Source organism: Passer domesticus, unplaced genomic scaffold, assembly GCF_036417665.1.
Source record: "Passer domesticus isolate bPasDom1 unplaced genomic scaffold, bPasDom1.hap1 HAP1_SCAFFOLD_44, whole genome shotgun sequence".
NCBI classification, from domain to species: Eukaryota; Metazoa; Chordata; class Aves; order Passeriformes; family Passeridae; genus Passer; species Passer domesticus.
The window spans coordinates 2,579,084-2,706,028 of NW_026990160.1; the positions used below are offsets into that span (position 1 = coordinate 2,579,084).

At 49.3% G+C, this 126,945-nt stretch overlaps 2 protein-coding genes and 3 long non-coding RNA genes across 5 annotated transcripts; 2 read left to right on the top strand and 3 right to left on the bottom strand.

Annotated features, from left to right (window-relative positions):
• Positions 1-20,978: 20,978 nt before the first annotated feature.
• On the bottom strand, positions 20,979-24,004 carry LOC135292732 (uncharacterized). The gene is made up of 2 exons (XR_010354906.1): positions 21,775-24,004; positions 20,979-21,318 (listed from the first exon to the last, which is right to left on the bottom strand). It is a non-coding gene; the product is annotated as an uncharacterized LOC135292732 (long non-coding RNA).
• Positions 24,005-59,695: 35,691 nt separating this feature from the next.
• LOC135292713 (serine/threonine-protein kinase pim-1-like) lies at positions 59,696-62,915 on the bottom strand. The gene is made up of 8 exons (XM_064406818.1): positions 62,898-62,915; positions 62,725-62,826; positions 62,558-62,608; positions 61,992-62,358; positions 61,168-61,344; positions 60,771-60,920; positions 60,434-60,552; positions 59,696-59,819 (listed from the first exon to the last, which is right to left on the bottom strand). The coding sequence occupies exons 1-6, from the start codon at positions 62,913-62,915 to the stop codon at positions 60,814-60,816; spliced, it is 822 nt and encodes a 273-aa protein (XP_064262888.1). The 3' UTR covers positions 59,696-59,819; positions 60,434-60,552; positions 60,771-60,813.
• Positions 62,916-71,792: 8,877 nt separating this feature from the next.
• LOC135292754 (uncharacterized) lies at positions 71,793-72,823 on the top strand. The gene is made up of 3 exons (XR_010354920.1): positions 71,793-71,972; positions 72,084-72,261; positions 72,578-72,823. It is a non-coding gene; the product is annotated as an uncharacterized LOC135292754 (long non-coding RNA).
• A 9,017-nt stretch (positions 72,824-81,840) lies between these two features.
• On the bottom strand, positions 81,841-86,000 carry LOC135292749 (uncharacterized). The gene is made up of 2 exons (XR_010354917.1): positions 85,902-86,000; positions 81,841-83,508 (listed from the first exon to the last, which is right to left on the bottom strand). It is a non-coding gene; the product is annotated as an uncharacterized LOC135292749 (long non-coding RNA).
• Positions 86,001-86,178: 178 nt separating this feature from the next.
• Positions 86,179-117,686, top strand: LOC135292714 (hydrocephalus-inducing protein-like). The gene is made up of 19 exons (XM_064406819.1): positions 86,179-86,473; positions 88,187-88,303; positions 89,415-89,537; positions 92,288-92,407; positions 94,752-94,886; positions 96,325-96,524; positions 100,145-100,328; positions 101,417-101,516; positions 102,747-102,865; positions 103,987-104,210; positions 106,139-106,206; positions 108,334-108,566; positions 109,364-109,460; positions 110,362-110,846; positions 111,293-111,457; positions 112,335-112,426; positions 112,933-113,095; positions 114,386-114,612; positions 116,484-117,686. The coding sequence occupies exons 2-19, from the start codon at positions 88,232-88,234 to the stop codon at positions 117,502-117,504; spliced, it is 3,828 nt and encodes a 1,275-aa protein (XP_064262889.1). The 5' UTR covers positions 86,179-86,473; positions 88,187-88,231; the 3' UTR covers positions 117,505-117,686.
• Positions 117,687-126,945: the final 9,259 nt, after the last annotated feature.

The window sequence follows — 126,945 nt, forward strand, 5'->3', positions numbered from 1 at the left end:
ATTTTGTTTACCAGAGAAGAAAGAGAGATGATCTGACAGGCAGGGATGCAGATTTGGGACAGAGAACATCAGGGACCAGAGCGGGGTGATCAGAAATGGCCTGTGCAGGATCCAAATTGGAATAATCAGGACGTGGGGCATAAGCAGAATATGAGTGATCTTCGGTGGACAATTATTCGAGGAATTTGGGAGGCAGTGCCCAGGGGACAAAATATGGGAAAAGCTTTGAGTGAGCATCAAAGAAAGGATGAGTCCCCGGCAGCATGGTTAGAGAGATGAAAGGAGGACTTGCAATTATATTCAGGTATAGATGCTGATTCTGCAGCTGGGTAGGTTCTTTTCAAACCTCAGTTTGTGGTGAAATCTTGGGGAGACATCAGAAAGAAGCTGGAGAAACGAGAAGATTGGCGGGACAGGGGGCTTCAGGAGTTCCTGAGAGAAGCACAAAAGGTGTATGTAAAGAGGGATGAGGAGAAGCAGAGGGCAGATGCAAGAACCTTGGTGGCAGCAGTTAAAGAAATGCAGGCAGCTTTGAATAGAGAAAAACCCTCAGGAAAGAACAAACAGCAGACGTCAGATCCTCTTTTTAGAAACCCAGGACCCACGTGCTTTTTCTGCCACAAGAAGGGACACTTCCAAAATTCTTGCCCTGCCTTTATGTGTACAGGACCCACCTGTTTTTATTGTCATAACAAGGGACACCTACAAAAAAGTTGTAGGAAAAAGCAGCAAGATGAGGAAAATTTTCAGGAAGATTAGGGTGGTCAGGGGCTGTATTTAATGAAGGGGACTGAAACACAACCAGAAGAGCCCTTGATAAAGTTAAAAATAGGTCCCCATAGTGAAGAAATTATATTTTTAGTGGACATGGGAGATTCTAGGTCAACAGTAAGGAAATTACCACAGGGATGTAAGATAAGTCAGGAGAAAATTCCAGTAATTGGAGTTAAGGGAGAGGCTTTTCCAGTTCCTGTATTTAAAGGGGTGCAAATAGAGACAGATGAGAGATTTGGAGTGAGTGACTTATTGTTGCTCCCGGAGGCTGAGAATAATTTGTTGGGCAGAGATTTAACAATAGCCTTGGGAATACAGATAAACCCCTGTGAAGGAAAACTCAAAATCTATTCTTTAAATGAAGAGGATAATCTGGAAATTAATAATACCTTTTGGCATTCAGGTGAAGTAGGGAGGTTGAACATTCCACCCATTCAAGTTGAAATACAAAATCCAGAAATACCAATCTGAGGGAAGCAATATTCAATATCACTGGAGAGGCGGAGGGGATTAAAACAAGTAACTGAAAATTTAATACGGCAAGGAATATTAGAACCTTGCATGCCACCCCATAATACTCCCATTTTACTGGTAAAGAAATCTGACGGGAGCTACAGACTGGTTCAAGATTTAAGGGCAATAAATCAAAGAACTATTCCTCATTTTCCCATAGTAGCTAACCCATATCCTTTGTTGAGTCAATTGCCCCCTAATTACACCTGGTACTGTGTAGTGGATTTGAAAGATGCCTTTTGGACTTGCCCTTTGGATGAGGGCAGTAGACACTATTTTGCCTTTGAGTGGGAAGATCCGGATACAGGTAGAAGGGAACAGCTTGGGTGGATGGTGCTACCGCAAGGTTTCACGGAGTCACCCAATCTTTTTGGGAGAGCATTAGAAAATCTCTTGAAATCTTTTGAGTTGCCCAAAGGTATCTTCTTAGTCAGTGGGAATGGCCCAGAAGGGGGGGGGGGGATTCGTGGCCAGCTGATCCAGTTGACACCCCCTCTCTTGTGGCCATGGCCAGAGCTGGGTGGGATGGCCCTGGCAGGACGGTCTCCTAGGATTCCCACCGATCCAGGCTCTGACTGTGGCTCTGTTCCTCTCCGTTCCAGCCCTTCAAGCCCTGAGGAGAGATGACAGCCCTTCCCAGGCATACATGTTAGTTCAACAGATAGTCAGTGGGAGAGCTGCAGAACTGGCTCAGAAGAACCAGAGTTTGTTGAAGACCTGCAAATGCCATGGAAGATGAGACTGCTTTGAGACCAGAAGAGACCAGCTGGAGCTCCAGGCACCGCTGATGATTGGCACAGCTGAGCCTGTGGGAAACTTGCATGGCTTCAGCCCTCTCCCTGCTTATAGATAGCTCCCTCCCTCCAGTCCTCAGACTCTGCCCATCCCTTCTTTTTCCCTCCATTCTCCCTCCCTTTTCACGGCTCTTTCCCTCTAGTCCTCAGATCCTGCCCTTCCCCTTTTCCCCCTCCCAGCTCATCCCTTTGCTTCGCCTTCCATTAATAAACAGTTTGGCTCCTTCACTTTGCCTGCATCCCTGTGGAGCTGCAGCAGAACAAATCCGGGGCCCTGGGACACACAGGCCCCTGCTGCCGTTCTCTGCCACGCCGTGTTTTGTGCACAGACCCAGAGGAACGAGGGCAGGTCAGGCTGGCACGGTCCCTGTGCTGAAGGTGCAGTTCCACAACCCTGTGCAGGTACAGATCCTGCTGAGCACACGGAAGGCCAGCAGTGGCACAAAGAGCCTGTGTGTCAGGAGCCACATCGTGTCTAAGGCCCTGCCACATTTGATCTGCTGCTGTGCACGTCAGCAAGATAATGAAGAACAGACAGTGAAGGAAACCTTATGGTTGAACTGGTGGGAATGTGACCCTTGAGAGAAACAATGGATTGGTCAATTGATGGGAAATTAACCTGTGAAAGTGGAACAGCACACAATGGAGCTGTGGTTGGCATGGAGGTGGTATCAGAAGCCATTGTGGCCTCATCTGATGCACTGGCCAAGCGTGAGATGACGTCCTAAGTGGAAAAACTGCAGAGGAGGAGATGTCAGGCCTGGTTCTGGTGTGGAGGGATGAAAAGGCCAAAATGCACGCCCTGTTGATGCAGGGGATGCCCTGAAGGTGGGTGGCCTGCCTGCCCCTCCCACTGGAGCACCATGCTGAGATCCCCTGAGAGGAGCCCAGTGCTCCTTGCTCCTCTCTGCTGAAACGTGAGCCTTTGTCTGGGTTCGGGGTGGCCCTGGCTGTGTGAGGGGGGCTACGTGGGCACGAGACAGCCGGTCCTGTCCCTCTGGGTCCCAGCAGTGCCTGGCAGCTGTCCTGCATCCACGTCAGGATGCTGGTCAAGAGCGGTCCTGGAAGCTGAGGCACAGGTCAGGGCCCATGGTGTTCCCTCAGGATACAGCAATCCCGAGGGGTCTCCCTAATTCAAAGAGATCTGCAGACAAATGCACTGTCCACCAAAAGCCCTTTTCTTGAGCTGACGGGAGGGCAGGGTCTGCACCCCACCAAAATGCTTCTCTGCCATGTATAAATTTCAGGGGGTTGATGTAGGAATTGCATCAAAAATACCATCCATCTTTACCCTGCTGAGGTGATTGCATCGGCAGGGGGTTAGAAATACATTCTGTCAGATTCCTGTACTTGAAGCTGATGTCCAGGCGCTGGCCAGAGCGGTCTCCATGCCCTAAAGCAGCACTTCTTCCTCATGGCTTCCCTGCACAGGGCTCATTGCCTACTTGCCCTTCCTTCTTCTGCTAGAATGTGTCTAAAGCTTTCTTCAAGTCCCTCTCCTGTCAAGTTAGGCCCGCCAGGTTTTTCTTATGCTAACTGGTGCTAAGTACTTCCCTGTGTCTGTGCTAAGTACTTGTTTGCTTATGTGAATTGCTTGTGCTTATGTCAGACAAAGGCCTTGTTTCATCCTCCCTTTCTCTTTACCCTGATGCAAATTCTTTTGCAAGATTCCCTCCACAGTCCACAGGACATATGTGCTGTTATGCTGCTCTTTTAATTTTCTACCACATCCATAGGTTCATGATGGTTTAGAGGAGGGTTAATTTTTTTAAAAATTAGAACGGGTTTGCTGAGGAAGCTAAAAATCTGAGGAGCTGTTGGTGATTGCAGATTTGTCCATCACAAGAAGACGTCTGACTCATGATGTTCTCTATCTTTCTCTATTTTAGTGATGATTTTGGTAACTTCTTTGATACCAGTTTGAGTGTCCATAAGGCTCTGTGAGATGCATTTTTGACTTCTGCCACTAGCCATTCTATATTAGGCTGGTACAGTATTTGTTTTGGAACATCAATCTTCCTTCCAGTTTGGAATTTGGGTGCTTCATGATACACATCGTACGCATTCTGCATAAGCTCAAGAGAAGTTATTGTGTGGTGCAGCTCAAGTCACATCCACTTTTGGTTGTGAATTACAAATAGAGAAGTTATTACCATTAGCAGTTTCATTAAATGAATCTGTTGTCATAGTTGTGCAAGCAGATCTCACCCAGGCACATCCCCTTCCCACATAACATACCTGTGACTGTGCATGGGTTACTGGGCTCATTTCACAAATACAAGGGCTGCCCTCAGTGTGCAGACACCAATCCTCTCTGTCAAGCCCTGCATTTTTGCACACAAAATTCAGTGCATCCCTTGGCACACATGCTTTGATACTAAGAGTTTGCCAGTTTCCAGTTTTCTTGTTGAAAATGGCCCAGACATTATGCTGAACGGGACTGAGAGTTACATGAGTTCTTATAACTCCAAGGGCCAAAACTGGAATTACACACTATTTTGTTGCATTCTTAATGGTTAATGTAAAACACTGCAGGGTTCTGTTCATTCTATGTGAAACTGACCAATTGCCACCAAGTGTGGAAGTCTTTTTCAAACTCCTTTGTGGTTTCATTTTTAGTCATGATTTAGTTAATTCTCTTGGCAATTTCCTCAGCTCTCCCTTTTCTAAGTTTTCCTGAGATTACAGACTGTAGCTACAGCAGAGCTTGTCTACACTGAAATGCTAAAGAAATGTTACCCTGTAGTTTCCCATAAAGCCAACGACTGCTGGAAACAATCCTGCTGTGTATTGTTGGCCAGGGTGGTTAATAGGTTAGCTGCCAGGCTGTGGGTTTGGGCAAGTGTTAGCAGGGCTGATCTGAGAGGAGTTTGTGTCTGTCCAATATAAAAACTCACAGTGCTTCATTTATTAAGACTTCTTGATCAATAGAATTTCATATTCCCAGTTCAGACCCAAACTGTCCCCTTAAGCCTTTTTTAGACCTATGATTTGGTGTCTGGCAATGTATCCATGTCTCCCAGCCTTTTAGGCTTTGCTGTATGAACGGGTAGTATTGCTGTTTAATTTTGGATCTATTAGCCTGTATCTTTACCTCCAGCATTTTCAGAGAGTTCCTTGGATTTAGAAGCAACAATTGTTCATATATTTTTCTTACCACAGAGTGAAAGACTATATTATTTCACACATGGGTCCCGTGCTATGCCATTGTTTGCTCATGTAAAGTTGTTTGTTTTAATTTCAAATGCCTATTGTGTGACCCATTCTGTTTTGCTCCTTGTCGAGTACCCAAGGCGTGGTAACTGGTTTCTTCAGATACATTGCCTGCCTTTAGGCAAGCGTTTCAGAAACCTTCAGAAACCTTACACTGGCCCCTGGTAGTATTACAAAGGACACTTACTTTACTAAATTTCCCAGTACAAATGGCTGAGTATTCTGAGTACCTCAGCCCATAAGAGGATGTAGTTGTGCTGTCAGGATTCCATTCATACCTGGGTTGCCATCACACGGTCATGACATTGCGCATGATATACCCTAACAGGATGATTGTGCTCCCGGCTTCCCCTCCAACTGGATTGGTGACTATTTCTGATGGCCTGGAATAAGCCAAGAATGAAATTCAGTTCTCAAAAGCAGATGCTCTGTGAGACCTGTTCCATGTACTAAGCATACCAACAGGACAATTTATTATTCTAGTGGCACAAGAGCTGCCTGCTGGAAACAATATTTGTTGGGTTGCATTCCTGGCAGGCTCAATTCCTGTATCTCTGTGTGATGATGGTCCTCCCACCCCACCTGTGCACTGCAGAAGAAGGGAACTATCTTGTACTAGGTTATAGTCTCCCATTTTAATTTGCATAGCGCAAAATCCTGATAGGAATCACATGAGAATGGATTCACACTCTGCTTTTTAGAAAGGTCACGGATGCGCATGGTCACTGTAGTAATCTCGTCTAAAAGAGGTTTGTGAGTTTCAAATTTACACGCCATAGAGGTCCTGCTTTCAGGTGGGACAAGAAATGCCGGCATGGAGTCAGGTTTTCCTCAATCTTCAACTGCTTGGTCATTAATCCTTAAAATAGCATAAAGTGTTTTTACCTTATTATTCCCTTTTAGCCAATTAGGTCCCAAATATTTTTGAATGTTCCATCTAGCAGGATCTCGCAGGCCAAGGAGATCATGATGGTAGTGACAGTCACCTACTGTGGCTTGGATTCTGATCAGAAATATCGGGAAGACAATGATGGTGTGAAGCGCATCTTGGTTTCTTCTGTTCTTTCTGAGGTCCACTTGTGGACTCCTCTTGCCTTTTGCAGAAGTCTTTTAATTCTGGAATAGTGTAGCCAAGAGGTGAACGCTTCAAGCTTTAAAGGCTGTATAAGTGATTAAAAGTACCAAATAGAGTCCTTTCCATTTTGGGATAAGAGGCTTTCCCCCAGGGGATTTGATGTATACCTGGTCCCCAGGCTGGATTTGTGGAGAGGAGCATCCTCTTGCTCCTCTGCTCAAAATGTGTTGATTTATTTGATGCAGTGTCCTGGTTTCGGGCAAGTTTGGGAGATAACCCCCAAAGGGGCTTCTCTACAAAAGCAGATTCAATTGCCCCTCCCCCCTCCAACCGGTTCGGGAGAAAATATCTCCTTGGAGAAAAGTGGAAAGAAACCTGTTTATTAAACAATAGAAACCAAACAATATTAAACAATAAAACTTCTCACTGATCCAAGGAAAGCAAACTCAGAACAGTCCCCTCCCCTGGTTGCAGCTCAGCTCACTCAGTCTTTGATCAGTCTCTCTGGTGCTGGAAATGCTGCTGCCCCGGCCCGGCCAGGGGCCACAGGTGGAGCTGCCGGTGCTCTTCTGCGTGTTCAGTGCAGAGCAGGCTTGAACAGGTCCAAGAAAAAAGGAAAAAATCACAATCCGGAGAACTTCCTTGCCTCAGCTAGCTAAAACTAACTAAAAGCAAGAAAAAGGGAAAAAAGGAGCTCTGTCCGGCTGTCTGTCCATCCGCAGACAACACAGTCCAGGAGCAGGAATGTGGAGGAGTGAGAGTAGTCTGAAAACAAACTGCGCGCTTCTTCCCTCCCCTCCTCACTGTCTGGAAGAGAGTCTTAAAGGTGTAAAACTTATTATTCAGTATAAACAGAACAAGACGATTGGGGATAAAAGCATCATATAGTCAACACAGGACATTCCACCCCTTATCCCCATATCGTCACCTTACTACTAAAACTAATATATATATTCTAACTCTACAAACACATACATTATACATCTAATATACAGCTATACACAGACAATGGTGGCAACATTCAGCAAACAGTGATATTTATACATGGTTCTCACCCAACAATCAGATCTCCCTGAGGTACACATCGTGTTCTTCCATCTTTTTGCATTATCCACCATGTGCAACCTGGTCCCTGAGCAAAAACAACCCCGCGAATGGGTTTGTCTGTACTCGAGGCAGGATTGATCCAAACTGTCTTCCCTAACAAACCCCTGACATGTACCACTGGGACTTTGTCTCCATCTACTCTGTGCAAAGGCTCTGATTGGGCAGGGCCCACTCGGTTAGTAGAACCTCGGGTATTAACTAACCAGGTGGTCTTTGCCAGATGCTGCTCCCAATTTTTGAAAGATCCCCTACCTAAGGCTTTTAAGGTGGTTTTTAGCAGCCCATTGTACCTTTCCACTTTTCCCGCAGCTGGTGCATGGTAGGGGATATGGTACACCCACTCAATGCCATGTTCTCTGGCCCAGGTGCTGATAAGGCTGTTCTTGAAATGAGTCCCGTTGTCTGACTCAATCCTCTCAGGGGTACCATGTCTCCACAGGACTTGCTTTTCCAGGCCCAGGATGGTGTTCTGGGCAGTAGCATGAGGCACAGGGTAGGCCTCCAACCACCCTGTGGTGGCTTCTACCATTGTGAGCACGTAGCGCTTGCCTTGGCGTGTCTGGGGCAGTGTGATGCAGTCAATCTGCCAGGCCTCCCCATACTTGTACTTGGACCACCGCCCACCATACCATAGGGGCTTCACCCTCTTGGCCTGTTTGATGGCAGCAACGTCTCACAGTCGTGGATAACCTGAGAAATACTGTCCATGGTTAAATCCACCCCTCGGTCTCGTGCCCACTTATAGGTGGCATCTCTACCCTGATGACCTGAGGCATCATGGGCCCATCGAGCTAGGAATAACTCTCCCTTGTGCTCCCAATCTAGGTCTATCTTGGACACCCCTATCTTTGCAGCCTGGTCTACCTGCTCATTGTTTTGGTGCTCCTCATTGGCTCTACTCTTGGGGACATGGGCATCTACATGGCGGACCTTCACAGGTAGCCTCCCTACCCTGGTAGCGATGTCTTTCCACTCTTCAACAGCCCAAATTGGTTTTCCTCTACGCTGCCAATTAGCCTCTTTCCATCTCTCCAGCCATCCCCACAGAGCACTGGCTACTATCTATGAATTAGTGTAGAGGTAGAGCTTTGGCCACTTCTCTCTTTCAGCAATGTCTAAGGCCAGTTGAACAGCTTTGAGTTCAGCAAGTTGGCCTGATCTACTTTTTCTTTCAGTTGTCTCTGCAACTTGTTGTGTGGGGCTCCATACGGCTGCTTTCTACTTCTGATTCATTCTTACCATGAGACAGGAACTATCAGTAAAAAGAGCATATTGTGTTTCTTCCACTGGCAATTGGTTATATGGAGGAGCTTTTTCAGCACGTGTCACTTCTTGTTCTTCTTCATCAGTGAGACTGAAGTTTTTACCTTCTGGCCAGTTTGTCATTATTTCCAGAATCCCAGGGTTGTTCAGCTTTCCAATACGGGCACGCTGTGTTATGAGAGCAATCTACTTATTCCATGTAGCACTGGTGGTATGGTGGGTAGAGGGAACCTTTGCTTTGAACATCCACCCCAGTACTGGTAGTCGGGGTGCCAGGAGGAGTTGTGCTTCAGTGCTTATTACTTTTGAGGCAGCTTGGACTCCTTCATAGGCTGCTAAAAATTCTTTTTTTGTTGGAGTATAGTTGGCTTCAGACCCTCTGTAGCTTCGACTCCAAAATCTTAGTGGTTGGCCTCGAGTCTCCCTAGGCACCTTCTGCCACAGGTTCCAGGACAAACCATGGTTCCTGGCTGCAGAGTAGAGCATATTTTTCACATCTGGTTTTGTCTTGACTGGGCTAAGGGCTACTGCATGAGCGATCTCCTGCTTAATCTGGACGAAGGCTTATTGCTGTTCAGGGCCCCAGTGGAAAGTGTTCATCTTACAGGTGACTAGATAGAGAGGGCTCACGATCTGACTGTACTCAGGAATGTGCATTCTCCGAAAACCTATGGCGCCTAGGAAAGCTTGTGTTTCCTTCTTGTTGGATGGTGGAGACATTGCTGTTATCTTGTTGATGACATCAGTGGGAATCTGACGCCGTCCGTCTTGCCACTTCACTCCCAGAAACTGGATCTCTTGAGCAGGTCCCTTGACTTTGCTCTTCTTGATGGCAAAGCCAGCTTTTAAGAGAATCTGGATGATTTTTTGTCCTTTCTCAAACACTTCTGCTGCTGTCTTCCCCCATACAATGATGTCATCAATATATTGCAGATGTTCTGGAGCTTCACCCTTTTCTAGTGTACTCTGGATCAGTCTATGGCAGATGGTAGGACTGTGCTTCCACCCCTGGGGCAGCCGGTTCCAAGTGTACTGCACACCTCTCTAGGTGAAGGCAAACTGAGGCCTGCATTCTGCTGCCAGCGGAATGGAGAAAAATGCATTGGCAATATCAATAGTGGCATACCACTTTGCTGCCTTAGACTCAAGCTCGTACTGGAGCTCTAATATGTCTGGCACAGCAGCGCTCAGTGGTGGAGTCACTTCATTCAATGCACGGTAGTCCACCGTCAGTCTCCATTCTCCTTCAGATTTACACACAGGCCAGATGGGGCTGTTGAAGGGTGAGTGGGTTTTGCTGACTACCCCTTGGCTCTCCAGCTTTCAGATCATCTTGTGGATGAGAATCACAGCATCTTGAGTGGTTTTATACTGTCGACGATGCACTGTGGAAGTGGCAATCGGTATCTGTTGCTCTTTTCTCTTCAGAGGCTCTATTGTAGATGGATTCTCAGATAGTCTAGGCAAGGTATTCAATTGCTGGACGCCCTCTGTCACTACAGCTACTATCTTAAATGCCTACTTCAGTCTTTTTGGGTCTTTGAAATACCTACTTTGGAGATAATTTATGCCCAAAATAAATGGGGCTTCTGGGCCAGTCACAATAGGATGTTTCTTCTACTCATTTCTAGTCAAGCTCACATCAGCTTCTACTAAAGTGAAGTCTTGTGATCTCCCTGTTACACCAGTGATAGAAACGGATTCTGTCCTTACATGTCTTGATGGAATTAAGGTACACTGTGCACTAGTGTGGACTAAAGCTTTATACTCTTGTGGTTCTGATGTGCTAGGCTAACGAATCTACACTGTCCAGAAAACACGATTTTCCTTAGCCTCTACCTGGTTAGAGGCAGGGCTCTTCTAAACTTGGTTATCTTTCTTTTCTTGGGCATATATCTTAGAGGTTCCTTCAAGGGGATCGGACATGTCATCATCATTATTATACCTGGCAGTTCGGCTACGGGCAACTGGAGTTGCTTTTCTTGTGGTGGAACTTCTTCTCTGAGCTCTGTCTTCTTTCAATTCATGCACCTTTCGGGCCAGAGCAGCGGTGGATTTTCCATCCCACAGCCTCAAGTTTTTTCTATAATCGCGCAGGAAAAACCACAGCTCAGCTGGTGGGGTGTACTTTCTCTCTCTATCTGGGGAACGTCTGCGTTGGGTACCAGAACTTTTGATCTGTACTGCTGAGATTTGGAGAAGGTCTTCTTTAATCTCCTCTCTGAGCTTCTTATGATTCTCCTCTATCTTATCCTCTAATCTCTGCAGACGTGTTTCCACTGCTGCGATTCTGGCATGTGTTGGGCCATGTACAGCATCTGCATAAGCTCGGAGCTTCTTTGCCATGTTAAGCACGGTCTCATCCGTGTCATCCCGCTTCATGATAGCTAGAGCAGAAGCATATTCATGTGGCCCAAGTCGTACCAGTTTTCGCCACATCACAGATGTGCATGGTACCAAGTCTGGATTCCTAGTTGTTACGTCATCTGAGAAGATAATCTCAGCCACTGCCATTTCTCTCAGGCATTGAATCCCTTGTTCTGTGGTCTTCCACTGTGTTTGCTGCATGTAGAGATCATCGGCACACAGGTATCTTTGCGCTACACTGTCCAAGACCCGTGCCCAGAGGCTGTGAGGGTTAGCTCCCCTCATCATGCCTTGGTCGATGACAGGATCATGTGACAGGGATCCCAAATGCCTCGCTTCTGTGCCGTCCAGAATTGTAGCCTCGCTTCCAGCATCCCAAAAACGGACTAACCAGCTAATTATGGATTCATCAGATCATCGGGTGTATACCCTTCCTTAGGCCATGCAGGTCCTTCAGGGAGAAGGACTCAATATTGGCTTCTGATCTTGTGCCAGTTGCTTTGACTCCTGATTTTATGTCAGGAAACCTTGAGGGTCCTTCTCCTGCATCATCATCATCATCATCCACTGGTCGATCGGTCTTGTCTGTGCACTTCCCTCTTCTGGTGCTAGTAGCAACAGCCATTGGTTGAGGCTTATTGTCTGGTTTAACTGCTGGCTTAGGCTCACTATCTGGTTTAGCTGCTGGCTTTGAGCCTGGGGTGTTGGCTGCAGCCTGAGTGACTGGGATAGCTCTTGATGTATCTCCCTGCCCTCTTTCTTCTGTCTGCTGCCCTAGAGTATCTAGCAGTGTGTGATAAGCATATGCTAGGGCTTAGCTCACTGCAATGATCTTTTTCTCCTTAGGGTCATTATGATATTTCTCTTTCAGATATTTCTTCACCATAGCTGGGTTCTGAATTTGTTCATGGGGAAAGTCCCAGACTATAGGGTCAGAGAATTCTTTCAGGATTTGGCCCATATTTTCCCATTCTCCACCCCACTCAGGATTCTCCACATGTGGGTCTACTTCTGGGTCAGGGGTCTCATCAGCCCTGCTAGACATCTGAGCCCTCATTCTAGAGAAGCTGCAGACCATATAGAGGAAGCTTACCAGATTAAATACCAGAAAGATGGTGTCTTTAACATTCAGGGGAAACTGAACATTCTCCAAAAGTGACGTAACAGATTCAAAGGAGAAGAAGGAAAGGAAAGGCTGGAAAGCCTCATTCCCGCTCCTCCTCTAACTAGCTGGGTGTAATTACTAATAAATTCTCAAAACATACTGTTAGAACTGGGATGCAGGGTAGGACAAAGAAACCATAAACCACACATATCATAAACAGACGCCAGTATCTTTGTAAACGCCCTATAAATCATTATCACCAAGGCCAGCACAATAGCTAATCTAATCCGTGTCTTTTTACTGCAAAAACTACATGATAGGGACAATAATTTTAGTGACCAGAAAGGTATTGAAACCTCAAAAAGGTCTAGAGACCAGAGCCACATAAAGGCCTCCCCAAGAGACATTACAAATTCAAACAACATGGCTACTGGGTACTTTAACTTACTACACAGCAAGCATAACCAACCTGCGATCAATAAAGGGGTTTTTCTACTTTCTCAAGCCCTACATTGGGCGCCACTACCTGTATTTGTCCTGGTTTAGGGCAAGTTTGGGAGATAACTCTTAAAGGGGCTTCTCTACAAAAGCAGATTCAATTGCCTTTCTTTTTTCTAACTGGTTCGGGAGAAAATATTTCTTTGGAGAAAAAGTGGAAAGAAACCTGTTTATTAAACAATGGAACCCAAACAATATTAAACAATAAAACTTCTCACTGCTCCAAAAAAAAAAAAGCAAACTCAGAACAGTCCCCTCCCCGAGTTGCAGCTCGGCTCACTCAGTCTTTGATCAGTCTCTCTGGTGCTGGAAACGCCGCGGCCCAGGCCCAGCCGGGGGTCCACAGGTGGAGCTGTTGGTGTTCTTTTGGGTGTTCAGTCTAGAGCAGGCTTGAACCGGTCTAAGAAAAAAGGAAAAAAAAATACAGTCTAGGGAACTTCTTTGCCTCAGCTAGCTAAAACTAACTAAAAGTAAAAAAAAAAAAAAAAAAGGAAAAAGGAGTTCTGTCCGGTTGTTTGTACATCTGCAGAAAACACAGTTTAGGAGCAGGAATGTGGAGGAGTTAGAGCAGTCTGAAAACAAACTGTGCGCTTCTTCCCTCCCCTCTTCACTGTCTGGGAGAGTCTTAAAGGTGTAAAACTTATTATTTGGTATAAACAGAACAAGATGATTGGGGATAAAAGCATTATATAGTCAACTCAGGACATGTAGTTAAAAACATTTTGTGGATTTTAATTGTAATTTTTTTTTGTTTTGCTTACATTTTCATGGTTTTTACGCTTTTGTAAAAAAGCCATGGGAGAAGCCTTTTTAATGAATAAAGGTAGTGGAGTTGTGAAGGCCAGTGGGCCAACAGGTAAAAGTCTACAACTGTCCCCTGGATGGAAAACCCCTCAAGCAATAACCACTCTTGTCAAGGTGAGAAGAAAGGCTTCTTCCAGCATGCCTTGCTGTGATATGCAGATTCAATGTATCCCATTGGCCCTTCCCACTCTCTCCACCCCTGTGCCCTCATCCCATTGGCCCTGGTGTACTGTCCCGCCCCTCAAGAACCCTATATAAAGCTGTGCTTTGCCTGCCTGAGTGGCTCCTAGTCCCCAGACTTTCCCGAAGAAGAAGCTCAATGAAGGCTCTCCTTGCAACCCCACACAAAGACCCCATCTCTCTTTCTGCGTCGCCTGGATCTCAGAAGAGCAGAAATCACCCTGCATGAGCGCAGTCGTGCCTTGTGCTCCTGAGGAGTCTTTTCCAAGACACTTCTTTGGGAAGGTACTCTAGACAGCCACCCGCCACGACAAGTGTTGCCCAACGTGAGGCAGCAATGCTAAGGGCCCTGAGGCCCTGATGATCATTGATTGCCAGGGTACCAGACACACTCCCCTTGGTAAGAAAGGAGAAGAGCTGAGCATCAGAGGCAGCAGAGAGCGGGTCAAGACCAACAGCCCCGTAAGTCTTTTTTTTTGAAGTGCTGTCAAGCTAGGACAATTTTATAAAGAAGACCCAGGTCTCATCCCCAAGAGCTTTCAGGCCAAGATTGCAGGAACCCCCAGTCCTAGTGTTGCGTGGGGGAAAGTTTACAGGGACAAAGATAAAGATGGGAACAATAATTACAAAGGAAGAACAGGACATTTATAAACATTTTAATTTATTTTTAGATTCTTATGGGACAGAGTTTTCTAAATGGGATCTGAAAAGAATTGTTTGGTGGCTTTACAACACTTTTCCTGGTGCATCTGCAAGACTCCATATTTACCATCAACTTTTGGGACCTAGTCTGTGTGAAGAACACTCACTATGGCACCTGAATTGCTGCCCATATCCTCTGCCATCCAAGAGACCTTACACCATCATGCAGCACATGGAGGCCTCCTGCCTTTGGTCACGTCTCCCATAAAACCCTTCTAGCTTCTGTGAAGCTCCCCTTATTCTGCCCCTCTCTAATTTTCCCATACCCTCCCCAGTCCCTGATCTTGAGTAGTGTTGGCCATGCCATCCCAGACCCTCCTTTTCAAGATGGTAATGGTCACACCACCTTGAAACTGTTTTCCAGCTCTTCACCTTCTCTTCCTGGCTCTGATCTCGCCTCTGGCTCTGCCTCTTCTCCCGAATGCACCACCTCTGGAGGCTCTGACCGTTCCATCATAGGGCACGCCTCTTCTAGGGAAGATGGAACCAGAGACCCCGCTCCGGAAACCATTCTTTTTTTTACTCTGCCAAAATGGTGGCGCCCATAACCCCCCTACTGGACCCCCAGACAACTTGCTACAGTTACCCAACATACAACATCAGGGCTTCTACTCCCTCTCCTGAGAGGGTCTCCCCCTTAGTTGCCTCCACCAACACCATACAGCCCCTCTAAAGCCAGGCTGATCCATCAGACAGTTTGGGACATGTGTTCCAGTGTCGAGAGCCTCCTTGGAATGCAGCCATTGCCATCTGGACTCCCCAAAGAAACTTCATATTCAATGAATTTGTGCCTGCGCCAGTGATCACCGCCATGGATTGCAGTGGCAGGCATCTCCAGCATGCTGTGGCAAACTGCATTCAACAAAGTTTGACACCTAGAGCTCCCAAGCGCCGCCAGCAGAGGAGAAATCATCACCAAGCCTGCTCCAGACAGCAAATTAATGTAACTGTACAAGTTTTCTATAGAAATCATAACACTTCCCCTTTTATTCCTCCTTCCTGGTAAATATATTTTCAGTTGTATTTAGATAATTTTAAGTTTAACCAAGTTCTAGATCACCTTGAATATATGTTTGTTTGATTAACCTTTTACAGATCCCCAGTCTTCATTTAAAAGGAGTAACTTGATTTAATAGTATTAATTGAAGTGATGTAAGCTATTCAATACCAGTACTATTATTTTGTTGGTTAAAGTGGATTTAGTTTTTACAGACTGTTATTATCTCTTTCAATTTTAATATATACAAAAATGTAAATAGTTCTCAACTAAAGTTACAAGAATTTAATATGACAGAAACAATCCTAACTCCCATTATTCATGTTAAATCTTTAAATGCCTCTATTTTAATTAATTGGAAAAATCGAGTTTTTAGAATGCACTCTTTATACCCTGTCTATTGTCCTTTCTGCAAGGAACCCCGCAGAAAGACAATATCATATTGTAAAAGTATGTGTCTGTCATAGGTTAAGAAGGAAGTGAGTTTTTTTGGGAAGCTGTGATTAAAGCAATCAGTGCTTAGATTTGAATATTGGCACTTAGTTTGGCCACTGAAGGTATGGAGTGCCTTTGAGAACACCAGGGGTGAAAAGAGCAGAGAACTCCTAAGAGAACTTTCCTGGTCCCAGTCCGTGAAGCAAGTCAGACCTTCCCTACCCAGCCAGGGCTGGGTGGGGGAGGCGAAGCCTTGTGGCTGGGTGAAGTAGGCCGGAGCTTCAGGCAAAGGAGGGGAGGTGAAGGCCTTGTAAGATGAAAAAGTGGAACAGCCCTGAAAAGCATTGAGCCACCCCCTACTCCCCAGGAGAGAGAGAGAGCCAGTGCCTGTGCTGCCTTAAAATTCAATATCACAGCCTGACAGCACAGCCAGCCAGAAGGAGAAGTAAGGGATGTGGCACAAAAATAGTGCCCAGCAGCCGTGGGAGTTCTGATTGTAAGACAAGGAGTGATAGTATAGAGTACTTGAAAGACTGTTAAAGGGAAGAGAAAGAGGAAAAAAAGGAAAAAGAAAAGAGAGACAGTGAGAGTGAGGAAAAAGGACTGGTTTACTTAGATTAACGGCATTAAGTTGAGAACAAAGAAATGAAAGAAAAGACTTTCCTTAAGTGTTACTTTGATTATTACGTTAAACTTATTTTCTTACCTATACCTTTCAATCTTTACATATGTCAAAATTATTTTCTTGTATGTACCCCTTTCATGTTTAATCTTTCCATTAAGATTCTTTATTGTCTGAAGTTTAGCTAAAATTATCAGTTCTATAATTGTTATTGTCTTGTTAATAGTGTTTCACTGTTCATTATTATGTCCCCAGGAATCCCTTTATGAGTTGTCCTAATGCCTCTAGAAGTTACCCCATAAGTATGAAGGAATTTAAGTTGAAGAGTATTCTGGGGCCATAACTTAAAGATTGTTCTCCTGTTTCTAAAAGAAATAAAAAAGGGGGAGTTGTTTTGTGCCCCCGCCCCAGGTGGCAGGGATTCTACCCAGACAGACAGTATCGGTTGAGGGGTGTGATTTAAAGAAGATTCCACCCCTCCACCCTGTGGGGCATGTCCCTGGAAGTCCGGAAAAAGGCATTCCACTCCATCTTGTCAAAGAAGGAATGGCTCCAGAATGTTCTTCCTTTCCTGTACCCCCATTGGTTTCAATTCTACTGCAATGTCCTCACCTTAGTTTTTTCCATTGGTTGTCCTCCTCGATCCACCCATTTGCAGTCCCCTGCTCCTTCTGCTATTGGACCCTGACCCTAAATGGCACCCCTAGCCTGTCATATAAAACCCATGACTACCCCCTTGTTTCTTGTCTTGGTCGCTGGCACAATAAAGGATCGAGGCTTTTGCTAAAGCAAGAAGCATCCTGTTGTCTGCCTTTCCCTGTTGGTCATCGGTGCCTGCCTGAGGTCTGAGACTCCAGGGCCCAGGGCAGTTGTTGCACCACAGTCCCCATCCCACTCAATTTGGAATTTTAGGAGGTGGCAGGCCATGGGGGGCCACAGGCCCCTGGGCTGGATGCAGGTCCCTGGACACGAACGCCAGCCGTTTTTCATGGGAAACAAAACTGAGCAGGCCAGTTTCCTGATGTCCTTTCCAGGAGGTGCTTCCCACTGCCAGGGCAGCCTGAGCTTTAGGTGGTACCAGGTTGCCTCTGGGAGACATCCTGCGCCGTCTGGGATTTCAGGAGGCAGCAGACTAGTTGGGGCCACAGGCCCCTTGGCTGAATGCAGGCCATTTTCCATTGGAAACAAAACTCACCACCCCAGTTTCATGGTGTCACTTTGCAAGAGGCACTTGGCACTGCCAGGGCAGCCCGAGTTGGAGGTGCTGGCAGCTTGGGTCTGGGAGACATCCTGTGGCATTTGGGATTTTAGGAGGCAGCAGCCCACTTGGGGTCACAGGCCTCTGGACATGAATGCCAGTGGAGGAAAGATATAATGTTAAAAGCATGGCCCAGGCAATGCTCCTTTGACAAGTTCTGCCCTGAGCTTTCCTCAGGAAGATCTGAAATGTTCAATGTCACCAGCAAAAGCTCCTGCAATGGCTGCTCGCCATCAGAGCAGGGCTGTCAGCTGTGCAACAAGTGTTGCCACAAGCAGCAGCTTACCCAGGGCAGCAAATCAAGAGCTAGGAAGGAGCTGATCTGAAGGCCAAACCTCCTTAGCTCCTTCTAAAAGAGCTGGAACAGTTCCTCATTCCAGTGCGGTGGAATGCTGGGCACCACAGTTCTCGGTGAGAACTGGGCACAAGTTTTCGCTCACTGAGTGCTGTGATGTTTTCTGGAGGAGCTCTGGGCTCCTGTGCGTGCTGGCCACAATAAGGAGAGAAGGAATCAAGTGCACTGACACACCTTTGCCTTGAGCATAACCCAGCCTGGACCAAACACACTGAAAGGTTTCCCCCTGTCTCAAAATGGCAGGTCCACTGTTTGACAACTCAGGTTGGTTTGGTGTCAAGGAATTTCCCTGAGAAATACTCAGTTTGTCTTCCTCTCTGCCTTTCCCTCAGCAGCCTTGGGGATGCTCCTATGTGAAGCCATCTGTCTCACAGAGTTTGAGACAACTTAAAACAGGATACTGTGCAATAAGTCGTCTCCTCTAAACTGTTGCAACAATCCCTTTCCTGCAATAGGAAATTATTACTAATAGATGAAAGTGGAAAAAAACCCCAACATTTTATTAACAAACAGATCCCCCTATGACACGTGTTACCAGGAGCCGGGATCTCTCTCAGGAAGAACAGGAGCTGTCATGGAGTAGTTCTAGCAGCTGATGAAAGCTCGGTGGCTTGTCTGGCATAAACTTTCTGCCAGTGGCAGAGCTCCATGGAACAGTCACAGCAGGTGAAGCAGCTGGGCTGGAGCCCCTCAGTGCCTTTTCTCCCTGGCGTGGCTCAGCTCACAGACTCTTGGGCTGGGAGCGGGGCTGTTCCACTTCTGCCAGCACCATGTCCCTGGGCTTGGACAAACAGTTTTCTGCTAGGAGAGCCCTGCACTCTGTTCCACATCTCTTTCAAAAAGGCCCAAACCAACTCCAAACACTCAGTCTACAGCAGCTTTTCACAATGCGCTGCAGAAATCCAGGACAGCTGCAAGTGTTGGAAGGCTCTTGTCTTGTTCCTGCCAGCAGAATTCTCTGTGATTTTATGCAATTTTATTCAGATGCAACAGGAGAACTGAGGTTTTTTATTAAAATATTCCATAATGAGTAACAAGCCTCGGGACCATGAGGTGCAGAACTGACATGTGAAAGCATGAGCATATCCTCCAAAGTGGTCAGTTTAATTGTCCATTTTATTACTCTTCTATTTACTCCACACTAATAAGGAAACGCAAGCTTTGCTTGGAGGCAAAGCAGGCATGGGATACACTAGGATCCCTCGCAGGTTCACCAGGGCTGGCAGTGACAAAGCAGACAGACTGCTTCACTGAGAACCACTACAGAGCTACATCCCTATGTGCTTTTAAGTAGCATGGTATTATTAAGAGCTCCTTTTCTGCATGAGATGCAAAAAGGAGGTACCAAATGATCTTCATGCAAGCAGGCAGTAAAGACCTGATCCTGCTATCCTAATGAGGCTTTTGCTTTGGCAATTACACCCTTCCCATTCATCTTTTGAGGCAGACACTTGCGGTCTTCCCCTACACCCTTGCAAGGCTGGCAGTTGCTGCTTCCCATTTCCTGTTCTTCCCTAGAGACAGTACAGTGGCTGCTTTGAAACAAAAAGCCCTGAGATCTGGGTAGCTTGAAGGAGCATGAAATGCTAATTGAGTGTTGATGGTGGTCATACCCAGGTCTGCACTTGCCAGTGCTCTGAAGCAGCAGCAGGAGGACCGTGCATCATTCCTGTTGGTGGATGTTCATGTTTCTGGTGTGCAAGAGCAATGACTTGAGGAGGGACAAAAATGCCCCAATTCAAACAGTGGCTGTGCAAGGAGATGTGAAGTTTCACTGCCTTTTCTAGGATATTTTAGAAAGATCTAAGAGAATATTGTGGCATGGAGTAGGTACCTAATTTTGTCTCCAGAGAAATCCCCAAAGGCCACATTCACTCTGCTGGTGATGGCAACCCCACAAGCTCACGGGCTAGTTTTCCCGGCAACATGCCACCCTGCCTGGGCTTTACTAGGCCAGGACTAGACCCATAGCTAAGCAAACACATGCAGCCAGGTGACATAGAATTTTTCTTTCAGAAGACCTAATTAACACAATCCCATGCCGTTTCTTCTGTAACATCAGAAGCTGGCAACCATGAGAACTTTGCTGGCAGACTGCTTCACTGAGAGGTGAAGGTTACATTTTGCACTGGGCCTAGAAGTGTTTTTCCCTAAGGCAAAGCAAAGTGAAATGTGAAGTTCAAAAGCTTCAAATGCCTATAAAAGGAAACTGCGGAATAATTTCTGGAAAGGCAGCGTTGTCAATGATCATGCAGCCCAGCAACAGCTGGAGCTGCATCCAGAATTGCTTCTTCCAGCTGTGCAGGAATTCATTTCAGTGGCAAACACTGTTCCATGATGAACAAATTGTCCCCTAGCTCTGGGCTGAATGGCACCCAGGCTGCAGTACAGATTTGAGGAACCCTTGTCACTTGTTATTGGCCTCCCAGTGCACTCATCCTTCTGCAAACAAGGTGCAAACAACACAGCTGGGCTGCTGTCCTGGGTAAATATACATACAGACGGTTTTTCCAAATCAGTGCATCTTTTCCCAGTGAAAGACACGAATTCTTCTTACCTATGAAATTGTGATTGAAGACACCTGTGAGCCAGATCTGTGTGAGACTGCAAAGGAGCAAAACTTTGGGGTTTGGACACACTTCTCTTTGTTTCTTTTCTCCGGCCTTTTCTGAGCACAGAACACACCTATGTAGAAAGCTTTTGACTATACAGGATCTTTTGGATCCATTGTCCCCCAAACAAGTCAACAGGTGGCCCTGTCATAATGCCAAGTAGCAAAGAGCAGCACAAATGACAGCAAGAAAACATGGCCAAAGAGGAAGAGGAGAGGCCCAGTGAGGAGGAAAGGATGTGGTGAGACACCGGCTCATTGAGTGAGCTGCACTCCCATAATCTCTAGGCTAGCAGGACCTGGTCTCACATTCTTCTCCTGGTTTATTTAAATTTGATTTATTTATTTACTTTTTTTTCATCATCAGTATAAAATCTATACAATTAAAAATATGTAATCAAGATTTAAAGATACAATCAAAACACATTTATTCAAAACTACATCTAAGGATCAGAACATATATGCATCTGTAACTACGAAACCTAACACATAAATCCTATTCTTCAAACAATCTTCATACAGGCAGCAGCTTCTTCCTGAACTTGGAGAAAAGAGATCTCTGTACAGCAGGCAAGGACTTTGTGGGTAAGGCACCATGGGAATTGTCCAGAGGAACCTTCTCGGTAAGACTGTAACCAGTCCGATCTGCAAAATGGAGACACAAAATTTAACAGGGGCCACAATGCAAACCTAAAGCAGCTAAAGCTCCATATCTCATGGGACAGACTTCCTGCAAACTTCTAAACAGCTGCACAGGGAAACATGCTCCTGCTGGCAGATACTTGAGGCAGGCCAAGGGAAAACCCTGGCCCACTTCCACAGGGCTGCCACAGGAGCACCCTGGCCTCTGGGCTGCCCTGGGACAGCAGGGAGCCCAGAGCCCTGTGCTCTCCAGCAATGGCTCAGCTGCACATGCACCTTCCTGCTCCTCTGCCTGCCCCACAGCTGAGCAGCCCTCCAGCTCCACGGGGCACTGGCAGCAGCACAGCTCATTGCAGGGGCACATGCAGGGCACAGCTGTTCATTGGCAATGTGCACAGGCTCGCTGGGCTGCCACAAGACCCTTCCTCCCACCAGAGATTGGCCCAGCTCCCCCCTCACCTCTGTGTGAGGCTGAGCCATGATCAGCCTTCACCTTGTCCTCAGTCTGGAGTTGCTTCAGGCCCCCCATGCCATGACTAGGAAGGGCGATGGAGAGAGAGGGGGCAGGTGCACGCCCTTCCTTAGCATTTGGTCTCTTTTGGCACAGCTAACAAGGCAGATCTGGAGGTGTCCAACTCAGCACGTTGTCATCTCTCTGGAGAACATCATGCCTTCACCAGCCCAACATTTTGGAGAGGTTTTCCCGCACATGTGGAGGCTGGCTGGCAGCACATCTCTTCAGCTTGGTGCCCATCACCTTGTGGAGGGCAGAGGCAAGCTTGGTGGCCACAGTGCGGACATTGGCGCTTCGCACCGGCAGCGCCTTGTTCTCCAGGAAGGACCAGAGCACGGGCAGGGCGTTGTGCTGGACCACTTCAGGGCTCCTGGCATAAACCCACTCCACAAGCACTGCCGGGAGAGAGACACAGCTTCTCAACCATCAGCCTCAATGCAAACAGGGATCTACCTCTGCATTTGCTAATTGGAAGCCTTCTGGCTAAGATCAGCAAAATAGCACAGAGCCCCATGATCCAGAAACGGGCAAAGCAGCTGATCATCCTGGAAACAGAACCACCAACCCCTCAGGACTAATTTCTCCAACCACAGCCTTGTCCCTGTGGCAGACTTTGTCCCTTTACTAAATTATTTCACATTATCTTTCTGCATGAGCAATGAATGAAATGTCCAGTTGCTTTTTATTTCCATTAAGAAGTTGTCTAAACCCACACTGAAGATTCGGAAATGCACCGTGGACAGAAAATTGAGAGATTTCTAATAAAAGGGATGATTCCATTTTCATAACTTTGATGTCAAGTGCCAAATGTTTAATCTGGCTCTTCCCTTTGCTCAATGGCACACAGCAAAGGGCAGTATTAGAACACACCTCAAAACTCCTGCCCACCAGAGACGGCTGCTGCTTGACAGTTGGATTGGAAACATCAGTGACTAGCTGGTGTCTTTGGCAGAATGCTTCTGGGGCTTCCAACAAGCAGCTGTTTCAAACCTCAGGGTGCCTTAGAGAATTATCCAGACCCCATTGCTGTGGCATTTGAGCATCTCCACATTTTAATGCCATTTCCCCTCCCAATGTTAATGGCATTTTTTCTTATAATGTCCACTGACGTAGGGGCATAGAAAGAGCAAAATGCTACACAGGGGACTGAAATTCATCCAAAACACGAGTGTTTTCTCATATTGTCTCTGAAATCTGCTCTCTGCTCATTTTCTGAACCAAACTATATCACAGACAAAAATTTACTACCAACAGGCTCCTTGCATGGCAGATTTGGCTGAAAGATCAAATCCTGAAAAGCTCTGGAGACCATTCTTATTTTCTGATCAGGCAAAATGTTATCTAGTAGCCATTTATTATTCTGTGGTGGAAGAGACTTTATTTTCTCTAAGCTTTTAATCCACTGGCAGTCATCAATATTAAAACAGCTCCTGAAAGTACCCAAATCCCAATTGTGCTAAGCAGGAAAAGGGTTATGGTACCCATTTTAACATGGGAATTCACTTGAGTTTAAATACAATTAAAGATATTGGTGACTATTGAAGGTAAGGAACAGCTGTCTCTTCCTACTAAATCTCAGAGAGAACATCTACTTTTTCTAAAGTAGTCCTAATTTATGTTTCATTCTTTTATTTGAAAAAGAGATCAAAAGATCTGTAAAACTAAATTCCCTGTTGCTGGAGATCTACTTTTTTCAAAGCTCTTTAAAAGGCCTTTGACATTCCCAATCGCTGAACATGCCCTTTTGAGATTCCTAATGGAGACACAAAGTGTATTAAACCTTGCATTCAAAGATGTTGGCCTAATTAGCAGTGGCTTTAGCCCCAGATAAAGCAAGACTGTCAATCGTCTGTTCTAGTATATATTGGGATTATAATTTTCCCATTCTTTGGCTATTGCTGACATAGCAAGCCCCTCTGAGGAATCAATTATCAGCTGCATTTGTAACATTTGGGACAGTGCTGACACAGGCAGACACTGTTTGCACACCCTGAAATGCTCACTCCAATGCCACTTGAATTCCAGCACAGGCAGGGAGCCCAGCACTCTGCTTCTGCCCCTGTGCCCCCAAAGGCTGCCTTGCACTAAATCCGTGCCTCTAATACGTCTGTTGAGTTTTGACCTAAGCTGTGACCCCAGGCTCTGCACAGTTCAGCCTCAAAGCTTTCCAAGAGAAAAACAAGAATTCTGTGAGGACAAAATAAACTGGTCCCCTGAAACAGCATTTGCCACCATTTTCCCGAAAAGATGACAGATGTCCCTGAGCTTCCAAGAGAGGGGCCAGCTGGGGTATTTTGAGCCCCTCCCTTTCCTGGAGCTGGGTTCTGAGATGCCCCAGTGGGAGCTCAGCCCCGAGGCCGAGCTCTGCCCCCATCTCAGATGCTGCACAGCTCTGCAGCAGCCAGGGAAACCTGCCAAATACACCTGCCTTGGGCACTGGGCAGGAGGGACAAGCTCAGCACCTCCTGGTTTGGAGGAGCTACTCTGCTGTCTGTTCACAGGCATTGCCTGTAAATACTCCCTGGGAAGACCTCTTGGCCTAGAAGGGGAGGCCATACCTGTGATACACTCCGTGACATCCAGCAGAGCTTGGCCACTCAGGTGATTCCAGTGGTAGCTGAACTCTTTCAGCAGTGATACTTTATCTACAAGTGAAACACATGTTTCTGCTCACTTTTCTGAGGCCATAGGACAAGGGACAGTGCAGAGGGAAAGGGCAGGGGCAACCCCATTCTATAAAATAAAGTACATTTCTGCTGGTTTTTGAATCCTTTTCTTCATTCCTTCCAGCCTGCTTGGCAGGGTTTTAAATTGCAAAAGAAAAGCTCTCCTTTCACATTTGTAAATGCAAAGTTGTCTGCTGTATCAGGAGCTATGTTAAAACATTTCCCATCAGGGACATCAAGAGTTCAGTCACATGTAAGTAGTGAAAAGGTTTTGCATCCCAGAGCAAAAAGGAAGAACCCCATACTTGGGACACAGAAAGGCACCGAGTCAGGCAGTTCCTGAGTTCACAGAGCAGCTGAGGAGGAGAAAGTGGCAACTCCCCTTGAAGACCTGCCTCTTCAACACTCCTATTTTCAGGCACATTTCCCCAGTGTGGCATTTTCAGAGCTGACATAAATCTGTGTGGCAAAGGAATTTAGAGCAGCCTTTGCCTATGTAGTTAACTGCTGTAGACATCTTGCCCCATGCAAAACAACATGTGGAACAAGGCACCATTGACAGCTGGGTTTATACCTATTTGTTATAAAGAAATGAACTTGGCAAATCCTAAGTTCCCCTTTGAAAATACAAGACAAAGAAGAAAAGGGGAAAATAGGCAGCTAATGCCTATCATGTAGAGCATTCCTGGTGGCTGCTCTGCAGGAGCTCTGATGGGTCACTCTCCCTTCATGCCAAGAGCAAAGCTATTCATTTGGGAAGTCAAACGGGACCCAATCAAACTCCAAACCCCCTTTGCCTCTGAACTGCAGCAAAGCTGTAGTCTGGGACTTGCTCTTCAGACAGGCAGCACAGAGCCAAGGGCTCCTGGGACTTTTGGGAAATGCTGATCACGTTCAAGCCTGTTGGGGGACTGGTGCATAAGGACTGCACCTGCACAGCTTCTGGGGGATGCCAGCTGGAGCTTTCCACAGACAACAGCAGCTATCAAGGCACTCAGCACTCTCTTGTGTCGGAGAGACAGAGACACAGGTGAGGAGAGTCCATGCCAGGGCTCAGCCTTACCTAAATGAGCAATGGATTCTTCCAGCGCTTTCACAGCTGCAGCACGAACCCTGGGGTCCTTGGAGTTCAGGTTCTTCGTTATTCCTTCCACCAAATCAATGATCACCGGGTTCAAGGCATCTTTCAGGACGCCTGTGATTTCAGCCAGCACGTCCAGCGCCTTCTGCTTCACTTTCTTGTGGCTGTCAGATATTCTCAGGACAAAATATTCAAAAATCTGTGAAGAGAACAAACAACATGAAAGCTGAATTCACATGTCCTTGTTTGAAGAGTGGATGTAGCAGTCAGCAATGTCAAAGATGAGAGTGATCCTTTCTGTCAGGTCAGCACTTGCTTGCACAATTTCACTCTTTTCCTGTGGGCCACTCACTGGAATGGTGGCGCAACCTCATGCTGCTAGAAAGATTTTCTTCTGTTTTTAAGAGGTTTGGTTGGGGACAGAATAGTTCCTATGGTATTTCTCTCCATCTATAAATCATTAAATCCATTCCATTTCTTCATGCTAAAGACTACCTTTGCTTTAGAAGTATGGAAGCAGATGTTTGCAATGCCTGGTTTTCTATACAGTTGCCTCAAGTACTGAGGGCAATTAGGATTTTGCCAAAACTACGGCTGGAGGAGATCTAAGTTTTCTTTTGTTTGTCTCAGCGGCAGTATCTGGAGAAGTGCAGGGCTCTGATCAACTCTTCCAGGACGCAGACCATTTCTCTAAGCAACAGGTAGACTTCTGGAATTTAATGAGCTGTACAACCCTCATTAGAGCAGGTGCAGTCCCTTGACAGACACATCATCAGGCACCTTTTCTTGGAGAAAGGGGAATAGCAGCTACTGGGAGGAGACGGCAGATATGAGTCCTTAGCTGTTTTCCTCCTTTTCCAAACAGAAAAAAAGACCCCTCAAGAAGGGTGAGAACTGTCTTTACCAAGAGGAATAGGAACAAGGATGGAAATGAGAGCCAGAGTTGTGCCTGTGCAAGACTAGATGGAGTATATGGAAGTATTCTTAAAAAAAACCCTGGGTTTAAACCAACCCAGTCTGATCTTCTCTTCCCTAGGTAAACCCATTTTTGGTCTAGAGAATAATTGCCATGCTTTCAGTGGCTGGATTGCCTTCACTTAACCCAACAGGGAGTAGGAGAGAGCAGCAGTCACACCAGCAGAAAATTCTGTCATCATCTGATGAACAGCATCAATAGGCTCCTGCCAGACGTATACAGCTGGACTGAAATAACTTGTCCTGAAGCCTGGACCTGAATTAAATTTGCCTGGGTAAGAGGGACCAGCGTGTCCCAAACAGCCAGGATGGAATGCCAAGACACACTGAATTAACTTTACTGCTACAGGCTTAGGAAAGGAGCTAAAGGAAAGGAGCAATGAAGATACACTACATACTTGGACAATGTTAGTGGAGATGAGCTGGGGGCTAGTTTTGCACAAGTCTTGGAGGAGTGACACTCCTTCCATGCGTGTCTGAAACCCCTTGGCCTCCAGGAGATTGTAAAGCTTCTGGAGCAGCTCTGTTTCTTCCTCAACTGGAGGTAACGTGACCTGGGCTTGTGCACGGTGTAGGAAGCATCCATCAGAGGTAGATTTCACTCTGGAAAATAAAACCAAATGAGGACCTGTTGGTGATAATACCTTCAGTAAATTGTGAGAAAAACATCTTCAGTAGCTTTTCTAATTATGTGATTTCAAGCTGGAAAGTCATGAGGCTCTGAAAAACAATGTGGACCTAATGACAATCATTTTGGGAGACAATCTGCAAGGAACATTCTTGCCAGTGCTCACTCAGGAAAAGCAAGGATGAGATGCATCTGATCTATCTTCAGATGGCTGCCAAGGCACACAGGTCACATTGCTTTGTGGAGAAAGAGAGACACTACTTCCAAGTTTAAGTGGCTCCTCATATGAGATGTTTGTGTCTCATAATAAGGAAACTCATCACTCTGGAGAAGTGTCTCTACAACCAGGCATGACAATCTGCAAAGATAGCTCAGGTGCACCTGAACAGATGAACAGGGTCATATGTGAAGGATTCAGAAAATCAGTCACAGAGATAAAAACAGAAGCCAGACACCCCAGAACTATGCTCACATTTCATTTGCTTCCCTAGAGACTAGATCCACAGCTTAACAACCCCCCTGGGAACAATTCTCCTGGATCAACCTGTCTCTTCCATGAGCATGGAAAGATGCTAGCTATGCTACTGAGGCATGTGGTCACTTTCCTGCCACTGCTGAGCGTGACAGAGCTAAATAAATCCCCTCTGTGATCAGAGGAGAACAGGTACAAGTAGCTCTGCAACTGCCATGAAGAGACAGCAAGGACCAAATTCCTGTCTTAAATGCTGATTGCAGCACAGGATGAAATAAACCAAACATGCTGTCCATCAAGCAAATCATATGAAGGACAGGAATATCAAGACAAAAAGTCCACATTGAGACACCTGTTGCCTGAAGTTGATCAGGAATTGCATTGCTACTTACTACTCAAACTTGATACTGTTTCAGGGTAAGAAAACCATGATTCAGCCAGGCCAAACCACATGCATGAGAACTGCATCTTTGTGGAATGGCATCCTCCTTCTAGACTGGGACTTCTCATCAAAACACCCATGTGGAAAAGACTCCACTCAGATGAAAAAAAAGCCCTGGTTGAATTTCCTTGTCCCAAGTCAGGCAGCAGAAACTTGGCCCTGTCATAGCCTCCATACCACTGCCCTTGCCACTGCACTGGATCATCTGAGCTGCAACCAATGGGGTCTTTTTGTCTCTCAGTTGTGAAAACCCCTCCAAAGAAGTTGTGTTCAGCCTAATGCAGAAGTAGACTTTTTTTATCATAGAGCATTTGTAGGGAAAGAGAACAATCTGTGTCACTGGCCATCTCTGCCAGAAAGATTTTCCTGAGGAAGAGACATGTAAAGCTTGTCATGTGCTTTGTCACATCTGAATAAAGTGCTCAGTACCGTTTGCTAGAAGACAATGTGGCCTGGGGCTTCTTGGAGCCATCGTTCCTCTTCTTCACCAGCTCCTTGACAGATGGGTGTTCAGCCTTCTGGTTTTCCATCCCCTACAAAGACATAGAGAAACCCCATCAATCTTTAGAGTATAAAATAGGAAATTCCCTGCTTAAAACACAAGTTAGAACCAGGATCACTGCTACCAAGGCTTAGGGAAACATTTCCTAACTTACAGATGGAAACAGCTCAGAGATTCAGTGATGTCAACTCTTTGTTTTCAATAGCCCAAGGCAGGTTATGGGTGCTACCAGACTGAGCAGCAGTCTAAAATCCCAAATTCATTAGTCTTGAGCATAAATGGGAATAATGCAAACTGGCAGGCAACGAGTGTTCGTAAACAACAGAAGCAACAGAAAAAAATGGACTCTCTGGGGATTGGCCCATTGTGTTGGAAGGATTTGGTTCAACACTCACTCTCCCTGTGCCTGAACAAAGGCATGCTCCCTTCTGTAATGTCGATAAAAAAAATAAAATCCCCGCCCCCCCCCCCAAAAAAAAAAACCCAAAACCAAAGGGGTTTCCACTGGATGCTGCTGAATTCACCAAGATTTTTCCAGTTCCACAGAGCTTGACAGCAGGGCAGTATTCCCAAAAGACTGTAACTGTAGTAACTAGGATTGACTTGGCCATCTTTTGTAAATTTGGAAATTTTTAGTACTACTACTTCCAGTATCTTTTGCAAAGACTCTGTTCTCTTCAGAAGCACTATTCTCACTTAATTGCTTTACTGGGCAGAGGAGGGAGAGCATGGTGGGGGCTTACACTTAAATGTAAACCCATTTGCTCTCTTTCCCTTTCTTCTTTGTGAATGATATTGAAAATATTCAAACCCCACTTTTTCCCTAATAACATCAATTTCTTTGTGGTTTGCAGATGAACAGGCTGAGGATTAACAGCTCATTCCCAGGAGAAAAATGATTCAGTAGAAGAGGAATGAGATCAAGACAGATTGGGGATGTTTGATCTCACATTAGCAGTGGCAATACTTGCACAAAGGAGACATTTCTCCTGCCAAGCACTTACTTTCTTCTGCATTCTTGTCAGAATATCTTCCAGGTCACTGGTGGAAAGAGATCGTTCCAAAAGCATTTTAAATTTTTGATGATTGAGCAACATCTTCACCATCTCCTGTCCATAATGCCTAAGGAAGGAAGGGAGGGAGGGAGGAAAGGAAAGAAAAGTGAACAAAGAAAGGAAGAGTGTGAACAGAAGAGGCTTATACCTTAAATTCATCATGTGCAATCCTTGCACAAGAAGACATTACCTACTCAGCAAAGAGGGAGATTTACCTCCACTTGATACTGCACAGTGCTGTCAGATGAACACAGGAGGCAAGAGGAGAATGTGGGCAACAGAAAAATACCATTTCACTCTGAAACTGTGGATGTGCTCCTGTGGGATCAAAGGATCCCAGAGAACAAGCAAAACACATCTGCTTTGTTGTCAGAGCCCATTAGCAGTGTCTTGCTGCCATTGCACAATAATTTGCCTTTCTTTAACTGGCAGGGAAGCCAGGACAAAACACCTCATGCATCCTATTGATTATTCTATACTTTATGTATGCACAGGGGCAGTTAGTTGCTCTGGTGTTCTTGGCAGCTATTAATGGGAATTTCATCATCAGAGTAAGGGGACTTTGGTGGTTTGGGTTGATTTTGCCACTAGGAAATCACAGTTTTCTTCAAGAAGAAATTTGGAGGTCACTGAGCCACAGATAACAGCATTCTAGAAATCTGCAGACCAAGTTCAGAAAGACTGAATATGTTGGCTAAAGACCCCTGAAATATTTATAGGAATGTATTAAATTAATGATAAACAAATGTTTGGGATCCTTCAGTGATAAATATTAGCCAACACTTTGGCTTTGTGTTGTGCACCCAAGGCCAAAGAAAACTGTTGGACTGGCTCATCTGAGCTCTTTTGATCTCAGTAAAGAATCCTTCAAGCCACAGGAAGTTGGCAATGCTCATTTCTGCTAGCCAACCTCAGGTTACCCAGTACAGCCATTTGCCCAGGCAAGCCAGAGCAGTGGTCAAAGCACCAAGGCTGACAGAGCTCCAGAAGCCTTTGGACAATGCTCTCAAGCACATGCAGTGACTCTTGGGGTCACTGCACATGGCCGGGAGATGGACTCGATGACCCTGATGGGTGCCTTCCAACTCAGCATATTCCATGCTTCTATGAGCCTTATTCACACAGTGAGGGAACTTCATATTTCCATTAGTTTCCACTCTTGTGGGGTTTTACCTTTATAGCCAGGCACAAAAGGCTTTTCCTGTTTTAGGAGGTGAAATGAAGATCATTACCTTGTGTCCTGGTGACAGTCCTGAGCAAGCTTCCCTGCCACGTGTGCCAGCCTCTCAGCCCTGGCTGTGCCTGCCAGCTTTGTGACTCCAATTCTCTCCATCAGGGACAGGAGGAGCTCGGCCCCACACTTCCGCACCTGGGCGTGGCAGCTCCTGGGAAGGAGAGAGCAAACCCTGGGGCACAGGGAGAAGGAGCAGCAGCAGCACAGGCCTTGGCCAGAGCCTGCTCCCTGTCCTTGCTGGGGGAAGGAGGCCTGGCTTCTCCCTGCAACTTTAGACACCGCTAGAAGGTTCTGAACTCAGGTGAACACAAAGCTAGCATTGTACAGAAGGACTGCCTGCAAGGCAGAGGGAGGAATTCAGTCTCCCTGCACTCTCTGATACTCAGCTCCTTTCACAGTATTTACTCTGAGAAAGATTAAGGAAATAGATTACACATTAATGATTTAGAAATTAAAGACAACTCATGCTGACCCATCAGAGGGCAGCCAGTACACAGAGCTGCAGCAGGACTGAGGCTCTTTCCACCCATGATCCCCAAATCTGCAGACCTTTGGAAAAAAACAAATGCAGGGAAAACATGTTGTGGGCCATGAAGTTGCAGAATATCCAGCAATGCAGCCTGTTTCTTCTGTGAGGCTTGGCAACGGATACATCTGAATGTTTTACCCTATTCCAAAGCTGAGGAAAGGAGGGACAGGCAGTTTAGCCAGGCTGTCCTGTTCTAGAGAGTGTCTCTTGGGAACTATCAGGCCCAGCACCAACATTTAAGGCAGCATGTGCTTCAACTGTTCCATGGCAGTCAGGCTGTGAAGGTGCCTTTAAAGTGATTCATCATCCCAAGGCTAACATGAAACATGAGTTTGAATAGAAAGTAGAGTTCTATGGCCAGGACAGTCCTACAAGAGTCCTTTTGGCAGGAGCTGCACCTGCTGTGCAGGCTGTGCCACACCCAGCAGATTGTCCCCCATGTGCTCCACACCCCAGCAAGTACCCTCCTCCTTTCTCAAGCTAATGGCATCATGAGGAGACATGGTTTTCCCAGGGCCTCTGTGGTTAGTGCTGTGAAATACCAAACACCACTCACAGCTGCAATTGCAATTGTCCCTCTTGCCACAAAAGCACAAGGCTCTATCCTCAGCCTTTGCAGGCACTTTCACTTCCCCACCAGTCACCACAGCTAGGAAAATCTGACAGCCTGGGAGAACTCCAGGAAGCAGCAGGAAGCTGAGTCAGAGGACCTTTCATTTGGGTATCAGGAAAAAGGTTTTTCACCCAGAGGGTGGTTGGGCACTGGAACAGGCTCCCAGGGCAGTGGTCACAGCACCAAGCCTGACAGAGTTGAAGAAACATTTGGACAACAATCTCAGGCACTTGGTGTGACCCTTGGGCTGTTCTGTGCAAGGCCAGGAGCTGGACTCAATGGTCCTGATGAGCCCCTTCCAACTCCCCATATTCTAAAGTTCTGGGATTCTGAGAACTAATAGGCTGCAGGAGGGCAGAAACAGGTGACAAGAAGAGAGAAATGATGTTGATTGGAGAATGAAGTCACTGAGTTCACAGAAGATGCAGCATACAGGACCCTTCCCTCCCACCATTCCCATTCTCTGTCTCATCCCTTCTCCCTCCCACACACTAGAAGGTGAAGAATATCACTAAAAGAAGAACAACCTACTTGACTCCCATGTCCATGAGAGCAGTCATTGCTCGTGCAGGAGTCACATTCTCCACCATGATCCCCAGGGTCTGACTGGCTGCTTTCTGAACAAATTCTGGGGAGTTGGACACCATCTGCAGAAGGACCCGAGCAACCTCATCCACCTCAGAGTCCATGTTCTTCTTCAAGGTCGCAAAGAGCTCTCCCAGAGTGACAATTGCAGAGTAGGACACCTTGGAACGGAGGTTGGCCACCTGGACAAGTAATGAGGGGAAACATAAGAATCACCTTGAAAAGAAAACCAGTTGCCTGCAACAGAAGTCCCAGAAAATGACAACACATCCCACTGTGTCCAGAGGAACATCAAAGTACAGTAAGAGCAGGAGAGCACAAGCACAGAAAAGAGCCATTTACTCTGGCACCAATTTCTGGTCTCACACCTGCTTACTGCAGGCCTAAAAAAAAATATTTCATTCAAGTGTTCTACTTAACCCTTCTAAAATGTTCACAGCTTTGATTTTAAGCCCTTTGATTAGAAAACTGAAGCAAGGGCTGCTTTCAAATCATAAAAGCACAAATCATAAAGATAGAAGAGTCAGGTGCTCCTGTTCAAAAAACAACACCAGCAGCTGAAGCACTCAGCCAGGAAACAGAAAACACAGGCACACACCCAGAGACCAATTTGCAGTGTTGAATTACAGCTTGGGCAGAGACTGGGACTCTGGCAAATAACCTCATTAGTGTCTCAGTTTCTGCATTTGCACATTGCATTATAAAGGCACCACACTCAAAGACACGTGTCAGATACCCAACTTACCAGTAAATACAGCTACATGTACCCACAGATCCTACAGATAGCTGACAGACATTAGAAATAGAAGGTCTAAAAGCAGAAATGAAGGCAGACCCTGAGCACACATGGAGACGAACAAGCACATACCTGCTCTACACACCATGTATGAAGTATGTGGGACAATTCAGAACAATGTTCTCACCTCGCTGGTAACTGCCAAGCAAACGTCATGAAGTCTGGAAAGCAGGACCTCTGAATGGGACCCAGCCAGGTGTTTGATGTTGTAGAGTCCCTTCTCCTTCATCTCCCTGAAAGGCAGAAGATTGATTTTTTCTCTCCCCCAAGGCAGCACCCTCTGAGATTATCAGGCTGGCAGCTCAGTCAAACAATGGGAGGTGCTTTTCAAGGAGTACTTAATTTAGTTGTGGAAAAGGTTGCCACAGGATGATGTGGCTGTCAAAAGCCTACAGAAATCCAAGAGGTGAATAGAGGGGTTTCAGAGTGGCCATTTAAGCAGACAGCCTTTCTGAAATCTCTGGCACATGATGCCCCCCTGGCACTGCTTCCTAGAAGCTGTAGACCAGACCAAACTGCTGTTTCTTGTCACCTCCCTGTGCCTGTCCCTGAGACACAGTCCCACCGAGCTGTTATTGGGGCATTTTCCTTTTTTGTCAGCCCCAGCAGGCAGTTCAGCACTGAGAGTCTGCACTGGCACTCTGGAGCTGAGTTTCCCCTCTGCCATCTAGGCCTCTCTCTGTCACCCCCTCTACTCCACCTCACATATTCCCCCAAAAAGCAGCAGGATGTCCCAGAAGATTCCACCCCTGAGCAAGAACTGTTGAAACTCTGGCTTTTCCCAAAACCCCCTACCTAAAACAACCCCCACAACAGCAACGTGTTATTTAAAAGGTGCAAACAACTCTGTCTCTCAGCACTTTGTGCAGGGCCTCAGCTACAGGAAGGAATGTGAGGCATCAGGGCTGCAGCACAGGGCTGGCGACTGATCCCACTGGCACCCCTGAGCGTCATCCGGATCCCCCACACCTGCAGAAGCTCTCTGCACCTCACAGGGCACCCATGAGAAATGGGGAAGAGAAAGCAGAAGAGAAAGGACAAAACAAAGGTGACTGCACAAGGAGATGCATTGTGGCAGATTTTTCATGCTCATCCCAGTGTGAATGGAGTCCTTACCCCTGTGTGAATGAAGCATCTACCAGGGAGTGATCAAAAAGACATTAAAAAGAAAACCAATATCACCTAACATTTGTAGGGTTATCACCTCTGGGCCTCCTTCTGCCTGTGTATAATTTTGGGACACATGGTGAGTATTGACAAAACATCTCAGGCCCATATGAAGCAGTGAGAAGGAAAAAGTTGAATTCCAAAAGTGCAAGATTCCTAGAGGATTTCATTTCTTTTTCCTTCTCTTCTGCCATGAGCCCTTCAGGAGTAATGGCAGGCTGAGGGACTGGACAGCACAAATCCCTGGAGGAACTCCCTGCAGCTGCTTCTGGGACTCCCATGCAGGAGGTCACAGGGAGACACTGTCACCTGCCATTGCTGTCAGCAGTGGGGGCAGAGAGGAATCTCACTCAGTCCCACTGGGCCAGTGGCCCAAGGCACCCAAATCTCTACACTCAAAACTTCTGCCATCCCCTCAAGGTTTCCTTTGCAGCTCCATGGAACAACAGGCAAAGCGAGGAAACAGCACGGAGCTGCTGCAGCTGGAGCAGTGCTGCAGAGCAAGGCCAAGAAAAGGCTGCTCTCAAATCTTTATCCTCTCACTGCTATGGAGTGCCCTTTGTCCACTCTGGGCTCTCAGGGGCTCAGAGGCACTAGCAAGACATAATTCTAACCTACCTTAATGCCAAGAGGGACACAGAGTGAACAAGGCCTTTCTTACCAGTCATCGCTGCTGAGCAAGGAGAGTGCCTCCAGCAAGGAGTGCTGTGGGTCTGGAGAGGCTCTGTCCTTCTGCCCATGCCCATGGAGAGGCTCCTCTCGGCGCGGGGCACCAGTGGCCATCTGCGAGGTCACTGCAAGGAGAGGGTCGGCCATGGGCGCTGCGGCCCGGGCAAGGCACCCCGCCATGGAGCGGCCTGCAGCCCCATCTCCCAGCCAGGGTTCCCTGTGGTGCCAGCTGGCACTGGCTCAGAGACTTCCCTGCTCTCTGGCTCCTGGGGCTCCTTGCTTTCTCCCAGCCCCCCAGCTGGGCACAGCTCCAGGCTAAACCTGACAATTGCCCTGCAGCCCCAGCTCCCCAGGGCCACAGGTGCCACGGCCAGCGGCAGGTTCCTGCGCCCGCAGAGCTCCCGCTCCCTGCCAGACAGCGCTGAGCAGCAGCACTCGCTGCCCAGGAGGGAACCCCTCAGTGCCCCTCTTGTCTCAGCACCCTGATTTCCCCAGCCCTGAGGACAGGGGCCCTCTGCAGCTCTCTGAGGAGAGACCTGCAGCTGCCTGGAGACAGCACCAAGCCAAGCCTGAACAGGCCAGCCCTGCTGGGCCCGGCTCAATCCTCACGGAGCAGCTACCAGGGAACAGCCATACCTGACCCTTCCCACCTGACAGCGCCTCTGTTCCCACGGACTGCAAATATTCTAGACAGCAGGCAGCTGAGTGCACATACATTTTAGTATCCCTACTATTGGGAAAGGAGTACTTTATGGATGTTGTTCTTTCCAAACATCATCAATCTGTACACTTTCAGAGGTGCACACTGCCTGTATTTCAAAGATGCTGAGGTGAAATTGGTCATCTAATGGATGTGTTTGCAAACTCAGTAGGTTCTAAGCTTTCTCTTGTGGAAAAATGTAATTTCCAGACTAGACAGTTGATTAAAAAGGTTTCCAAATGCACTCTGAGGATAAAAATATGCAAATACAGATCCACATTGTTGGCAGACACACTCTCTTGGTGATCAGTTGACCTGGGTTTGCCTTAATTAAATTTTATGGTAAGGAAAAAAACTTACAGGGTATGAAGAAAATCAGATGATAAATGCATTTCTTAGGAAACCCATTTGTCATCAAAAGCACTGTCAATCAAAAATTTCATGTTGTGCACTAAAAAGCTCATTTTCTAATGTGTAGATGAAAACATTTCAGCTGTCTACAATGATGGAGTATAAATATTGCACAGAATCTTGATGAACTGCCCTAGACTTTATAGGGTTTTTGTGCTACCTTGCATATTCTCACCAAGTATGGAGGAACCATAACAAGAGAAATATTCAGACAGGAGCTAATCTGGATGTCACTGAGGTACCCCAGCCACTGACACCAGTGATGTCACTGCAGAAGTATGTAGACATACACATCTGGATTCAGTATGAATGGAGAGCCACCTCAGGCTAGTTCTGGTCAATTCTGGGCATGGAAGTAGCATCACTAGAAAAGAGCATTGAAGTATCACTCCTAGCTGCCATCTTCTTATCTCACCCTGCTTGGGATCACAGCACAGGCAGGCTGCCCACAAAGGAGAGACAGGAGCCACTAGGGACTATCTGCTGTGTATTTCCTGCAGGCAGCAAACAGCCTGGGAGCAGCAGGCAGCCCCTCCTGGTGTCATCGGCTGCACACGGCCGCTGTATTTGCTGGGTGACACAGGAGGCACTGCTTGTTCCCTCTTGGCACTGCAGGCTGTGGGATGGCAGCAACGAGGAGCCTTCAGGCACTTCTGGGAGCAGCAGCAGCACGACTGCACCAAGCTGCTGACTGCCCTGCAGAGACAGCCCTTGCTGGGATAGCAGAAAAGCTGGCTGCAGAACTGGACAGCAGCACAGGCAGAGAGCCAGATGGTGAGTGAGCAACTGATGGTGGTGGTTCTCGCAGGTGCACGGTGAGCACACCCTGGCAGACTGCCCTGCAGCTCACCCTGCAGCCACCAGTGCTGCCTCCTGGCACCAGTGCTGTAGTTTGGACTATCAGGATGGGCAAAAGCCAGAGCTCAGGCCTTTACACTACTTGATTCAGCTCAACTTTCCAACAGAGCTCTAAGAACCACTGCTCCAGCACTCCCAAGCTGGAGTAACTCAAAAGTAGATTTGCTGTTCATTCTCAGGACAGACTATGGACCCAAGATCCCAGATGTGCTGGCTGAGGCAGGAGGCAGTTTGTACTCCTTGTGCAAGGGAAACCCTGTGTGGAGAAAGCTGCCATGGAGCAGGCTTACCTGAGGAGCTGCGTGGGAAGCTGCCATCCCCATGGATGATGGGCCTATTGGGCAGTAGGGACACATTGTCCTGCTTCTTCAAGACCTTCTTCTTCAAGGCACTACCAGGCTGTTTTCTCTGCACTCTAGAAGCTGTGCCATAAACAGGTGGTAGGCTAAAGTCTGCAGGGACCAAAGAGGAGCTTCTAAGTGCAAGGCACTAGATAAGGTAATGATGGAAAGGGTGAGAAAACTTGCCAGAGCTGGGTAACATCTCTTTGTTATCCCAAAGAACTTCACATATAACAATGGCACACTAATATGGGAAAAAGAATCACAGATTCCTAGAAGAGTTTGGGTTGGAAGGCACCTTTAGGCACTATCTAGTCCAACACCTGTGAGCAGGGACATCTTCATCCTGATCCGGTTCCCCAGGGCCCCATGTAAGCTGGCCTTGAACACCTTCAAGGATGGACCAACAACAGCTTCTCTGGGCAAACCCTTCCAGCTTTTAATCCCCTTCCTTTAAAAAAAATATCTCTAATATCTACTTTAAATCTACTCTCTTCTAGCTTCAAACCAAATTGCAGCAATGCTTCCCCTAAGAAACAAGGAAACCCAGTACTGCTTTGTTTTTGTTTTCCTGTTCCAGAGGCTGGCAGGGGAAGTTACCAGAGAAAGTGCAGATAACCTTGCGTGCTGCCCTGGGGCTGAGTGCTGCCTCCTGAGGGCCCTGCTGCTGCCCTCGGGCAGCGCTCACAGCCCTGCAGGCAGAGCCCCTCGGCCGGGATTCAGTTGGGAACGCTGCTTGCTCCTGGGGCAGCAGCAGAAGCACTGCCTGGGGGCTTCAGCACAGCTCTACAGCACCAGCTCCTCAGCAGGGAGTGGCAGGAGAAGGATCTCTGGTGTTTTCATGAGAAGGAGTTGCATTTTGTTTCTTCCAGGTTGCACCCTGGTTGAAAAGCATTCTTTTGGACTCACCTTGCCTGAAGACTGCTCTCCAGGACAGAGTCTGAAGTTCCAGTGTGCTTTGCAAGACAGAATTTTCTACTCTGAAAGACTTTCGAGGTGAAGGGGGGAAACTGATATTCTGTTACTGACTCACTGAGGCCATGGGCAAGACACTTCATGCTCCTGTATTTTTCTTTCAGAAACAGAATTAAATCCCAAGCAAGCTTCCACTCAAATGCAAGTGGAACAGTCCCCCAGTCTGACTGCAACACTGCAAAGGGCAAGCAAGTGGTCAAAAAGGACCACCACAAGTGTAGCCACCACTTACTTGCTTCAGCTTCATCCCCGGGCTCAACTGTCTCCATAATGGGCTGCAAGGATGTTTTCCTTTGCCTCCTTTTCTTCATCTGTCTCTCCAAAAGCTCTGCATCCTTCCGCTCTAAGTTCTTTTGAGCCAACATGCACAATGCAGCACGGATCTAGGTGCAATGGAAATGCATCATAGACTGTGAGGAGAGACACACAAACCAGACACATCTCCTCAGGAGCACAGAGTCCAGAGTCCACAGAGTGCCATAGGTTTCAATGCAGCTCCATAGACATTCCAAAAGTTTCAGAGGAATGTCTCCCGTCCTCACCTTGGCAATTACACACAGCCAGGTGGAACACTTCCGTGCCACAACCTTACACTGCTCCAACTGCAGCCTATGTCAGGAAGCCCTGCTTGAAGCATGAAGGTAATAGGAGTGCTCCAAGACAGAGGAAGAGCTGACACGGCCAGTGAGCAGGCAGTTCAGTTCCTACAGGCCATGGCAGGAGAATAAAAACCATGCGCAATATCCAGCAAGGAGGGGTAATTAGCTGTTGCTTAACACTCATGGCCAGGAATTGTAGCTGTTTCTCACTTCTTGGCTTCTGAAGGACTCAGCTCTAAAGGACTCTGAAGGACTTGGTCTCTGACATCAGGAGACCAAAATGGGGAGTCATATGAAAACAAGCTGCAGAAACACTGCTGTTAATGAGCAGAAAACTTGAGAATGAGAGGGCTGTGACATACAGCCAGAAAGGTAACCAGGAAAAATCAAACTCTCCCATTTTCTTTTGCAGCCTTGCTTACACACAACATTAGAATCTTTGCTTCTCTGCTTCTGAGGATGCACTTTGCTTACATTCACTGATGTGTAGCTTATTCTGTCATTCAGAACTTCTCTAAAACAGCCTTTGCACATAAAGAATGCTTCTGACATGACCTTAGCACCATCTCCAAACCAGACACCTTGACACCACTGCAAACAGCCAAGCAATTGCTCTCTAGTTGTCAAATATATTCCCAAGAGAATCCACATTGCCCAGGAGAGGATGATTATGATTTTTAGTGACATTTTGGGCCAAGCACTAAACCGCCACTGGAAAGGAATTCTGCTCATCCCTGTCCTTCTCCCTTACCTTTCCAAAACCTTCCCTCAGGTCTGTGTCACGCGTAAGACCAGGATCAGTGTGATGATCCATCTCCTTGGCCCGGCTCAGTGGGAGGCCTGGAAATGAAAGCAAAGGTTTGTGTAAATCTCTGGCAGATGTCAAGCCCCCAAAACCACAATGCTGGACAACAGGCAAGACAGGTTCCAGATTGCAGAGCCCTCAGAAGACACAGAGACTGTGACTGAGAGCAGCAAGGTACAATGCCTAGAGCCTCTCCCAAGGGATGGGCTACTGGCAGCAGACATGACATTAGTCTGCTGGCCACCAGACTGAAACCTGCTGCATGATGAAGGCCCCAGCCCCTGGATGCTGGAGAGCCTCTGTGTCTGACAGAGATGGGTAGAGATGGAGATTGCTCTTGACAGCAATTCTTATCTGCTCTTATTCATGCTGATATTAGTAAGCATCTTCTTTTGGTTCCTAAAAGTCCCAGGTTCTAATACCTGGATGCATTTAGAGCAACATTTTCTTCTCTTTGTTGGAATATTTTAGAGGACATGCAAAGAAAAACTTAGCATTGCAGGAGTGTTACCCAAACATGAACTGTGTTCTTGGCACCAGATAATTCATTTTCCCCGAGGGTTTCCTTCTGAACTGTATGAGACTGGGCCAATTTTGGGCCAGCCTGACTAAAGGCTGATTTTCTAATTGCAAGAAGAACAATGGAGCTCATTCTGAAATACTCTCCAACAGAGCTGTTAGAGCTAAGAGAACTAATTCTTTACATGGCTTCACAGAGGGTAAATTCATACAGCAGCCAAGCAGTTTGAGAGGAATCCCTGTCATAAAATGGGATTCATTCACCCTGTAGAATGCTTCAGTCAGTAATAAAAGTGAGACAGCTAAGGATTAATGATATAGGTCATTTCTAGTCCAGAATGAGTCCAGAAAAAATGTCACCTTCCTTACTGAACAATACTTCTCCCTAGCTGCATTAAGCATTCCAGCTGCACATCAGCAATTAAGGAGTCATTTCAAAGGGGCTGTACCCAGGATTTGCCAGAACCAACCCGGAGCAAAGGGACCAGGTAATCTGATCTCTTCTTCTGCATCAGCAGAATTATTTCTTCAAGTCTCATCTGTCCCATCATGACACAGCCAGAGATGGCAGAGGAACAACAACAGTGTCATTGGGGCTTTCAACTTGAAAGCATTGGCTGAGCCAGATGCACCAGAGAGTGCATTTTGTCTGGCCCAATTCCACTTGTCAGGGATCAGGCAAGGCAGGGAGGGAGGACAAGGCAGAAGGCATCTCCTCCCCCAGCCTCAGTCTGCAACACTGACACAGGCAGAGAGCCAGGGAAGAGATTTGCCATGATGAACCTGCCATAGGTGGCTTTGGGCTCGTGCTGTCACAGGATGACAAACTCAGACCCTGCATAGCATGCATCCATTTGGAAGGCTCCTTCTCCCTGACAGGAAAATTTATAGGGACATTCTGTCAGAGGAGGTTTCTCTATTTCTGCCAATACAAAATCAGGCAATGTCCATTAATGTCCATCACGTCTCAAAGGGTTCAGCTCAGAAAGTGCCCCAAGGAAAGGTTTTCTGCTACAAAAGCAGGAGGAAGAAGTGGGAAAATTTCTCATTTTGTGCTAAATGCCTTGTTTTCCTTACTAATTGTGACATTAGGAAGGCTGCAGGGAGATAAAAGGCATGTGCAGAATGGAGAGGAATATTTCCTTTTCCTGCACTGCATTTCCAGGGCCACAAGGTACCACTCCAGCTCCTGCCACTCAACACTTCAGACTGCAGGAATTTTCACTGCACTGCCAGAGAACATTCCCAGTGACTGGACTCTGAGAGAGTCCACTGAGCCCGTCAAGCAATTGAATGCATTTAAAGCAATTTTAAAAAGAATGAGTTTTAATCAAGCTTTCCAAATGTCACCTCTGAGTCAAGACCACAATGGTCATTTTAGGACAGACATGCCCTGTACCTACCTGCATGTTCAGAGTTCTCCTCCTTGCTTCTGCTGCTGGATCTTGGCCTGCAGAAAATGGAGGACAATGAACATGTGAGGAAGTAGAAAGAGAAAGGAGGGAATGGCTGTACCATGAAAGAAGGAAAACCGCCATAAGATGGGCACTCTGATGAAGGAGGAAATGCAGCACAGAAACACACCAGGATGCAAAAATGATTAATTTTCCTTAAGCTTTCCATTGCGGGAATCACAGAGAGCTGGCCAAGCTCTCTGTGAAACAATAACCAAGTCCAGCAGAGGACCCATCTTGAGGTGCTTTGAAACCCTGCCTCCTCTTCTCCACCACCACCTCTGCTCTTGGCACATTGGTGCTGGCTTTGAGATTGTGCTGGATCATCATAGATGGGCAAAATGCCTAAATACATGGGACACCTGGCTGTGCAAAATAACCACACTTTGGGATGGGAACACACAGGTGAACAGCACACTGCAGCAGCAGCAGACACCTTGGCTTACCTCATCTCCTGGGACTCCTGGAATTCCAGCTGCGGAGAGCTTTGCAGAGAGCCCACAGCACTGCCAAGAGGGGGACTTACTGCCTTGCCTATGGGGGGGATCAGAGGTGGTCCCAATGACCCCTTCTTCATATCCCCTCCACTGGAACACAGCAAGGAAGCCTGCAAAGAGTAGAACACAGTGCTCAGATCAAGCATGCAGCCTTGTCCCCATTCATGCCTCAAGACATTTAGGAATGCATTTAACTGTGTCCTGGCAGGAAAAGTCAAGGAAAACTGATGGAGCAGCTTGGCCCAGGATGGGGAATGTTGACCTAGGAAAGGAAAGTGGTGAGGGAGATCCCAGGGCACACATTTGGCACCTCTCCCCTTGTGCTCAGTTTTCTGCATTCCCAGCTGGCATTCACATATTTGACATCAAAATGTTCTGAGGTGCCACTGCCTCCACCTGGAGGATAGGGTGTCATGGGAATGGGTTTAGATCACTATTCTCTCCCTGCCCCTAAGGTACCTCACAGCCAGTGCTGATCTCCAGTCATGTCCCCACAAAGCCATTCTGCAGGAGGCCAAAACCTGCTCTTCTCAAGCCCCTCATTTCTTCTGCTGCTGCCCTTCCCTCCTACACTTCCCCAGCAGCCTTTGAGCCCAGATGCTGCTGCTGAGCTTGCAGGATGCTCACTGCTCTCCAACCCCAACACATCCACCATCTCAGCCTCACTGGCTTTCAGGATGTTCAGCAGATCTCCCCGCCCTGCTGCTCTCTGCAAGGTCTCTGCCTGCCCAAGTTCCTCCAGGGCCCCCATGCCATGGCCAGGAATGCGAATGGAGGCAGCAGGGGCAGATGCACACTCTTTGTTTGTATCCCATCATTTCTGGGCCAGCTAAAGAACCAAATCAAGACCTGTTCAGCTTCAGTGAGAGGGACAGTTCCTGTCACGGAGACACTGGGCCCTTTCTCAGCAAGGCTGAAATCAAGTACCCAAGCCTTTGATTGGACATTTTGTCTACCAAAACTCTTGTTCATCTGCCTCCTCTGCACCCCATGGCAAACCCAAAGCAACTGCAGCTCCTGGTCCTGCTGCCAAGGCAATTGTGTGCCTGGGCTCTGGGCTGCTCTCCCCATGGCCACCTCCCATCCCTTCCCTCTGGACAAAGCCATGCCACAGCACACAGCTGCCCAGAAGCTGATGATGTCTAGAAATAGCAGCAGAGACAACTGTGCAGAGGGCATGGCTGTACAAGTCAAAAGCTGAGACAACCTGGAACTGACTTTGCAGGACTGCCTGCTCCAGCAAAGACCTTTTTCCATCCCAACCAGACACAGCTGAGAAAAAACACCACCAAGACATAGACATGGCTCACAGATACCCATAGGTTACTAAATCTAGAAGGACAGCTTGTCCAGATTGGACAACTTTAGCTGCTCAACTTTAGCTGCTGCTGGTGTTTTCTCAGCCATGAGACAGAGGAGGAACCACAACAGAGCCCAGAAACCATTCAAAGACCTCTCCTGTTATTGACACATGCTGAGGATATGAAGTCTGCACTCCACAGCCACTGCAGAGACAGCCTGAAGCACAGTGTCCAGCTGAGCTCTTCTTTGGCTCAGCTGCTTCCCTGAGGTCACACCACAGGAAAAGATCTCCAATCTCTGCCTCCATCACATAAACTGAAAATCTACTGCACAGGACGTAGTTTGGTCTCCTTACCTTATAACATTTTTCTTCTGAACTCTGCTCCTGGTGTTTTCTACTGTCATTATCATAGCCAGTGCCAATGTCCTTGTTCTCTTTCTCCATGCTGTACATTTTATTATTGTTAGAAGAAGGAGAGCTGATCCTGATGGGAGGCAATGGCTTTGAGGGAAGGAGCGAAGAGGGACATGGCCGGAAAGACTTGGAGAAAATGAACCTAGTGACGCCTGCAAAGTGGAGGAATTTTCACTGCACCACCAGAGAACACTCCCAGTGACTGGGCTCTGGGAGAGTCCACTGAGCCCATCAAAAAACTGAAATGCATTTAAAGAAATTAAAAAAAGAATGGGTTTTAACCAAGCATTCCAAATGTCACCTCTGAGTCAAGACCAAAATGGTCATTTTAGGACAGACATGCCCTGTACCTACCTGCATGTTCAGAGTTCTCCTCCTTGCTTCTGCTGCTGCATCCTGACCTGCAGAAAATGGAGGACAATGAACACGTGAGGAGGTAGAAAGAGAAGGGAGGGAATGGCTGTACCATGAAAGGATGTAAACATTCTTAGCATGGGCACTCTGATGAATGAGGAAATGCAGCACAGAAACACACCAGGATGCAAAGCTGATTAATTTTCCTTAAGCTTTCCATTGCGGGAGTCACAGAGAGCTGGCCAAGCTCTCTGTGAAACAATAGCCAAGTCCAGCAGAAGACTCATCTTGAGGTGCTTTGAATCCCTGCCTCCTCTTCCTCACCACCATCAGTCATTCCTCAACTGTCATCCTAACTCCCCAATTCTGCTGTCTCTCCTTTTGGAGCCAAGTGGTTTCTACAGCCACACTGAAGCAGCAAGAGCTGCTCAGCTGAGACACGAGACTGTATGGAGGGCAGCTACTTTTGTACAGGTGCCAAAGCTTGACTTTGCCTGCTCGTGCCTTAACCTGGTGACAGTCTCATGCTACATGTGGTCAGAGCACTGCTGTCTCCCGAGAATGCTATGACACCTCCTGGCTCTTTCAAGAACAGAAAGGCTTTTTCCAACTCAGCTGCTAGGGGAGGATATTCAGATTGCACTTTAAAAGCCCTCCCAAAGATTTCCAATTCAAATGATACTTCTGTGTCTCCTTCTTTATTGTTATCACTCGGATAAGCTTGACAGCTACCTTTTCTCTCACATATCCAAGCCAATATCTTTCCATCAGGTACGGTCCTATAACTCTTGTCTACCACCTTGCCCGCTTTGATCTTAAGCCCAGATCAAAATATTAAACATTGATCAGATTATACATCTATACCCCAAAACTTCTCTGGCATCTCATTTCACAGTGGAGGCCCAGGCACAGAGAAAATATTCCTGATGTTTACAGAAGCAGCACCTGAATTTGCAGACCCCTCTCCAGTAGCCAGTATTGGCCCATACATAATCTCATGGGTGCAGAAGTTAACAGTCAAGAATGACAGCATTCAAATATCTGCAGGACCCAGACCCAAGCAATTCACTTCCCAAAAAAGAGCACAACCATTACAAAGGGAATCAATAGCCAAGTCCAGCAGAGGACCAATCCTGAGGTGCTTTGAAGCCCTGCCTCCTCTTCCCCACCACCACCTCTGCTCTTGGCACATTGGTGTTGGCTTTGACATTGTGCTGGGTCATCATAGATCGGCAAAATGGGGAATACACAGAAGTTTGCCTAAATACATGGGACACCTGGCTGTGCAAAATAACCACACTTTGGGATGGGAACACACAGGTGAACAGCACACTGCAGCAGCAGCAGACACCTTGGCTTACCTCATCTCCTGGGACTCCTGGAATTCCAGCTGCAGAGAGCTTTGCTGAGAGCCCACAGCACTGCCAAGAGAGGGACTTACTGCCTTGCCTATGGGGGGGATCAGAGGTGGTCCCAATGACCCCTTCTTCATATCCCCTCCACTGGAACACAGCAAGGAAGCCTGCAAAGAGTAGAACACAGTGCTCAGATCAAGCATGCAGCCTTGTCCCCATTCATGCCTCAAGACATTTAGGAATGCATTTAACTGTGTCCTGGCAGGAAAAGTCAAGGAAAACTGATGGAGCAGCTTGGCCCAGGATGGGGAATGGAAAGGGAGATGATGAGGGAGAGACCATGGCACATATTTGGCACCTCTCCCATTGTGCTCACTCTTCTCCAAAAGTGGCTTCATTCCCAGCTGGCATTCACATATTTGACATCAAGGTGTTCTGAGGTGTCACTGCCTCCACGGGCATTTTGGATGTCATGGGAGAGGCTTTATAACTCCCTGTCCCTAAGGTACCTCACAGCCAGTGCTGATCTCCAGTCATGTCCCCACAAAGCCATTCTGCAGGAGGCCAAAACCTGCTCTTCTCAAGCCCCTCATTTCTTCTGCTGCTGCCCTTCCCTCCTGCACTTCCCCAGCAGCCTTTGAGCCCAGACGCTGCTGCTGAGCTCTCGGGATGCTCGCTGCTCTCCAGCCCCCACACATCCACCATCTCAGCCTCACTGGCATTTAGGATGTTCAGCAGAGCTCCCTGCCCTGCTGCTCTCTGCAAGGTCTCTGCCTGCCCAAGTTCCTCCAGGGCCCCCATGCCATGGCCAGGAATGCGAATGGAGGCAGCAGGGGCAGATGCACACCCTTTGTTTGTATCCCATCATTTTTGGGCCAGCTAAAGAACCAAATCAGGACCTGTTCAACTTCAGTGAGAGGGACAGTTCCAGCCAGGGAAAAGGTCTGAGAGCTCTGCTGACAGCACAGAAACTGGAAATTGACCACACTGCACTTAGCTTGGTCTCCTTACCTTATGTCCTTGTCCCTCTGAACTCAGCTCCTCTTCTTTTCTCATGTTCTCAGCATAGCCAATGCCATCTTTCCCATTCTCCTGCTCTCCGCTGCATATCAGGCTTGGCTTGGTAGAAGGAGAGCTCTTCTGGATGGGAGGCAATGGCTTGGAGGGAAGGAGCATAGAGGGACTGGCCAGGGAAAACCTCTTGGCAAGAGGGTAGCCAGACAGGCCTGCAAAGTGGAGACACAAAATATAACTGAAACCAAAATGCAAACCCAAAGCATCTGAAGCTCCATATCTCGTGGGACACATTCCCTGCAAACTTCTAAACAGCTGCACAGGGCTACATTCTCTTGCTGGCAGACACTTGAGGCAGGCCAAGGGAAAACCCTGACCTACTTCCACAGGGATGCTACAGGAGCACCCTGGCCTCTGGGCTGCCCTGGGACAGCAGGGAGCCCAGAGCCCTGTGCTCTCCAGCAATGGCTCAGCTGCACAAGCACGCTCCTGCTCCTCTCCCTGCCCCACAGCTGAGCAGCCCTCCAGCTCCACGGGGCACTGGCAGCAGCACAGCTCATTGCAGGGGCACATGCAGGGCACAGCTGTTCCCTGGCAATGTGCACAGGCTCTCTGGGCTGCCACAAGACCCTTCCTCCCACCTGAGATTGGCCCAGCTCTACCCCCTCACCTCTGTGTGAGGCTGAGCCATGCTCACAAGGGAAGAAGTGAGTTAGGTCAATTCCCACCTTTATCATTAACATATCTAATGGGTGTGGCACTCAAGGGGAATAATTTTTCATTTTAGAGAAAATTTATTTGGGTTCATTTTTCATGGAACTAGCCTGCATTTAATTCCTATGAACAGTATGGAGCTGGCAAGTCTGAAGGGAAAAGGCGAAGGCTCCAATGATAAGAGGAGAAAATATTCCTTCTTCAGTCTGGCCTGTGAATCCACAGGAAAAACCCACACCGCTGTGACTGCTATTTCTGTAAACCACCAAGTCCTGTCAGCAACAGGCAGGCCTTATTGGTGTTTCTGTAGCACTGTAATACCATCCTCAGGGTTGGACCTGACCAGCAAGCAGAGGAAGAATGGGAAATTTATCTGTAGTGAGACCTGACATTGATGGCAAGGAAAGCAACAGGACTTGCATCTCATGACCATGTCCAGTCTGTGCTCAGCTGTGGCCACAGTCCCTGTCCTGGCTGACAGTATGAGTGATTTGGCTGCTGTCAAAAAGGAGAAAGCAGAGTAAACTAATGACAGAATGTTGTGATGCCATGGGCGTCCTTGCAGGATCATCTGTATCTGTCAGCCACCTACTCTGACCCAGAACTGAGCACCATGGAGCAGTTTTCCCTGAAATATGGTGGGATTGTTTTTCCATTTGGCTTCAGCCTTTCAGCTCCTTCCTATCCTCACCTTTTCCTTCAGAGGTTTTTCCTTTTCCAGTAAACTCCATCTTTGAACCCGTGCTTCTGCCTGGCAGAAGGATCTGGGTTTGAATTTGGGAGCACTCTCAGTGTAGCCAGCGACAGGAGCTTGGTGCCCAGCCTCAGAACAAGGTCGGGTGACTCCGATCGCCAGCGCTTGGCACAGAGAGGCAGAGCCAGACGCGTCTGCTGCCGCTGTGGCCGTGCCAACCACAACCTGCACAGCCTTCACAGCCCCAGCGTGGGGCTGCCCCTTTGTGACACAACAGCCCATGGGGCTGCCCCTTTGTGATGCAATAGCCCGTGGTTCTCTCATTTCCATGGCTGCAAAACCCCACCCCAACTCCATCCCTTTCCCTTCCCTTCCCAAGGGCAGCCAGCCTTAAGCCCAGCCTGGCCACGCCTGAGGGTTTCACACTGTCTAGGAAGTAAACCCTCTCCAAAGCTACTTTTCAAGTCCTTTATTTCTGGAATTCCCACTCAGTTCTGGGTTGCAGCTGGTTGGTGTGGGAATTGGTTAATTTCTCTTCACATCAAACAAAGTGCTGGGACACAAACAATGGCACCATGCTGTGGAAGTTAAAGCAGCTCTGCACTCCCCAGTAGATGAGCCCACAATTCAGCTGGCCGATAGCTTTAGGGAACAAATTGACCATCCAAACATTCCACTTTTGCTCTGCTTCATTGTTCCAGTGGTTTATTTCCTGCTTTCTTGATTGCAGAGACACCCAAACCCAACATAAACATCATCTTCCTCAAAACATTTCTGACCCTGGCAGCTCCTGACAATTCAAAATTTTCTTCATAGAAATAGCACTTGGCAGGTCATTCTAAAATACTCTCCAACAGAGCAGATAAAACTAATCATCCTTGATTTGGCAGAACTAAGCCTAACCCACGGGACACGTGGGTCTGATCCCTTCTTCAGCATCTGCAAAATTATTCTTCAAGTCTCATCTCTCTTATCTATTCAAAGATCTCTGCATTAGATGCCCCCAGTGTTCAGTGGGCTGACATGATCAGTGTATCTGTAGGGTGTAAATTGGCCATGCAAAGTTCTCCATTGTTGTGCAAGGGGTTTACTCCTGCTTTCTTTCCTGCAGACATACCCAAACCCAACATGACAACACCTGCCTCAAAGCAATTCTCATTTGGACTGTCCCTGAAAATTCAAACCTATACTCAGAGTGTTTCCCTGTCCCCAGGGACAGGCTCCAAGGCTGGGCTCTCACCTGCATGGAATGAAGAAGAGCTGCTGCCCTTGCCAGTGGCTCCGGGGTCTGGCAATCAGCGCTTTGAATGCAGCTTTTGTACACACACTGCCTCTCTGGGCCAAGCAGCATTCCTGGACATTGGCACCACCTCTGCAGGCCAACATCCTCCAGGCACAGCTGCAGGAACGAGATTGCAGCAAGTGCTGGCTGAAGGAGTCTCCAGGCTGCAGCAGCCCTTCACCTCCAGCGGAATCATCTTGTGCTGCCGTGGGAGAAAGCAAAGGGGGTGACGGCTCTTTGCAGATGAGGGTCTCCTCCAAGTGCTGCTGCTCGCTGGGCTGATACAGCTGCTGGTGCCCTCCCCTGCAGATGTACTAGGAGCCTGTCTGGAAAAATAACACTGCCAGTGCCAGTGCCAGCCACCAATCCCTGCCATGGCCCTGCCCGCAGGGCGTCCTGCCTACCAAACTGCTCCAGTCAGGTGATGTCAGACACCATCAAAATACATTCAAACTATGCATTTTACACATTCTTTCCAAATCATGGCCATGCAGTCCACATGCTGGAGGAAGACTGCTCTTGGCAGAATGGGGGAAGCCCCAGCAGCTGCTCTCCCCATGGCTGGATGGCCATGGCAGCAAAGCCAAGTCTCTCACCGTGCCCACTGCTGTTGGGACCCAGTGCTTTGGACATGTTCTCACTGAACTCAGGCTTCTGCTACAGCAGTATTGTGCCTTCACACATTTGATAACTAAGAGTTGGAATGGCAAGGACTCCTTACAAGAGCTACCAAAAAAAAAAAAAAGAGGAGGGAGGGGGTGAGTGAGTTAGAATAGTTTGCTCCTTTTTAATACAAGCATACCTGGATTGAAGCAGGGACACTGGGCTAATCGTACTGGGGACTGGTTTGTAAGCCTTGTCTCTAGCAATTCCCACCAATCTGCAAGCATTTTTTAGTAGAAAGGGGTAGATAAATTTTACTGCACATCCATGAGTAAGTTGAAGCCAGAACTCCAAGTACAAAACAAATACTCCCAAATTGGCCACCCATGGGGAAAGGAAGAAGAAAAGCAGGTGAAACAAGTGCCACTGCAACTGAATTGCCTGCATTCATCCCATGGTCCAGCCTTTGTGGACAAAAGCACTTCAATTCAAACACACAGCTTAAGAGCAAGGAATTCAAGTGTTTTGAGAGCATTTAAAACCTGATTCCTATTATTTTCAAGGAAAGGTAGTTGCTAAATTCCTTAAAAACACAAATATGTGTCTATTTGGGACTGCATCCTTCAAAGCAGGAATGGAAGTTCAGAATTGCAGAACTGTTTCCATTGGAAAAGGCCTTTAAGATCATAGAGTCTTCCCAATAACCTGACATCACTAACACTGCCAAGGCAACCACAAAAGCATATCCCAGGAAATGTTGGGAGATGAGACATCTTTCTTGTCTCCTTTGTCTCCCCAGGAGCCCCTTGGCAGGAGAAATGCCCACATGGGCTTTATCTGACTCCTTTCCAACCAGCCTTTCCCTCACTCCCAGGTCGCATTTGCTCTGCAGGCTTCACTAGCTCGCTCAACTCAGAGGAGCACTCAGAGGAGAAAATGCTGCCTGGCGTGGGGCTGTCTGATCCCTGTCCCATCTTGATTCCATCTGCCCCATTCCCTCGCCCAGCAAAGAGACTGAAGGATCCCCCACAACTCCACGGTACTGCAGCAGATCCCGGGCACGTTCTCTCCTCCGCTCCTTGGTGGCCCTGGGGAGGCTCCAGAGCCCTCCCTGTGTGCCGGACAGCTGCTGCAGCACCGCTGCGCCTGCGGGCCAGCAGCGCCCAAGGAGCAGCTGCGCAAGTTCAGAGTCTGAAACAGAATCCTCAGCGCACACAAATGACAACTGGCATTTCAGGGCCTGGCAGGAGAAGCTAAATCCATCTGCTCGCTGCCCCTGCTAGCCATGGCCACGGTGATGCAACTGGAAGAATTGCCCCTGCCCAGGAAGCTCTCAGGTAGAAGAGAGGAGCAAAAGCCACGCGTTTCTGAGCTGCTAGCTCCCAGTGCCTCAGGTTTTCCTTCCAATTTCTAAAGGGTTTGGGCTATTTTTACTGTTTCAATCCTTGTTGTGCACCCCTGTGAGCAAGTAAGCACCACAAACCCTCTCCCTCAAAGTCTTGAGGTAGTGACAAAGCAGAACTTGTTCTGGTGATTTTCTCACTTCTAAAAGAACTTCTAAAAGAACTAAAAGAACTCACTTCTAAAAGAACTAAAAGAACTAAAAGAACTTTTCTCCTGGTGATTTTACAATCCCATGCAGACTCTGACAGCAAACCCATGCTGTAGAGGAAAGATTGACCTTGGAATTGTAGGGCACTTTCTGGGTGGGTGTTTGTCTTGGTTTGACCCGGAAGTGAGTTTTTGGAATGGTTATGGTCAAACCAATCAGTGGCCAGATTTGAAATTGGCACCTGGTGTGGCCACTGGGATTTGGATACACCTCTGAGAACACACAGTGGTTAAAAGCAGAGCATTCGGAGAGAAACTCCGTCTTTGGAGTCCGGCAGGCAGGTGAGCTGGTTGACCTCTTCCCCCTGCCCAGCTGCGTCTGGGTGGTGGAGGGGAAGGCCATGCGGCCTGTGGGGAGAGAGGCTGGAGCCCCTGCAAGAGGCAGGGGTGGAGGAGAACTGGGACGGTTTGGGCAGCCCCCCCGGGAGAGAGTGATAGAGTCTGTGCTGGCTTGGAATTTGATATCTCCTGCCGGCACCACGGCCAGGAGGAGAAGCGCGGGGGCGCAAGGTGCCCAGCCGCTGGGAGACCGGGCTGAGCTTTTAACTCTTTTAGTATTGAAACAATGGAAGCTGTAAAAACACTGATCCTCCCCAGCTGTGAGTTTAGAGAGGACGGAGGATAAGAAAGAAGAAAGGGTTTGAGTAGTTGAAGGAAATGCCAGCAGATGCGAGTACCTTAGATGGAAGAGATGATTGGAGTGGCTTTATCTGAACTTTTCTCTCACATAGCCACGAGCGAAACAAATTTCTTCCAATAATGCAGAGACTGCACCTTGAGAGAGGCAGTTGGCCGGAAGCCAAGAATGATAAGGCCGCGAAGAGAAATAGAGAGAACAAAGACAAAGGGGGAAAGTGTGGTGGAGCCCTCTGCCTTCAGCGAAAGATCTCTGTTCCTGAGACCCAGACCCCAAGAGAATAAAAATATAGGGGGGACAGGTGTCCCAAATGGTAAGAGGCGGCCACTTCTTAAAACTGGGTGATGCATTCTTAAAAGGACCTAAGGAGCAGTTTGGATCCATGGCCAGTAGTGAGAGCGCTGGACATAGGAAGAAAATGGTCACCACAGCAGATTCTCTCGGGGCGGCTGCCACGTGTGACACAGAAGCACAAGAAGTTCCAACTGTGTTTCCGAGAAAGGACCATGGTACTAGAGGGAGACTCCTCTCCCCTGATGAACTGGGGGAGCATGTGTGAAGGAGGGTATTGGACTGAGATTTGAATGTTAGAGGACTAGGGGGAGGAGGAGTGTTTTGGGAGTGTTCCATTGTGGATTGTTGTGTCTGTTTTTTTCTTTTTCCCTTATGTTTCTGTGTTGTAGATTATTCAAGTGTTGTGTTTTTCCCTCCATCCCCAGGTGGGAGCCTGCTTTGTTCTGTTTCCGGGTCACATCTCACAGTAACCATTTTGGAAATACACCTTTCATGGGGGCCCTGGCATTGTGCCAGGGTCAAACCATGACAGGCATAAAGGCGTCACCTCTTGTTCTTCAATGAAGTACTGCTCAAGTTCATTACTCAGAGCTCTAATTTGCATTCCCTTTAAAACCTGCTTAATTAGCTGCTATTCTTTGTTATTTTACCAAATGTCCCTTTTTTTTCTTGAGACTGTGTCTTTTTTTTTTAGACAAGTCTCAGTACTCCATTTCCAGCAAAAGGTGTCACAACAACTCTAACATGGAATCATGACACACCAAGTGCTGCAATGATGACAGTGACTGCCACAAATTCATTTCACAGCAGCCTCCAATTTGGGAGCCAATCCCACCAGGAAGAATTTTCTCCTTTCTGCCTCTCTCCTCCTGATCTTTCTATCAAGGAGATTCCTGATGGTTGGATATCAAACCCAGCACTGCCAGACATTCCTGTAACATTCCTGCCCTAGAATAGCCCAGGTTCCTCCCTGGCCAGCAAGCAGATAATCCAAGGCTGTGTAGTTCTGCAGAGCCTCATTTGTGTTGGTTGGAGCTCACAGTATGTGCTATTGGACATTTTCACTGCATCACTTATTATTTCTTGTAATAATTGATTTAGCTCTAATATAAATTGGGGGCAGCCATGCACAGCCAGGGGTTTCTGTTTCCCCAGTGGGCCATTGTTAAGGGCTTGGAGCACACCTGGGAGATGGGTTCTCCATGGGGACAGGTTCCCATCTCCTCATTTTGTCAACTGCTCTTTTAACAACCCCTTCACCTGTTCAATCAATCCTGCAGCTTGTGGATGGTCTAGCACATGAAAAACCCAGAAGTCTTAATGTCTTTATTTCTCACAGTAATAGAAAAAGCACTCTGCATCACAGTATCAGCAAACCCTATAAAAATACCCAATTTCATCCTGTCCTCCTTTATTCATTACACACAATATACAAAGTTTACCACTGACATTTGGGTCGTGGCCAGTCCTTTTCTGTAGGGTATTTAGTGTTACAGTGAGCAGCCAAAGCTAACAAATTACAGTTTTCAACATTATTTCACATTATCCATTTTTTATGGGAAGAGGAAAACAACTTGTGTTTTTGGGAAGACGAGGGTGAATTTTGTTAATGACACATTGGAAACAACACCAACAGAAGGAAAAACTGTTGTTGGAACACTCCCACATGAAGTGACAGAAAAAGGTTGGTGTCTTGAGCTCAGGTTTGTTTGTGTGATATAATAATATTAATATTAATAGTAAATAGTTTCACTTGCACAAATGAACCTGACCTCAAGATTTAAACTTTCCTCTGTCCCTCTATGTGGGAGCATTCCAAAACCAATTCTTCCTTCAGTTGGTGCTGTTTCCAATGTGCTGTTAACAAAATTAATCTTCGTCTTCCCAAACCCACAAGTTCTTTTCCTTTTTGCATATGCAATTTTTGGATGCATTTTAATACATCTGGCATTAAAAGACTTTTAAGTGCTTGCTCACTGCTCCAATCTCTTTTTAGGGCATGGTTTCTGTTTTACCAAGAAAAAAAAGGAAAAAGAAAAGAAAACCAGGAATTTCTGGCAGGACTGATTCCTCATATTTACATTTAACAAGTGACATTTTGCTCTGATCTGGCCAGACTCTGCCAGTTTTGTTTTACCAGTGGGCAGGGTCAGCACCAAAGACACAGACTCCAACTGAAGGAATCAGTGTCATTTACTGCAGCTCAAAGCAGCAAAGGATCACAAAAGGAGCAGCTCAGCAATGCACTCAGTCATCAGAACCAAAGATTGCCTGCAGTGATTAAGAAAGATCCAGCACCTGTTACCCTCAGCCTTTACCATCCCCCAGATCCACACAGCAGCTGGGGGAAGCTGTCCCAGCCAAGGGCTGCAGAGCCACTCCTGGACACTGGGAATTCCTGCAGCTGCCTCCAGCCACAGGTGAGGCTCCAAGCTCGCTGTGAGAGGGCCCAGCTCTGACAGTGCTGAATGAACAAACTGACAGCACTTCTAGTGTGGGAACATGTGGTTTCATCCTCCTCTTGGGTTCCTCCCAAAGCCTGGTCAGGGCTCAAGGAGGAACCAAGGGAGCTGACTTTGATCCTACAGCCCCAAACAAGGGCAGATGTCAGATTTCATGGCCCTGTCTGGCTTGCAAATACAAAAAGACCAATACATGTGTCACTGAGGAGTGGCTACATCCATCACAATGCTAATGACCATGCATATTTAATCAGTGAGCATATACAAAGATAACCTTTGGTTGGAAGGTTCATCCAGAGGTCACCTTTGGCTCAGGGCCTGCTGCTCAGGCCTCACTCAGGGCTGTTATCCAGGCCTTGGCACTTCAGGGACATGGTTTAGTGCTGGGCTTGACACTGCTGGGTGAACAGCTGTACTGGATGAGCTCAGAGGTCTTTTCCAACAGAAAGGATGCTGTGATTCCATTATTCTATCCGCTGCATTTAGCTAGGTCTATTTGAGCAGCATTACTTTGCTCTAAAAGTTCCCTCTTGCTCAGCTCCTGTGGCCTGTGGCGGCAGCTCCTTCAGCTCCTGGTGCTAAGCTGCTCATGCTGAACGAGACGACTCGGAGAGTTGAATACAGTCCATGCAATTCCTTCTGGGACACAGAGAGGGGAGGGTGTGGAAACAGGAGCATTGTTTGGTATGGCCTCCTCTCTGTCCTTCATGCCTTTCAGCGCTGTGAACCAGCCAAGAGCTTTCTCCAAGAGTGCAATGGAGCAGCTGTTCCTGTCCCAGGTCTGGCTCTCTCCAGTCTCTGACCTCGCCTGGTTTTGTCCCTCTTGCTGTGCCCTCTCTTCCCCCAGGGCTCAGTGGCTGCTGCCCAGGACTCTGGGACTGGCACAGATCCAGTGGTCGAGACTCTCCTTTCTTTGCCCTTGGAGCTGCCTGGGCACAGCAGCCTTTTCCATCTGGAAGCTCCCCATGGACTGGGAGTCCCCAGCTCCGTTCCTTGCACAACCTCCAGGAGCCCAGAGCTGCCATCTCAAGTCCCTGCTGGCACTGGGGGCTCCCAGGTGCCTCAGGCTGCTGTGACACTTCTGCACACAGGAGGGAAGAGTGGCAGGGGCTGTGCTGAAAGTCAGCTCCATGTGCTGCTGCTGCTGCTGTGGAGCCATTTGTCCAGCCGTGTCCCAGAGTCAGGGATCAGATCCAGGCCCTGCTGCTGCTCCCTTGGGATCAGCCCCAGTTTGGGTGTTGCTGTCAGGGCCAGCAGGAGCAGTGGCTGGAGCAGCAGGTGCTGACAGTGCCCCAAGCCCTGGGGCTGGAGGGGTCCCTGGGCTGGGCTGGGAGGGAGCTGCCCCTTGTTCTCCCTCTGCCCCAGGCAGAGCTGGGCTGGGCACAAGTGGGGCAGCACAGCCACCAGGGAGCCTGCGAGTCTCTTCCAGCCCTGGCTGCTCAGAGTTTGGGCCTTGGAGCCTCAGGTGGCCAAAGGCAGCTGCTCCTGGTGCCTCTGTGTGCCCCTGTGTTCAGCAGTGCTGCTCCATCAGTCTGTGCCCAGCAGTGGGGAAAAGCCTCAGCCCTGCAGGGCCAGGAGCTGCCGGGCTCTGCCTGAGCAGCTCAGCCAGCAGGAAGGGAGCTGCTCCAGACGGGAACCAGGAGCAAAGGGCTGCAGCGCCTCGTGCTGGGGCAGAGCCCAAATTCTGAGAGGGAATAACAGAGTTATTCATGTGCATTGGTGTGTCAGCACTGCAGGTGCTGTGCCTGCAAACACAAGGTTCAAGATCTGCAAAAGAATTCTGCAGCTCTTGACTGGATCAGGATGTCAGCAGTGCTGAACTCCAGCTCAGTCCAAATGAAACACTTCACACCTCTGCTCATATCTGCTAGATATTTTTCTTCAGGGTATCCATAGAAAAGGAAACAGAGGAGGAGCCTACATTTTCATTGTTTATCAGAAATATTTCTCATTTTGCTGTACATTCCTTTTGTAGGACGACTTCTCTGTTCAAAACACTGGACAAAAAAGGAAAGAAAAAAATATGAAAGATAAAACCAAAAATACAAATGTGTACTGAAAATCATCAGTAACTTTGGATTAAGAGGCAACTGATCTTTTCAAGAAGAGAAATCAGTTTCTCTGTAAATGTTCTGATGGCATGGATTCATCTTACTGACCTCAGCATCCCTTTTTAAAACATTCAGGGTTTTGTTTGCAATATTATGTTATTTTAAATTGTGATTGAATCAATAGGAAATTGAAAGATCTATTATGCATTTATGCATTACTGTGTCTTGAGTGTAAAAATATTGCAGTTTGAAATTTGGATTTAAAGTGTTGCAAATGAAAGTTATAAATCCCAATAGATTGTCTGACAGCAGCTTTTCCTAGAGGATGTGCAGCACTCTAAGGACTTCATCAGTGGGGTTGGGGGTACTTGGACCTTTGTCCTGTGCCACTCTGAGAATGTCATAGAATGGAACTTCACCTGCCACCAGCCCAGGTCACCCTCTGCCACCAAAGCTCCTTGGACCTTGTGTCCCCCAGGCAAGCACAAAGTGTTTGAGCTGCTCCCCCTTTTGCACAAACCCACAGAGAGCTGGGATTTTTCCAAGTCTCGTGGCTGCATTGGGCCAAATTCCTAGAGAAGCAGCAGCCCATCCCAATGAATATGGCGAGTTATGTGGATGGTTGTGAGCTCCACTTCCTACCTAGAAATCCTGAAACTGCTTCTGAATGCTGCTCCTTCAGCTCTTGGACGCCTTCTCCCACAGAGTAGGGAAAAAATCCCCTGGCCACCAGTTAAATGGTGAGTTATGCTAAAGTTACTGCACTGTGGGAAACCCCTATCCATCCATATCCTATTAATATATCCATACCTGGGGGTGTGCATGGTTTTGTCTTGTGTACAAAGGAAGGAGTGTGCAAGCAACATGACTGACACTTTCACTGTCCATGTTCATCCCATACCCATGGGTACAGAGACATTATGGAAACCCTGGCACAGACAGAGCCTTCTGTCCATGGATACAGAGACATCCAAGAGCCCCTGGCACACACAGAGCCTTCTGTCCATGGATACAGAGACATCCAAGAGCCCCTGGCACACACAGACCCTTCTGTCTCTGGAGGATGGAGCGTGGTGGGTGGGGGTGGTTGGTGGGCAGCGAGTCCTGGACAGCAGGCCAGACCCGGCTCCAGCCCTGCCAGGCCCTGCCAAGGCTCAGTGCCAGCTCCTCTGGAATGGGAAAGCCCTTCAGCATTGTCCCTGCCCAGAGGGGCAGTGCTGGCCTGGCAGCACAGGTTGTTTTCCCCTCAGGCTGCAGGAGATGAGAACACAACACTTGCCAGCACTGAGTGCGAAGCACAGCTGCGGGTGCTCTCCATGAACCTCAGCTCTGGGAGCACTGTCTGCCCCAAGCTCCAGGGGCTGCAGTGGGAGCCCGGCTGGGCTCTGCCCTGGGGCCATCCTGCAGGGACAGCTGGAAACAGGGAGCATTCAGCTGCCACAAACAGCCAAGCCAGGGCTGCAGGGCAGCTGCTCCAGCCCGGACTGCACTGCTGTGTGCTGTGCTCTGGGGCTGGGGCTCCCCACACAGGGGACTGGACTGGTGTGCCAGAGGAGACAGAGAAGCTTTAGCTTCAGCCTCACTGAGGTGGCTGCGTGGGCTGGGAAGAGTGGGGAGGTTCAAGGGGATTCACAGAGCTCATCCTGCGGCAAGGATGAAGAAAAGGGAGTGGGAACTCAGCAGTGAGGAGAGCTGAGGGCTGGAGAGTGGCTCTGAATGACAATAAAATCCCACTGGACCTCTGAGACATTGCTGCTCCTCAGCCACTGACAGCATGAGGCCCTAAGCCTGGGGCTCGGCCTTCCTTGTGGTCAGGGGCAACACGGAAGGCCAGCAAGTGATGGAGACTGCGATGGGCTGGGAATTCACTGGGGGAAAAAAGGGAGCAGTTGAGAAGTAAAAGGCAGGTGGGGGAGAGAACTGTTCAGAGAAGGGCTGAGCTACATCTTGAGCAAGCTGAAAAATGTCATTTGGAGTCATTCCAGATTGATTTGATTTCAGAAGGTATTGAACAATTTTAATTTTTGGGAGGTGTCATGTTTTCCCTTGGAGGTGTCCACGCTGCAAACTTGAGCTGCGCTGTCAAAATGCTCAAGCAAGTCTGTGCTGCAGGTGACACCATTTCTTCTTTGGCTGATTCCAGCCCGGTGCTGAGCTCCAGCAGAGCCCTGCCAGAGCCCAGAGCAGCCTCAGCATCTGCAGAGCCTGGCTGCAAGGAGAGAAAGCAGAAACTGCCCGTCAGCTGATGGCTCCTGTCCCCTTGTCCCAGCTGCCTGTGGTGCCCAGGCCGTGCTGGCTGTGCCCAGAGCTGTGCCCAGAGCTGCCCATCAGTGCTGCCTTTGGGAGCAGGGCAGGAGGGCAGGACATGTGCCCAGCCTGCAGCCAGCCATGGCACATCCACCTGCTCAGCAGCTGCCCAGAGCAGGATGCTCCTGTGCTCGCTGCCATCTCCCAAAAGCTCTGATCCCACCCAGCCAAGCAGACGGGCACCCACCTCACGCCATCCACGGCTGGAAGAAAAGCTGGTCCCAAACGATGTCCTCAGCCTGCTCCAAGGGCACGGCCCATCCACGCTGCAGCTGGTCCCAAGCACTTCCCAATCCAGACTGGACCACCTAGAATGCTTCCTCTAGAAAAAAACAAACAAATTGTTGAAAAGAGGTTAGAGACAAAAAGGGAAAAGAAGAAGAAAGGTCAAAACTCTTAGCTCTGTCAGGGCCTTGAGGAAGGCCCAACCCCTACATGCTAGGGAAAAATCCAGCCATGGGTGAGGGAGGTCCACACTTTCTCTCTTTCCCTCTGCACTGCCCCCCAAAATAACAGTGATCCCAAAGCAAACAAGGGCAGTGGAGCAGCCCAAGGCCTTCCTTGCCTGCACAGCAAAGCAGCCCCTGCACAGGTTCTGGAGTCCCACCTCTGCTCCCACCACGGGGTTTTGTTTGTGTTGGGCTGGCTGCCCCAGCCCCAGCCCGGGGCACGGTGGGTGCTGGGGGCTGTTGGCAGGGCCAGGAGCCCACTCCCATTTCGTACCCACCCCAGCCCATCCCACCAGCCCTGCCAAAAAAGCAGCTGGGCAGCTGACTGAAGATTTAATTCCATCTGCCCCAGCAAAGAGGGAACCTTTGCTTCCCAGCCAGGCTGGGCAATGCCCAAATCTGGGAGCATTTCCCCACGTGTGGACTCATCTGCAAACTCCCTGTGGAGTTTGGCTTTGAAGAAGGTGCCACAATCATAGTGCATCACCTTCAACTGCTGGTGGCCAGGTCCAGGGAGAGGTTGTCATCCTTGATGTCATCCTCGCTGTCTCCTGCAGCAGCAGCCCCACTCCTGGTACAGCTTCTCTGGGAGCTCCTTCTCCTTCCCTGGGGTGAGACCAGGCTGTCAGGGCTCTGCCCAGAGCCCCAGCTGTCAGGGAACCAGGACAAGCAAAACCTGCTTGGATGACAGCTGCCAGGGCTGGGCAGAGCAGCTCAGCTCCAGCACAAGGGCTGCGTGTTCCCATCCCATGACCCTGGTGCAGTGACACAGGCTGGGTTCCTTTGCTTCTCATTGCCAAGGCATGTGTGCAGCTGTAACTTACCAGGGCCCTGGATCAAAGTGTGCCTGTGGCTCTCTCCCTTCTTCTATGGCAGAGGAATATCCTGCATCCAAGGATGACAGAACACCTCTTCTAATGAGGGTCTGGCCAAGGAGTGCATGGATAAACACCACCCGATCAGATTTTGGCACTCTGGGGAGAGAAACCAGAAACCACCGGTCAGCTGGAGAAGGCTCCTGTCTGCTTTGCCCCACTATTCCCTGCCCAGGCCATGCTGGATGCGCTCAGAGCTGGGCCTGAACTTTCCCATCAATTCTTGGTTTTGGGGGAGAGCAGGACATGTGCCACCTCCTCAGCAGCTGCCAGAGCGGGATGCTCCCGAGCCCGCTGCTGTCTCCCAGCACTGGTATTGCACCCATGCCCAGAGAAGAGGATCCACCTGGAGAGAGCCGTTGTGGCAGCGAGAGCTGGCCCCAGCTGAAGTTCCAGCCCCTCCTGAAAGGCATCTTCCCACAGACCATCTGGTGCAGCAGGATGCCCAGGGACCAGATGGTAGCTGGCTTGCCATGGTACCAGCCAAAGCGGGTCCATTCCGGGGGGCTGTGTGATGGTGTTCCTGTGGAATACAGATGGAGTTCATCAGGGGGATGCTGCTGCTCCCAGAGCCTGGCCCCAGCATCCCTGGGCGGGCGGGGGCTGCATCAGTGGCACACAGGGTGACCACTGTCCTCTCACCAGCATCTGGGACTGGTGTACAAACTTGGGATTGCAAAAGAAGCCACTGGTGTGGGAAGGGGACAGTGGAAGCCCTGGCTAGGCCTGACCAAGACATGCAAAGGAAATACCCACTGCGTGCTGGGGAAAAACCATGCCCTCATTCTCCCTGTCTGCATTGCCCTAAACATATTATAAAGGCAAGACAAACAGGGCAAGTGGAGCAGTCCATGCCCTTCCTCTTGCCTGCACGCAAACCGGCTGGGACACAGGTTCCTGCCTCCCTCTCTGCTACCCCCACCCACGGCTGTTTTTGTCAGGCTGGCTGTCCCAGCCCAGCCCCAGTCCTGGGCACAGTGGTGGGCAAAGCCTGCCAGCAGGGCTGGAAGATGGCTCCCCACCCAGCCCTGCTCTAAAGCAACTCAGCTGCAGATTCAGTCCCCTGAGTGGCAGCAAAAGGGAAAATCCCCGCTGCCACAGCCAGCTTGGGCTGAGAGATGTTGGGCCATGAGATGCCAGGAGCGGGAGCACAGCCCTGTGTAGGCTCACCTGCAAAGTGAGTGTAGGCTGTGTCTTGCAGGTAGGTGCCACAGCCAAAGTCGATCAGCTTTGCCTGCCCGGTGGCCAGGTCAACCAGGATGTTCTCTGGTTTGATATCCCTGTGGAGGACCCCGCAGCTGGTGCAGTGCCGCACGGCCTCCAGCACCTGGCGGAACAGCGGCCGCGCCACCTCCTCGGACAGGAACCCCCGTGCTTGAATGAAATGCAGGAGGTCCTGAGACTGCTCTGGCCGCTCCAGCACCATGACAATGTCGCTGGGGAGCTCAAGCCACTCCAGCAGCTGGATGACACCGGGGAAGCCAGTGGACACCTTGTCCTGCAGCACAACCTCCAGGGGAGCGCTGGTGCCGTCCGGCTGCGGGAGGAGCACGATGCCGTCAGTGGGGCCGATGCCGGGCCAGGGCTGGCCCTCAGCCAGCCCGGGATGGTCTGCGCCCTGCGCTGGCCCCACGCCCGCTCCCCCTCGAGACGTCCTGGCGGCTTCCACCCTGCCGGGGCTCGGCTCATCCCCGCCCGGCACGGCCCGGCTTCTCCCGCTGTCCCGGCTCACTCACCAGCTCGCTCCAGTGCCGGATGCGATTCCGTGGCACCCTTTTGATGGCGACCTGCAAGCCAAGGGGAGCAGCGGGCTGAGCTCAATGCCCGCCCTGCAGAGCCCCATCCTCCTCCTCCTCCTCCTGCGCCCCCTCCTCCTCCGCCCGCCGCCGGCCCCGCCGCTCACCGGGGCGCCGTCCGAGAGCCGCGTCCCCGACCAGACGCTGCCGAATCCGCCGCGCCCCAGCAGGGAACCCAGGCGGTACCGCTGCTGCAGGGCCTCCTGCGCCTTCCCTGCGGGCGGGACGCGGCTGTCAGCGCTCGGCCCGGGGCCAGCAACGGCCCCCGAGCGCCCCTCACCCGCCCCGGCCCGGCCATCCCCCGGCGTTCGCTCTTTGGAGCGCGACACGGGAGGCTCGGGGCCGGCGGCTGCGCTGCCGAGCGGCGGAGCTCGGGCCGGGCAAGCCGCAGTGGAGGCGGCGGGAGAGGCAACGCCGCCTGTGTCCTCCGCGGGCCCCGGGAGGAGCCGGGGCCGGGGCCGGGGCCGGGGCCGGGACTGGACCCTGCGTCGGGGCCGGGGCCGGGGCCGGGCTCGGGCCAGGCGGAGCCAAAAGCCGGCGATGCCGCCCCAGCCCCAGGCACAGATCCCCGCCCAGCAGCGCCAGCGCCAGCACGGCCAGAGCCGGGCTGAGGCCAGGCGGCGGCGGGACGGCCGGGGGCGGGCACGGGGCAGCCCCGCCCGGGGCCGGGGGCGGGCCGGGGGCATGGCCCGGCCGGGCACGGGGAGAGGGAGGCGGGGAGAGGCGGGGAGACCGGGAAAGGGAGAGCGGGAGAGGTACGGGGCAGCGGGAGAGGGAGAGGAGAAGAGACTCTCAAGTTTCTTCTGTCGCTGCTGCTGCCGCTGCAGCTGCCGCCGCCGCTGCCGCTGCTGCAACTGAAGCTCCGGGGCCGTTTGTCCCCGTGTCCGTTTGTCCGTTGCCCGCTCGCCCCCGCCCGAACCCCACGTTCCCCGAGGGCAGCCCCTGAGCCTCTGCAAACACGGGAACTTTGCCGAGTTCAGCCAAGAGCCAGAGTCTGGACTCCTGCACAGTGGCTCAGGAATCCCCTCGGTCACTGCTGTGCATTGTCCCTGCTGAGGGTCAAACACTCCCAGAGCGCATTCCCTGAATGCAGAATTTGTACCTGACCCAAGCACTGCACTTACCTCTCCAGCATTGATTTCCAAGAAAAACAGGGGAAGCCAAACTGTGTGTAGGTCATGGTATCTTAAAATGTCTAAAACTTGCCAACTCATGGATCTTAGAAGTGAGATCTGTTTGGAATTAATGGGATGGACAACTAGTGCAAGATGGAAAAGGGGAGCATAAAAATAAATCGAGAAAAACATCTTGAATTGTTTCAATTTTCATTTAATTTCTTAAAAGCTCTTTCAGTTTTTCCAGAATCTTCTCCTCAGTACTGTTTGCTTTTTCCAAGAACCTTTCCTGGAAATGAGGTACAGCTTCTGTCACAAGGTGTGCCACCAACTGCAGCTTTTCTTGGCTTTCCACACTGTGTGTGCAGCACAACTCTTGCAGCAAAGCAGGAGAAATATTTGAAGAATTTGACAGCTTGTTCTTTTCTTTTCCTTGTGGGCTGGGCAGTTGTGCCATTGGTAAGGTTTTCATTGTTACTCTTCTACCCTAAGCAAACATGACAGGCTACCAAGAACTCTTAGGGAATGCAAGCCTGACTGAATGCAGAGAAACAAACTCTAGAGCCTGCAGCCAGAAGTGGAGAGCTGTGTGATAATCATTCCAACACCCCCAAGGACATCTTGAAAATTATCTAGAAGATGAAAATGGGCTGACAGGGAGTTTGTTTCTGTCTTCAGTCCAGATTCTTCTACATCTGAAAACAATTCCACAGTCTCCATCTAAATCAAGAGTACAATCAGTTCATGAAAAGCACCAGAACAAACTGTACCTCTGAGGAGATGACTGAAAGAATCTGAGAAGGGAAAATGCAGGAGAAATGCATTTCTCAGCACTGCAGTACTTGCCTACCTGAAACCCTCCTCCATTTCCTCTGCATGCCTGGATCTGGCAGTGTCAGTTCTGTATTCGGTGGTGCCTCCAGCCCTGAATCCCCTCATCTACAGCCTGAGGAACCAGGAGCTCAAGGCTGCAGTGAGGAGACTGATGACTGGACATCTTAGGAAGCATTAATCTGATTCCAATTTCGGCAAATCACTTGTAATAAAAATCATCTTTTATAGCTCTTTTGGTTTGGTTCTTTGATTTCCCTGTCGTTTTCCTTTTTAAATATTCTTCCTAAAGCTAGACGATTGTTTCTGCCATCTCTGACTTTGTTTCTCTCCACCTTCCCTGTGGCCACAGACTGTGACAATGAGGGGCTGCAGTCTCAAAGGTTTTAAAGGAACTAAAGGATCTCCCAGCAAAGTTTTCTGCAGAGATCCCTCTATTCTTGCCTTCTCTGGAGCTGCAGCAGCAATGTCAGTGTGCAGAGCTAGGGCAGATCAGTGCTGGCCCAGCAGCTGTGCCCAGCAGCAGCAGCAGCAGCACTTGGTGTTGCCAGTGCTGCTGCCGTGGCCCTGCCCCGCTGCCCTGGTGGCCCTGGTGTTGCTGCAGGGCCTGAGTGCTCTCAGGGCCGGGCACAGTCCTGGGGGTGGCAGTGCCGGGGCTGCAGCAGGGACAGGCCATGGGCACTGCTGGGGCAGCGCTGACGCCTCAGGCCAGGCCCTGGGGGCTCCAGGCTCCTTGCCCAGGCTCTCTCAAGAACACGGCCAGGCCAATGCTCAGCACAGAAAAGCCCCAGGGTGAGCAGCCCCAGGCTGGCCGTGGGCAGGCTGGGGGCAAACAGCATGGCTGGGGCTCTGCAAGGGCCCTGGGGGAGACGGGAAGGAGCAGCAGAGCAGGGGCTGATCCATCCCCAGTGCGCTGCACAGCCCAGGGAAGCGTCCCAGAGCGTCCTCATGGAGCTGCCAACAACATCCCCCCTCTGCAGCCCTGGCCTCTCCCCCAGCTCACAGAGGTGCTGCATCCTTGCAGGCACAGCCACGGCAGCAGTGGCTCAGGAGCCCCTGTTTGCATTGCACAGAGCAGGCAGGAGCACCCCCATGCTGCTGCTGTGGGGACATGAACCTGAGGGAGCACAAATGCCATCAGCCCCTGGGGCCAGCAAGGGCTGGGGGACACCAGGGAAACCACTCAGCTTTGTCCTGGCCCCTGCAGTCAGCCAGACAGTTTGTTCCCATGCACTGGGACTTGCCTGTCCCACTGCAGACGCTGTTGCTCAGAGCCAGGGCTGCTTGGCAGCCACCCCCAAACTGCCCTCAGCATTTCCTTTGCTTCACCTTTGCTTTCTTTACCCATCCCTGATCCAGATTTCTTCCTATTGTCCAGCCCTGTTCCCTCCCCTGCAAACAGCCCATCCCTGTTTGCCCTTCCCTCTCTGGCCACACTCCCCATTCCAGTTCCTGACTTGGCACCACGGGAACGTCCCTTGGGGAGCAGGATCATCCTCCAAGTGCTGCAGGAATTGTCTGCAGGCTCCTGCAGTGCCTGGTGCTGCTCCCTTGCCAGAGGCACCCCAGGCCAGGGGGGCACATCTGGGCTGCTGTGCCTGCCTGTGGGGCTCCCTGTTCTGGGCAATGAGGAGGAGCTGCAGAGGCTCTGCAGGACTGACAGGATGGGCTTTGGGGCTGGGAGGAGAAGTTGAGGCACCTGGGCTGCTGGAGCTTCTGAAGAGGAGGTCCAGGGCTCATCCTGCAACTGCTCCAAGGGTGTTTTCAGAGAATCCCAGAATCAGCAAGGCTGGAAAAGACCTTGGAGATCATCAAGTCCAACCTGTGCCCTGACACTGCTTTGTCTCCCTGAGCCTCCTTTTCTCCAGGATAAACCACCCCAGCTCCCTCAGCCACTCCTCACAGGACTTGTGTTCCAGACCCCTCCCCAGCCTTGTTGCCCTTCTCTGGACACGCTCCAGCCTCTCCATGTCCTTCCTAAATTGGGGGGCCCAGAACTGGACACAGCATTCGAGGTGTGGACTCACCAGTGCTGACCACAGGAGAAGAATCACTGCCCTGCTCCTGCTGGCCACACCATTCCTGATCCAGGCCAGGAGCCACTGGCCTTCTTGGCCACCTGGGCACACTGCTGCCTCATGTCCAGCCTGCTGTCCCTCAGTCCCTGCAGGTCCCTTTCTGCCTGGCTGCTGTCCAGCCACTCTGTCCCCAGCCTGTAGCGCTGCAGGGGTTGTTGTGGCCAAAGTGCAGGACCCAGCACTGGGACTTGCTCAACCTCACCTTATTGGATTTGGGCCCTGGATCCAGCCTGTCCAGGTCCCGGTGCAGAGCACTCCTACCCTCCAGCACATCCACACTCACACCCAGATGGTGTCATCTGCAAATGTACTGATGCTGGACTCAGTCCCCTCATGCAGATCATCAGTGCAGATACTGGAATCCACGCTGGCTGGCTCTGATCCCTCAGCCATCCTGTGGGTGCCCTGTGATGACTCCCATGGTGATCTGTTCCATAACCTTGCCAGGCACCAAGGTCAGGCTGACAGGCCTGGAGTTCCCCAGATCCTTCTTCCAGCCCTTCTTGGGGATGGGCTCACATTGGCACCTCTACTCCTCTGGCATCTCCCTGCTGAGCCAAGTCTGATAGTAAATGATGGAGAGCAGTTTGGGGAGCTCATCCACCAGATCCCATCTGCTCCCAGGAACACCTGTGAGCACCTGAGTGGCTCAGCAGGTCCCCAGCTGCTTCCTCCTGGATTACAGGGAGCTGTTCTGCTCCCTGTGCCCATCTACCAGCTCAGGAGAACACTTGTCCTGAGGATGGCCTGTCTTATTGTTGAAAACTGAGGCAAAGAAGGGGTGAAGTAGCTCAGCCCATTCTTCATCTTTGGTAACCATATCCTTCACAATAAGAAATGCAGGTTGTCCTTACCCCTCCTTTTGCCATTAATGTGCTTATAAAAACATAATCATTGTCCTTCACAGAAGTATCCATATTAAGTCCTAACTGAGCTTTCACCTCTCTCATTTTCTATCTGCTCAACCTATCAACATCTTTAAAAATTTCTTGATTTACCTGCCTCTATGTCCAAAGGTGATGCACTCTCTTTTTAACCCCTAAATTCCTTGAAAAGCTCCATGCCCAGCCAGGCCAGTCATTTCCCCCTCTGGGTCATCTTTCTGCACAAAGGGACAGCCTACTCTTGCTCCTTCAAGATTTCTTTTTTGAAGTGTTTCCTTCAAAACAAAATCCTTCCTGGAACTCATTGTTTTTAGGGGCTGTTTCTCTTTAAAAAATCAATACTCCAAATCTGCATCCTCAGTAGGCCAAACTCTGCTCTTATAAGTCCAGGGCAGAAAAAAATTTGATGCCCCTCCTTCTTTCACGGAATATTGAAACAACTCAATAATTTCATGATCACTGTGCCCCAAACAGCCTCTGACCAGCACTTCTCCCACCAGCCCTTCTCTGTTTGTGAGCAGCAGGAGACAGAGCTTTCCTTGGGAGTGGGAATTGCAGGAAACCTCCCCAAAGCACAGCTTGGAAGGTTGAGCCTGGAGCTGAGGAGAAAGCAAAGTCCCTGCCAGGGTGGAATTGTGGTGCTCGAGGTGTGGCAGCATGAGGCTGGGCCATGGCCGGCTCTGTGTGCCAGGAGCCGGCAGCGCTGGGTGCAGGGAGCCCAGGGAGGGCACAGAAACGCTGGCTGAGAAATGCTGGGGCACAGCGAGAGGGGCGAGTGCAGCCGGCCAGGGCACAGGAGCAGCACGCACAGGGGGCACAGCCTGCAGGACAGATGGCCGAGGGCTGGGCAGGGCTGGCAGGGCCACAGGCACCCAGGCCTTTGTGCCCTGGGCTCGGGCAGCGCCTCTGGAGGCCCCACAGCAGGAACTTTCCTGGCAGGGGCTGCACTTTGGCTCTCCCTCGGCCTCCCTGGCCAGGCTGGCAGGGGCTGCAGGTTGATGGCATTTGTCCTTGCTGCTCCTCACATCCCCCTGCCCCACAGAGAGCCCCGAGCCACCCATGAGGGACAGGCCCTGCTGGCCCAGGCTGGGCTCAGGGCTTGGCCTTTCTGCTTCCCCCAGCCAGCCCAGGCCTTGCTCAGCATTGCAGTTCCCTGCCCAGAGCCCTGGGCTCCCTGCACTCCTGGCCTCAAGGATCTGCTCTCATCATCCCTGGGGAGCCTTTGGCACTCCCTGCCCTCAGTGGGGCCCAGCCATGCTCCACGGCACTTGGAGTTTTGCTGCTGACTCCTTGAGCAGCTTCTTCATCCTTCTCTCAGTACCTGAGGCTCCTGGACCCAGCCCCAAATCCACCGTGGGGCTGATTAAAATACAGAAAGCCCTGGGGGGCTCTTTCTCTTCCTTCAATTTTCCTCCAAGTCTCCAGGGCTTGTGAAGCTGCTTGGAGTCAGTCTGGAGTTCTGTTAAGGAGGGAGATTTCAAAGTGCACCGACAGCATGATGTTTGGTTTTAATCACGTGTGTGGTTTTTTATTTTTCAGTTCAGAAAAGAGGTGAAAGAATGATTCCCCAGGTGATCTTGATGCTGAATGTCTCCCTAGGAGATCTGGGCATGGAGAGGAACAAGCCCCTTGCAGGCTGACCCATTTTGGACAACCTGCTCCTCACCCCAGCCTCACCATGTCTGACATGGCCCACCTGGGACTGACATCCCAAAACATAAAAAAGTATGAATTTTTAAAATAAATAAGATTGATTAATTTATAAAATCATAATTATAGTTTTTTAATTTATATTAGTATTACTGTATATTTCTATTACCTTTGATATTTATGTGAAAAATTGAATACATTTTTAGCAATCAAAAAATTATTTGTCATTGGTTTTAAATAAAACAATTCCTTTCATTAAATCATTGACCACTACTGGCCATTTATTTCTCCTTAATGCTAATTAGTGCTATTTTTAGATCTTTTGACATATTTTTTTATTATTTTCACAGACAGGGTAAAAGGGTCCACTTTGGGGTCCCTGGAGACATTTCTGGGGCACATTTGGGGCAGTTTTGGGTCTGGGCAGTATGATAAACAAGTCCACTGAATTTAAGGATCAAATAATTATCTTTATTATTTTGCAAGCAAGAATAAGAAAGGACAGCGCTGGGCGGCCCGGAGTCTCCGCTCCACTTTGGCTCACAAAACTCCTATCCCCTGAGTACACCCTTTATTGCCTTCTTCTCCGGGTTTAGGGATGACGTGATCTGTCTTCTGCGCTTGCTCGTTCAGTTGCTAGGGGGTCTTTTTCTGCCTTCTGGTGGTCGTGGGATGAAGGCTTAGTCCCCCTTAGTCTTCCTCTTTGTGAACGCTGGGTGAACTTATGACTTATAAGGCATATCTATACAGAACACTATACACTTTCTGCAAGCTAAGCAAATCTTGCTAGTACTATACACTTTCTGCAAGCTCAGCAATTCTAGCGAGTTTAAGGATTGTTATTACAGCTGCTTCTCATTACTTTCCTTTCACAAGGCATAACTTTACAATGGAATTCCCAAAGTACTATAGTAAACCAGCAACAATATGTATCTGCACAAGAAGTTTTTTTGGCTATTTAACTATTGTTTTATATTGTGTAGTTATTTAGCTATTGATTTAATTAATGAACAAACGTATTACTACTTATTACAAATCCCCCATTTCTTTTTTTAACAATTTTCTTCATTAAATCTTTCTAGTTCTTTCTTAGAAAGCAATAAATGAGCTGCCTCAGCAGTTAAGCTATGTGCACTAATTATAGGTGCTGACTTCCTTAGTTTCTTCATCATATTCCAATTCATAATGAATAGAACTGCTGACAAAATAAAACCAAGCACAGTCAATATCAACAGCACAACAATGGGATAGCATATACTGTTTAGGACCCCTGCGGCATTAGGAGACCAACCGAAAAGGGTATCCAACTGGATGTCACTCTGCAAATGCCAGTGGCTCAGCTGAGAGCTCTGGAGTGACTGACACTGCACTGAGAGGGGCCACAGTCCTGCAAGGGTCTTTCATCAGGAGCAAAGAGCAGCCTGGAGGGTGGGCAATGCTGGATCTGTACCACTGCGTGCTCATCCTTCACCTGAATGTGGAGCTGCCCCCAAAGTTGCCATGCATCACTTTTTCTTTTTCTCCTCTTGGGTATATTTTGGAGCAGCTGTTCTATGTGGCTTTTGATGGTGATCCTGTGGCAAGCAGCCATTTGCCTGCTGTGCTATCCTCACAACTAATACAAACTCTTCATTTCCGTTGGTTTTATTTGGGGGTTTTTGATCTATTTGTTGGATCAGTTTGCATGGGTTTGTTTGTTTCTTTATTTGTTTGGGTTTTTGTCTGATTTGATTTGAGTTTTTTGTTTGCTTTTTCATAAATGACTGGTGAAGTTGGCAAAGCCAAACTCAAGACAGTGTAAACCAGGACCAGCCTTCCAGAAATTACTTTTGGCTGGGTTTAGCTGCATCCCCCAGGCTCAGGATCACTAGTATATTTTCAGGTTTTGCTCTGCGTATCAGCCTGCCCAAACTCCACTTAGTGTTACACAAATGGAGAAGACAATGGACATTGTGCCAAGCTTCCTTTCAAACAGAAAAACCTGGGTCAGCATGACAGAAAAGAAGAAACAAAAAATCACCAGTTAGAAGAGAACCAGTGTCCCACCGTCTTCCTCTCCACTGTTATTAATTTTGTACGTTTAGAGGCAAACGTGGGTCTAAAGCTTGCATCTCTCAGTTCCTGATGCTATTTGCTACCCTGCAGCCTTGACTGGCCCTGATGTGACTGACTGCTGGGCAAGTGGGGCTGGGGATGCTCAGCCTGGAGACAGGAGACACTGGGAGGCCTCACTGTGGCTCTGCAGGACTGGAAGGGTCCCGCAGGAAAGAAGGGGACAGAGTGTTCAGCAGGGCCTGTGCTGACAGGACAAGGGGGGATGGCTTTCAACTGCAGCAGGTTGATGGAAGCTGCATCTAGGGAAGCTGCTCTTTTCCACTGGGGGTGGTGGGGCACTGGCCCAGGCTGTGCACAGAGGCTGTGCATGCCCCATCCTTGGCAACAGGGCTCTGAGCAGCACGCTCTGGGGGAAGATTGCTCAGCTGGGAACAAGATGTTGTTCTTCAGGCTCCCTTGCAAGCCCAACCATTCAGGGACTCCATCATTCCATGGTCTCCAATGTCCACTTCAGATGGAGCCTGGGAACTGTGATGTCACAGCCCACGCTCCAGCTGGAACGTCCAGCGCCCAGCAAAGGGCACAACACAACCCTTGGCCGTTGTGTTTGCACACTCTTCACCTTGCTCCTTGTCCACTCCTTGTCACCTGCCCCCTGATAAGGCCAGCAGTCCTAGAAGATCCTTAGTGCCTGGATTTTGTCATCCAGCCCTGCAGGATGCTCCCATTTGTTCTGAAGAAGGTCTGGTGCCATTCCATGGAGGTGGACACTCCCACCTGCCTGGGTGGGCGGGAGCTCTGTGGGCATGGAGTGGGACAGGGAGCCCACTCTGAGGTTTTGCTACCTTTGCAGGCTGTCCCAGACAGAGAGGAGGAGATGGAGGTAGATACCAAGATTGATATGGAGGAGGACATGGAAATAGATGGAGAAGACCCTGGAGAGGAAGAGATGGATGTGGATGTGGATGAGGAGGAAGAGATGGATGTTGATATGGAAGAGTCCATTGAGGACATGGACATTGATTAAAAAGGTGAGGAAGAGGCCATGATCTTGGCATGAAGAGCAATGCCAGCAGCAGGACAGGCAGAGTGGGTCTCCTGCTGCCAGGCTGGGGCTGGGCTGGGTGCTCCCTGCTCAGGGACATTGTAGCCAGGGCACTGGATTCTGGTGGCCATCCACAGCCTGTCCTGTGCCTGCTTTGCTCCACACAAGCTCCATGCCAGACCCAGCCAGGCTCAGTTCTGCTAGCAGAGTCCTGCTGCTGGGCCAGCTGTGCCAGCCTAGGGGCACATGCAAGAGCCCTCTGTGCCTGACTGGAGTGACCGTGGCATTTGCTTTTCTTCCAGGTGCGATGGACATCACAGAGACACCACCCTTTTGTATATATGTTCTGCAGTTTGTTGTTTTTCTTTAGAATATAGAGTTTAGGGCAATTTTTGACTTCTGTAAATATGTTTCTCATAGTTTTGCTAGCTAGGTTTTTCTGTATATATGTTCTATCGATTGTTGTTGTCACAAATATTTTTACAATGTAAATATCTTCTGTATTTTTGCTGCTGTTTTTCTGTAATAAACAAATTTTATTTTTCACACCCCAGTTCTCCTTGTATTTGCTTCAGGCACAGGCAGCATTTTGCCAAGTTGTAGTTTCCACTTGCTCCAGGTTCCCAGGGCTGGAGGTCACAAGTAGATGAAGGGGAAAAAATCCACAATTAAGAGTGTCCATGACACCCAGAGCCAAAGAAGCCCAGGGGATCAGGAAAGAGGGAAGCACGTGCTCCAAACAACAGCAGAAATGAAGTGAGAGCTCTGGAGGGAACAAAAGAAAGAGGCAGCCTGAAGAAAGGAAAAAACGTCTCCCCACAGGGTGTTTTGCTTTTTTTCATTGACAGACTCTCCTAGCATGTGGTGGAAACCCAGAAAAATAAAGGTCAGGAGAAGCATGGTTTCTTGGGAACATTGCTGCATAGTAGACAATCCTTGTGCAAATCGGTCCATGCAGCACTCACATATTGAATTGCTTCTCTTCCTGGGGATGCAGAGTTGCTTTATTTACTCCAAGCAAGATTTTCTCCCTCCTCCCGGCCAAAGAACAAGGTCCCATCCTGGCAAGCGCTCGCTGCTTTCCTTAACACTCATCACAGCCATGCTAAGGAGAGTGGAGCAGGTTAATTGATCACTTGTTGCAAGTTCTAAGTCCTTCTTAGATAAGGACCATGCTCAGCTGAGTGACAGTGAAGCAAAATGGCAAGCCAGGAATACATTGCCCTGCACACAACATCCTCCATTCCCATGAATGGTTTCTCATTGGCACACAGGAGGAAGGAAGGAACCCAAATGCATCATTGTACATCAAGTCATACGTGTTGAGGGATGAACAGATCTCACGGGGATATGGAAACCCCCCCTGAAAACCAGTTCAGAGAAATCCTGAGCTGTTTTGTGGTCCTAGGCATGAAGATTTAGGCTCAGGATCTTCCACAGGTGCTCAGCAGGCAGTAGGATTGCGGCTGGATGTCACTCTGCAAATGCCAGTGGCTCAGCTGAGAGCTCTGGCAGTGAGTGACACTGCACTGAGAGGGGCCACAGTCCTGCAAGGGTCTTTCATCAGGAGCAAAGAGCAGCCTGGAGGGTGGGCAATGCTGGATCTGTACCACTGCGTGCTCATCCTTCACCTGAATGTGGAGCTGCCCCCAAAGTTGCCATGCATCACTTTTTCTTTTTCTCCTCTTGGGTATATTTTGGAGCAGCTGTTCTATGTGGCTTTTGATGGTGATCCTGTGGCAAGCAGCCATTTGCCTGCTGTGCTATCCTCACAACTAATACTAACTCCTCATTCCCTGTAGTTTTATTTGGGGTTTTTGATCTATTTGTTGGACTGGTTTGCGTGGGTTTGTTTGTTTGTTTGGGTTTTTGTCTGATTTGGTTTGAGGATTTTGTTTGCTTTTTTAGAAATGACTGGTGAAGTTTTCCAAACTCAAGAAAATGTAAAGCAGGCTTGACTTTGCAGAAATTACTTTGGGCTGGGTTTAGCTGCATCCCCCAGGCTCAGGATCACTAGTATATTTTCAGGTTTTGCTCTGCATATCAGCCTGCCCAGAATCTGCTTGGTGTTTCACAAATGGAGAAGACAATGGACATTGTGCCAAGCTTCCTTTCCAACAGAAAAACCTGGGTCAGCATGACAGAAAAGAAGAAACAAAACATCACCAGTTAGAAGAGAACCAGTGTCCCACCGTCTTCCTCTCCACTGTTATTAATTTTGTATATTTAGAGGCAAACGTGGGTCTAAAGCTTGCATCTCTCAGTTCCTGATGCTATTTGCTACCCTGCAGCCTTGACTCGCCCTGATGTGACTGACTGCTGGGCAAGTGGGGCTGGGGATGCTCAGCCTGGAGAGAGGAGACACTGGGAGGCCTCACTGTGGCTCTGCAGGACTGGAAGGGTCCCACAGGAAAGAAGGGGACAGAGTGTTCAGCAGGGCCTGTGCTGACAGGACAACGGGAATGGCTTTCAACTGCAGCAGGTTGATTGAAGCTGCATCTAGGGAAGCTGCTCTTTTCCACTGCAGGTGGTGGGGCACTGGCCCAGGCTGTGCACAGAGGCTGTGCATGCCCCATCCTTGGCAACAGGGCTCTGAGCAGCACACTCTGGGGGAAGACTGCTCAGCTGGGAACAAGATGTTGTTCTTCAGGCTCCCTTGCAAGCCCAACCCTTCAGGGACTCCATCATTCCATGGTCTCCACTGTCCACTTCAGATGGAGCCTGGGAACTGTGATGTCACAGCCCACGCTCCAGATGGAACGTCCAGCGCCCAGCAAAGAGCACAACACAACCCTTGGCCGTTGTGTTTGCACGCTCTTCATCCTGCTCCTGCCCACTCTGCTTGTCACCTGCCCCCTGGTAACCCCATCACTCCTGAAAGATCCTTAGTGCCTGGATTTTGTCATCCAGCCCTGCAGGATGCTCCCATTTGTCCTGAGGAAGGTCTGGTGCCATTCCATGGAGGTGGACACTCCCCACCTGCCTGGGTGGGCTGGAGCTCTGTGGGCATGGAGTGGGACAGGGAGCCCACTCTGAGGTTTTGCTACCTCTGCAGGCTGTCCCAAAAAAGAGAGGAGGAGATGGAGGTAGATGCAAAGATTGATATGGAGGAGGAGATGGAGGTGGATGTGGAGGTGGAAGAAGAGATGGAGGTGGATGTGGAAGAGTCCATTGAGGACATGGACATTGATTAAAAAGGTGAGGAAGAGGCCATGATCTTGGCATGAAGAGCAATGTCAGCAGCAGGACAGGCAGAGTGGGGCTCCTGCTGCCAGGCTGGGGCTGGGCTGGGTGCTCCCTGCTCAGGGACATTGTAGCCAGGGCACTGGATTCTGGTGGCCATCCACAGCCTGTCCTGTGCCTGCTTTGCTCCACACAAGCTCCATGCCAGACCCAGCCAGGCTCAGTTCTGCTAGCAGAGTCCTGCTGCTGGGCCAGCTGTGCCAGCCTGGGGGCACATGCAAGAGCCCTCTGTGCCTGACTGGAGTGACCGTGGCATTTGCTTTTCTTCCAGGTGCGATGGACATCACAGAGACACCACCCTTTTGTATATATGTTCTTCAGTTTGTTTTTTTTCTTTAGTATATAGAGTTTAGGGCAATTTTTGACTTCTGTAAATACGTTTCCCATAGTTTCGCTAGGTAGGTTTTTATGTCTATATGTTCTATCGATTGTTGTTGTCACAAATATTCTTACAATGTAAATATCTTCTGTATTTTTGCTGCTGTTTTTCTGTAATAAACAAATTTTATTTTTCACACCCCAGTTCTCCTTGTATTTGCTTCAGGCACAGGCAGCATTTTGCCAAGTTGTAGTTTCCACTTGCTCCAGGTTGCCAGGGCTGGAGGTCAGAAGTACATGAAGGGGAAAAAATCCACAATTAAGAGTGTCCATGACACCCAGAGCCAAAAGAAGCCCAGGGGATCAGGAAAGAGGGAAGCACGTGCTCCAAACAACAGCAGAAATGAAGTGAGAGCTCTGGAGGGAACAAAAGAAAGAGGCAGCCTGAAGAAAGGAAAAAACGTCTCCCCACAAGGTGTTTTGCTTTTTTTCATTGAGAGTCTCTTCTAGCATGTGGTGGAAACCCAGAAAAATAAAGGTCAGGAGAAGCATGGTTTATGGGGAACATTGCTGCATAGTAGACAATCCTTGTGCAAATCGGTCCATGCAGCACTCACATATTGAATTGCTTCTCTTCCTGGGGATGCAGAGTTGCTTTATTTACTCCAAGCAAGATTTTCTCCCTCCTCCCTAGCAAAGAACAAGCTCCCATGCTGGCAAGCGCTCGCTGCTTTCCTTAACACTCACCACACCCATGCTAAGGAGAGTGGAGCAGGTTAATTTATCACTTGTTGCAAGTTCTAAGTCCTTCTTAGATAAGGACCATGCTCAGCTGAGTGACAGTGCAGCAAAATGGCAAGCCAGGAATACATTGCCCTGCACACAACATCCTCCATTCCCATGGATGGTTTCTCACTGGCACACAGGAGGAAGGAAGGAACCCAAATGCATCATTGTACATCAAGTCATACGTGTTGAGGGATGAACAGATCTCACGGGGATATGGAAACCCCCCCTGAAAACCAGTTCAGAGAAATCCTGAGCTGTTTTGTGGTCCTAGGCATGAAGATTTAGGCTCAGGATCTTCCACAGGTGCTCAGCAGGCAGTAGGATTGCGGCTGGATGTCACTCTGCAAATGCCAGTGGCTCAGCTGAGAGCTCTGGCAGTGAGTGACACTGCACTGAGAGGGGCCACAGTCCTGCAAGGGTCTTTCATCAGGAGCAAAGAGCAGCCTGGAGGGTGGGCAATGCTGGATCTGTACCACTGCGTGCTCATCCTTCACCTGAATGTGGAGCTGCCCCCAAAGTTGCCATGCATCACTTTTTCTTTTTCTCCTCTTGGGTATATTTTGGAGCAGCTGTTCTATGTGGCTTTTGATGGTGATCCTGTGGCAAGCAGCCATTTGCCTGCTGTGCTATCCTCACAACTAATACTAACTCTTCATTCCCTGTAGTTTTATTTGGGGTTTTTGATCTATTTGTTGGACTGGTTTGCGTGGGTTTGTTTGTTTGTATGGGTTTTTGTCTGATTTGGTTTGAGGATTTTGTTTGCTTATTTAGAAATGACTGGTGAAGTTTTCCAAACTCAAGAAAATGTAAAGCAGGCTTGACTTTGCAGAAATTACTTTGGGCTGGGTTTAGCTGCATCCCCCAGGCTCAGGATCACTAGTATATTTTCAGGTTTTGCTCTGCATATCAGCCTGCCCAGAATCTGCTTGGTGTTTCACAAATGGAGAAGACAATGGACATTGTGCCAAGCTTCCTTTCCAACAGAAAAACCTGGGTCAGCATGACAGAAAAGAAGAAACAAAAAATCACCAGTTAGAAGAGAACCAGTGTCCCACCATCTTCCTCTCCACTGTTATTAATTTTGTACGTTTAGAGGCAAACGTGGGTCTAAAGCTTGCATCTCTCAGTTCCTGATGCTATTTGCTACCCTGCAGCCTTGACTCGCCCTGATGTGACTGACTGCTGGGCAAGTGGGGCTGGGGATGCTCAGCCTGGAGAGAGGAGACACTGGGAGGCCTCACTGTGGCTCTGCAGGACTGGAAGGGTCCCGCAGGAAAGAAGGGGACAGAGTGTTCAGCAGGGCCTGTGCTGACAGGACAAGGGGGAATGGCTTTCAACTGCAGCAGGTTGATTGAAGCTGCATCTAGGGAAGCTGCTCTTTTCCACTGGGGGTGGTGGGGCACTGGCCCAGGCTGTGCACAGAGGCTGTGCATGCCCCATCCTTGGCAACAGGGCTCTGAGCAGCACGCTCTGGGGGAAGACTGCTCAGCTGGGAACAAGATGTTGTTCTTCAGGCTCCCTTGCAAGCCCAACCGTTCAGGGACTCCATCATTCCATGGTCTCCACTGTCCACTTCAGATGGAGCCTGGGAACTGTGATGTCACAGCCCACGCTCCAGCTGGAACGTCCAGCGCCCAGCAAAGGGCACAACACAACCCTTGGCCGTTGTGTTTGCACACTCTTCACCTTGCTCCTGCCCACTCTGCTTGTCACCTGCCCCCTGATAACCCCATCGCTCCTGAAAGATCCTGAGTGCCTGGATTTTGTCATCCAGCCCTGCAGGATGCTCCCATTTGTCCTGAGGAAGGTCTGGTGCCATTCCATGGAGGTGGACACTCCCCACCTGCCTGGGTGGACTGGAGCTCTGTGGGCATGGAGTGGGACAGGGACCCCACTCGGAGGTTTTGCTACCTCTGCAGGCTGTCCCAGACAGAGAGGAGGAGATGGAGGTAGATGCAAAGATTGATATGGAGGAGGAGATGGAGGTGGATGTGGAGGTGGAAGAAGAGATGGAAGTGGATGTGGAAGAGTCCATTGAGGACATGGACATTGATTAAGAAGGTGAGGAAGAGGCCATGATCTTGGCATGAAGAGCAATGTCAGCAGCAGGACAGGCAGAGTGGGTCTCCTGCTGCCAGGCTGGGGCTGGGCTGGGTGCTCCCTGCTCAGGGACATTGTAGCCAGGGCACTGGATTCTGGTGGCCATCCACAGCCTGTCCTCTGCCTGCTTTGCTCCACACAAGCTCCATGCCAGACCCAGCCAGGCTCAGTTCTGCTAGCAGAGTCCTGCTGCTGGGCCAGCTGTGCCAGCCTAGGGGCACATGCAAGAGCCCTCTGTGCCTGACTGGAGTGACCGTGGCATTTGCTTTTCTTCCAGGACCGATGGACATCATGGATAGAGATGCCACCCTTTTGTACATACCTTTTACATTTTGTTGTTGTCTTATAGGTTTTAGGGCTTTTTGTCTTCTGTAAATATGTTTCATCTATTTTTGCTAGAGAGGTTCTTATGTATATATGTTCTATCAATTGTTGTTATTACAAATATTCCTACAATGTAAATGTGTTCTGTATTTTTGCTGCTGTTTCTCTGTAATAAACAAATTTTATTTTTCACACCCCAGTTCTCCTTGTATTTGCTTCAGGCACAGGCAGCATTTTGCCAAGTTGTAGTTTCCACTTGCTCCAGGTTCCCAGGGCTGGAGGTCCCTGGCATAGCCACCCCAGGAGTGGGGGTCCCTGTGCACAGAGGGATCCCACTGACAGAGGTGAGCCTCTCCTTGCAGTTTCTCTGGACACACTTGGGAGCTGTAGGGGCAAAGCCCAGCGTGCCCTGGCCCACGGATCCCATGTTGGAGCAGGGCTGAGCCTGTGGGGTCCTGCAGAGCCTCAGCCATGGCTCTTCCCTGGGCAGCCCCAGCGCTAAGGAGGGTGCACTGGGCTGTGGGCAAGCCCTGCTCCTGGGCACCCTGAGGGGCTGGAGCCAGCCTGGAGGGAGCCTCAGCCCTACATGGACCAAGATTTCCTTTGGAAACCCCCTCTGTCCACAGACTGGTGAGCACAAGAATTGATCCTCCTAGTTCAAGGTGTGACGTTCATTGGCACAAATGTGTCCCTTGCACTTTCTAGCACAGCAAATGTCAGTGCTTGTAATCCCTGTTCTGCACACTCTGCTCAGGCAGCAAAACATCTGAACCTGAGGGAACATCTTGAATTAGCACCAACCTGCAGAGAGCTCCAGGGGGAGAACCTACCCCCAAGCACACAGAGAAATACTTGACACTGATAGTCTGGGGCAGAGCTGAAACTAAAGTATTTTAATGTCAAGAGAGAGGAATTTTTATTGCTGAATTCATTCAGCAAGAACAAGAATGGGAGCTTTTGGTCTCCTCACCTGCCACAGATGTGTATTGCCAAGGTTTGCTTCTGGCTTATGACTGATTTTGATAAATCTGTTCAGAACCCTGATGCTGTTCCTGGCTAAGGTGCAGAGATGATATTTCAGAGCCAGATGAGCTCAGCACATCTTGTGCAATGCAGAATGTCCAGAGCCAGACATTCAGGCCATGCAAACTGATACGTTTTCATCTCTGTGCAAAGATCAGTATTAGGACATCAATGATGTACCACACACTTCTCAGAGCTGTCCCTTTCATCCAGCTCTCCCCTGTCACTTCACAGACTTCACTCCAAGCAGTTTCTGATAGAGCTCAGTAGCAGATGGGATTTAATCCTGGTTTTTCTTCATCTTCTCCAGAGCTACCTCCAGACAGGGTGTGTGGGCACTGTCTGACAGCAGCAGCATTAACGTGTCACCTCCCTGACACTGAGGTTCATGTCACAACTTTTCATCAAAAGCAGCAAATCAATGATTCCCACTGGGTCCCACACAGCTCCATGGGGAGTTTGTGTGGCTGCAGTACCAGCACCAGCCCTGGTCCTCAGGAATTTCAGGAGGAGATAGAGAAGGAACCAGCCATTCACAGGGAAGAACATCCCTTTGCAGGGCCCAGATCCCCACAACAGAGTCCCCAGACTCTGCATTTGCACTTTGGCCTCTGTGCCTTACTTTTCCTCTCACTAAAGTCCTGCCAGTTTCCCTCATGCTCAGGTTCCCAAGATAATTCAAAGCAGCTTTAGGAGCAGGGATAGGTGATGGGAACTGTCCCAAGGCTTGACAAATTCTCAGGCCTCACAATTCCAGCCAAAGAGAGAGGAAAATCATCCATGAAAGAGGTGTGAAATCAAAGCAGTAATCAAATTGAGGTATAATGAGAGCAGCTGAAGAGGTTTTCCATGTTCAGAACAAGATTAGCAGCTCCCGGCACAGGAGGGATGTGACATTTTCCCTGCTGTAACAACTCTGTGATGCAAATTGCATCTCAAATCCTCCTCCCCAGCTCTGGGACCTGTTCAGCCACAAACGTGGTGCTGAATTTTTAAAGCAAAGTGGAAGCTGGTCAGAGAGCTGGTTTGCAAATAAAAATCACAGAGGGCAGTTTGGAAGCACCAGCTGGAGCAGAGAGAGGCAGAGCCTGGCCCCGAGGTGCAGCACAGCCAAACATGCCTGAAACTCTAAGAAATTAAAGAACTTGCCACTTGTTTTCCCTCAGGAGCTACAGAAGGTGCTTTATGAAATCCCTGTCTCCTTCACACTGTATCAGCATGCAGGAGAGTGCAGGGATGAAGATTACAGCACCTTCTGCTGCTGCTCCCATCTCCTGACTCAAATCTCACCAAAATCTGTCACTATTGGGCCTTCCCAAAGTCTCAGATTCACTTGGTCCTTTCAGGATTTTGGTTCTGAGGAGCATGAAGGGAGATAAAGGCACTTGCAGACACCAGAGATGCAATTGGTGCCTGAGGTGCATTTCACAGCCCAGATTAGTGCCTCTAGAACCATCCAAAGCACCCCCTTGGACAGCACCAAGCCAAGAGCAGAAGACCAGGGCCTGCACATGGCTGGAAATGCCATTGTTTAATATTCCTCTCCCAGTCTCTCATTTCATGGTGCCATTGCAGGGGTTAATCCCATCACTCAGCAGCAAGTCTTGGCAATCAGCTTCAGATGGATTTTTAGTGCTGAGCAAATAAGAGGCAATTTTACTTTGTCTCCAATGAATGAAATTTCACCTAAATCAGACAAACTCTGTGTTCTGTGGCTGGCCAGGCACTAACCACGGCCAGGTCCCCAAGCCTGGATGTCAAACTGCTCTGATATTGAAAAGTTAAATTTATTTATCTTTGTGTACAAGGTTATTCTTTCTCAAAGCAATTGGGATCCATAGAATTGTATTTCCAAGCACTAAACTCAGACCAGCCACAAAGAGCACAAGAGACAAGAAAAGAAGTAAAGATTTCTAAGGAGATGGAAATTGAATGCTGAGGTTTTCCCATTATAGAGTTCCATAAATTATCACCTGCCAGTTCCTTGCCTTCACTTGTGTGGCCACCACTGAATACACTCACAGATAAGAAAATGTTTGTCCTCCTGAAAACTGGGACCAGAAGTAGAAAAAGGCTCAGATATCTGAATTAAAAGGCAACATAATGAAAAGAGCTTCCTCATAAGAGCAAGATATGATGGACAGCAGGAATGACTGAAGCCAGCAGAGATAAGTCCATGAACTATTCATGCCACAAAGATTTCTGACAAAACCTCCAATAACCCAAAAGCAATGTTTTGTCGGGCAAAGCTGATAGGAACCCTGTGCATTTAATTCAGTCATTGACAGCAAATGGAGATCAGCTTGAAGCTCCTTTGGTCCACTACTACTTAATTTTTTTCACCCAGCAAATGAAATTACATCTACTCTTTGGGAAGAAATTACTGCTTTGAGAGGTTCAAGGCAAAGAGTTTCTTCCCATACCCACTCGAAATCAGTCACCAAGAGAAATATTTTCTAAAAAAGTCTCTTCAAAATTTTGGAGTGACTTTCAACATAAATAACTTGGTTATTTTGCTGAAAATGATAAGGGAATTGAATTGGGCTCCCTCAGCTTAAAAAGAAGTGTTTCTTCCTAGTTCTTCACAAAGACGAACAAAACACTTTGTTGCAGCACACTGAAGGGAGGAAGAGGTTCCTTTCCCCCTGAGCTGCACAATAGGAGACAATTTTGTCGCCAAGAGGGAATAAAACCCAGCCAATTTCCAGTTCTTTTAGTGTAAGGGAAAAGCTCTGATGATCACAGCTGTGGGAGACACAGAGAGGGAGGAGCAGGGATCTGCTGGGGGTTTTTGGGCTGGGGGACAGATGAAAGACATGTTCAAGCAAAACCTGTGAGAGCTCAAGACTCCATCCCTCAGAGGAGAAACTCAGTTTGACCCAAATGCCATTCAAATCCAACAAACATTGAGGCATTTCCCGAAACTCTGCTGGGCCAGCAGGTACCCCCCAAATCACTCTGTGGGACCAGGGCAGCAGGTCCCTGGCACGGGACAGAGATGCTCCCCTGGGAAGCTGCCTGCATTGCCCGTGGGACTCAAGATCTACTTCTGAAGACCCCAACATCCAAAAAACTCCACACTAAAAGCCTTTAATTTGGGCTTTCACTTCTCCACTTCTCTGTTGTCACTAGGCAGCTGCTCCAGTTCAACACCCTTCTGATAGGTACAAATGTTCTCCTAATTTCCAGCCTAAACAGGAAGTTACTTCCATTCATTCTTCTCTAAGTACTGGGAGCTTGTACCTGATTTGCTCTTCCTCTCCTAGTGTGCATTTGTGCAGATAAAATGCCTAAGCCAGGAGTATTTCCTTCTTTAAATCATGTCATTTATTTCATTCCCATATAGTTGCACGGATTTAGCACTGGCTCAACACTCAGAATGTTGACAGCACAAAGTCCAGTTCTCACACCAACTCCTCCAAGTTTTGGACCAATTCTGCAAAGGAGGAAATACAGCAAAGAAATTCCAAACAGGAGCCCTAATAAAGATAATAAAACGCCACATGCCTATGTTTGCTGCAGGGAAGAACAGCGCTATTTATTCAATCATTACAAACAATTAAAGCAGCAGAGGGGAGGAAGACAGTGCTATCGTTGGCAGCTCCCCAGTCCTCTGCCCCTGGCATGAATTTCATAAAGCACAAATCTGCCAGCAGAAATCCCTCAGCAATTGATTTCCTCCTCGTGGAACACAGCAGGCACACACCCTGGCTTTCCTGGCCAGAAAAGGAGAATTTGTCTTGTTGTTTTTCCCAGCCATGCAACTGCGATGTCAAATCCCCCTCCCTGCCCTGCCAGGAGATTCCTCAAGTGACAAGTTTCTGTAGGGTGACAACCCTCTGGAGAGGCACAGAGAGCTTTGTGTCAGTGTAAGGCACCCCCACAAGGGCACATCCCTCACTCAGGCTCCATCTTTGTTCACAAGCAGTTCCCAGCAGAAAATTCGCAGTGATTGCATTTCCCCAGAACAGGTAATTTCAAGTACATTTTTCTCTTGAGCTGTTCTGCCTTTCACAAAAGCAGCGTGCCAGGGATTGCTTTGGAGCATCAGGAAACACAGCAACACCCAACAGCCAAGACCATCCAAAGCCACTTATCAGCTCATTCCTACAACTCCTGGACTCACTTGGATGCCCGGGAGAGTCTGAAAAGCCAACTGTTTTCCAAGAAACTTGTTGTTTGTTGTGCAATTGAAAGGTAAATGACAGGGACAACCAGCCCCACACAGGTGCCTCAGGCAGGGGAAGGAGCAGGAGGGATCCATCCCTAACTGGCAGAGGTGCAGCTCAAGTGATGCTCACTCACTATTTGGGTTGCTTTTTGTTGCTTTTACATTAACAATGCATCTGCACACCACAACTGTTCTCCCTCCCTGCAGCCACATGGAAACAATTCAGTGGTCTCTCACCTCTTTCTGTCCTCTCTCTGCCTGAAATAATTTTTTCCCTCATACAACCAGCAAAACAGGGTTTGTTTTCATGCTGGAAATAAGTCCACAAACTCTTGACTGATTTCAATAAGGAGAACATCACTACAAACCACCCATTACTCAGATGCCCCAAGGCAGCAGGGGAGGGAAATTTGACAACAGAGGTGGGAACACCAGCCATGGGTAACAGCATCACATTCTGCCTCTCTCACGGATGCTTTTCTTTCCAGTCCAGAAAATTCCCTGTCCTTTTTAGGGCTGTAGGAGGCTGCTGTCTGCCCCACAAAATGAGGAGCAAACCAAGCAGGAATGCTGCAGAACATTTCTGTTCCTATGATATTATTCTGCTGAACCCATAAATTTGCAGAAGAATGGGCACTGCCAACTCCTGATTGCAGAGGAGGGAGTTCATCACATCCTCCTTGTAAATTAGGATTTATCAGAGATGGAGAATTGATTGCCAAGTAACTGCTCTGCAGTTTTCTAGTACTCATTGAGCAGTACAAAAAGGTTATTGATGCAGTTGGGGAGTGTTTCTGTACAGGATGTGCACCTCCTGACATCCCAGGCAGGGAAAAATTTACTTAACATTTGCAACGAGAAAGCAATTCTCCTTATTAAAAAAAAAAAAAAAAAAAAAAAAAAAAGGAAAAAATAAATAGAAAATCAAGTTCATGGCAAAGAGCCTCAGTAAGAGTTTGCAGAATTTGGTGAAAACAGGTCATTTACAAGGAAATAATTTTCATCTGCCTTCAAGTGGAGTTGTGAAGCAGGTGGAGATGGAGATGTCTCAGGCACTGAGTGTGCTCCTTACTGACAAAATGACACTGATATTACCAAGTATCAGAAGTGAAAAACTTCAGTGATAACTCAGCCCTCCAACACAAAACACCTTCTCCCACGCAGTCAGCACTTGTCTGAAATCATTCCCCTTGGCAGGAGGCCCTGCATGGCCTGGCTGCAGCCATCGTGCTGCTCCTACTCCCTCCCAGCATGATCCCAGTATGGTCCCAGTACAGCCCAGTCACTCCTACTCCTGGCATCCCCTCTCTGCATTCCGCCCTGTCCCGGCTCCATCTCCGCTCCTCCCGTGGGCTGCGAGGGCTTAGGAAACGGGGGAGGAGGAGGAGGGAGGGAGGAAGAGGTTGAGCGGGAGAGGAGAGAGGGAACCACGCCGCTCCGGCGCTTCCTGAACCCGCAGCGCCCTCCTGCCAGGGAGCTGTGCAGAGCCACAAGGTCCCCCCGAGCCTCCTCCTCTCCAGGCTGAGCCCCTTTCCCAGCTCGCTCAGCCCCTCCGGCTGTTCCAGCCGGGACAGAACACTAGTGCTACACAGAGAGCAAGGGACAGACCTGACAGAGGTGCCTCTAGCACCACATTTTAGGCTTTCGCTAATACTTACAGAAAGACTCTTGAGAAAGTTACGGCAGTAGTTCAAGTGACAATCTCCTTTGAAAAGCACTGCGGCCCGGGCCCGGCCTGGCCCAGGCCCAAACCCGCCCGGCCCCGCCGGAACCCGGCCCGGCCCCGCCTGAACCCGGCCCGGCCCCGCTGGAACCCGCCCGGCCCCGCCGGAACCCGGCCTGGCCCCGAGGTTCGGGAGCCGCGGTTGCCTGGTAACCGCGCGGGCGGCAGCGTCTGTGACAGCGGCGCGGCCTCAGTTGCCCGAGAACGCGGCCCTGGCTGGGTGTGCGCAGCCTGGGCTCGTACAGGCAGCTACACTGGGCGATTCGCCAAGTGAATTGTTCGCGCAGCATTGGTCTCTGCCAGCGAGTCCTTTGAATTCGCGGAGCATTGTGCCCTGCTGAGAATTCCTGAACGTGCAGAGCATTGGCCTCTGCAAACAACATCCTGCACGTGCAGAGCATTGGCCTCTGCTAGGAGTCCTCAATTCGCGGAGCATTGGTCTCTGCTGAGGATTCCTCAACGTGCAGAGCATTGGCCTCTGGAAAAGAGCGTGGATTTCCTTTGAAGGTAAAGATTGACTAAAGTTGAACTGTTTGGTTTTGTCTCATGTGCACTCTGAGAGAGAAGGCCAAAGGGAAATACAGGATGGGATAATGCCAGTCTTCTGGTGCAGCAGTTCAGTGGCATGCACAGCTGAGTGGATGAACAATAGTTCGTCTGCTGATTGTGCTTTTTTTTTTGCACTGAAGAAATGCAACATTTTCTAAATGTACTCATCTATACTTTTTTTTCCCTATAGTGATTGCTTAAACTGCTTCAAGGTGAATGAGTTCTGTTCAAGTTTCCGTGGGTTGTTATCATCTGGTTATTAAAATTATTAGGGAAAGGCCTCTGAATTGAGGTGCAAACGAGGCAATTTGCCAAAGTCAGTAGTCTGGATTTTATGGAACAGTAAATGTGAGGAAGAGAGAGAAAGGAATAGAAAAAGGTGGGGGGGGGTGAAGGGGGTGGAGATGGGGTTGGGAAGAGGGGGAAGAAAGAGAATGACAGAGACAGATTAAGTAAAAAATATCACCATTCCATGGATCCCATTGGCATACCATAAAATCCTCTTCTGGTCTTCTCTGTGGTGAGGTATTGCAAAATGTAAGATTCCAATGGATGAATGCAGATTTGGGCAAGGTGGGACCTCCCAGGTACCTCCCTGGGGTGGGGCAAGTTTGACTGTCTATTGCTACTTTCAAATAATAGAAAATCTTCAGCACCAGTATATCCTTTGAGTCTGCCATGAATTGGGTTGTGGATTTTTGGATCTGTTGTGTTACTTTGCATTCCCTGCAATCATCTGGTGCAAGGGCTCAGGAATGGCTCTGGGGGCACTTTGGGGGTCTTTGATGGGCTATGACACCCCCTGAGCTGCCCCTGATGGGAATGTCCCCTGGATGTGGCCTTCTGGGGGTGGGAGGTTTAGAGCTGAGCCAGTTTGTGTGAGGGAGGATGGGTGTCCACTGCCCCTTACCAGAGGTTGCGCCACAGACCCTAAATTTCCTCCTGCCCCTCTGTTGATGGGAGGTTTGTGTGCAAACCTGGCCTCAGCAGAGGAGTCTGTGGCTATGACCTGCCCAGCCTGAAGGCAGACAGAGCTGATTTTCAGGACAGCTGCTGGCTTTGGCTTTGTTGTGGATCTATTTTTCTCCCTTGGCCTTGTTCACTTCTGCCCAGACCTGAGCTAATGGGACAATAGTGTCACCTTTATCTTGTCTCAAGTTCCCTTGTGGGGCTGAACTCCCAGTCCCAAGTTCCAGTCAGGAGGCATTTTCAGGGAAGGGTGGGCTTGGGTGCTCTCAGCTCCTTTCTACAGTTTTGTCACAATGGGCAAAACGTCCTTTATAGCAATATTTAAGCCATGAGCCATAACATTGCAGTCTCTCCCAAGTCCAGTGAGGAGCAGCTGAGAGAGCAGGGGGTGTTTAGCCTAAAGAAGAGGAGGCCCACTCAAGCTGATTTTAAGTAATATTTAAGCTACAGCTGTGTCTGCTCTAAGCATTATTAATGTTCAGCTTTTTAGCTCCAGGTTTCAGTATGATCCATCTTTGAATTGCACAAGGTGGCCATCTAGTCCAAATAAAGTCCAACTAGAGGCCTAACAATACTAGCTACTTATGCCAAGCAAGCACTTAGCTACTTTCAAATGATATAAAATGTTTAGCAGCAGTGTATGCCTTGAGTGTGTCATGAATTGGGTTCTGGATTTTCAGAGTTCCATTGTTCTCCTTCCAGTTTTGCTGAGGCCTTGTCGCTCCTCTGTGACATCCTCCCTTCAAAATGGCTTCTGGGTTCCCAAAAAAGACACCAACACCTCGTCTTTTGCTGAGGGAAAGACTGCAGCCTAACACTGTGAGTAGCCAGTGGGGCTGTGCTCAGGCTGGCAAGTGCCCTGGTGTCCCTGGTGTCCCTGCCCCTGTTGTCCAGCAGTGCTGGGAAGCTGCAGAGCCCCTGCCCAGCTCTTTGTGCCGTGCTGCTGTTGGTGGGGGCTGTCCTGGTGCAGCAGGGAACACTGTGTGATGTTTCAGGGACAGCCCAGCGCCTTGCCTGGCTGTGCCACGGGAGCCAAGTGAAAGCAATGTGCAGCTGAAGCCCTCAGCATGTGCTTCTGTGCCTGCCCTTTGCCACAGGAATTCCTTCTGTCAGGCTGGGCACTGCCCTGTGCTGCTCTGACCAACCTGCCCTTGGGCACCTGGGCATGTGGGGGGGAGAGCTCAAACTCTGCCCAAAGCCTTGAGAGCCACGGCTGGTCCCAGCCAGAAGAGCTCCCAAAGCAGCTGTTCTCTCTCAGCTCCTGGCTGGGCACAGCTCCAGCCCTGCAGGCAGCACTGCAGTCAAGGCCACCAAGGTCCCTTGCTGTCTGGAGCTCACTTGGCTGAAGATGCCCCAGTGCTGAGGCTCTGCCAAGGAGATGCCTCTGTTTCTTCTCTGGAGGGCTCTGTCAGCCCAGACAGAGGAAACAAATGCTCATTAACAGAGAGAGCTAAAACTTGGACACATTCCTGTGCACCTCCCTCTTGGTACAGCTTTTCTTTCTTGCTTCTCTTGGACTCAGCCAGCAGTGCTGTCTCCTGCTGTGAGTTGTGAGTGTTGTGCAGGGATGGAGTTGGGGCAGTTCTGAGAGCTCCTCCCCACTCTCTGAAAAGGCCACTGCGTCAATCCAATGAAATGTAAGAGAAAACAAATGGCCAAAGAGCAGAAATCCCCAAACATGTCACATCAGATCACAGAGAGACTAATGGGCCACAGCCATGTGGTTGGAGTATCTGTATTGCACCCTGTATTATTAATTTATTCTTGCTATGCATTTCAGCAAGTAACTTCCAGGGCTTCCTGAACTATCCTAGTGGCTGTGATCACAAATTATTTGCCAGTGCCACTTGCTCAAGAAATGCCTTTCTGAACAAGCACATCTCTGAGCTTCTTGCTCATTTGGTTTTTTGGGGTTTGTTTTGCCTTTCAGCTGCTTCCCTCTAAGTTCCAGCAGGACAAGTTTGCCAACACGAAGAAGAAGGAGGCCAGCACTGGGGGGAGGATTCTGCCCAGAATTGGCCCATGGATAGACCTGAGCAAGACTGGTCCAAAGGTAGCCTTTTCCTGCTCTTTTCCTTTCTGCTTGATGGCAAGTTTGAAGAGGGTGTGTGCTTGTGACAGGCTTGCCTCCAGCAAAACACCTCAGTGTCCAGGTGCTGTTGTCATTGCAAGCTGCTGGCAGTGGTGGACTGGGAGTCCTGATGTGCACTGGGGCAACACAAATAACCTCTGCTGCAGCTGCTGGGCTGTGCTGGAGTGTGGCTGCCATTGCTAAAACAATGGGGGAAGGCTGGGGACACAAAGGCACAGCATTGCCATGTGCCATTCCCCTGCTGAAGGAGCCACCTCTTGCTTTGGTGTGGTCACCATCAAACGCTCGGGGTCACAGGATTCCCTCCACAGTGGCAGCATTGGCCTTGGAAGGCCCAGGACCTGCAGGAATTCCTACAGATTTAACAAAACCAATTGCATTCCTGCTTTGGGTTGGAGCAATGTGTTGGACCCTGACGGGGTGTTAGATTTTGCAGGCTGCCAGATGTGCAGGGGACTGGCCCTGGGCAGAGGGGAATGGATGTGCTTTCTGTGGATCAGTGCCTACTTAGAGGTGTGTTTCAAGCTGCTTTTGTGACAGAACTGGCTCAGTAGAAAGCACAGTCCAAAAGGGTAGGTGACCAAGGTGGGCTGTTGTTATGAATGAGGTCCTATATGTCTAATTTAATAAACCACAAAATTAGAATTTAGCAGCAATTTTAATTGAGCATGCAATTTTATATGAAATTATGCAATCAAATATAATCAAATAGATACAAAATAATTTGGCAGTGGTTAGGATAAAGCACAAGCAAAACTGATTGGGGTACAATCAGGGTATGGGGGGGTTTCTCACCCTGCCTCCCGTACAAAAGAGAAAAGAACCCAAACACAACTTATATACTCTATGCTAATACATGTTCATCAACAATTTTTTGTAAATCTCCTCCTGTTTTCAATTCTTGAAATCTATATCATTGTACTGCACAGTGCATGCTCAGCTTGTTTCCAAGGGGTCTTTTGGCTTTTCACTGGTTGCTTCCAACGAAGGCTTCTCCTCATCGTCACTGTCCTTTGAACAACCCCACAGGCTGCACATGCGTCCCAGGTCTTGTGTTACAGAAGCCAGCATTATATTCCAAAAATAAGCTATATTATTTCATAAACACCTAGAATCATCCTAATTTTGTCCATTTCAAGGCCAATTCTTTAATTATCCCGAGGCCTATTCCGTTTTGGGATTTTATTTATCTCACACTACATCCCGTCTCCTATTTTCTCATGAACATCTGAAAACATCTGTTTTGTGACACTAATTACATATCCTTTTCATCTATGACTTTTTAACATATATTTTCTAAAATATCGATATAGTTCCAATTGTTAGCACGAATCCCATTCATTTATCACACTGCTGAGCAGTGAATTGGCAGCAAGAGACATTGAACACACTGGTTAAGGATTGCCTTGGAGAGGGGCGTTGGGAACACCTCAGGGAAGGGCACAAGTGGGGGACAGTGTGCTGCAGGCACTCCCTTCAGCAGACTGTGTCTGCCCTGGAGTCACACAGGAGAGCTGCTGGTGTCTCTGCAGTGACAGCAGTGTGGCTGCAGAAGGGGAGAATTTTCTCCAAGTAATGTCTCTGCTCCAGAAGCATTTGCTGCTGTTGTGTCATTCCAGACATGCCTCTACAATGGTATCAAGTAAGGTAGCAATAATTACAAGAAAGCACCTATTTAAAGCTCATGGAAAAAGGAGATACCAACTCTACTTTTACCCAAGTTGCTGAGAAAATAACTGAACCTTATCCTCATTCAGCATTCACTTCATTTGTCTTTTTCCTAACTTCTGTGGTACTTTATTTTTGCCTTTACCTCTGTTAGAAATGCACTCACTTTTAAATACAATGAAAGGGGACAAAATCATCGAAGCAAAAGGAAACTGTTTATTAGTAACGACTCAGCTGAGCTGGGCGTGTCTCCCTCCCCCTGGAGATGAACAAACACAGCCTCTGAGAAAATGGCAATCTTTCTATCCCCTTTATACCCGGTGAGGGCTGTTCTGTCCCCTTGCCCTTTGGATGGGTACTTGGGAACTTCCATTCCCTCCAAACGCCAGATTTTCTGTCCCCTCCCCTCTCACCCTGCTTCCTTTTGGTCAGGTCTTCAACCCTGTTCCTCTCACAGCAACACCCAACAAACCAACCTGAACAAATCCAAACCCCAAACAACACAGAGAATCAACAACTTTCATTCTTTAACTTGATAACCTTTTGGCTTCAGCCAAATATCACCTCATCTCTCACACCTCCTCTGCTACTGGTGCCTAAGTTCTAGATCAAAAAAGGTATTTGCAGTTGTGTGGGCCTTGGTTTCCCTGTGTCAGAGTGAAGGACATTGCAAAATCGTTTCCCATGGAATCTGATGTAAATGTATGGGTTTTACTTACTCCATGAGTGCTCAGGCAGTGCCCCAGAGCTCTGTGACCGCATGGGCACAGGGCTGTGCTTAAGGTAAGTGCTGCCTGGCATTGTGGAGAATGAAAGCTGGAGAAATACATGTCAAAAGAGCAGCTTGTCTGGAGCCTGCTCTGTGTGGCCAGCAGCTCTCCATCAGCTCAGAGCAGAGGTGGGTGAGCCACTGTTTGCCCAGTGTGGGCTGGGCAGATGTGCTCCCCCAGAGTCTGCACTTCACTGGGGTCAGTGTAAGATTGTCCTTCATGAGCCTTCCTCCCAGCAGCTGAAGCTGTCCCTGCTCTCTCTCGCCTCTCCAGCTGCCGTCAGCTGCCCCAAAGCAGAACTTGTTGCAGATTTCCCCACCAGAGGTGATATTTCAGAACTTCAACACTCATGATGTCTCTGAAATGACAGTGTCACTCATGAATGTGGACAAGGTAAGTGCTGGGACATGGAGCTTTATCAGTTTCTCTGGGTCGGGATTGAAGGCACTCGAGATGGTAGTTCACGTTCAGACTCAGGTGTTTATTATTTCTAATCAGTAAAACAGTCTCACAACCATGAGTTCGGCAGCTTGTCATTAGCAAGGCACGAAATGGCTAAGAGTCTCTTGTTACAAAGTCTTTTAAGACTAAGCTATCCAATTCAGAAAGGACACCTGGATTATTTTCCCTTTTAAGCCAATAACTGATCCCTGGAAGCATGCAATGCGGACTTTTCTTCCCAATTACACAATGCCACCCAAACCCATGAAGAAGAAGGAAGAAGAAGCATGAAGAAGAAACTCAGGATGACACCCTATGCCCTCCATCTTGCTTCTATCCACAGAAATCCCAAAACCTAAATTTCTCAGCAGGTGATACACCTACACTACTCTCTCTAATCTATTTCACGCTTTTGTGGATTCTAGCCTATATTGACGTCTAGGAAAGTTTCTCCATGAGTGAGGGTCAAAGTCAGTGCTCCCCCAGGGGTCAGGACAGCCCAGAGCAGACAGAGAAATATTCCCAGTGCCCTGGCCTAGGTTTCTACAGAGCTTTAACACTGTGCTGGAAGAGGAGAGAGCTGTAATTCCCGAAGTGTACAGCAAAGCAGGGTATCTGCTGCAGCACGTCCAGAAGAAAATGTCTCAGCACCTTTGTTCTGCAAGATGGTGGAAAGCTTCCTGTGCTGGGAATTCTCCCCTGACTTTGGCCATGTGTTGACGGTATCTGTCCCAAAGGAGGTGCCTTCTCTTGAAAGCTCTGGATTGGTAGGAGTGTTGAGGCCTGTACAGTTCTTATCTGCTCTCGTGCTTTGCCTTGAGTGTTTACCACATCCTGTGTCTCCTTGGTTAATCTTGGCTCCTCTGCCTCTCTCAGCCTGTTGGGCTCCCTTTGTGCAGCTCACAGTCAAAGCTCAGGGGCTGAGTCTTCTGCACTTTATGCTGGAATAACTTTTCATTAATGGCATTGGCACTGCAGGAGGTGTGTTCTGAAGCAGCCCTGGAATCAGAGTGACGTAGCAGAAGCAGCGGGAGCCCTTTAGGTGCCACTTGAGGCTCCTGCTAAGCTTCATCCAGCTCTGCTCAGCTTTTCCAAAAGCAACACTGTGCTCTGCTTTCCCTTTGGAGAACCACAGCACATCCAAAGCCATGTGCTCCTGGAGGTTTTCACCTTCACTTGTAGAAATTGTGGTTGTTTTGCAGTTTGCCAAGAGAGCTTTGAGGGGAAAAGTTGAAAAATGTCAGCAGTTGTGTTCCACTGTAAAGAGGAAAACGGAGACCATTGGAATTTCAGTCAGGGGAAACATTTTCTAAAAAGAGGCTTGTGCCAAGAGTGGGCTGGTGAGAAGAGACAGGAGGGAGTCAAAGTCATCTGGTTTAGACTTGTTGAGAGCATTTTGGTGCTCATTGGTTGATGATATCAGTGTGCTAGAAAATGCTTGTTTGCTGTGTCTGTGTATCCCAGAGGGCAGAACCTGGCATGATGGCTGCAGGCAGGAATGCCCAGCAGCCCAGCTTGCCTGCACAGGCAGCAAGAATCCCTGGAGAGCCAAAATTGTCTTTCAGTATTGGAACCACACTGCTGGTCCTGTTTCTCCAGGCAGAAAATGCCTTTGAAGCCCATAGTGATAGGCACAGCCTGTCTGTGTTTCTGTCACTTTTGACAAGCTGATTGCTCTCATGGTTTTATGACTCTTCCTTGCTGCTTTATTGCCCATTTAAATTCTCTTTGCCATCTCCTTGTTTTAGGGGTTGTCCTGCTGTGTTCCTTCTTTGGCTTTTCAGGTTTGCTTTTATTCCCAGTAAGGCCACAGTGTTTGGTCTCCTTTCTTGCTGGTCTGCCTGCATGACTGTATCCCCAGAACATCCCTACCCAAACCTGATGTACTAGAAGGGAATTTCTTCCTTCCCCCAGGACAACGTGCTGGTTTGCTTTCAGGGAGCACATTCCCCCTCTGGAACACGACTGCATGGCTGTGTGCTGGCAGGAGCCAGCAGGTTTTTTGGCCTTGTTGAATGTGCAGATGACTTGGTTCAGGTGCTCTGTCTCCATCCTGCTGCTGCTGACCTGCTCGGCCCTTCCTTCCCACCAGGCACCGCCCTACTGGGCCTGGTCAGAATGCTGGAGCCAGACAGAAGGAATTTGAGTTCACCCTCATGAATTGTGTGCCTGTACATGCACAGCTGAAAGTGCTTTGGAAAAGGGGTCAAGGAGGGATGACACCAGGGCATGGACAGGTCTCCTCTCATCCTGTTTCCACAAGTGACAAAATAATTGTTTCATGTCTTTCCTGCAGTTTCCTCATGTGGTGAAGGTCTCCATGGAGAGATCACCTTACTTCCAGGTCATGGGCTCCAACGATGCCTACCGTCTCCTGGTGCCGGCCGTGTCTGTCCCTGTGCGCATCCGCTTCAGCCCCGGCGAGAACAAGGTGAGCCTGGAGGAGCCAAAACACAGAATGCTCTCCAAAGCCACTGTTTTCCCTGCACTCTGGGTGCAGCCCATTCCGTGCTGGGAGCTTGGCTCCAGGCCGTGGGCAGGCAGCCTGCAGCCAGTCCCAGCTTGGCACGGGCTGCCAGGCACTGCAGCCAGGCCTGACAGGCTCTGCTTCCCCTCCCTGCACATCCCTGAGCATTGCCAAGGGAAGATGCCCAGGGAGCAGGATGAAAATGACAGAGGGCTGTTGGTAGATGTTGGGCCATCTCTAGGTACAGTGGAAGGGGGTTCATGATGATGGAAAACACTGGAGGAACAAAGAGGTCAGAGAGCTTTCCTCCTTCCTGCCTGGCAACAGCTTCCCTGCCTCCCCCTGGGCTGGAGCAAGGACGGTGCTTTTTCCCAGCCCCTGTTCTGCAGCCTTGCAGCTGTGCTGTGCCAGAGCACAAGTGAGCATGGTGCAGCTGCAGGGCCAGGGCAGAGGATGTGCTGTGCCCGTGAGCCCGGCCTGGCACAGGCACCCTGGGCTCTGGGTGCCCTTGCTCAGCAGGAGGTTGCTGAGCTGCAGGGACTTGGACTGCTGCCTGCAAGAGCTGGTGTAGGGCAGGTGCAAGCTGCAGGCAGAGCTGTGAGCCCAGAGCCCGTGGCAGTGACGCTGCTGTGCCTCTGTCTTCATGCCTGTGCCTGTGCTTGCTCTGTCAGCTGGCACCCATTGCGTGCCAAAGGTGCTTTTGCCTGGAGGTTTGAACAGCAGTGCTGAGGCCCTGGCAAGTCTGATCTCAGTGCTGGGATCTGGGGGGTCAGTGTTGTGATCTGGGGGCTTGTTCATACCGAAGGGTTGAGGACATGGCATGGAAGGGAGGAAGCCTTGCAGGGAAGCAAAGAGAGGCTCTTTCCAGCAGCATCCTGCTGCCTCTTAGCACTGTTCTCCTCCTGACTTGGTTGGAGAGGCAAAGTTGGAGGGGAGTTCTGAGGCAGCTGATGTTTCTACACCAAGCCAGAGGTGCAGGATCTCTTTGGGTGCAGCTGTTTTCTCATCATTTTTTTGCTGCTTCGAGTCAGTTGAACACTTTGTCCCGTTCTCAAACAGTGGGAATATAGAAAGCTAAAGAGGAATGTCCTGTGTTCCCTAGCTCCATGTTCCTTAGAAGGGACTTAGGAATTCTTTAACATCATTAAAATGTAGAGTAAAAATGATGGTGGCCTAGGGCAGTTCTCTGGATGACCAAGTGACAGAAGAGCTTAATGCCACCGAGATAGGTTTTGCAAAGTGCGCTAGTGCCTCTAAAATGTGACATATCAGTAGAGCTTAGTGTTCATTTAGGGTGGGATAGGTAAATTGATGCCCTTGAAGGGTTATAGGAAATGGTTTTTCTTCTGCCATGGGGACGGCACTAAATGCCCTGTGCTGAGGCAGTTTCTATTTCCTGCAGGATTATTCCCACCAGCTGGTCTGTGTCACTGAAAGGGAAAGGATAGTGGTGCCAATTCGGGCCATTGCTGCCCGAGCTGTCCTGGACTTCCCTGAGCAGCTGGACTTCTCCACATGTCCAGTGAAGTGCAGCACCCAGAAGACTCTGCTGCTCCGCAACACCGGGAACCTGGAAGCTCGTTTCCAGCTGAGCACCCAGAGGTGAGGATCTGTCCTTGTGCAAAACACCTTTGGGTGATAACAGGGCTGGGAAAGAGCAACAAAAGGAGCCTGAGCATCCCTGCAGCCCTGGCTGGAAGGGAGCAGGATGGATGGCAGCTGCTCTCGCTTTCGGTCTTCTGAGCAGGATGCAGCCTTTGAGCTTTCTCTGTCCCAGCTTTCCTGGAGGCTGCTGCAACATGTTGGCAGCTGGCTTGCACCCTGCTGAGCACAAGCAGCTCCTGAAATGCTTTCTCAGCACTGTCAGCCAAACAGAGCCATTCTCTGGGAGGCCACAGGCACGTGGCTTTGCAGGGGTCCCCGCATCAGATGCCCAACATGAGCTGTGCTGCAGGCAGCCAGTGCAGTTCCTGTTCCTGAAGCTGATCTGCTTTCCCTTGTCAGCTGAGGGCATCAGTCACCTCTTGTGTTCCATGATGAACCTTTGAAAGCCAGTTTAAAATTTCAAACAGATGATTTAAATCTCTGAATAATGTTGTGCCCCCTTTTCATTGAGATTTCTTTTTGAATACTCTGAAGTTCCTGTGTTTCTGCTGGTTTTTTTTCATTTTGGTTTAAGTGTTTGCCAAAAGATCATGAATTCTTCCTTGGGAACTTTCATGAAGGTCGAGCTCCTCTAATGCCTATCAATATACCACATGCCCATGGGTACTTTCAGAGGTGTGTAGGAAATATGAGACATTTAGTGAATATTTGAAAAGCAATTGGGCTGATTTAGAAGAGAAAAGTATAGAATAACTTTTGGAGGGGAGCTCTGGCAATCATCTGAGCAGACACACAGCTCAAAGCAAGAGCAGTGTCTGGGGATTGCCAGGTGCCATTGGGAGATCTGGACCTGCCTTTAGATGCCATGCAAGGAAACAAACATCCAAAGGGCCCTAGTTAAAAAGCAGAAGAAAACAACGTATTCAAACCCTCTCCATACCTTATCTTTTCTGCCTGTCAGTAGTGCGGTAGTGCCTGTCAGGGTGCAGTAGTGATTCATTGAAAGGGTAGCTCTAACAGGATGAGAACTATCTTAAGGAACAGCTCACAATTCACAGATAAAAGGCCAAAAATTTAGCTTGCCAGCCCCATCTATTGGCACTGGTATTTTCATTTGGTTATTCCAATGTCAGGGATGTCTCCTTCACAGCTCTTCTATCTGTGGGCTCAGGGAACAGCTTAGTGATGTTGGCTGAAATTCAGAGGAGTTAAGTTCAGCTGTAGAGCTTGTGTCCTTGGGTCTTGGGGAGCCAGGTCTGTGTGAGAGATGACTGCTCCAGCAGGAGCAGAGGAGTCTGGTGGGTACAGCCCGGGGTGGGATGTAGGAGATGCAGGGGCTGATTTGCACTTGGTTTTTCAGTCCTGAAAACTGAGTCCTGAACTTGGCTGGATCCTCTTCTCCTGATAATTTGAAAAGAAGAAGATCCCTTCTTTCTCAGGCAAGCCCTGAAGTCTCCCCCGGGAGTGTTATTGCCATCCTGCCATCTGAGGGCAGGAGCATGTAACATGGGGCAGCAGTGGGAATGGAATGGAATGGAATGGAATGGAATGGAATGGAATGGAATGGAATGGAATGGAATGGAATGGAATGGAATGGAATGGAATGGAATGGAATGTAGTGCTGAAGTGTGGCCAGGGATTCCCTTAACTGGCAGCTTCTCTGTTCCAGTGAAATTTTTGGCAGAAGAATAAGAACAAAATGCTGTGCCTTGCCCAGAGCAAGCACTGATCCCCGAGCCCCAGCAGAGAGCTGCAGCAGCCCTGGCATCAGCCCTGGAGCACATGCAGGAGCTCTGGGGCTGCTGGGGCCTTGTCTTTCCACCCCTCTCTCCAAAGCCTCACATCCAGCACATAAGCACTGCTGTCCTAAGGCTTCTCCCTCAGCCAGCAGGGATGTTCTCACCAGTGGTAATGGGAACTGGGCAGGCCCATCATTGCAGCAATAGGTCCTTCATGAGCTGAACCTGAAGCAAGTTCATCACTGCTGACATGAACAAAGTTCAGCTTGGCAGAAGTTCTCTTTATTTTTGTGTGTGATGCATTCATCACCAAAGTCCCCAGAAGACACTTGGAAGTGACAGATTGAGCAGCAGCAAAGCACCAAGGCCAGGAACTTTTGTTTCCTCAGTGGGGCTGTACAAAAGCACAAAGGCCAGCAGCTGCTGGGCAGAAGCACATTTCCCCTGAGCTCTCCCTGAGCATCAAAGCAGAGAGTCTTGTGTTTGTCAGGCAAGAGCTGTTCACCTGGTGACCAATCCTGATTGCTGCTGTTAAATCCAAAGTGCACCAACACATCTGCATAATTATTTCCAACACATTGCACAGAGTTTCTCTGCTGGGCCAAGCAAACAGTTACCAGCGTGGGTGACAACCCATAGTCCCAGACTGCATTGCTGGTAAATACACAGAAACCTCCTGTTCTGCTTCCTTGATGTGCTCCTGCTCATGGTGCTTCATTGAGCTGGGATTGGATCCTTCAGAGTGTATATGGCATCCTCCTTTGGGTTTCCATGTCACTGTATTGCTCTAATGTGCATTTGCACTCTTTCAGAGTTTTGACTGCTCCCTTTCTTAGCGTAGCTTTCATTGAAGTACTGCTAAAATGTGCCCTTTTTAGGCTCAATCAGGATGTTTTCAAGGTAAAACACACCAAAGAACCACACTGCAAATTCAACAGTTATTATTCCTTGGTCTGTAAAAAAGGATTAATACAACATCACTTTCCAACATCACACATATAGTATTCATTTTACTATTTGCAAAAAGGCAATAATATAATAGGCATTTTTCACAGTGCTGGTAACATGGAGCTGCAACCCAGCTCTGTCTCCCCTCCTCAGGGAAGTCCTGCTCCATAATCTTTATCTGCCTCCCCCAGCAGCTCAGTGGGAGGAAAAGCCACTTGAAGTGGCTGGTGGATTGTCCCTCAGTTTTGGCAGAGGCTTTGAGCCAGGAGGTTCCCTTGAGGGATTCTGGCTTTGGAAAGCTCTCCTGAGCCTGCAGGTGTGGAGTAAAACTATCTGCTGTGGCAGTGAACAGCAAGTTATCCTGTGATCCCTCTGGGACCCCCAGGGCTTGGGGTCAGCCCTTGCTGGGGAGCGGCTGCTTGTGAGAAATAGCCACTCACTTTTCCTAAGTTTAGAAAGGTTGATTAAACCTTATCAAAAATACAACAGAAGACTGGATAGAGAAGATGTTACAGCTCTGGGAGCAAAGGATTTGCCCCACTGTGTGCTCACCCACACAATGGAGGTTTTACCTTTTAACCCTTTAGCCTCTCCCAAAATTCTGACCATTGACCCCTTCTTCGCTGTTCTGTGGTGGAGTTCACTTCCTCCAATCTTGATTGGAGGTCAGATGTCACCATGGTGACAAGCTGACCCTCCCAAATATCCCAACCCCAGCTGTCCCTTGATAACAACTCAGGGGGTAAAAAACCTTTTCTTAACCTATAGACATGGTATTTGTCTGTTAATGGTGAGAGCCAGTCGTGGCATTGCTCATCTGTCACACTGCTGCTCCTCCTCAGGTGCTTTGCTCTCCTGCACTCACACTTCTCTCTGCAAATCTGTGGCTTATTAAACGACCTGCTGGCTTTGTCTCTCCTCTGGCTGCAGGCAGAGTCTTTTTCAGCAGTCACAGAGAGAGCTGTGGCTGGAAAAATTAATGGAGGAGAAAGAAACAGGGAAGGAGAAGGGCTCTTGTGAAGATCGTGCTGCCAGCCTGAGAGCCTCGGGGGAGATGGCAAAGGTGCACCAGGACCCCATGTTCTCTGATGACGTTTCTTTCATTGAGCCAATGGTAAGTTATAGCTGAGAACCTCATTTTCCTCCTCTTCCTCCTCCTCCTCTCCTCCCCCTCTTCCTCCTCCCACCCACTGCAACCCTGGCTGTGGTCACTGGGCAGATCCTCAGCTGGTCCCACATGCTGGGAGGGAGGGCATTGAGTTTCTGGTGCAGCTGCAGAGCTCACCTAAAAATGCTAAAATGCTCAAAGCATTTCTGCCCTGGAGGGTCAAGGCAGGGCTGGGAGCCTGACAAAGCCGAGCTCTGCTGCCAGGGCTGGAGCTCAGGGCACTCCGTGCGTGTCCTTGCAGTGTCACAGGGAGCAGTTCTTGTAGGCAGGGGCTGCCCCCACACGTGGGGCTCAGCAGAGGCTGTTGCAGCACTGCCAGCTCACACACTGACCTGAAGCTGGCAATGGCTGGCTGGGAAAAGGAGGCCAAACTCAGCCCAAGGTTAATCCCAGAAATGCCAATGGCCTCCTGTAACCACGCCTTGCACTATTTCTGAGTCTGCCTTCCAGTGTCATCTGTGAGCCTGGACACAAGGCTGGAAGGTTTCACTGGGCCTTTTGAGTTCTCCTGCACACAGGGACAGAAAACCTTTTCCTTTTCTGTTTGTGCAAGCCAACTGCCACGTGCTGCCATCAGCAGCCCTGATTCTGAGCACTGGCATTGTGAGAGATGATGAATGCCTGGTGTGTGCACAGTGCAAAATCCCTTCTCCCCTTGGAGTAAAGCCCAGAATAATCCCAACCTCTGCTTTCTTTCAAAACAGGTTAAACTAATATTTTTATTTCTGGGGGAGGGGATCATGATCTCTCCTTGTGAAGAGCCACCAGTGCACATTGGCAGTTACATCCCACTGCAGCTGACAGCAGCATGATGTGAGCGAGAGCTTGTGTCAGAGCAGTAGGAAATTGTGGAGAGTGGGACCTGCCCAGCATTGAGAGCTTCCAGCGCTGTGTTGAGCTGCCTTTGGAGGGTTTCCTTGGGCTCCTTGTGTTGTTCACTCATCACTGATGCTCTAAACAAAGGCTGACAGGACTATGGTTGAAAACAAGAAATGTGAAGTTTGAAGAGAAATGTTTTGCTGTTTCTGTTGTAGGAGGGAGAAATCGAGCCGGATGGTTTGGCCAAAATCAAGATGACTTTCAAACCCCTGGAAGCAGTGGAGTATCAAAGTGTGGCTTGTTGCAGCATCTCAGGTACAGCTCCTGTGCCCTGCTTCTCTCCCCCTCAGTGCAGCCATGGTGCAAGCCTGAGCCCACTGGGCTGCCCTGGCAGTGCTGGGAAGAGTCCCTGGCCAGCAGGGCAGTGCTGGCACATCCCCAGTGGCCCTGCAGCTCCCAGGGAGTGTCCCGTGCAAGGCCAGGGCTCAGAGTGCTGTGTCTGGGTTCCTGATCCCAGCATAGCCCAGGCAGTGCAGGGAGAGGTTTTCATGCCATGCCTTTGCCAGCATTTCCTCAAAGGCCAGAGAGCTGCAGAGCAGAGCAGCTTTAGTGAACAAGCACTAAGCCCCTGCAGGCCCCTGGCCTCCAGGATGGCTCCACTGGACATGGATCCATCATCAGGTGGCAGGAGCTGGGTTAGAAATGTGCTCCCTGAGCCTGGATCAGCTCCCACTGGCCAGACAGCACCAGAGCAGAGGGGGCTGAGCCCCACTGAGCCCAGGCTGTTGGTAGAAGGAGCAGCCTTGGCCAGCAGCTGCTTCTCTCCCTGTGTGGGAGCTGTCACCTTGCAGCTCTCAGTCTGTGGAAACAGAGCCCAGTGCTGAGGGTCAGAAGGTGAGGACTTGGGCAACAAAGTCCTGTGCTGCTGGGCCAGGTAGTTTGGTAATTGCCAAGCTCTGGATGAGCTTTGTGCCTTCACTGAATGGATTTCCAAGCTCCTCTAGGTGCATGGGAAGGAAAGCACAGAGTCCTAGGATGTTAAGGATGGAATGGACCTTAAAGATCATCTAGTGCCAAGGCCCCTGCCAGGGGCAGGGACACCTCCCCCTAGAGCAGGTAGCTGCAAGCCCCATCCAGCCTGGCTTTGAACACTTGCAGGGCTGGAACCTGCACAACTTCCCTGGGGAACCTGCTCCAGTGTCTCACCACCCTCACAGGAAAAAATATCATCCCAAATATCTAACCTAAATTTCCTTTCCTTCAATTTCTACCCTTTACTGCTTGGTCTGTCACTCCAGGATCCCAGAGATGTTTGAAACTCAGCAAACTGGTGGCTCCAATTGGAAACCAGCCCGAGGAATGGGTTAGGAATTAGAAGTCAGCCCCAAGGGATATCTGCTGAGGGAAGAGAAGGGTCAATATCTTGTCCTGCAGCATCAGCAGCTGGTGGCATCCAGCTCAGAGTCAGGGACTAGCACTGAGGCAGCCTGGAAAAGACAGTGTGACAGAGGGAATGCTTGTACTGAAATGGACATCTCTCCCCAGGCCGTGAGAGCAGGCTGCCCCTGCAGCTCAGAGGGGAAGGCCAAGGACCCTTGGTGGAGCTCAGCTCTGACACTCTGGAGCTTGGGGACATTTTTGTCAACACCCCCCATGTCTGTGAGGTGAGCAGCAGGGCTGGGGATGGATGCTGATGGCTCCTGAGGCAGCAGCAAGCCTGGTGGAGCTGTGGAATTCCTGCCAGCCTGGGCAGTTGTGAGCAGGGAATATTTGATGTGCTGGTCCAATCTGGGGGTCAGAAAGGTGTGTCTGTTGTTCATGAAGCCCCAGCCCCTGCTTTTGGGCAGCCTTCCTTAGGGATCAGCTGGGAGGCTTCCTGCAAAACAAGCCCTTGGCAGGTGAAACCAGCACTGGGTGCAAAAGCTGCATGTTCAGAGGCTTTTGTGGCAGTGCCAGACACAAGGCACCTTTGGACTGGGCTCTGCAGAAGCAGCTGGAACCAACTGGCTGCCTTTGAGCTTCAGTCCACTGCCAACAGCTTCCAGTCAGGGCCTTCTGCTCATTCCTGGAAGTCCCAGGAAAGCCTTGGGAGTTCTGTCCCTTGCTGACCAGTGCCACGCTTCAGCCTTGCTGCATCTCTGGCTCTGGAAAGAGAAAAGTGTTCCTGGGAATAAAGTAAAGGAATTTTCTTCCTATTTGCCTCCCCCACAATTGAGCTAACTTGCAAAAAAACCACAAGAGAGCAACTGAAAGAGGTAGAAAATGAGGCACTACATCAGGGCAAACACTTTCAAAAGCTTGGCTGGGGAAGAGAAAGACACCCTGAGTTTTCTTACCAAAAGATGGTGCTGTCTGTACATTTTTATGCTGATGCCTCATTAGCAATGTCTTGTTTTCATGGTGTGGGAAAAGGTGACTGAGGTGATGGTGCTGTTGGAGCTGTGCAGGCTGGGGCAGCAGCAGCTCAGTGCTGATTCACCAGGCAGCTGCAATCACCCCACGTTGCTCTCAGGGCCAGGTCTCCATGAGCTGGGTGATGCTGCCCAGAGGTGCACTGCTCTGTGTCCATGGGATAACCCCAGGGTGACTGCAGCTCTGTGCAGCTGCCACTGCTTTGCATGAAAACCCAAAGGCAGAACTTGTCCTCTTGTATCTTTTGACTTGTGCCATTCAGCAGCACAAAGCATCTTCTGCCTTTTCTGGCTGTTCATTGCATCCTTAGACAATAGCTCCCAAGAAGGGAATATTCCACACGGATTTCCACTTTGCTTTCTTGCTGCTGCAGGTGAACCTGATCAACCAAGGAGCTCTTGATGCTCCCTTCAGATACATCCCTGCAGCCACAAAGGTGGGCTTGGGCTTCAAGTTGGCACCCCAGGAGGGCATCATTGCAGCAGGTGGGAGCCAGACTCTCCAGATCTCCTTCAGTGCCACCGTGTTGGGGAGGTTTGAGGAAGAATTGCGGTTCAGTGTGGCTGGATCTCCTACGCCTGCCATCCTGACCATCAGGTAAGGACCCTGGGAGCTTGGTGGGCACATCTGCAGCTGTCTCTGGGACATGCCCCAGCTACCCCCTGTTGGGGTGCAGCAGAGAGAAAAGGTGTTTGCTGAGGTCTTCATCTCTGCTCTGATGCTGGCATTGCCTTAGTGGGAGGATGCCTCCTGCCCTGTGTGGTACCTGGAGCTGGAATGACTCCTCCCTGCAGGGATCTCCCTCTGCCCTGGGCCATGGCAGGCAGTGGGATGGATCAGCTTTGGGCAGCAGCTGCTCTGGGATGTCCCAGCTGAACAGCCAGCAAGGCCCCCAGGGCTTTGGAGATGGGCCAGCCTGGGGCATTCTGCAGCAGCAGCAGTGCTTTTAAAAACTTCTGTCAATAATCCATGCCAGATGGGCAGCAGCAGCCTCACCTCCCCTCTCATAGCCATGCTGTGGGGCACAAGCTGTGCTCCCTGCTGCTGTGCCCTGAGGGCTCTGGTGCCTCCTGTGCACAGCCAGGCAAGGGCTGATGTGGGAGTCAGGGAACTGTGCAGCAGGAACTGTGCCAAGGACTTGGGCACCATCCCCTGGGCTGGTGCCATGGCAAGAGATCATCCTGGCCCAGCACAAGGGACAAGGGGTGATGATAGGGGAGGCAGAGCTCAGTGCTCAGCACCACAGCAGCACGAGGTCCTGTCCCTGCCAGCCTGAGCCATGGGCTGCTAGGATAATGCAGTGGGAGCAGGAGAGCTGATGCTGGCTGCTCTGCAGCTTTGGAGCTAGGCTGCTGCTCTTGGGAGGCACTGGGGCAAGGCAGTGAAGAAATGAAAGCAATCTGCACTGGATTATGGCAATAAGATAAGGGAGATGGATGAAAAAGAGCAAGGAAGTTATTACTTAGCAAGAGCAAAGTGGTGAGTAGGTCTGCCCCCAGTGGAGAAAGAATGGTGATGGCTTTGATTTTGGAGGAAAAGTGTTGCTTTTTTATTTTGGAGATCAAGAGGGAACCTTCCACCATCCAATAATTGATTCTCCTCTGTCCCTCCCCCAAAGTGGCCATGGGATGTTTGGGCATCAGCAGCTTTCTCCTTGAGCAAGGGCAGGTGTCTCTTGTTGAGATGTGTGGAGCAGAGCCAGGGGCAGTGCTGGGAATCCAACAGAAGGCACAGGTCACTGGGCCTGGATTTTTAACCACAAGGCAGAGTGGGCATGGATTGGCATCAGCCATGAAATCAACTGGTGAGTGTTGTGCAGCTTCAAGTGCTGCTTTCAGTGGGTGTTGGTGACTTTTGCAGTGTGTCTGCTGAGTTCAAGGACAGGTGAGGTGCTGTGCTAGATTCAGGACCCCCTTGTTTGGTTGTTGAAGCTGTTGCTCTTGGCTGTGCCAGCTGCTGCACTGCTGACAAGCTGGTCCTTTCCTCTAGGATTCATCTGTGCCCTGTGTAGAAGTGTTGCTGCTCTTTTCAGAGGATGTTTGGGGCTGCCCTGGGTTCATGGCTCACAACTGTGTCTGTAATGATGGTGTGGGTCAAACTCTGCTGAGAAAGCTCCTCCATGGGAACAGCAGTTCCAGCTAAGAAGTAGCAAAGCAGGGAACCTGTGGCTGGCAGGGCTGGTTACAGAAGTTTGTGGGGACACCTTGATGTCCATCCCATTGCAGATGGGGAAACTGAGGCCCGGAGCCGTGTCTGGCTGTGTGTTCAGGGTCCTTCATGGGACCAGCAGCATCCCGGGGGCTTTTCCTGCCTGCCCTGTGCCCAGAGCCCATCAGTGGCTGCTGGCTGCTGGCCACTTGGCTTTAGCTGCCTCCTGTGCCCAGGGGCACTGTGCTGAGCACATGGTGTGTGCTGGTTTGAAAGGCACGGTGCCCTGACCCCAGGTTTGTGCCCCCGAGCCACGCCAGCCGGAGCTTTGCAATTCCTTGAACCAAGGCATTTCCTGCTCTGTCCTCGCCATGCAGGGGCAGCGTCACTGGACCCAGTTTGCACTTCGACCTCCCTGAGCTCGACTTCGGGGACATCTCCTTTGGTGAGTGCTGCCTGGGCTGGGACACAGCGGGAGGGATCTGTGCCTTCCAAGGGAAAAGCATCCCTCCCTCCTGCTCTGCCCCAGCAGCCTCTTCAGGGTGGGAACTGCAGGGCTGCTGGTGCCACAGGGAGCATTTGGCCATTGTCAGATCAAACAGAAGCAAGGCAGAGAAAGTCAGGATTTTCTGGTGTCTCTGTCCTGCTTGAAAAGACAGATGTCTGCCAAGAAAGGTGGGGATCTTCCTGGAATGGAAAGATGAGCCCCTCCCTCCAAATTATTACACCTTTGAAATTACAGGGCTCAAACGATGGGGAAAGGAATAACAGTTCTTTCCTAGACTATATCAGGAGAGCCCAGAGAACAAGAGCAGACGTTTGCCAGCTGCCAAGTCCCATTTTTTCCCTTTGGTGCAGTGAGGATCCCAGCAGGAGGAGCTGTGGGCTCTGGCAGGGCAGTGATCCCCTGCCAGCCGGCAGCGGCAGGGAAGGAGGGAAGGAGGGAAATGCTCCTTTTGCAGAGGGACAGAGGGCAGGGGGATGTGGGCAGTGGCTCAGAGCAGCAGGCAGCAGCGGGGAAGGCAGGCAGGGTGGGTGCCAGGCTGAGCTGCAGCCAGGGCAGCCCCAGGCCAAGCACACAACCTCCCGCAGCAGCACGCGGCCGAGCTCCCATCCCCGAGCGGGAGGAAGGGAAGCTCCGCTCCCTGCCCAGCCTCAGCTCCCACTGCACAGCGCCCACGGCATCACGCCACAGCTGCCAAAAACCCCCAAGGGAAAAGCCCACCCCCAGGGCCAAAACCCCCAAACCCCCTATCCCCCTTCCCAGACCAAGGGGAGCATTCACTACCAAGCCAAAACCCAGAACAAGGAAATTTTTAAGGAAACTACTTGCCTTTCCTGAGCTGCTTCTTCCCCACCCTGCATCACCATGGAGGCACTTGTCAAGTTGCCTTTTTGAAGAAATGAAACAAGAAAGGCAACCAATGGAACTATGGTTCTGAACCAGGAGATTGATCCTGCTGGATCTGCTTTCATTCCTAAGGTCTCTTCAGCTGAAGGCAGCTGTTGTATCTTTGCTTCTTTGGAACTGTTGACTGTTGTCTGCATGCCGTGAGCTCAGTCTCATTGGAGGTTTTGCCATCTGCGTTTGTCCTTGTTGTGCCTCTCTTGCCTCCCTGCTGGAGTCACTGCTGGAGCTGGCAGTGCTCACTGGGATGGGCACAGAGAAGCTCTGGGCTGCAGCTGCAGTTGTTTTTTCTCCCCATCTGTGTTCCAGTGCCTCTTGGTGAGCAAGCCTGGGGAGAAGTCTCCTCCCCACAGAGCTGCCAGCCCAGCCAGATGTCCACTGCAGAGCAGCTTGTGGCTGCTCTCCGGGCTCTGCAGGACATCCCCACCATGAGTGGCTGCATCTCTGGCTTTCCAGCATGGAAAGCAAATCCCAGAGCTCCAGTGGGGTAAAGCCTTGCAGGCTGCAACCCCAGTGAGCAGCATGGGTGTGATGTCCCCGTTTGTTGGGTGAGGTGGAACCTGGTTCCTCATTGCCAATCTCCAAGCAAGGCTTGGGTGTGCCCCCAGTTGAGTGGGCTCTGAGCTGTCTCGTGCTCAGTCTGTTTGGCCCAAACCAAGAGATGCCTTAAGGATCCTGCAGAGAGAAGGTGCACTGGGGTGCTTTGCCTCACGTTCTAGTTCCTGATTCCATCCTCACTTTTGCTGTAGCTTCTTCTTAATGCTGACTCACTGTTTATCTATCTTGAAAAGGGTGGGAGTGTTGGCAGGCTGAACAGGGAATTTGACAGCTTGAATTCTCAGAGGAAATGCTCGGTCTGGGTGCACACTCATCACTGGGAGATCACTGGTGCTGGTTTGGGGCAGGTGAGGCAGCTCCTCCCCATCCCCGAGAGAGAAGCTTGCAGTGTTCAGCAGGGCTAGGAGTGGGCATTTTCAAGGCTGCAGTCTGCAATGTGTGTCAAAGGGAACTGAGTGACGATTCATTCCTCATGCAGCTTCTGGGTGAGCTGTAGTTCAGATAATCCAGAGCTGAACTCCAATGCCACTTTCATCGTGCCAGGCCATTCCCAGCAGGAGTCATGCCACAATGGGAGCCTCAATGGATGTTGGTGTCCTTTCCTAGGCTTTCCCTACACCCAGCGCTGCCGGCTCACTAACAGCTCCCCGGTGCCCGTGACGTTCCAGCTCCGCATGTCGTTCGATGGCACGCAGCCGGCCGTGGACAGCGTCGATCAGATCCGCTGCCACAGTGACCCAGCCTGGAGGAAGGGCATTCACTTGTATGTGGAGCCCCGGGAGTTTACAATCACTCCCAGCCAAGGGACCATCCTGCCCCAGGGACACCAGGACATCCAGGTACGGGCAGAGTCCAGCCAGAGACGCTTCAGCACCAGGGCTGCAGCTGCACTGCAGTGTGGGAGGGCTTTAGCTCTGCTGCAGCTTTGAGCATGGTGTGAGTGAGAGATCTGCACTGCTCTGAGGCCTCTGCCAGCTGCCTTACTCGGGATGTTCCTCAAGGAGCACTGTTTTCTTTCCAAAATCATATGCTGAGGTCACATACCATATGGTCAAGGCCAGAAGTCACTCTTGTGTTCTTGAGAGCCATTTATTTGATTGCAAGTGGGCAGAGCAAAGATGAGGGCAAAAGGTGGCTGTTAGAGGGATGTCATTGTAGAAAGCAGTTAGCTTTTCTTCTTGGTCTGATTTCCCCTCTCCTGGGGAGCAGAAGGATTTTTGTTCACTGCAGGAATCTCCAGTGGGGACAAAAATCTCTGCAGCCATGAACTGCCCAGCACCTGCTGGGCCACACTTTGCCCTCAGCTTCCTGGTGTAAAGCTGAACTCATTGTGTTCAAGTCAGATTTCTTCTGCATTGATGTCATTGTAGTCAGATGAGAAATTGGCCCCTTAATTTGAATACAGTGGTGCGTAGAGCTTTAGTCTAATGTTTTAATGTAGCTGAGCTATGCCCTGATAGCAAGGTGTGTTTAACAAATCTGCTATTGCCAGAAGGCTTTTGTTCCTTTGAGACTGTGCTCTACACATGGAGCAGCAGCAGAATTAAGACAAAATCTTCCCTCAAGGACTGGAGGATATCACACGTGGATAATGAGCTTTTGTAAGGAAGAATTTCCTGTTCTTCTCTTCCACCAGGTGACCCTGTGTTCCAACTCGGTGATGGAGTTCTACAGGAAGATGCTGGTGGATCTGGAGGGTTTTGGCAAGGGAGTGGCTTCACTGGTCATCACAGGCAGGTACCAGCCCTTGCCTGGCCTCCCCCAGCCCCTGCCTTGCCCAGGCTTTGCTGGCTGCAGCTGCCAAGGAGAAGTGCTGGTTCACGAGCTCATGTTGTGCCAGCTGGGCATGAGAAGAGCAGAGCTTGGACAGCAGCCTGTGGTGAAAAGCAGCCCTGCTCCCAGCCCAGCAGGGTCCTGGACCCTTTTCTGAAGGCACCAGGAATGAGATCATTTCTTGGCCTGGCTTTTGGTGCTTGAGGTGGAACAAATTTCCCCAGGGCCTCCTCTCCTTCTTGCTGCAAGAGGTGGAGTTGTGCTGGGTGCGAGCACCGTGCATTGGTTTGGGACACAGCAAGCAGCCTGCTGAGAGCCAGGCTCTGGTTCTGTTCATGAGGGCACGTGGCAGGGGGGAAGTGGCTGCCAGCAAGAGTGCTGAGGGCAAGGTCTCAGGAGGGGAAAGCAGCCCTTGGTGTGGCAGCTCAGCTCTAGATTTTCTCCTTCCCTCTGCTTCCCACTCTGAGCTTGAATGTTCTCAGAGCTAAGAGCAAAAGTGGTTGTTGCTGCAGCAGAATTCCATCCTGCTGTACTGCTGTGGGCGTCAGTGGAATGCCAGGAGGGATGCAGTTCCCTGGGGCTGTTCCCTCTCCCAGGCAGAGCCATCCAGGCAGTGCCTGGGCTGGCATTTTGTCAAGCAGGTGGGGCTGGGGACAGTCAGTGCCTGGAGCTGTGGAGGGAAGGAGCCAGGGAGCTGTAGGGCCTGGGAGGGGCTGATCAGCCACTCTGGAGGGCAGCTGGTGTCTCGTGCCCTCCAAGGCTGGGGCAAGCAGCTGAGTTCCCAGGCAGGGCAACAGCACCATGGCAGAGAAGGGAGTCATTTTTCCTGGGCACTGGAGTTGTGTGTTCCTTGAGCCTTAGTGAGCTCTGTTCCTTGTTGGGAAGGCTCCCCTAGAGCTCATGGATCACTGGGAGTGTTACAGGAGTCCTTGCAAGCCTTCCTGGGGAAAGGAGGGGCTGAGGCAGCTGTGGGACAAAGTGCTCTGCCTGGGGCACTTGGCAGCCTCTGGGTGCTGCCTCTCAGGGTTTGCCCCTCCTTGACAAGACCTGTTGGAGTGGGAAGATGTAGAAGGCAATTTATCACTGCAGGGCTGTTCAATGTCCATTTGACAGTGACCAATGTGTTATGCTCCATTTCACAATCTTTGGGGGTAAATGTTCTCCATTCTCTCAGTATCTCTGATTCCCCTGGGCTCATCTCTTTGTCCAGATGTCTCGTTCCAAAGCTGCAAGTGTCCCCCCATGTGCTGCAATATGATGAGTGCCTCCTGAAGGTGCCCTATGAGAAGAAGTTCATCATTAGGAATCCCAGCCACCTGCCTGGCTGCTACGGGCTTATTGAACAGGTTTGGCCTCCCATCCACCTCCCCCTCTCAAATATTATTGAGGAGCTTATTGGGGGAAAAAAGGATTTGGACATGACCTTGCTGGTTTCTATTCAGTCTTAAAGATCTGCTGAGAACAGGATCCTACCTGAATGTAAACTTGAGGATGCAGTTTAACCTGCTGAGGGAACAGTTGATGTTCTAGTCTTCAGGGTGTTTTCTTGTGGGAGATCTTAGAGGGTTGTGAAAGCTGCTGCATCCACAGACACCAGTGCCTGTGCTAGCAGCCTCCTTGCAGGATCCCCTGGGAATGCTAAGCCTACAATTCTTGCATCTTGTTTGTGCCTTTTACCTTTGTCCTGGGCATTTTTAAACACGTGTGTCAGTTGCTGTTGCGGTGGATGTTAGGGAGTGTAAAGTTTCTTCAGAGGTGCCTCTGAAGTTGCATTTCATTGTGTCTCTTGCAGAAACGCAAGGAGGACTCTGCTGTGCTCTACTCCAGCCCCAAGCCCTGTGGGATTGTCCAGCCTCACAGCACTGCAGAGATCCCAGTGCTGGTGGAAGTGCAGGCGCTGGGCACGCATCGCACCAATGTTCTCATCGGCGTGTTCGGGGATGAGAGAAACCCACTGGTGAGTGCAGGGGAGATGTGTGCCTCTGTGCAGCTGCTCCTGGCAGGCTGCAAAGGGCACAGGGATTCTGCCGGGGAAAACAGGCACAGGCTGCTGTGGAGAAGGCCAGGAGGGATGGGTGGCACAAAGAGCTCGTGCCTCACGGGTGGTAATCTCAGTGTCTGGCACAGAATGTCGTTGGTCTGAGCTGGAATCCAGGGCCACTTTAGTGCATTACTCTTGAAAATGCTGTTAACTTTGGAAACATCTGTTTGGAAATGGTATCTCTCTGAGCACAAAAGGGGATGTCAGAAGACTTCTGGGAACCTTGAGCTTTCTGTCAAGGAAAGGAAAGCTGGCATTTGAAGAGTGGTTGCAAGGATTGAAACTTACATTAAAACATAAGGAAATGACAATGCCAAATTCCCTGGATGGCACCAAACATCTGAACCTGGGCCATTGTGGCATTGCATGTAAATCAGTGAAGAGGAAGGACAGGCAAGGCAGGCTGTGCCAGGGAGCCTGAGGTTGGACAGAACAGTTGCTTTCAACTCTCAGACTGCTTACCTTAAAGAGGAGGGCTTCTCCCCACCAGAGGAACCAGTTGTTTAACTGTCAGCCTGGTCTGAACTAGAGATTTCTTGCAAAGCTTTTACCTTTGGGGCAATCCTTTGTGGTTTGAAAGGTTCTCTTACCTTGATCCTTTTAAATTTGGAAGTGAACATGTAATTTGCTTTTTCTTTTTTCTCCAAAAGCCCAGCATTTCAGCTGGAGAGTGGTAGCTGTCCCTAAAGAAATAACTAGAGCAGGGTTGAGCTGTTGAAGGATTTTTAGGTTTCCCTGTTGTGGTTTGCTTTGGGTTTTTTTAAAAATGTTTCTTGCCTGCTTCCTGGGACAGAGAAAACAGTTATGGAGCTCTGGACGGCTGGCAGAAACCTCGCCAAGCCCAAGGCTGATGGAGTCTGGCAGGATCCCAGCACTACAGCCCATGTATGTATGTCTGGATGCATGGGGAATGCCACCAGAGTCCCCTGGGAGTGTTGGAAAATGTCAGCCAAGCCCCCAGCAGTGTCAGGGAAACATTCCTGATAAATACCTGGTGGAGCTGCAGAGTTTCTGCTGTTGGGCCCTGGGGGGGCTGTGCTGGCTGTCACTGCCTGGGTCTGCCCCTGGATGTCTCAAATCTGCCCTTTTTGCTTGCCTTCTCTGTCTTTTCCTCTCCCACTGTGCTTTCTGCATGCCCACAGGGTGTTCATCCCTGTCCTCTGCAGTTCCTCAGTGCAAGCAGTTGCAGCTGCTGCAGCAGCTCAGTGTCATCCCTGGGCTGCCTTTAGAGCAGACCTGCTCCAGCCTGGATTGGGAAGGGCTGGATCAAAGCATTTCTCAGTTCAAGGTGCCAGCAGCCAGCCAGGGGCTGCATCCTGAGCAGGAGCTGCTGGTGCAGGTGTCCCTCCCTCCCACTGCAGGTCCCTGTTCACAGTTATCTTCTTTTCCAGAGATGAGCTTCACCCACCTCAATTCACTCCCCATCCACCAAAGGAGATGAGAACATGTTTGCATTGCCCAGCGTCTCGATGGAGGCACTTCAGGGCTGGAAAGCAGGAGGCAGCCACAGCCCTGACTGAAGAGCAGGATTTGACCCAGTCTTCAGGAGCAGAGGTAGATTTTCTTGTACACCTACTGCTTGTGCTGCCTCCCCAGCCTGCCACCAGCAAGTCATGCTCCTGCTGAGCTCCCTTTTTGCTGCCCTGCTGTCCTGTGCCCTGACAGTGGCTGGGCAGCAGGGCCAGTGGCTGGACATGGGGGAGTGGGAGGGAGAAATAGGAGAGTTTTTCTTGGAGAAGCTCACTCAGATCCTACAGGCCTGTGTTGAGTGTGGCATTTTTTGCCTTGTTGCCTTCCCAATGCAAGATGAGGCTTTCATCTGCATCATCATGGGAAGAGCTGCAGCTTCCTTGGCAGAGCAAGCTGGGATGAGCCCTGATCTCCATGTGCCCTCTTCCCAGCCCAGCCAGACTCCCTGTTTGCAGCTCTCTGCTGTCACCCGAGAGCTGCTCTTGCACTGCTGGCCCTGAAGCTGTCTTACAAACTGAGACTTGGCAAAGTGGCTGTCTCTTCCTGCAGGCGTAGGGAATGGCTTGTTTTTCAGGTGCCACCACAAGCTCCTGCAAGCCCTCACCTCCCAGCAGGCCTGGAGGGATTCAGGTGCTGCGTGGACGCACCGCACCCTGCCCTGGGAGCGGAGAAGGGAAGAGGGAATCTGTCTCCCTTGCACACTGTCAGTGTGGCAAGCAGGGCTGGAGCTGCCAGTGCCACTGGTGGCCCTGAGCATTGGCCACAGAGGGGCCTCCCATCCCTGCAGGCCCAGCACAAAGTGCTGCTGGAGCAGCTGGGTGTTGGAGAGGCCGTGCAGGACACGTTGTGGGGCTGCCCAAGGACGCTGTGCAGCACCTATGGAGGGCACTGCTCCCCCTGCAACTCCTCAGGTGGTCCAGAGGAAGGTTTTGCAGGAGCTTTTGCTGTAGCACCTTGAGGGAGCAGCATTTAAATCAGAGAGAGAGGGGCAGAGCCTCAGGAGTCAGATGAGCTGGGCTGGGAGTCCTTTGCTCAGCTCCAAGAGCTCTCACTCTGAGTCTCCTCCTTTTCTAAAAGCAGTAAGTTTTGAAACTTTTTCAAGGCAAGTTGTGCATCAGAGAGAATTTCTAGTGCCAGGAGACATCCCAGTTCACTTTCATGTAATGTACTAATGAATGTATTGACCCGTGAGGAGGGGAGATTTTCCCCATGGTCCCTGCACTGGTCAGTGGCATGGATGCAGGATGAGATCAGGGTGATTCTGGCAGTGTTTGGGGAATAGGCCCCTCTGGCTGCAGCTGCACTTTGCTCCAAGCTGCTCTTCTGCATCCATTTCCATGCTCAACACCTCCATCTCTCCTGTCTTCCATGCAGGCTTCCAGTATCCTGCCAGTGTCAGGTGTGCTGCAGCCAGGAGAGAGCCAGCAGGTCTCCTTGCCCTTCTCTGGCCACCTCAACAGCATCTCCAGTGCCACGGCGCTGTGCCACGTGGAGGGAGGCCCCAGCTCCGAGGTGCTGGTGCCCGGGGAGGCCTCACGTGTCAGCTGCTCCCCGAGCCCCCAGGAGATCAACTGTGGCTCTGGGGCACCTCTCAGGGAGAGGTGAGTAAGCCTTCCATGGGTTCCTGCTCTCCATGGCTTACTGTCCCTGCAGGGCTTCCCTGCTCCAAGGACTCTGTGCTCAGAGGTGCTGCATAGCAAAGGCCAGAAGCAGCACAGGGATGGCCACTCTTGGCTCCCTGGCTCCCAAGAGAGGAAGCACCTTCTTCTGTTGGGACAGAGCATTTTCTTCTCTAGTTTAGTGGTGAGCCCTCCTGGCTCAGATGCTGCCTGCAGGGAGCTGGGCTCTGGCCCTGCCTTGGCACTGCCTCTAGAGGTGTCTTTAGCTCCATGGTGTTGAGTCACATCTTCTTCAGCATCTCCCTTCTTCACCAAAACAGTGGGATTGTGGTGTGGGCAGGCGTGGGGCACAGACCAAACCTTGGTTTGGGTGCTGGTGCTGCCACAGATGAAGTCCTTGCAGTGCTGATCTGCCAGGGTTCTCCTGATGGTGGGGCAGCAGCCATAAAAGCTCCTGTCCTTGGGGCTCCCCTTCAGCTGCAGCAGTGGGCAAGCACAGGAGAAGCTCTGCTCCAGCAGGGCAGCCCAGCTCAGGACACACAGGCAAAGTGTGAGCTGGGAGTGGAGGCTGCTTAAAGCAAGCCTGTGCATCAGGACTTCCTTCAGGCCAGGCTGAAGTTGGTTTCATGGGGAGGAGAGGGACAAGGCTGCTTCAGATGGTTTCCATGGCAGACAGCAGCAGCTGGCTTGGTCACAGCTGGCTTCCAGCAGGAAATCTGGCTGACAAGAGCCTGTCTTGCAGGAGAGCAATTCCTGCAGCCTTTGCTTTCTGACTGATGGGATTATTCTCATTTAGGATCAGGCTATGAGTTGTTAAAACCGAGGCTCACGGACAGTGACTCTCTAACTCATTGAAGTTAGAAAGTGGTATGTTTATTAACCCCGGTGGGCGGCACCAGAGTCGTCCCTACAAGGCGTGACTGCGCTGTACAAGGTTCTTTGCCCTCTCTTTATTTCCAAGGATCTTACACACAATACATGTGCACAGCCCCAGCACCTCCCCTCCCTGCTCTGTATTAAAATGAGGTCATTAGTCCTTCACACCTGCGCAATTCTTCTCTGGAATTGGGTCGGTGGTCTCCAATTGGGCCAGTGGTCTTAAGGGATGAAGTCAGGAATGTCTTCATCAGGTCTCTGTGACCCTCTGGCACCATCCAAGGTCCCCTGCTTAGTGATTGATTGACATAAAGCCCAGGTGCTAACCATTGTTCTGCTGGTTTCAAGATGTTCTTCTAACAGTTCACTTACTCCACTTCCTTCTATCAAGAAGCTCATCATGGTAAACAATATAACAATCAGCTCTGGCTGAAGCATCTAATCATCATTAACCTATGGTCTGCCTGTCTAACTGACATCCTGATCAATGTGAATTGCTTCTAAGCCTCAGGTGAAATCCGAACTCATTGAAATCCTGCTTCAGCTCTGCCCAGGGAGAAGGGAGCTGAATGAGCTGAGTAAGAATTGCAGGAGAGATCAGCAGATGTTGGCACTCTGTGCTCTGCTTGAAACTGGGAAGTCAAGAGACAAAGGGCGTTTTCAGGCACAGCGCAGAGAGCTGGTGGATCAGCCTTTGGCAGTGGGCTGGAGGTGTCTGGCTGTGCCCGGAGAGGGAGCTTGCACAGTCAAGCCCTTCTGATGGCAAGGCTCAGGCTTGGCTGGTCCTGGAGGTGCCCTTCCACCACTGCCCTCCCTTGGGATGTTCCCAACCTCTGTGGGTTGAGGAGAATTCACAGAAATGGTCTGGTGCTTCTGCCTGGCCTCAGGGTCAAGGAATGAAGTGCAGGGCCAGCCAGAACGAGTGAGCCCAAGGTTCTGGTGGTGACTCTCAGCCATGTTTTCTGTTTTGTCTGCAGAAGGGAGCTGAAGCGGCCGGCTCCAAAGCTTGAGGAGGAGGCAAAAGCCTTGGTGGAGGAAGAGAGGCGGAAGGAGAAAGAGAAGCAGAAGAAAGCAAAGAAGGGTGTCTCTGTGGGGAAGGAACCTCCAAAAGCAGAGAAGGGGAAAACCAAACCCACAGAGAAGGAAAGCAAGGCTCCAGAGAAGAAGGTCATCAAAGAATCAGAGAGGAAGGAAACCAAAATCCCAGAGTGGATGGAAACCAAAGCCCCAGACAAGATGGAAACCAAACTCCCAGAAAAGAAAAACAAACATCCAGAAAACAAGGAAACTAAATTCCCGGAGAGGAATGAAAGCAAAGCCCCAGAGAAGAAGGAAACCAAGGCCCCAGAGAAGAAGGACACCAAAGCATTAGAGAGGAAGGAAACCAAATTCCCAGAGAAGAAGGAAACCAAAGCTGCAGAGAAGATTGAAAACAAACTCCCAGAAAAGAAATACAAACCTCCAGAGAAGAGGGAATCCAAATTCCTAGAGAAGAAGGAAACCAAAGCTGCAGAGAAGATTGAAAACAAACTCCCAGAAAAGAAATACAAACCTCCAGAAAAGAGGGAAACCAAAATCCCAGAGAGGAAGGAAAGCAAAGCACCAGAGAGAAAGGAATTGAAAATCCTAAAGAAGGAAACCAAAACTGCAGAGAAGATTGAAAACAAACTCCCAGAAAAGAAATACAAACCTCCAGAAAAGAGGGAAACCAAATTCCCAGAGAGGAAGGAAAGCAAAGCACCAGAGAGGAAGGAATTGAAAATCCTAAAGAAGGAAACCAAATCTCCAGAGAAGAGAAGCAAACCTCTAGAAAAGAAGGAAACCAAATGCCCAGAGAGGAAGGAAATCAAAATCCCAGAGAAGGAAACCAAGGCACCAAAGAAGAAGGAACCCAAAGCCCCAAAGAAGGGGGAAGCCAAAGTGCCAGAGAAGAGAGAGACCAAAGCCCCAAAGAAGAAGGAACCCAAAGCCCCAAAGAAGGGGGAAGCCAAAGCCTGAAAGAAGGGAGGAACCAAAATCCCAGAGAACCCAGCTGAGCTGGAGAAGAACTCTTCATTTTATTCACACAACTTATTTTATACAGTTTGACAAACCTAATGTGCCACTTTAGTTAGTTAATAGATTTCTTATTATTAGTTATGCCAGTTATTCTGTTGGATAATAAAATATATTTTACTTGTGCATCAAATCTCTCTGTTGTATTGTTTGTATTGTTACCTATTCTCTTCACTGATTCTCATGGGACAAATCCCTTGTTCTTGCAGGTGCATTTGTTTTTCACCCTCAGATCAGATTGTTCACCAAGTCTCATTCTCAAAATAACTTCACATGGGAACTTGTGACTGCTTAGCTGCACTTAGAAGAGATGACAGGCCAGCTGTTAATATAGCAGAACAAGGCCTGGTTTCATAAGGCCTTTCTTTTATCATTATTCTACCTGTCTATGACATCTCCCCCTTTTTGTTCATTTAAAAAAGGCTCCTATGTTCTGATGTTGAAACAGCTCACTCTTGGGAGGGTATGATCTCATGAAGGGTATCACTGGTTATCTGTTAGATACGGGGTAAGATACATAAAAGACCAATTACAATCAACAAAACTTACCCAATTCTGTCAAGTCATTGACACAGGGTTTTGCAGCATGAGCAAACAAAAGAATAATGTCCAATGTCTCTTAGGGAAATGGAAAGAAATGGCCATTGTTTCCAATTAGCTGAGAAGTAGGAGAAGGTCCATTAGCTGGAAATGTTGATCTTGGACATCACTGAATGTCCTCCTGGAGCTGGAACAGGGAAGGACTGAAGAAGGTTGGGAGGAGCACTGTCCCATGATGATGCCATGAGGCTTTTGTTGGCCAATTGCCTCTGTCAGTTTCCAGGCACAGCTGTGTCTTGGCGGTCCTACTCCTGTTCCTGTTCTGGCCACAAAGGCTGCAAGAGGATGAGGTTATTTCTCTTTCCACTGGGCCTCATTTCTTCAGAGCTGATCAGTATCTGATGGAATGAACAGGTGACTGCTTTGAGCTGTTGGTGATAAAACACAGGCATCTCTTCTCCTGAAGTTAATGAATCAATTAGGCTTCCCTGTGGGACACTCCATTGGGATTTAGATGGGATGATCTTTTTTCCAAGTTTCTAATGTAAATATTGCATGATTCAAAATGATTAGTCGTCCAAATTTCTCATGTACATATTGCATTATTTGAATGTTCTTAAGGCATTCATTTTTCTTTTTTTTTTTTTTTTTTTTTTTTAATAAGAATGAGATGCATGTCTTTTGTTATGAGTATAAAGAAACATCGTAGCAAAATAATACATGTAGTGGACAAGAAACTTAGAGCAATTAGGAATAATTTGGATACAACGATCAGGAATATTTCTAATAGCAGAGAAAACTAACAACATAGGTGGAATGAAATAAATAGAAATCTCTGAAATAATGTACCGTCATCCCAGAGTCTGCAAACAGCTGACAAATCTCGATTCAGTGGGGACTTGGATAATTATTTCCAGATAATAATACCCAAGCTCCCTTTAAAAATAGTTCAACTGTCATGTACAGACAGTCAAATTGCAAAGTCAAAGCAACTCAAATCTAGTTTTGATGCAGAAAACATCTGGGTCTGTTGGCAATTTCCTGTCCAGGCAGAGCTAAGGCCTGGCCACCACCCAAGCTCTAAGTGGGAGAGAATTCCATAAATGTAATTTTAAACAAGGCTCCTAAGAATAGCACTTAGGAGTAAAGGTCTAGGGGTGAAAGACTGATGGACCATCCAATAGCTGTCTCCTCCAGAATTTCCTCAGCATGGAGATGCTTTAAACACAGCAAACTGTTGGAGTGGTTCTGTAATAACAATTGGGACTGCATCTGATTGCTTAGAGTAGATGTCACAATACCATCAGTTTAGAGAAGACTTCTGACAAAGCTGAGATATAATTTCCTGGAACTATGAAAAATACTTGAAAATCATGAGGCAGCACTGGGTCAAACCATGGAGCCGCAGTGCAGAGCCCAGCCAGAGGGGTAGTCTGGACTAAGAGATACATGAGCAGCTAGAGAACAAAAGAAGGATCCTGAAATGACACGTGTCTTGTAGATAATTACACCAAAAGATGGTAAAACATATGAAAAGCTGGCTATAAAAACAGGAATACAAACATGAATGTATTTATGACACAAAAAATGCAACAAAGGAAACACTGAACAGCTCACTCATAAAATTTATGATATCTCAGATTAAATAACACTCAAATCTGATATAAATTCCTTTCGACATCAATAGAGCTTAACAAGATGAACTCAATAAAACCCAGCCCTAAAAGGATTTCAAATTAATAAACATAATTTCATTATCACCTTAGTAGAACAAAAAGCACACTCAAGAGAACTCAAATTTAATTACTATTAATTCCAAACATAACTGGATCCATAAAAAGCTGGAAAAGAACATTGTTCAAACTAAGTAAAACTGAAACTTGACAGAAATAAAATCTACCAAAATTTACTTAATAAAACTTAGCCTTATTCAATTTAACAGAATGAAACTGAGCATTAAAATTTTGGGCCTTAATTTAACAGAATTCAAATGAACATCCTTAAAAGTTATAGATATGACATGATGTAACTCAGTCTAAGGTTATTAAGACAAAGAGACAACTTAAAGGTGAATAAGGCATAAGTGAAATAACAGCATGATGGTCTGCTGGAGGCATTAAAGTTGTAACAAGCATATTAGAATTAGAAGTAAATCAGTTATGAGTAAAACCCATGGTAACTGCAAATTCCATGGAAAGAGAAATTCAGTAAGACTTTTCAAAGTTCAGGGTTACTGGGAAATAAATATAATAATGTGCAATTTAGCATATTGCTGAACAACCCAACAGCTTTTAGTGACAGTATCTGGCATCATTTTATATGGCAAATGTGTTAGCATTCTTGTTAAAGAGATCGGACCATGTTAAAATTTGATAGGTAATAAGGCGCTGCATTTACCGCTTTTCAATGTCTCCAGAAACTGTAAAACTACATAAAACAATCAGAATTTAGTCAGAAACTAAAATAAACTTTTAAAAACCCTAGAGCACCACGTTTTCATGGCACACAAACACAGCTCTGGGCCAGAGCGGGGCCTGTGCCGCCCACAGGGGAGAGGGAAGGCGCTGCCCACAGGGAAACTATGGGGAGAACAGAGGACATCTAAACTGCAATAACATAACTGTACACCAATAAAGCTTCTCTCAATATTCACACAATATTCATCCCTTAATTGCCAGAGCCAATCATCCCATTTTCCATCTCCCAGCAGGGCCCTGCGGCCGTGTCCTGGTTTAGGGCAAGTTTGGGAGATAACCCCCAAAGGGGCTTCTCTACAAAAGCAGATTCAATTGCCCCTCCCCCCCTCCAACCGGTTCGGGAGAAAATATCTCCTTGGAGAAAAGTGGAAAGAAACCTGTTTATTAAACAATAGAAACCAAACAATATTAACAATAAAACTTCTCACTGCTCCAAAGAAAAAGCAAACTCAGAACAGTCCCCTCCCCAGGTTGCAGCTCGGCTCACTCAGTCTCTGATCAGTCTCTCTGGTGCTGGAAATGCTGCTGCCCAGGCCTGGCCAGGGGCCACAGGTGGAGCTGCCGGTGCTCTTCTGGGAATTCAGTCCAGAGCAGGCTTGAACAGGTCCAAGAAAAAAGGAAAAAAAAAATCACAATTCAGAGAACTTCTTTGCCTCAGCTAGCTAAAACTAACTAAAAGCAAGAAAAAGGGAAAAAAGGAGCTCTGTCCGGCTGTCTGTCCATCCGCAGACAACACAGTCCAGGAGCAGGAATGTGGAGGAGTGAGAGCAGTCTGAAAACAAACTGCGCGCTTCTTCCCTCCCCTCCTCACTGTCTGGAAGAGAGTCTTAAAGGTGTAAAACTTATTATTCAGTATAAACAGAACAAGACGATTGGGGATAAAAGCATCATATAGTCAACCCAGGACATTCCACCCCTTTTCCCCATATCGTCACCTTACTACTAAAACTAATATATATTCTAACTCTACAAACACATACATTATACATCTAATATACAGCTATACACAGACAATGGTGGCAACATTCAGCAAACAGTGATATTTATACATGGTTCTCACCCAACAATCAGATCTCCCTGAGGTACACATCGTGTTCTTCCATCTTTTTGCATTATCCACCATGTGCAACCTGGTCCCTGAGCAAAAACAACCCCGCGAATGGGTTTGTCTGTACTTGAGGCAGGATTGATCCAAACTGTCTTCCCTAACAAACCCCTGACATGTACCACTGGGACTTTGTCTCCATCTACTCTATGCAAAGGCTCTGATTGGGCAGGGCCCACTCAGTTAGTAGAGCCTCGGGTATTAACTAACCAGGTGGCCTTTGCCAGATGCTGCTCCCAATTTTTGAAAGATCCCCCACCTAAGGCTTTTAAGGTGGTTTTTAGCAGCCCATTGTACCTTTCTACTTTTCCCGCAGCTGGTGCATGGTAGGGGATATGGTACACCCACTCAATGCCATGTTCTCTGGCCCAGGTGCTGATAAGGCTGTTCTTGAAATGAGTCCCGTTGTCTGACTCAATCCTCTCAGGGGTACCATGTCTCCACAGGACTTGCTTTTCAAGGCCCAGGATGGTGTTACGGGCAGTAGCATGAGGCACAGGATAGGTCTCCAACCACCCTGTGGTGGCTTCTACCATTGTGAGCATGTAGCGCTTGCCTTGGCGTGTCTGGGGCAGTGTGATGTAATCAATCTGCCAGGCCTCCCCATACTTGTACTTGGACCACCGCCCACCATACCATAGGGGTTTCACCCTCTTGGCCTGTTTGATGGCAGCACATGTCTCACAGTCGTGGATAACCTGAGAAATACTGTCCATGGCTAAATCCACCCCTCGGTCTCGTGCCCACTTATAGATGGCATCTCTACCCTGATGACCTGAGGCATCATGGGCCCATCGAGCTAGGAATAACTCTCCCTTGTGCTCCCAATCTAGGTCTGTCTTGGACACCCCTATCTTTGCAGCCTGGTCTACCTGCTCATTGTTTTGGTGCTCCTCATTGGCTCTACTCTTGGGCACATGGGCATCTACATGGCGGACCTTCACAGGTAGCCTCCCTACCCTGGTAGCGATGTCTTTCCACTCTTCAGCAGCCCAAATTGGTTTTCCTCTACGCTGCCAGTTAGCCTCTTTCCACCTCTCCAGCCATCCCCACAGAGCATTGGCTACCATCCATCAATCAGTATAGAGGTAGAGCTTTGGCCACCTCTCTCTTTCAGCAATGTCCAAGGCCAGTTGAACAGCTTTGAGTTCAGCAAGTTGGCTTGATCCACCTTCTCCTTCAGTGGCCTCTGCAACCTGTCGTGTGGGGCTCCATACAGCTGCTTTCCACTTCCGATTCATTCCTGCCATGCGACAGGAACCATCAGTAAAAAGAGCATATTGTGTTTCTTCCGCTGGCAGTTGGTTGTATGGAGGAGCTTCTTCAGCACGTGTCACTTCTTGTTCCTCTTCATCAGTGAGACTGAAGTTTTCACCTTCTGGCCAGTTTGTAATTATTTCCAGAATCCCAGGGCGATTCAGCTTTCCAATACGGGTGCGCTGTGTTATGAGAGCAATCCACTTACTCCATGTAGCACTGGTGGCATGGTGGGTAGAGGGAACCTTTGCTTTGAACATCCACCCCAGTACTGGTAGTCGGGGTGCCAGGAGGAGTTGTGCTTCGGTGCCTATTACCTCTGAGGCAGCTTGGACTCCTTCATAGGCTGCTAAAATTTCCTTCTCTTTTGGAGTATAGTTGGCTTCAGACCCTCTTTAGCTTTGACTCCAAAATCCTAGAGGTCAGCCTCGAGTCTCCCCAGGCACCTTCTGCCACAGGCTCCAGGACAAACCATGGTTCCCGGCTGCAGAATAGAGCACATTCTTCACATCTGGTCCTGTCCTGACTGGGCCAAGGGCTACCGCATGAGCGATCTCCTGCTTAATCTGGACGAAGGCTTGTTGCTGTTCAGGGCCCCAGTGGAAAGTGTTCTTCTTACGGGTGACTAGATAGAGAGGGCTCACGATCTGGCTGTACTCAGGAATGTGCATTCTCCAAAAACCTATGGCACCCAGGAAAGCTTGTGTTTCCTTCTTGTTGGATGGTGGAGACATTGCTGTTATCTTGTTGATGACATCAGTGGGAATCTGACGCCGTCCGTCTTGCCACTTCACTCCCAGAAACTGGATCTCTTGAGCAGGTCCCTTGACTTTGCTCTTCTTGATGGCAAAGCCGGCTTTCAGGAGAATCTGGATAATTTTCTCTCCTTTCTCAAACACTTCTGCTGCTGTCTTCCCCCATACAATGATGTCATCAATATATTGCAGATGTTCTGGAGCTTCACCCTTTTCTAGTGTACTGTGGATCAGTCCATGGCAGATGGTAGGACTGTGCTTCCACCCCTGGGGCAGCCGGTTCCAAGTGTACTGCACACCTCTCCAGGTGAAGGCAAACTGAGGCCTGCATTCTGCTGCCAGTGGAATGGAGAAAAATGCATTGGCAATATCGATAGTGGCATACCACTTCGCTGCCTTGGACTCAAGCTCATACTGGAGCTCTAATATGTCTGGCACAGCAGCGCTCAGTGGTGGAGTCACTTCATTCAATGCACGGTAGTCAACCGTCAGTCTCCATTCCCCTTCAGATTTACGCACAGGCCAGATGGGGCTGTTGAAGGGTGAATGGGTCTTGCTGACCACCCCTTGGCTCTCTAGCTCTCGGATCATCTTATGGATAGGAATCACAGCATCTCGAGTGGTTCTATACTGTCGACGATGCACTGTGGAAGTGGCAATTGGTACCTGTTGCTCTTCTCCCTTCAGAAGCCCTACTGTAGATGGATTCTCAGACAGTCCAGGCAAGGTATTCAATTGCTGGACGCCCTCTGTCACTACAGCTGCTATCCCAAATGCCCACCTCAGTCCTTTTGGGTCTTTGAAATACCCACTTCGCAGATAATCTATGCCCAGGATACATGGGGCCTCTGGGCCAGTCACAATAGGATGTTTCTTCCACTCATTCCCAGTCAAGCTCACATCAGCTTCCACCAAAGTGAAGTCTTGTGATCCCCCTGTCACACCAGTGATAGAAACGGATTCTGTCCCCACGTGTCTTGATGGAATTATGGTACACTGTGCACCAGTGTCGACCAAAGCTTTATACTCTTGTGGTTCCGATGTGCCAGGCCAACGAATCCACACCGTCCAGAAAACACCATTTTCCCTAGCCTCTACCTGGCTAGAGGCAGGGCCCCTCTAAGCCTGGTTATCCTTCTTTCCTTGGGCATATGTCTTAGAGGTTCCTTCAAGGGGATTAGACATGTCATCATCATCATCATACCTGGCAGTTCGGCTATGGGCAACTGGAGCTGCTTTCCTTGTGGTGGAACTTCCTCTCTGAGCCCTGTCTTCCTTCAATTCACGCACCCTTCGGGCCAGAGCAGCGGTGGATTTTCCATCCCATAGCCTCATGTTTTCTCCACAATCACGCAGAAAGAACCACAGCTCAGCTCGTGGGGTGTACCTTCTCTCTCCATCTGGGGAACATCTGCGTTGGGTACCAGAACCTCTGATCTGTACTGCCGAGATTTGGAGAAGGTCTTCTTTAATCTCCTCTCTGAGCTTCTTATGATTCTCCTCTATCTTATCCTCTAATCTCTGCAGACGTGTTTCCACCGCTGCGATTCTGGCATGTGTTGGGCCATGTACAGCATCTGCATAAGCTCGGAGCTTCCTTGCCATGTCAAGCACGGTCTCATCCCTGTCATCCCGCTTCATGATAGCTAGAGCAGATGCATATTCATGTGGCCCAAGTCGTACCAGTTTTCACCACATCACAGATGTACCAAGTCTGGATTCCTAGTTGTTATGTCATCTGAGAAGATAATCTCCGCCACTGCCATTTCCCTCAAGCGTTGAATCCCTTGTTCTATGGTTTTCCACTGTGTTTTGCTGCATGTAGAGATCATCGGCACACAGGTATCTTTGTGCTACACTGTCCAAGACCGTGCCCAGAGGCTGTGAGGGTTAGCCCCCCTCATCATGCCTTGGTCGATGACAGGATCATGTGACAGGGATCCCAAATGCCTCGCTTCTGTGCCGTCCAGAATTGTAGCCTCACCTGCAGCATCCCAAAGACGGACTAACCAGCTAATTATGGATTCATCAGATGGTCGGTTGTAATCCTTCCTTAGGCCACGCAGGTCCTTCAGGGAGAAGGACTCAATATTGGCTTCTGATCTTGTGCCAGTTGCCTTGACTCCTGATTTTATGTCAGGAAATGTTGAGGGTCCTTCTCCTGCATCATCATCATCATCATCCACTGGTCGATCAGTCTTGTCTGTGCACTTCCCACTTCTAGTGCTAGTAGCAACAGCCATTGGTTGAGGCTTATTGTCTGGTTTAACTGCTGCTTAGGCTCACTATGTGTTTAGCTGCTGGCTTTGAGCCTGGGGTGTTGGCTGCAACCTGAGCGACTGGGATAGCTGATGATGTATCTCCCTGCCCCCCTTCCTCTGTCTGCTGCCCTAGAGTATCTAGCAGTGTGCGATAAGCATATGCCAGGGCCCAGCTTACTGCAATGATTCTTTTCTCCTTAGGGTCATCATGATATTTCTCTTTCAGATATTTCCCCACCTCAGCTGGGGTTCTGAATTTGTTCATGGGGGAAAGTCCCCAGACTATAGGGTCAGAGAATTCTTTCAGGATTTGGCCCATATTTTCCCATTTTCCACCCCACTCAGGATTCTCCACACGTGGGTCTACTTCTGGGTCAGGGGTCTCATCAGCTCTTCTAGACATCTCGACCCTCATTCTAGAGAAGCTGCAGACCATATAGAGGAAGCTTATGAGATTAAATACAGAAAGATGGTGTCTTTAACATTCAGGGGAAACTGAACATTCTCCAAAAGTGACATAACAGGTTCAAAGGAGAAGAAGGAAAGGAAAGGAAAGGAAAGGAAAGGAAAGGAAAGGAAAGGAAAGGAAAGGAAAGGAAAGGAAAGGAAAGGAAAGGAAAGAGAAAGGAAAGGAAAGGAAAGGAAAGGAAAGGAAAGGAAAGGAAAGGAAAAGGAAAGGAAAGGAAAGGAAAGGAAAGGAAAGGAAAGGAAAGGAAAGGGAAAGGAAAGGAAAGGAAAGGAAAGGAAAGGAAAGGAAAGGAAAGGAAAGGAAAGGAAGGAAAGGAAAGGAAAGGAAAGGAAAGGAAAGGAAAGGAAAGGAAAGGAAAGGAAAGGAAAGGAAAGGAAAGGAAAGGAAAGGAAAGGAAAGGAAAGGAAAGGAAAGGAAAGGAAAGGAAAGGAAAGGAAAGGAAAGGAAAGGAAAGGAAAGGGAAAGGAAAGAAAGGAAAGGAAAAAGGAAAGGAAAGGAAAGGAAAGGAAAGGAAAGGAAA

Excerpts from the sequence above, each read along its gene's own strand:
- LOC135292713 (XM_064406818.1), bottom strand. Across the intron at positions 62,359-62,557 it reads TCCGGCACTGGAGCGAGCTG|CCGGACGGCACCAGCGCTCC; the intron begins GTGAGTGAGCCG and ends CTCCTCCCGCAG. Across the intron at positions 61,345-61,991 it reads AGCCTACACTCACTTTGCAG|GAACACCATCACACAGCCCC; the intron begins GTGAGCCTACAC and ends TGTATTCCACAG.
- LOC135292714 (XM_064406819.1), top strand. The coding sequence starts at position 88,232 with ATGGCTTCTGGGTTCCCAAAAAAGACACCAACACCTCGTCTTTTGCTG. Across the intron at positions 101,517-102,746 it reads GGCTTGTTGCAGCATCTCAG|GCCGTGAGAGCAGGCTGCCC; the intron begins GTACAGCTCCTG and ends ATCTCTCCCCAG. Across the intron at positions 113,096-114,385 it reads CCCAGTCTTCAGGAGCAGAG|GCTTCCAGTATCCTGCCAGT; the intron begins GTAGATTTTCTT and ends TCTTCCATGCAG.